Source organism: Mytilus trossulus, chromosome 7, assembly GCF_036588685.1.
Source record: "Mytilus trossulus isolate FHL-02 chromosome 7, PNRI_Mtr1.1.1.hap1, whole genome shotgun sequence".
Lineage (NCBI taxonomy): Eukaryota > Metazoa > Mollusca > Bivalvia > Mytilida > Mytilidae > Mytilus > Mytilus trossulus.
In genome coordinates, this window is record NC_086379.1 from 64,481,428 (window position 1) to 64,612,894 (window position 131,467).

At 32.1% G+C, this 131,467-nt stretch overlaps 6 protein-coding genes across 9 annotated transcripts in view; 4 read left to right on the plus strand and 2 right to left on the minus strand.

Moving 5' to 3' along the window:
• Positions 1 to 24,126: 24,126 nt before the first annotated feature.
• On the plus strand, positions 24,127 to 32,161 carry LOC134726593 (ankyrin repeat and SOCS box protein 13-like; the record flags this gene model as incomplete). Its single annotated transcript, XM_063591003.1, has 7 exons — positions 24,127 to 24,135; positions 25,304 to 25,501; positions 26,181 to 26,331; positions 26,558 to 26,692; positions 27,591 to 27,785; positions 29,777 to 29,900; positions 31,563 to 32,161. Coding segments are annotated over 7 exons (816 nt in total), but the record flags the coding sequence as incomplete, so codon positions are not given.
• Positions 32,162 to 41,078: 8,917 nt separating this feature from the next.
• On the plus strand, positions 41,079 to 78,379 carry LOC134725565 (E3 ubiquitin-protein ligase SMURF2-like). The gene is made up of 18 exons (XM_063589494.1): positions 41,079 to 41,274; positions 44,287 to 44,325; positions 45,272 to 45,380; positions 51,014 to 51,147; positions 53,210 to 53,384; positions 57,419 to 57,502; positions 60,635 to 60,843; positions 61,202 to 61,286; positions 61,787 to 61,966; positions 62,406 to 62,565; positions 64,934 to 65,037; positions 68,979 to 69,093; positions 70,317 to 70,495; positions 71,069 to 71,206; positions 72,148 to 72,268; positions 72,500 to 72,701; positions 72,946 to 73,030; positions 73,840 to 78,379. Exons 1-18 carry the CDS (start codon positions 41,217 to 41,219, stop codon positions 73,937 to 73,939), a joined length of 2,277 nt encoding a protein of 758 aa, XP_063445564.1. The 5' UTR covers positions 41,079 to 41,216; the 3' UTR covers positions 73,940 to 78,379.
• Positions 78,380 to 83,272: 4,893 nt separating this feature from the next.
• Positions 83,273 to 88,362, minus strand: LOC134725566 (THUMP domain-containing protein 1-like). Its single transcript, XM_063589495.1, has 3 exons — positions 88,283 to 88,362; positions 85,312 to 85,521; positions 83,273 to 84,479 (listed from the first exon to the last, which is right to left on the minus strand). Exons 1-3 carry the CDS (start codon positions 88,349 to 88,351, stop codon positions 83,610 to 83,612), a joined length of 1,149 nt encoding a protein of 382 aa, XP_063445565.1. The 5' UTR covers positions 88,352 to 88,362; the 3' UTR covers positions 83,273 to 83,609.
• Positions 88,363 to 88,409: 47 nt separating this feature from the next.
• On the plus strand, positions 88,410 to 101,676 carry LOC134725568 (uncharacterized). Of its 2 annotated transcripts, none has more exons than XM_063589496.1 (10): positions 88,410 to 88,497; positions 92,088 to 92,640; positions 93,379 to 93,468; positions 94,447 to 94,509; positions 95,209 to 95,295; positions 95,758 to 96,165; positions 96,873 to 96,965; positions 97,633 to 97,762; positions 99,342 to 99,456; positions 99,783 to 101,676. In XM_063589496.1, exons 1-10 carry the CDS (start codon positions 88,439 to 88,441, stop codon positions 99,907 to 99,909), a joined length of 1,725 nt encoding a protein of 574 aa, XP_063445566.1. In that variant the 5' UTR covers positions 88,410 to 88,438; the 3' UTR covers positions 99,910 to 101,676. The 2 variants fall into 2 exon arrangements, with proteins under 2 accessions (XP_063445566.1, XP_063445567.1); XM_063589497.1 differs by having other exon boundaries at positions 95,758 to 96,150.
• Positions 101,677 to 106,376: 4,700 nt separating this feature from the next.
• Positions 106,377 to 108,473, plus strand: LOC134725569 (uncharacterized). 2 transcript variants are annotated; one of them, XM_063589499.1, is made up of 2 exons: positions 106,377 to 106,582; positions 107,103 to 108,473. In XM_063589499.1, the coding sequence occupies exon 2, from the start codon at positions 107,360 to 107,362 to the stop codon at positions 108,053 to 108,055; it is 696 nt and encodes a 231-aa protein (XP_063445569.1). In that variant the 5' UTR covers positions 106,377 to 106,582; positions 107,103 to 107,359; the 3' UTR covers positions 108,056 to 108,473. The 2 variants fall into 2 exon arrangements, with proteins under 2 accessions (XP_063445569.1, XP_063445568.1); XM_063589498.1 differs by lacking the exon at positions 106,377 to 106,582 and adding an exon at positions 106,589 to 106,784.
• An 18,846-nt stretch (positions 108,474 to 127,319) lies between these two features.
• Positions 127,320 to 131,467, minus strand: part of LOC134725571 (40-kDa huntingtin-associated protein-like) — an 18,677-nt gene continuing 14,529 nt past the window's right edge. For both annotated transcript variants that reach the window (XM_063589502.1, XM_063589501.1), the window contains 3 exons: positions 130,295 to 130,376; positions 129,791 to 129,837; positions 127,320 to 128,565 (listed from right to left, as the gene is read on the minus strand). In XM_063589502.1, the coding sequence (XP_063445572.1) occupies positions 128,428 to 128,565; positions 129,791 to 129,837; positions 130,295 to 130,376 (267 nt within the window). In that variant the 3' untranslated portion in view covers positions 127,320 to 128,427. The remainder of the gene's footprint in view (positions 128,566 to 129,790; positions 129,838 to 130,294; positions 130,377 to 131,467) is intronic.

Below are 131,467 nucleotides of genomic sequence, written 5' to 3' on the forward strand. Positions count from 1 at the left end.
TTTAACCCGAAACTTGCACTTTCATTTTCTATGTTCAGTGGACCTTGAAATTGGGATCAAAAGTCAAATTTGGTTTTAAAATTAGAAAGATCATATCATAAGCAACACATATACTAAGTTTCAAGTTGATTGGAATTCAGCTTCATCAAAAACTACCTTGACCAAAAACTTTAACCTGTAGCGGGAAAGACGGACGAACGAACAAACGAACGGACGCACAGACCAGAAAAGATAATGCCCCTCTACTATCGTAGGTGGGGCATAAAAAGGAAATGTGGTATGATAGTCAATGGGACAACTCTCTACAATAGACCAAAATGACACATGAGACCGTGGTACGACTTAGTCATATTTGTTATTTGAATATTTGTTCGTATTTTCCGCTTTTTGTGAACTAAAGGGCTTAAATACCACTGTCCCAGGTTAGGGGAGGGTTGGGATCCCGCTAACATGTTTAACCCCGCAACATTATTTTGTATGTACCTGTCCCAAGTCAGGAACCTGTAATTCGGTGGTTGTCGTTTGTTTATGTGTTACATATTTGTTTTTCGTTAATTTTTTTTACATAAATAAGGCGGTTAGTTTTCTTGCTTGAATTGTTTTACATCGTCTTATCGGGGCCTTATATAGCTGACTATATGCGGTATGGGCTTTGCTCATTGTTGAAGGCCGTACGGTGACCTATAATATATATTTATTTGCAAAACATACAAAAACCAATTTTGGTTGTGGCAAATACATTGACAAACATACTGAAACATAATGAAAACTCGACAGTATTATAAGAAATATGATAAAAACAGTAAACTGTTCTCCTTTCCTCAGTTCTAATGACTCTTTAACAAAAGAAACAACTGATTTTACATCATTTGGTGTTGATGGATTAAGTATTATCACGAGTTTATCAGTAAAATTAAGTGTATAAAAATTTACATATTTTTGTATATAATATTTTAGAAAGATTTCTTTTATATTTTTATTTATTTTACAGTTGAAGAAGAAAAAAATTCATCGTCTAAGATATTACATATTTTACATTTTCTTTCATTTCGTGGTATTTTGATATATCGTCCAGTTTCTATGAAGAGACAATGATCGCTTATTCTAAATTTGGTTAACATTTTTCTTGTCTCTTTACTTGGGTGTGATAGGTATAATTGTTAATGTTTGTGTCATTTTGGTCTTTTGTGGATAGTTGTCTCATTGGCAATCATACCACATCTTCTTTTTTATATTAAATGAGGAAGTATGTTTGTTTATAATCATGTCAATTGACAAAAGAATACTACAAAATCATTTATTCCCCACCTTTGCAAATTATTGTCATTTATTCAGTTTTGGTTTATTACATAATTGTTCATAACATTCAGTTATATTCTGTGTTTATGGTTTCTGAATAAATGACCTTTATCGCAAACCTTGTGTTAGATATTTTGCAAATGAACTCGAATCCTTGGAGTATTTCCTTCTCACGTCATCAGTTTAAAAGAAAAACTTGGCTAACAAAAATAGTTATAATCACATTCTAAATACTTGTTATGATGGCTATTGGTGTAAATGTAATAAAAACCTCGCATCATCGATAGAATGCTCATACCGGTGACGCAAAACCAAGAGTTAAAGCCTATGAAGTTATTGTCAAATCAAATGGACCATATCTAATGTTTTATCAAATTAAATGGTCCGTAAAAATGTCAAGCTATTTCAGTTCACAATGTCGAAAAGGTATATGATGCAAATTGTAAATAAAGGACATTTTTCACCTGAGACATGGAAAGTGGTCATAGGTTAACCAATTTTGAGGATAAACTGACGTAAGCACACACAAACTAAAAAAAAATATTGCAGAAAGGTCTATATGTTATAGTGGCCGTATGCAGCATTTTCACATTTTCACATTTTCGCGTTTTCTCCTTAAACTTTGCAAATGCGAAATCAAAACAATCAAGTTATCAAGAAATCGAGAAAGCGAAAAAGCGAAATTGAGAAAGCTAAAACGACAAAACACAACCGTGAAAACGGGAAATGAAAACGATTTCGCATTCTCGCTGTCCCTATTTCTCGGTTTCTCAATTTCACAATATTCCTCGTTTTCTCGATCTCTCTAGCATGAAATTGAAAGGAGAAAGCTCAAAAACGCAAATTGCCGCATCCGGCAATCATAATATTTCGCCACTTTATATCGACTTTTATTCGATTTGTTTAAATCAACACTATATCATATATGAAGTAATTTTGAAGCTTTGACATGAATGAGTATTTCAATTGTATTAATTAGATATAAGAAGATGTGGTGATCTATATATATATATATAGTTTTGTGAATATTAAAATCGATCAGTATTTAGCCTTAAATTCCCTGAAAATGCTTCATGGATAAAAAAAAAACATAAAAATGAAAACAAAGAAATGTCAGTTCTCAGAATAAAATTTAGAAAATCTCAGAGATGTTTTGGTCGGTAGCGTCACAACGCAAACTTTTGTTTTATATTTCTTCCTATGTTTGCTTTCGTTTGTACACGAATCTTTTTGCATTTTAACTCAAACCTTTTATTATCTTAAAGTTGCATAGGAATAAGGGAATACTTGTATAAAAATTACATACAAATTAACTCGGACTGATTTTTTTTTGTATCAGAAAATTACACGAATTTAACATTAAAATAGATATGATGTGAGGACTTTTTATTGGGAAGGACATCATTTCAAGAAAAGAGGTAAAGAAGAGATGAGATGCGCCAAAATAAAAATCATACAATTGTAAAACGATTTAAATAGACAAAATAATACTCCGGATTTGAAATGAAAAATTTAGAATAAAACACTTTAAATTTTAATTTAAGAAATCGTTTGCTGAAATCTCAGAAAAAGAAATTAGACTTTATAACCAAAAATCAATTTAAAGTGGTAATTAACACTTTCACTAAAATAAATTTGGCTCGTTTAATTTTCATTAAATGTTGCTAAAGTATTTACTTCAGTGACCCTTTGACAAAAATATAAAAATTTCAAAAAATTTGAACCAATCATTTTATCAAAAAAATTACACACTGGTTATAGGTAGTACACCACTAATTAATCACCATACCTTACATGGCATATAAGAAAGAACTGGTTCCCGGAACTTCGGATGTACCAAAACAGGTACTTCCGATCTGACAAAAAGGCAAAATGTACCCCCCTTTTTTAAATTTCATGCCATTTTTTTATTATTCAGATTTATCAGTCAAAAATTGTTCTACAATGATCACCAGTCATGCAGCTTTCATTTGATACCAAAATTAATAAAATGTTCTAAATATTTTTAAAGTTATGTCCATGCGTAGGAACTATTTTGTGTTAAATATGTACTACTTTTTGATATGTGCTTTCTGGTCGGGACTTAATTAGTGGTGTTACACCTATATAGCAGTTTGACAAACACTAATTTTGATCATTGAGAAGCGACGTCAAACTGTAACATATCGGGAAAAGATGCATTTTTCGACTGATTTTTATCATTCAAACTGATTTAATTTGAAAACGAGTTCATGGACCCCTATTTTTCAAAACGGCATTTGGTTTCATTTTGCAGGGAGATTATATGACCCAATTTTTATAAAACTGTAAATAGAGGATTTTTTTTAATTGTGATAAACATGCAGTAAAAAATTACGTTTTTTTTTCTCAATTCATGAACATTTGATATAAAATATGAGTTATTTCTGAATAAAAAATTGCATATTTTTTTAAGATATTTATAAAATACAGAAATTACCGATTATTTAACAAAAACAATTTGTTTTTATCTTTAATAACAAAAAAGTTATGTTTTTCTTTCGAAAAAGAAATTACGGCCACAAATCTGAATTTCGAGCAAATATACAAAATTTCGACCTCATTTTATTCAAAAAGTAGCACATGAAGGTATATTTTTTATCACATATTTGATTTAATCAGGTAAAAAATAGCCTATATGCAAATTTTCATAAACTTATATAAAAATTTGCATATAGGCTATTTTTTACATGATAAAATCAAATATGTAATAAAAAATATACCTTCTTGTGCTACTTTTTGAGTAAAATGAGGTCGAAATTTTGCATATTTACTCAAAATTCAGATTTGTGGCCGTAATTTCTTTTTCGAAAGGAAGACATAACTTTTTTGCATTTTTTATTTAGAAATAACGCATAGTTATCAAATGTTCATGAATTGAGGAAAATACGTCATTTTTTTGCTGCATGTTTATCAAAATTAAAAAATCCTCTATCATAGTTACAGTTTTATAAAATTTGGGTCACATAATCTCCCTGCAAAATGAAACAAATTGCTGTTTTTGAAAAAGAGGGGTCCATGAATTCGTTTTCGAATTAAATCAGTTTGAATGATAAAAATCAGTCGAAAAATGCATCTTTTCCCGATATGTCAAAGTTTGACGTCGCGAAAATAGCATTTAACGTTAGCAACGTCATTACCTCCCCTGTAACTGTATCATATGCCTCTATTATTGTTGTTGTTACAAATTATGTAAAGTCTGATTTTATGCCCCTTATGGGCCATGTAATTTGGTAAATAAAAATATTCTATTCTATAGTAGCTGCCTCAATTGGAGCTTTTAAAAGTAACACAAATGTTTTTGATACAACTCAATGGTTTGCGTCATTTCGCAAAGTTTTGTGTCATTTCGAAAACGCTAAATGCTTTATTCCGCAAAGGTTTGCAAAGTAACGGAAGCAAATTAGCGTTATTTCGCAAAGGTTTGTATTATAATGTTGTTTACCCAGATCTTTGCGTTTAACGCAAACATTGGAAAAAGAAAGGAAAAGTTTATGTGGCGCGTATGTGATTCCGTAGTTTTGGATATGATATGCATGAATACTATAAATCACAGTGCTACAGTACAAACGACTACAAATGATGGCGACACGTTTTATGGTAATTAACGTAGAGGAATTCGTAATCACGGCGATTGATGTTTACTATTTTACCGTTATATTTTTTCGATCTTTGCCATATACTGACTGTTAAAATATTTATCATGAATCGAGTTACATACACTTTATTTAAATGACAAACCAGAAAGATTATTTGATATTTTTGATGACAGGTGATCACCGTAATAAACACATGACAGGTGACATACACAGTCACACTACTGTAGCTTTCATATTAACTTAATTATTTATGAAAATCACCATACCGAATGAAATCTTAAGTTTAAAAATTGCCCTTGAACAAGACTTGTCCAGTGCAGTGTTGATTCTAAAAAAAGAAAGAAAAACGAAAATTTAACAGAGAGAAAAACCCACAGAAAACGGAAAAAGATACACCATGAAACATGCATTGGGTATATATTTCAAACAAAACATATTTTTTTTTATGGAAAAACACAATTTACATTACCCATTCTACACAGCCAAATGCTTTTTTGTTCAGTTTAAAAATCATTATTATTTCTGTCTTTTAGGCAAGTATTTGGATATGCTTTCGTCATTACTTGAAGTATGTGTTGAACAGATATATCATGTTAAGGAGGATGTTAAATTTCACGAGCCGTAAGGCGAGGGAAATTCATTCTCAAGACTGGTATTTTTTCGCAAAAAACCCTCAAGAACATGATATATCTGACATACTCTGTTTAATTGCACCGAATGTTAATGTACTAAAACGCATTGATGATCGTGACGTTTGATATACTAGTACAATAATCTTTATTGCGAAAATTACAAGCAATACAAACAAACATTATGCAATTAAACACAATGCAATACAATGTAATACAATACAATACAATATAATAGAACTTATTTTGAGAGATCAATTGAAAATTTATGTAAAAAACACAATAATAATAGATATAGAAAGATGTGGTGTGTGGGCAAATAAGACAACTTTCCATCCAAATAACAATTTAAAAAAGTAAACCATTATAGGTTAATGTACGGCCTTCAACACGGAGCTTTGGTTCACAATGAACGACAAGCTATAAAGGGCCCCAAAATTACAGGCGTAAAACCATTGAAACGGGAAAACCAACGGTCTAATCTATATAAAAAACGAGAAACGAGAAACACGTAAATCACACTAACAATCTACAAACTACTGTACACCAGATTCCTGACTTAGGACAGGTGCAAACATTTGCAACGGGATTAAACGTTTTAATGGTACCAAACCTTCTCTCTTTTTCTGAAACAATAGCATAACATCACAACATAGAAAAAATACACGATAAATTATCAATTGGCTTGCTAACGTTTAACCCCCTCAGTTCTAAAGACTGCTTAGTAGACTCCAATGTGACAAAGAAGTTCAGGGGTGGGGTTTAGAATGTGTTTTAGCTTATTTAATGCATCAAGATGTTGAAATAATGGTACATAGTCTTTTAGATAAGCAAAACGCAATGCTATGTTAATATCACAATACAAAAAGAAATGAAATCCGTTATCTATAACTACATTTTTTTACATAATCTTTGTGCTCTTGTAATATACGTCATTTATTTTTGTTCCAAAATTCAGAAAAGAGAGGACCAATCTTTGTCATTTTGTAAAACACAGCTTTATTAGTAACTATGGAAAACGCCTTTTTATCTCACTATGATAAAAAAAAAATCTTCATTGTTTGCCCACGTCTTTTTACAATTAATCATTTTTATAATCTATGCCTTTTCTTGAAACAAGCACTAAATTGCATTCTGTTTAATATCGGGAAAACTATTTATGGGAGCATAATTCAATATTGAAAAAGGTCTACTTGTGTGATCCATACAGAAAATCTAATGATAATAAAACAGTAATAAAAAAGGCATCAAATTTAATTTACTGATGCTAATTTTTAAGAACTACACGATGATTTAAAAATAATCATGACATACAAATTATCAAATCATGCAAATTATATAATTTTTTGATACTTTAAACTCTAATTGAAACCTTAACAAAAAGAAGTCAATATATTTCATTTAAGTAACAATTTATAAAAATATCGCTAAATAAATATAGGTATGAACACCTGGATATGCAGATGTGAGTTTTATAATATCATTTTTTTCTCCTTATACTTTTCTATTAAACGTCACGAATTCCACAACTTGTAAGAAGATTAACAAGAAACGCTTCATTTTTACATAATACACTACGAATTCGCTGTCAAATAGTCAACCGTATTTGTTATCATTTCCGTAAACTAAGCTGCCTCACACTTTGCGCCCTTAGTCGCGTGTCTGATTTAATTCATGGCCAAATCTGTTGATACAGTAAAGAAATGGTTGTCATATTTGTAACTGTAACTGAACGGCGTCAAAAGAATATTACATAGAAAAGTCCCGCCTTTAAAGAGGAATGCTTAAATAGAAATTCATAGCTTACGAAACAGGAATAATATAACCCATGAAGTCTCATTATAGAGGAAACACTCGGAGAAAATTTGATGAGAAATTCCTTTTTAATGAAAAATAAACCACAATTAATCCATTTCCAGCCGTATATAAAGAACATGGGCTAAACCATATTACTAAGACATATTTTGAAAAATGGTTGTGTCTTTGTTTATATAGATAAACTATTCACGATGATGATCATTGGAATAATTTGATTTTAAGGTGAAAAATCCTTACTTGGTACATGCCCTTAAAGTCAATCAAAGGGTTGTAGTAGTAAACCCATGTTTACAGCTCATACCTTTTCTGGTATGACAGTCATCACAGTTGTAAATATTTCGTTGAGTCCCTTAAATGAGACATACTGTGTACTCATCTTTTTTAAGTTTGCAAAATTCTTACACGATAATTTTGAAAGTTTCTATTCGTCAAAACCACTTCTAAATCGAAAAAAAAAATCTTAGCCAAATTAAAAGTCTAAGAATTAACAAAAGCAAGGTGCCCTTTTATCTTATGCTCACCCCTTAGGGTTGTCCATTATCTTATGCTAGCATCTTGATGGTGTGTATTTATATTATGATCATGTATGTAGAGGGTATCCCCTTTTATCTTATGCCAACATCTAGAGTGTGTCCTTTTTATCTTATGTTAACCTCTTAAGGGTGTATAATTTATTTATGCTCACATCTAGAGGGTGTCCCATTTATCTTATGCTCACACCTATAGAAGGTGTCCCCTTTATCTTATGATCACCTCTAGAGGGCGTCCCTTTATCTTATGCCAACATCTAGAGGGTGTCTCCGTTATTTTTTGCTCAAATAAAAGGTTTCTCTTTTATCTTATACTCACCTCTTTAGGGCATAATCCACAGTTATCTTATGCTCACAACTGGGCAGTGTCGCTTTATTTTATGCTCACCTATATAGAGGGTAACCCTTTATCTTATGCTTACATTTAGACAGTGTCCCGTTTATCTAATGCTCACAGCCAGATGATGTCCCCTTTATAGTATGCGCTCATAGAGAGGATGCCCCTTTATCTTATTTTAACGCCGAAAATGTATCTCTTTATCATTTGCTCACATATAAAGTGTGTCTCTTTATCATTTGCTCACATATAAAGTGTGTCTCTTTATCATTTGCTCACATATAAAGTGTGTCTCTTTATCATTTGCTCACATATAAATTGTGTGTCTCTTTGTCATTTGCTCACATATAAAGTGTGTCTCTTTATCATTTGCTCACATATAAAGTGTGTCTCTTTATCATTTACTCAGAAATAGTGTGTGTCTCTTTATCATTTACTCAGATATAATGTGTGTCTCTTTATCATTTACTCAGATATAATGTGTGTCTCTTTATCATTTACTTAGATATAATGTGTGTCTTTTTATCATGTGCTCAGATATAAAGTGTGTTTCTTTATCATTTACTCAGATATAAAGTGTGTCTCTTTATCATTTGCTCACATATAAAGTGTGTCTCTTTATCATTTGCTCACATATAAGGTGTCTCCCCTTTATCTTATGCTTACATATATATAATACACCCTTTATACTATGTTCACCTATAGAGCGTGTCCCCTTTATCTTATGCTCAACTATATAGGATACACCCTTTATACGAAGGCATGAAGGCAAACAATATACCTGGACTATAATGAACAAAACAGTAAGCTGCATAATATTAATTAATGATGGAGGTGATTGCACAAATCCTTGATTATTAATGTCTTTTAAAGCTGTAGTTTATCTTCTTGATTGTTCCAAGATAATTGGAACGTATTTAACATCTTAAACTGAGACACGCGCCCGCCGTTGAAAAGTATGTAAATTAAGTGACTGCTATTTAACAATATTTCCTGTTGTAGGTGATTTATAATTGTTTGACCATAATGAAAATCCATCTGATCTGATCTGGTCATATCATGTTCGGAAGTACTCTTATTTAATTTAATCTTTCAAAGATCAAAACGAGTTTGGTAATCTAAAACGTTCAATGTCAGTTAAACCACACGACCATGATCCCATTTTAACCGCCAATTCTTGCATCATTAATAATACGAAAACAGGAATAATATAAATCTCACAAAAGCACCGAAATACAAGCAATATCAACCAGGTGTATTTCAGACCAAATGTTCAAATGTGTAAATGAGCATCAAGTAAGACTATAATTTCGACATAGTGCTTGTACATGTTAAGTTGTAGCTATTCAGACAACAGTATTAAATAAAATATATTAACCTGCCTAAGAATAAAACTTGGCAGAAAATTGCCTATACTTGAAAAACAACAATCAGCTGCTTAGTATGTAAATAACTAAATTCGTTCCTCGGAATCCTTTTTGTGACCAAAAAACTAAGTTCATTATTCAGTATTTAAAATTATATAAAAAAATAAGTTAATACTTTTCTTCCAAATCTGAATTGAGATATATTTCTCACTCATAAAAAAGCTCACACAAACTACTACAAAACAAAACCAACAGTTTTCAAAACACCTCAAAGGTAATATGAAACCAAAGTCTGTTAAACACTTCATAAATAGCTAAAACTTGAACAAAAAGTCTTTAATTAACTAGACATGATGAAAGCTAAAGACTTTTTTTTAATACACACCACAGAAAACTATAAATACTTAAAAAAAACAGTCTGCAAAACACTAAACAGAAGGCAAATGACTTAAACACCACCAGTCTTCAAAAAAAATAACTGTAACTTAGTTTTCTGTCCCCAATTTAGTATCTTCTTCACTCGATTTCTTGCACTTGAACGTTTATCCGGCGATTACTCAAGTTTATTAAACTTTTTCGCAACGATAAATAACAAAAGTCGCTTGAATAACGCATCATAGGCAAAGCAAACTATTTGTCCTAGCTCGGTCACTTTACTCAGCGACGAAAGACGAACATTTGTCGATCAAAAATCAAGAATCAATGTAGCTTCTGTGACATGAAATAAGAAAATGGTGCAGTTTCTTTGGTGGTATCTACTTAAAGGCCATTCACGTCAGTTGATATTTTCAACAAATAATGTATTATTTCCTTAATAGAGAGTTGCTGCTTAGTATGAAGCTATTGAAACAAAGAGTTCTACGTTTTGTCAGTTAAAATCATTTTTTCTTTTACTGGCGTATTCACGAGTTGGTTGACCGTCATTGAATATGTTTCACAGATGACGATGAATATGTTCCAAATGTCGCTGCCACAATCGGTCCTCTTTTACTCAAGTATGACCTACCAAATTAGACTTATTATTAGGCTTGTACTTACACGAACAACACGACAGGTGCCTCGTATGGGTAGAATTTTGATCTTGCGAAGAACATGAGATTACCCTCATCCCCGGTTGGATCCTATTGCCCCGCTATCCTTAGTTTTCTATGTTGTGTTTCATGTGCTGTTGTTTGTCCTATTGTCGTTTTTCGTGTATGCCTTGGTAACGTCAGATTGTTTTCGATTATGAGTAATATTCTGCATCTATTTTATTAGGATTTGTTTGTGCTTCTATAAACATTATATATTATTCCGGCTTCATGTGGTGTCCACGTACTTGTAATGTTTAGTTTTTTTCTTCTTTTTTTTCATCAGATGACGAACGTAGGAATGTGAAATAAATAACTAAAAACACATTGCCACAATTGTTCACTACGTTGTGTTAAGCATGTCCATGTATCAAATTGTGATGACATTCCCCCAAAATAAGATATTCAAAGAACTGGATGTAAGTATCCTGTATCCTCCTTGCATTTTTTAGTACCAGATGATACCAGAAGAGCAGTACAAGAAGTCCAATTTATAATGTTGACGTAATAATCTAGTTTTAACTATCAAATAGACGATATACATGATAACTTCAATGTATCGACTAGGTAAGGGACGACTTCAAAAGATCAATGAAGGATAAAAAAAACTTCATTCGAATAGTTTGGGGGGGGGGGGGGGGTTGAACTTGCTGCAAGTTTCGTTTATCCTACATCGATTTTACATATATCTATATGGGTCAATCAATTTTTCCCAAATTAAGTTAAAAGGGGGGTAGGGGGTCAGTAAAAAAACTATCTGAATTAAGTTCTTATCCTACATTGAACTTTTGATGTCGTCCCTAACAATGGAGAGACCAATAATGTCAATATAATCGATTTTGTTTAAAATTACAACTATCTGGATAGGAAAAAGGGAGTGAGTATTACCTTCTTACTTAATTTTGAATAGCCGTAATAGACTGTAAATTTAGAAATGATTGCGTGCATTTATTAATGAGATTTTTTTCATTTTAGGCAGCAACCATTTGAATTTCTCGGGGGGGGGGGGGGGGGGGGGGGGCTATGGTGTTTTTTTTGGAAAAAAAAGTTTGTTTCCAGTTTTTGGAGAAAAAAATAATTATTTTTTTTGCTTGTTTCACCCTCAGCTGCCACTATATGTAATGCTAAAATTGAAAGAAAAAAAATGATTTCGACTTGTGCCCCCCCCCCCCCCCCCCCCCCCGAAAATCACATGGTTGCTGCCTTAGACGATTTTATTTTTTGCGATATTGAGAAAATCCTCTGATCCTAAGATTTCAAAATCTTCGCAATAATATCTAAATTTACAGTACTCTAAAATTATTGGAAAAGAAAATGAATTTAAAAATCATAGTAAAAGATATGGACACATTTAGCACGGTATGTTTACCCAGTGTTAACAAACATGATTGTTGACTAATAGAAATATTACAGACTAACTTAACGCTTGATTAAGTTGTTAATGACTTGATTGCAGCATGACGAATAATTTCACTTTAGAAGTCAGTGGTCTATCAGTAATAATACAATTGATATTCACATAAAAACTGACAACGATGTGTATGCTAACTTCTTATCAATCCTAGAATGATAAATGACTATTACTTTTTGATGATTAAATTCAATTACTGTCTAAATTTGTAATAAAAATATCCTACTGGGCTTATTTTCTCAATCATTTATTCTATAATCGTTCATAATAACAAACCACAAATGAGCCAAAATTAGACTTTTTTACTCGCATAGCTTTTATCATAAAGTCATATTTCACAATCCATTATTAGAAAAAATAAATCAGGTGTGGGAAACTTCAATGATTTTAAGTGCCATGCAAACATGTCTTCTTAAAATGTCCATGTTCTTAACCGTCATGCAGCGATAGCGTGCTGCGAAGAATGTGGACAACGATTTTCATCATAACAATTATCTTTTCTTGACTGGTTAGTTTAAAAAAAAACGCAAAGTCTGCTCAAAATAATTCTTTCAGTTTATTTCTTTTATTGTCTTTTATTAGATAAGTTTCTTTTTGTGCGAAATCTGTGTTCTAGTTCTACTACATTCATTCCGAAAAGTAACAGTCATAGCAATACAAAAATCCAAGTTTAAAACAAGTGGGTTTTTCCCGTTTGGTACATGCAAATAAAGCTGGTTAAAAAAATTAAATTGTAGAGGGTTATGGAGTTCGATAATTTACATGTCTAACAGTTAGACGAGTTAACCTGATTTAAAAGAATTCATGTGGTTGTTTAATTTCTTTTATTTGTCAATTTTTCAGTATTTATACGGTTATTTTCGCATACCAAACAAATGATTTTTCTTTTTTTCCTTTTGTAGTGTTAAATCAAATACTAAAATCAGTGACACGCGCCTTCCAATTACTTGACAGTATTGTTCTCGTGCCGAACTTTCCCTTTAAGGTCCATTTAGCTAGTTTTTATATTTATGATACAATTTCCATTTTATATCTTGTTTATTGAATAATTTAAAACAAAACTGTTTCATCAAAAGATTTCCAGTCCTTCTTAGATGGACTTTAAACATTTATAATTTTTCTTATTATTGTATTTTGTTGTAAATTGTTTCTTTATCAAATGGTATTATGAATGGACATTTGTTACGCTATAATTATAGAAATTGAAAGATGCCAATACTACAATCAAAACCGCGAATAAAATAAGAAAAGAAAATACTACATGGTCAATTGAATAAAACGACAAAGAAAAATGTTCGAAAACAATATACTGCAAACCTATAAGATTTAGTAAAACTCTTAACTTTATTTTTTTTTTGGTTTTGAGTCTTTTGACGTAAGATCTTGTTTGTAAGTTAAATTAAAAAAATCTATAAATCATTGAGGTTTGTATATAGATCTATGAGATTTTTTCTTTCTTTAAGATAATAGGGTCTGAATAGGGTTCACCTTCTCTATATTCTAAACTTTTAATGCCATTTGTCTCCGTTCTTTTTTTCAGTTATTTTCTATTCGGTATGTTTTAACACATTCTACATTTTTGGCCTTTTTAAATGCACTTTTTGTAAATTATTCTCTATTTTGTCATTACCTCACCCGGACCCTCAAATGTATCTGTAAAAAGGTCAACGAATCAACCGAGTTGTTTTTCTTGTACTTTTATCAGGCAGTCGGGATTTATGAATGTATAGGTTGGTTCCCTCTTGTACTTGTAGTGCCCATTTTATGTACAGTAAGTGCCTATATATGTTGTGTCATGAATACTATTGTTTGTTTGTTTGTCTTTTTCACTCTTAACCATGGCGTTGTCAGTTTATTTTCGATAATGAGTTTGACTGCCCCTCTGGTATCTTTCGTCACACATTTATGCAAGCCCATCTTTCACTTGTTGTGCCTTTCTTATACTTCTAAAGCCCATCTTTCACTTGTTGTGCCTTTTTTATACTTCTAAAGCCGATCTTTTACTTGTTGTGCCTATCTTATACTTCTAAAGCCCATCTTTTACTTGTTGTGCCTATCTTATACTTCCAAAGCCCATCTTTCAGTTGTTTTGCCTTTCTTATACTTCTAAAGCCCATTTTTTACTTGTTGTGCCTATCTTATACTTCTAAAGCCCATATTTTACTTGTTGTGCCTATCTTTTACTTCTAAAGCCCATCTTTTACTTGTTGTGCCTATCTTATACTTCTAAAGCCCATCTTACACTTGTTGTGCCTATCTTATACTTCTAAAGCCCATATTTTACTTGGTGTGCCTATCTTTTACTTCTAAAGCCCATCTTTTACTTGTTGTGCCTATCTTATACTTCTAAAGCCCATCTTTCACTTGTTGTGCCTATCTTATACTTCTAAAGCCCATATTTTACTTGGTGTGCCTATCTTATACTTCTAAAGCCCATCTTTCACTTGTTGTGCCTATCTTATACTTCTAAAGCCCATATTTTACTTGTTGTGCCTATCTTTTACTTCTAAAGCCCATATTTTACTTGTTGTGCCTATCTTATACTTCTAAAGCCCATCTTTCACTTGTTGTGCCTATCTTATACTTCTAAAGCCCATCTTTTACTTGTTGTGCCTATCTTATACTTCTAAAGCCCATATTTTACTTGTTGTGCCTATTGTATACGTCTAAAGCCCATCTTATACTTCTAAAGCCCATCTTTTACTTGTTGTGCCTATCTTATACTTGTAATAACCATCTTTTACTTGTAGTTTCCATCTTATACCTTTTGTCCATATCGTATACTTGCTTTGATTAATAAATGTACATGTGTTTGTATATTTCAGATTCATAATTGTCTCTTTGGTCGCGCTCTCGATTCGACAGTAACCCCCTCATAGGTGATCAAGGGAATAGAAATATGGTCACTTTTGGTTTTGTTCCGATCAGCAGTTAAACCATTAAAAATATGAATCGCAAAATAGGTGTAGGTGATAATACTCTTGGTAGATCACACAATGGCAAAACGATATGTGGAATTGGAAGATGTGGTGTGAGTGCCAATGAGACAACTCTACATCCAAATAACAATTTAAAAAAGTAAACCATTATAGGTCAATGAACGGCCTTTAACACGGAGCCTTGGCTCACACCGAACAACAAGCTATAAAGGGCACCAAAATTACTAGTGTAAAACCATTCAAACGGGAAAACCAACGGTCTAATCTATATAAAAAACGAGAAACGAGAAACACGTATAAATTACATTAACAAACGACAACTACTGTACATCAGATATTCCTGACTTAGGACAGGTGCAAACATTTGCAGCGGGATAAAACGTTTTAATGGTACCAAACCTTCTCCCTTTTCTGAAACAATAGCATAACATCACAACATAGAAAAACACACGATAAAATATCAATTGGCAGGCTTAGCTCAATCAAATATGTCTATAAAATCTACTATATGTCTCTTTACTTTATACGCTTAGCTTTGAAAAAATACTGTTTCCTCCATACTTTCATATATACCTGGACCTATACTTAAACTAATATAGTAACATAGGAAAACTAAGTATGTATAGAGTGCTTATCGTGGTACGTTTACAGTTAAATGTTATGATCATCATTGGAGTCTGCTGTAACCTGCTATTTTAAAGTCTCTTTTATTTTCCATATATTGGCAAGTTTTGATTGAAGATACTCTAGTTATCTGTATATAAATTTTAGATGATGAGGAACACTTTTTCCTTCATTGCCAAATTAACAGTAATGTAAGACATTCCCTTATAAATGCAATAAAAATCCATTATCCTAATTTTAACCAGCTTGACCCAAACTCTAAACTTAAAACTATTCTAGATCCCAATGAAGATATTTTGTGTAGTGCTGTAGACTATCATAAAGCAATCTATGGATTTGCGAAAATAAGGTCCACATTGGTCAATTATTATAAGAAGAATAAGAATAAGAATAAGAATACTTTATTAATCCAATTATGGACCCTTGCGGGTTTTAAATTTCATACAATGATTACAATGATTTGTTATAACAATGAAATAATAAAATGAAATACATGACAATAGAACTCTGAACAGTTATTGCATGCACATGGAATAGAAAGTAATATGGGAGACAATCAATCAATTTCTGTAAGGATTATTCCCCTTTAAACAGATATGGTGTTTTGAGTTGCATACAAATGATATGCAGCCCCAACTGATTAGATATAAGGGTATTTTTCTCCCATGTACACACAGCAACCAATTACTAGATATTTATGTATATAATTATATTTTTTGACAATTGCAGGAATATGATAAGCACCTTAGAGTTTTACTGCAGTTTGTTTATAAGCATTTACATATTAATAGAAGAAATATGCATACACATAGAGAAATGTGCACTTAAATTCAATTTTGAATTTAAAATATATATATATAGATAAACTAAAAGAGATTTAGCCATTAACAGAATTTGTGGATCTCAATTGAAAACTCTGGATAAGAAAAATGCATAACTTTTTCAGTATATGTTGATCTTCAGTGGTCATTAACCATAAAAATTTTGATTTGCAGTCCAAGTTATTGAAATTTTGACAGTGTTCATGAGCTTGTGCAAACAGTGATTCTCTACTTTGATTATACAATGGACAGTTAATTAAAAAATGAAACTCATCTTCAATATCATTATGAGAACAAAAATTACAAGTCCTCTGTGACCTTTCTATAGGTTTGTTCTTATGTCGCTCTTTTTCTACTCTTAATTGGTGAGCACTTATGCGAAATTTACATAAAATTTGTCTTGATTGAAAACTTTGAATATCAAGATATTTTTCCATTTGGAAATTACTTTTATGAGAAAAATATGTATCTAGCTTTCCATTAACATTATCTTTATCATTGAACCATGCTTTTAAAAATAATGTCTTTAACTTTTTCATAATAAGTTGTTTTAATCTATTAATTGAATAATCAATACAATATGTTTCTTTCAATTCAAGCTTTTGTAAAATAAATTTAACAGAGGAATACCATGTCATAGTGTTATTTTCATGCATATCTTTGTTACATAAAAACGCTTCTTTCAATAAATTTGAGTTACAATGATGTAATCTATGCAGATAGCTTATCATAGATATAACAATATTAAAATATATAGGAAATCTACCTAATTCTGATTGTACAGCAACATTTGTACTTTTATTATTTAAGCCTAGAATATGCTTACAGAACTTTAAGTTCATTTTATCAGCAACATTATTCTGGTATATTTTTTCAAGCACATTTGTAGCATCTTTTTTACAGGAAGCAGAGTTGGTTTTAAACATTCCCCATATCTCTGAGCCATACAAAATAATAGGTTTAATGGTATGGTCAAACAGATGTAAATTTGTTTTAATACTAGCATCTGAGCCAGATAAACATCTATTAAGTTTATATGAAGCTTTTAAAGATTTATTAAATAAGTCTTCTTTTGCATAATTAAATAGGCCACTTGACTGGAATATAACTCCAAGGTATTTATATTTGAAAACAGTTTCAATTAATTCATTTTTAAAATAAAATGGTTCTTTTATGTGGCGTCCACTTTTATCTCTCATCTAAATGTTTAGAAAGTCTTGTATTTAACACAACATTAAATAACTTTCCAATATATAAAGATATAATGTTATTAATATCAACTTCACTTTTTTAAAACATTTATCATGTATTATGTTTCTTGTCACTTGTGTATACAATGTACTATCATTTTAATCCGTCAGGGTTTCAAGTTTTTTTTATAATTCATTGTCGTATAATGAATAGACAAAAATGAAGGCATTATGGTTTTTATTCAATCCACCACAAACTAATGTAAGATTTCTATCCCCGATAATATGATACATTACACCGCAGATGTTTTGACTGATGCACAGATGAATTATAACCAATAGTAGCTCATAGTTCAACTCAAACTGATGCCTTGACCTTTTAAGAGCATATGTACCCAGTGAGGTCACCCCGTTATATGGTCGAGTGTGATGTTCAATCACACACAGGGTTTTTTTTTTTTTTTTTTTTTTTTACATATTCAACAATATTTCAAAACCCTTTACACAGGTCAGGACCACTACCTTATATAGAAATGCATAAATTAGCATACTTATGTTATCGCACATGTAATTGTTTATTTACATGTGACGCAATTTATTTTTACCTAGGTTTTTGACCAATCCACTAAATGAGTAACAATGCATGATGGACTACTACGTGTTTACAATCAACCAAGAACACGTGTTATTTACTGAAATACAACACATTTTTTCGTGCAATGCGGGATTCACAATTTCGCTCAGTTTTTCATTTTGTGTATCCTCATTTATAGTTCGTGATATAAAGTATTACTTCCATGCTCAGATTAACGAAGAGTTGTTTCTGTGCGAAGAAAACAGGGTTTGAAATACCCGATATATAGCCATTAACATGTCTGATGATAGCACAGAGATTTCATGTATTCGTCTACCAGACAGCAACGAAACAACAGCGAAAAACACAATTACCCATGAGAAAAACTTACTAGTGTAAGAATAAGCCGTCGATAACAGCCAGTGCCAATATTTACGAGTACAGCAATTTTCGTATAGATAATTAAAGGCAAATGTGTGATCCTTGAATTTTGTGTTCGTAAAAAAAGGCGAAGAAGTATTTCTTTTTGTCAGCTGTTCCCTTTGTTTTCAAGGTAGTGAAGTCAGCAACTGTAGTTTCAGTTTGTTCGTTTTTTAACAGGCTCGTACTTTAAAAAAAAATCATTACAGCTGATTTCTTATACCTGCAAAGTAAAACTTTGGTTGGCTTGCTTGCTTTGTTAATATAGTTGTTTATACAAGCTTAAAACTAAATAAATATTGACATATTTAAACAATATATCATATATATATAGGCATAGTTTAACTTGTAGATTTTATATTTTGTACAATATACAAACAAAGCAAGCAAGCTAACCAAAGTTTTGGTCTACATGCATTAGGAAATAAGCTGTAATAATGTTATCCATATGTATGTGCGACAAGGTGGAAAATTTTATATGTTTTGTGAAAATTGCAGCGTTGGACCTATGATAAAAAAAAAAGAAAGAAGATGTGGTATGATTGCCAATGAGACAGCTGTCCACAATTTTTTAAGAGACCAAAATGACACAAAAATTAACATTTATAGATCACCGTACGGCCTTCAACAAAGAGCAAATGCCATACCGCATAGTCAGCTATAAAAGGCCCCCATATGACAATGTAAAACAATTCAATTGCAAACGAGAAAACTAACGGCCTTAAGTATATAACAAACAAAAAATAGAACGAAAAACAAATATGTAACACTTAAACAAACGACAACCACTGAAATACAGGCTTCTAAACAATATTTTGTTTTTGATGGGATAAATTTCTTCTCCTTTGATATATTTAATTGGGCTGGTTTTTTGTTTGTTGTTGTTTGGATTGTTTTACACAAGTTATTTTTTGGTCATTTATAGCTTACTTAATTTTTCAGTATTGAACCCTATGACTGCTTATATACTGAATTATGTCTTTGTTGGAAAGATGTCTCATTTTGGCACTCATACCTCATCTTCTTATTTCTATATACAAAGCAAGTTTTAGAAAAAAAAATAATAGGTAATAGGGCACCCACTATGGTCCAGAAACTTTTGATATTGGAGATATTTTACATATGCCAACAGGACAGCAGACGAACGATAAAAAAAAACCTCTAAGGTATATTTTGTGATGAAATTAGAAACAAACGGATATTATCAATGGATGAAACATAAAAAATGAATTGAGCTATATACCGTACCCGCTCCAGGAGGGTGGGGGTTCCGGGGGGATGGACCCCTTTTTTTGAGCGATCAGTGCATTTGAATGGGGACATGTAGTTGGAACCCCCTCCCCTTTTTAAAATGGCAGGATCCGCCTCTGCCGCTTTCACAACACTTATTTTTAGCATACTGAATATTATGATGTTCTTACTTTTAGTTCAGGTCCTGATAAAAAAAAATTACACATTCAGTACAGAAAGAAGTGTTTCAATGAAGTTTTCGTGTTTTCTAGGCAGAAATGATTTTGGAATGACATTATGCCGGTTTAAAAGAGCTCAAATGATTTTCTTACTTGAAAGTGGTCACTTCATTGGATAATTCACTGTTTCATGTCGTGAAATTAATGCAGGTTCAATTCATAACAATGCACAAAACTGGTCCAACTACTTTTGCAAGGCGAAAAAGAAAGTAGAATCTTGAAGCCAGTAAACAATATTTTTTTAATCTGAGCATGCAAATTGAGGATTACGTTATATATTTTACATTAAATATATTTGCAGAATAAAAACATTGAAAATAAGAGTCCCAGACAATATATTAGTTGACTGTTTTCCCACTAATTCCACGTGTTTTAAGTAGTAGTTTACTCGTAGTAGCCCACAATGCATTGTAGTTCATTGAGTCGATTGGTCAGTTTTTCAAGGCCATATTGGCCTTGTGTTTTGGAAATTTCTATGCAAATATATTATGACGTCAGAAAATCTAGAGTTCTCGACCTGTTACAACTTTCATCAAATAAAAGTTGATGTCTAAAAATTCCTTTCATCAAAAAGTTGATGTTTTAACCATTATTCATCAAATAAATGAAATATTGTTGTATGTAGGGAAACACGGGACTTGTCAGCAATTAAAGTCCTTTTCATGCTTTTGTATTTAGATTTTCTCAAAAGCAACATATAAAAAAATGGTCTTATCGAATTACAGATCATGTGTTGACACGCTTCGCTTTTAAGAAAACATAACCACAGAAGTTGTCAAGGGTAAGAATCAATCACATATAATAATCATCTGAACAACATTAAAGATTGACAAAACCACAACTTTTTGTGATATTATAACATCTATTTTAAACGAAGGATCAGTACCTCACCACAAAACGCTGATGTATCATGAAACCCGGCTACAACCAGATTTCTTGATAGTATAACCGCATAAAACAAGCAATTGAATAACTAAAACGAAGCAGGATAACATTAATTAAGTTACCTTTTCTAACACAAGGGGTACAATCAAAATCACGTGATGGATATACACACACCGGAAGTAACAGTCGAGCAGACCGCTTGAAAGGTAAGTAGTCGTATTTACTTGTTTATATCAATAAAATTTAATAAATAAGGTAGTGCACCGAATGTCGGATACTATCTAGTTTTGAAATACACAATTATCATTGCTGGAAAGCGTGCAGTTAATGCTAACACTTCGACACAGTTCCAAAATTTCACCAGATAACTGTGTCGAAGTGTTTGCAATAACTGCACGCTTTCTAGCAAAAGCAATTGTGTATTTTAAAACTACATATTATCCGACATTCGATGTGCCAACTTATTAATCAAAATTTAATTGATATAAACAAGAAAATGCAACTACTAACCTTTCAAGCGGCGAGTTCGACTGTAACTTCCGGTGTGTGTATATCCATCACGTGATTTTGATTGTACCCCTTGTAACATGTAACGATAAAGCGGCCAGCAAACATCTTTACTCTAAGCCGGATGCATCCATGTTACATATTATATACTAGTGCCCTTTTAAAAGAAAAGAATTAAGCAATGACGATCCGATACCCGATATATCATAATAACTTTAAATTGCATTAGAATACAAACAACTGTTATGCAATTGTTTTATAATCTTAACTTGCTGAAAATCCCAGTATCCCTGCAAGAATGTGAATCGCGCATGAATAGATTACAAAAGTAGTTTCAGAAACATGCTTTATCGAAGTGTAAACCGATGGAGAAAATTTCTAAATGACCAATCAAATTCAAGTATTTATAAAAAAAATGTTATTGCTATTTTTAAAAAAGGTGATTCGTCATTACCTTCAAACTATAGACCAATTTCGTTAATAAGCTGTGTAGGTAAAATCATGGAACGAATTGTCTTTAAACATGTATATAATCATTTACATATGAATAAATTAATTTATGAATATCAGTCTGGATTTTTGCCAAAAAATTCAACTGTACATCAGCTATTAGAAATGTATAATTGTATTCTTAACTCACTAGAAAAGAAGGAAATAAATTGTTTTGTCTTTTGTGATTTTTCGAGAGCTTTTGACAAGGTTTGGCATAGAGGGCTCTTGCATAAAATGCAAGCTTACGGAATACATGGTAATCTACTTAACTGGTTTGAGAGTTATCTTTGTGATAGGCAACAAAAAGTTGTGATTAATACATCATCATCCTCATTTTGCAGTCTTTCAGCTGGAGTACCTCAAGGCTCAGTACTTGGTCCCTTAATATTCATAATATATATAAATGACATTGCAGAGAAACTCACATCTCTAACTAGACTCTATGCGGATGACACTTCTTTAATTACTCGGGGAACGACCAAGAGCAAATAAAAACTGTTATTGATCGTGACCTCGAAGAGCTAAACGAGTGGTCACGGAGGTGGCTAATGTCTTTTAATTCAGACAAAACAGAAATAATGATTTTTTCAAATAAAGATGCACCCGTTTTAAAATTCTGCTTAAATGATAAAGAAATCCCTATAACAAAATGTCACAAACACCTTGGGGTAACGTTTTGCTCTGATGCTCGGTGGAACAGTCATATAGACAATCTGATTATCAGTGTTACGCAACATTTAAATATCCTGAGAAAACTCAAGTATCAGCTTTGTAGGAAAAACTTAGAAAAACTCTATTTAGTATTTATAAGACAAATTTTTGAATATGCAACTGAAGTTTGGGATAATTGCGGGTTAGGATATGTTAATAAACTTGAAAGTTTGCAGCTAGAAGCTGCTAGAATAGTTACTGGTTTGCCTATATTTACAAAATCTGAAATTCTGTATGAGGAAATTGGGTGGGAAACTTTAGCTGACAGGAGGAAAAGACGAAAATTACAAATGTTTTATAACATTCAACATAAACAAGCTCCGGATTATCTATGCAAACTTGTTCCACCTAGTGTACAGAGCACAACTACATATCCCTTGAGAAATGGCAATGACATCATTGTTCCTTTTTGTAGATTATCTCTTACTAAAGAATCTTTTATACCATCAACTATTAACCTATGGAATCATACCGATTTGTCCCTTCGAAAATCAGACTCTATAGCAAAGTTTAAAATCCAATTAAAAAGGTTAAATACCACAAATAAAGATGTACCAAAGCACTTTCTGTATGGACCGAGGAAACTAAATATGATTTTAACACAATTCAGATGCTACTCATCTTTCTTGAACTATGACTTGTTTAGAGTCAATATAATTGCTGATCCATCTTGCTTTTGTGGATGTAACATTGAGACTGTACACCATTTCCTTTTCGACTGCTCTTTATATATACACCAGAGAGAAATTCTGATGAATAATCTAAGATGGCTTCCTGATGACCTTACATTAAATGTTAAGTTACTTTCTTCTGGTAATCCGAATCTCTCGTATGAACAAAATGTGAATATATTCAAACACGTATTCGAATTTATCAAAAGGTCTGAGAGATTTCTTGTTATGTAGAAAATGTATTTACGGTAAATCCACGTCATCATCATCATCATCATCATCATCAACGTTTTCAATGTTTACCTCTACTTCTCACGGTTTCATTTTTTTCCCTCAATTGATAGACTCGTAAAATATTGTTTATTTTGATATTGCATGCTCATATTAATATTGTATTGTAAATTATTGTCATTCGGAGCGGACTTCATAAGTATGGCTTACTTGTGTCCAATCCATTTTACTTTGAGTAAATAAAATATGTTTAAACTAAGTATTTATAGATATGCAAATGATATAAGAATATTATCATAATAACTTTAAATTTTTGAGCAGATAAAAGTAAAATTACAAAAAATAGATATATTCCTAGAGATTGAAGGCCGCAGATAACAAAATTTTGAATGTCACGATTACAACCGAGTGTGATGGGCGGTTTCTGAATGAGCACTTTTGTGCGGAATATTATCCCGTTGTTGACTTTGGGTATGACAATACTACTCAAAATTTCCGGTTACAGTGTAAATGAAAACAAACAGTTAAGTACCCGTATAGCATAAAGGTTTTATCCATGCCTGTATAAAGCAGTTAATTAATAATATATGATTGTATATCCGATTTACGACATTAATTATATACCAGTCAAAGTTTTTTTTTTTTTTATTAAAAATAGTATAATGCCCCGTTTACCTTACCTACAATTACAGACAAAGAAAGATAACTCAAATCAAAATATCGTCTGAAGATGTTTCCTTGCTGAATACTAGTAATAGACTAGTACTATAATGTTTACTTCAAGATCTAAATGCAAAATGAAAGCTGTCTTTTATACACTCGTGACAGTGCCCGAAGCACTTTTCATGAGATGTCATTAGCTATATCTATGTTTTTGTGGATTCAAATGTAGATATATATAATAATATCATGATTGCAAGATAATGAAGATTTTTTTTTTTATTTTGGTTATTTGTGGAAAAAGTTAACTTGTATATAAGCAAATGTAAGGATTGTTAAAAAATACAGGGTTGGTGAAAAACAAGGTTTTATGAGTATTGCCTATCCCAGTGTGAAATACTGTAGAGGGGCATAATGTTTTTTGGTCTGTGGGTCTGTCGTCCGTCCCGCTTCAGGTTAAAGGTTTTTGGTCAAGGTAGTTTTTGAAGAAGCTGAAATCCAATCAATTTGAAACTTAGTACACTTGTTGCATATGATATGATCTTTCTAATTTTAAAGCCAAATTAGACTTTTGACCCCAATTTCACGGTCCACTGAAAATAGAAAATGAAAATGGGAGTTTCAGGTTAATGTTTTTGATGAAGTTGAAGTAAAATCAACTTGAAACTTAGAACACATGTCCCCTATGGTATGATCTTTTTAATTTTAATGACAAATTAGATTTTTAACCAAATTTCACGGTCCATTGAACATGCAAAATGATAGTGCGAGTGGGGCATCTGTGTACTTTGGTCACATTCTTGTTTGTTATTCTATTAAAGGGAAAAACTTAAAACAATATTATACTTTGAAGAAAGACTGTCAATACCATTTCTTGAACTTATAATGCTGAGTGTGATTTAAAGTTTATTTGATAAAATAATTGTGATGCCATGGGCAGCGAATTACATATAGTATTATTTGTGAATGCAAGAGAGAGAAACTATAGTTTAACAAAATTGTAGTACTCAATAATTTGATTTATTTTTCAGACAAAAATCCTGGATGCACGTCGTCAATACCCCCTGCATACAGCAGCAAGGGAAGGTAACACAGAAAGAGTGATTTCCCTTATACAACAAGGTTTTAGTGTAAATCACAGTGACCCAGATCTAGTTAAACCATTACATGAGGCATGCTTCCATGGAAGGTTGCAATGTGTGAAAATACTGTTAGAAAATGGTGCAGAGGTAATATACTCTCAATCTTTTATTTTTTTATTTTTTTTTAACTAATATGTGTATATTTTCTCACCCTGTTGTGGATAGTTGTGCCTCGTCTCTTTGACCGTCATACTAGATAATTCTTTCAGGTTTTGTATGTATATTATTCAAACTAATAACTGTTTACTGCGTTAGGAAAACATAATTTTCAATAAACGCGGTAAGTCATTTTTACGTACGAAGCGTTATAGCCAAATCAGAAAAACCTGAAATCGACTGTAAGTTGGAAGTCGTCTCTTAAAGTTGTTTTTCATGTAATGTTATTTACCAAAATCAGACTGTTTATTTTCCCTTTTTGTTTTTCAAGAACATTTCCTTCTGATATCAGATTAGTCCAAATAATTATGACGTAGTAAGGCGTCAAAGAAAAAAAACTATAATAGCCTTTCAAGACGTCATAATTATTTGGACTAATATCAGATAAGCTTATCATTGGAAAAAATAATTGTTAAAGGACTTAAAATCAAAAGTGACCTGAAATGGTTTAAATGCTCAATCTTTGATCAATGTTAAATACACAAAGTGGTTGTCTACTGGGGACTATACCACATCTCCTTATTTTTATAATAGAAGTGCATTTGTAAGTTTCTTCTTTATTGATAACTTTTTTTAGAACATATTGTTTATTAATTTATTATTTCCAAAGGTAAATGCTAGAAATATAGATGGAGCCACCCCACTATGTGATGCAGCATCCAGTGGTCATATAAACTGTTTAGAATTACTTATAGCTAATGGAGCTCGAGTTAATCCAGTACTATTATTGTCATCACCATTACATGAGGCTGCTCTTAGAGGTATTGTGCTCTAACACTATGAAGTTGAAAATAATGTTTAGCTGTTTTAAAACTGCTTTAACATCCACAAGGGAAATAAACAATCTTTTTTTTATAAAAAAGTTACCCGGTACACAAAATTTTCATCATCCTGGTACATTTTTTGTAAAGTAATTTTGCAGTTTGGAACTAAGATGTACTATTTTTCTAAGTATACTTTTCATCATTTGCACTTACTTTTTTTCAGATCAGTGGGAATGTATAGATATTTTATCAAAAGCTGGTGCGAATCTGAATGCCTCAGACTGTCATTATGGTACTGCATTGCATATAGCAGCCAACCAAGGATTTATCAATAGTGCAGAAGTCTTACTCAGAGCAGGTTTATTCTTAAAATAGCTGAATTAAAAATTAATTTCATTACTTTACCGGTATTCATGTCCACTCAATCAATTGTCAAATTTTGTTTTAACACTCCTGATTCACAGAGTCATGTGAACATTTGCAATCAGTTTGCATCTGTTTTTTTATCAGTTAAATTATTTTAAAATCTTTTCCTCTTATAAAAATTTAGAATGGAAATGGGGAATGTGTCAAAGAGACAACAACCTGACCAAAGAACAGAAAACAGCTGAAGGCCAATAATGGGTCTTCAATACAGCGAGAAAATCCTGCACCCGGAGGTGAGCTTCAACTGCTCAATAGATTGAATCCTAAGCTTGCCTGCTTCATCTTCATCTCAAATAAGATTAGCATGACAAGGTGTTTTTTTTACCCTGAAAAAAATTCAGAAAAATCTGTCAACCTGTTCAAAGTTATTGCCCCTGAAACATACATTTTTTCCATCTTTTCATATTTTGTTTGGCTATTTTTAAATCTATGGGAGCTAGACTTAGCTTAACAGTGTAAACTCAAAAAAAGTACAATATGATAATCTATTTAATTTGAAAATTTGTCAATGAATAAGCGATTTATTATATTTTCTAGGTGCCAGTGTTAATGGATATAAGTGGTTTGTTATATTTTCTAGGTGCCAATGTCAATGAATATAAGTGGTTTGTTATATTTTCTAGGTGCCAATGTCAATGAATATAAGTGGTTTGTTATATTTTCTAGGTGCCAATGTTAATGAATAAGTGGTGTGTTATATTTTCTAGGTGCCAATGTTAATAAATAAGTGGTGTGTTATATTTTCTATGTGCCAGTGTTAATAAATAAGTGGTGTGTTATATTTTCTAGGTGCCAGTGTTAATAAATAAGTGGTGTGTTCTACTTTCTAGGTGCCAATGTCAATGCTGTAAAGACTCATAGTACTCCACTCCATGAAGCAGCCTTAAAACAGGACATAGATTTCTTAGGTTTACTGTTAGAATATGGTGCTAATGTTTATGCCAGGAATAATAAAGGCCTACATGCAATTGATCTTATTTCAAGTTCAACAAATCCATCAAAAGAACTGTTGTTATACTGGATGAGTAAGTTAATGTTAAAAAAGTACATTGGTTTTATCAAATTTAATTAGTGTCATAAACATTTGATTCTCCTTTAATAGAGTTTATCAACTTTATATTTGTTTACCATATTTTATTATACTTTTACCAAGGATTATATACAGGTAAACAAGTCCATTATTGACAGTTGCAAATTATTGGTTTTGATATTCTCCCCAAAGTAGTAAATATGGATACTAATGTATAAACAAATCAAAATGTGTGTTTATGCATTAAAGCACCTAAAGTTTAAAACTACAGCTTTAATGGCAAGAATTAAATAAAATGTGGATCTTTCCTCAGTGAAAATTCAATTTGAGGAGGTTCGCTTCTCAGTTTCAAAATAACAAGCTTTTGAATTCATAACACTAGTATATATTGATAGGGGATTCATAAAAGAACCAAAAAAGCAAAACTGGAGGCTTTAAAGAGCCTGTGTCGCTCACCTTGGTTTATGTGCATATCATAAACGAATAATTTTTTTTTTACCAAATTTACAAAATTTTTGAAAATTGTTTTAAAAATTGACTATAACGGGCAATAACTCCTTAAGGGGTTAATTAACCATTTTGATAATGTTGACTTATTTGTAGGTCTTATTTGCTCTACATTATTGCTGTTTACAGTTTATCTCAATCTATAATTTTGTGTCCTATATCATTGCTCTGATATTCTGTACCAATATAGACAATAACTGTTTAGTGTCTTTAAATATCAGCTGTATTTGTACGAGGCTAGGAAACAAGGTGTATGCGAGCTTTTAGCGAGCTACTACACCTGTTTCGAGCCGAGTACAAATACAGCTGATATTTAAAGACACTAAACAGTTATTGTCTTTATCCTGCAATTAATTCTGTATATTGTTTGTGTTTTGAAAGACACGAAAACTAACATATTTAGCATTTATTTTCGATTTGTAATCCCTTGAGGCCCGCGTAGTAATATCAAAATCACACATTACGCCTAAGACGGGTTCGCTAAAAAAGAATCTCGAATGGTCCACAATAATACAGCGCTCAAGGTGAATAATTATCTATTTTATCATAACAACTAATTTCAACAGTAAAAACAAATAACAAAACATTGTCAAATTTGAAACAGAAGTGTACGAGTTGTCCTACGCTTCAGACTTGACACTCACTAAACATGCATGCTGAAATTGACATGGTTGAATTTGTAACACAATCATACACATTCAAGTTTTGAAATCGACAATTTTCATCGTCATTGGAATGCAACTCGAATACACATTCTGAGGTCATACAGGTTCAAACAATACTCAGTCCGGTAGTGGGCGGAGCTTTAAAGCGATATCTGTATAGTATACAGATACAGCATAGCGATATCTGTAGGGCTGTATCTGTATAGAAGGACACCCAATTACAGGATAAAATAATATAATTGTATTGAAGGATGCATCAAAGGGAATATTACATCATTCCACCAAATGCTTCATTGATTAAATTTAAGATTTATGTCGCCAATTTGAAGACCTACGTTTCCTTGGTATGATGCTAATCATACATAGAAACATAGTTATACATACCAGTAGTTTGATAGGTTCCCATTATACCCTATGGGAAATTAGTTTTTTTTATCTTTTCCTTTGAAATTAATTTGGTATTTTGAAATAATAAATGTATGAAAGGTCTTCTAACAATTGCTTTTTTTTCCAATAATGGTAGATGAAAAATATGGATGTCTAAAGGGAAAAAGCAAATATTGATTCTCATTGTTACATTTTTCAAATTTTACTGATATTTTCCACTACATATACAAATGACTTTTATTGGTGTCATACATATAGTATGTTTATGTGTTGTTTTATATGCTCAAGAAAAATTGCATTAAATAATTCTATATCCTTTTCTGATGTTTAAAGCTATCCCTTTACTGCTATGAAACTATAAGTGCTATATGTATTAATAAACTTTTACTTAAACTTATTATTTTGGTTTATTTGTTATTTTTTGCAGATACAGTTCCCAAATTGACATATATGACTCGACAAGTCATAAGAAGACAGCTGGGGCAAACAGGACTAATGAATATTGATCAGTTGATGTTACCAAAATTACTTCAAAATTACATAGAGCATAGGTAATAACTGCTTTACTTTTCAGTCTTTTACTTTCTAAGTGTTTAGTATCATAACTAGCTATAGCAAAATAGCATTGCTAGATAATGGTATATATGCATTTCCTGTAGAAGATTAATGAAATCCGCACCTTAAAGAAATTGTATGCTTGCTTTGAGCACATTTTACTTCATAGAGATTAGTATGGCGTTCATTATCACTGAACTAGTATATATTTGTTTAGGGGCCAGCTGAAGGACGCCTCCGGGTGCGGGAATTTCTTGCTACATTGAAGACCTGTTGGTGACCTTCTGCTGTTGTGTTTTTTTTTATCTTGGTCGGGTTGTTGTCTCTTTGACACATTCCCCATTTCCATTCTCAATTTTATCATATACATGTACACATAATTGTTTGAAATCATTTCTTTGATTTGCATGGTATAAGACTTTGATATTAGATAATATAACTATCTCTATGGGATAAATCTGAAAACCACTAGAACCAAAGAAATCCAAAAGGTTTTCAACAAAAAGGGGGATAATTGTACCATATACATTCATTAACACTTATAATATCAACTCAACACTTTTTTTATTCGACTGCAAATTTTTTTTTTGGTAGTATGTTGCTATCACATCGTCTTTGTCAGCATCGTCTGAAGACGGATGATTTCAGAATGATAACTTTAGTATAAGTTAATAGAAATCAATAATATTCTTACACAAGGTTTATAACCACTAAAGAAAGGTTGGGACCGATTTTTGGGGTTTTAGTCCCAACAATTTAGGAATTGAGGGCCAAAAGGGTCCAAAATGAAACTTTTGTTTGATTTTATCAAAAAATGAATTATTGGGGTTATTTGATATGCGGAATCTAACCGTTAATCAATTTTATTAACCCTTACCATGCGGTGACCATCATTTGACGGGCGTACCCTAATAACCGTTATTTGGCTCCAATGGCGTTCAATACTCTTAGAAGTCCACTTTATGATACTTATTTTAAAAGTTATGCATGTTCCCTCAACCTGAGCCTATTCATATTCACGTTTCTCATGTATAAGAAGCATTTTGAGCACAAATACGGACTTAGAAAATTGAAATTGGATAAGTTCAGAGACATAAAACTTGCAGAAATAGTGCAAACCCAAGGCCATATAACTACTGATCATTATTATTATTAAAATACGCATAGGAAACAACTACTTCCAGTTTTGGGTCCATTAGAAGTAAAAAATTGGCAAAAATCGTGAAATTCAGTATTTTTGGTCCAAATGACCTTCTGTAGACTGCTGAACCAAGATCAGATTCACTCCGACCTAACAACTGTTGGGGTCAATTTGTTCACTAGGGTCCACTCTACATGCAGGCTACAGCTGGATACCTTAACCAGCATCCCTGGGTCTTCTGAGTCAATAGAGAAGGGATGAAAAATCAGCAATATTGACGATTTTTACACCTGATGACCCACTTTGGGGCAAATTCCCACCCACCTATGCTGTGTCAACTTTTTAATCACAATCCAAATTCAGAGCTGTATCAAGCTTGAATTTTTTGTTCATACTTGCCCCAACTGTTCAGGGTTCAACCTCTGCGGTGGTATCAAGCTGCGCCCTGCAGAGCATTTTATTAAAGTTAGAATTAGCTTTTGATGACAAGTGATTTGTTGAAAATATTTTTTTTCAGGTAACTGTTGTAAAAGGAGAGAATTAAATAACACAGCACATCAACATTTGAATCACTGTTTTCTGGAATGCATATTCCCAGTGAGAACAATACATACATTCACTCCAAGGATATTGTGAGAAATCAAACTGTCATGGATTTGTCTATGTGATCTCATCAAGTGCAGATAACTCTGATCTGTGAAATTTGCAATTTGGAAAGTTCATAAATCTTGAAAGGATGTTTGGAATTTTTGGATTTGTATAATTTCTTGAAAAAAGAATCTGCAACTTTTCTTTATTTTGTGGAAGATTTTGACATGAATTATAAGTATCAAGTTTGCAAATTTTTTTGGCCAATTATTCACAAATTTACAAGTAACTAATTTTTCTTGTATTCTTTTTATTCAAATTCCATACAGAATTGCAAAGTTTTGACTACCTGCTTGACAGTTCATGATCTTTGTATATGAAATAAAGTCAAAATTACAATGGCTAATATAGGAGTATAATATCAGCAGGTTAAGTATTATATGTTATTCCAGTAATCTAGTAAAAAAAGTGCAGAGTACTAGGGTTTGAACTGATATCACCTTACAGTTCCTTACTTGAGCGCCGGAAGTCATTGGTGCGATTCCATACTGGTGTTAAAACTACAGAATTTAGCATTATTATTTGCCAATTCTCTTTATGTAGAAATAGTAATGGGAATGTTCATCATCAATTTGAATTATTATTGCATATTCATTAAACAACAAACTTTTTTTTCTCTACTTTGTTATTTTTATTTGTGTTCCACAATGTCCCTTGAAAACAAAACAGATCATTTGTCTTTTCTATTGGTCTATTTTCGTTTTGAAATATTGATGGATTGAATAGCACAAAAATCATGCCGTGTTAAAATAAGATTTCTTTAGCAAACAACACCACTTCTATGACATTGCCACAGGAATGAAATGAGAGTAAGAACACAAGACCACCTCAAGAGTACAAAATTTTAACTAATTTTAAACAAGACCTTACATGTAATTCCATGTATTGGGCAACTTACATTGCAATCAGTAACATGTTTTACACATTAAATGCAATGTAATGCACTACAGGGAATTGAAATTACAAATTAGCACTGCCCTTAGCCTGTATGTTACACTGAATTAGGTATCTTTCTATAATGAAATATGCTTTATGAATGTTTGGAAACATGAACCCTTCCATTCTCACCTCTTCTTCCAGATTTTCATGTCTCTATGCTACGCTTTATTAGGTATTTATTTTAAATGAAATCGAAGTTTGAAGTTTAAAATAAGTTAAAAAAAAACACATCAAAGCATGGCCGTAGGTGTATGACCCAAGAGACAACAACACTGCCATAAATGTACAAGTCAAGAGAGTTACGAGATCATGACATTGATTATGTGTACAACCTAAAAAGTTGAAGAGCATGACCATATAGGCGTACAACACATGAAACATATAAGAACATTACCGCAGGTGTTCAAACCGATATACTTACTAGAATACGACCATATATGTACAACCCAAGAGACTTACAGGAACATGACCATATATATACAACACATGAGACATATAAGAACATAATCACAGGTGTACAACACATGAGACAAAAGAACATGACCACAGGTGTAAAACACATGAGACATATAAGAACATGATCACAGGTGTAAAACACATGAGACATATAAGAACATGACCACAGGTGTACAACACATGAGACATAAGAACATGACCACAGGTGTACAACACATGAGACATAAAAAACATTACCACAGGTGTACAATACATGAGACAAGAACATGACCATAGCTTTACAACCTAAGAGACAAGAACATGACTATAGTTGTACAATCTTAGGTGTAAAATCCATGAAACTTGCAAGAACATGACCATAGGTGTATAAGCCAAGATACTTACAAGAACATGGCCATATGCGAACAAACACAAGAGACTTGCAAGTACATGCATGAGCATGGCTGTACATCCATAGAGACCTACAAAAACATAACCATACATGTACAATCCAGACGACGAGAACATAAACGTAGGTATACAAGCCAAGAGCCTAACAAAAACATGACCATAGGTTTACACGCAAAAAGGCTAACACAATAAAACTACCACAGGTGGTTAAGCCAAGAGACAAGAACATTGCAAAATAACAGACAGATAATAGATTGTGCCTTAAATGAAGCATAAACCGTAGCCAACAAATCATTGAGTCAGACTCTTAAGAATTTCTTATCTGTTTTGCCCTGCATGTATCATGAGGGAATGTTTGTTTTTATAGCACTTAATATATAGACGTATATCCTGCAGAACCATTTGGAATGCAGTAGGATCCAAAATCCTTCTTGTATGAATTGAAATTCCAATATCTTCTCGTAGAAATTGTTCACTGTTTAATGTGTTTTTGGTATGGTCCTTTTCTCGTACCGGTATACTTTAAGCATTAGGTTTACTATATTTGGTTTATGGCATAATTGCCAGGTGGACATGTCTGTCTGGCAATTCATCTGCCCTTGACCTCTGTTGATCTCTGTTTCTTGCATCAAGTCAGTGTACGTCCGTTTGTCATATACTAGAAGAATTGGGTAAGCTGTATGAACTGTTTACGATGATTGCGAGGGGTACATGTCTGACTGGCAGATTTGAAGGTCTGAAGCATGGAGTATACATACAGTGATCTTTTATAAAAGTTAAAGTACTGGACGAAGTTGAAACTTGTAATATAAGATTCATTTTTGTAATATTTGTATCACCAATCAAAAAACACACATTGTTTAACCAACAGTTATCAAACTTCCCCGGGTACCAGGCTTATAGATTTTGTTCTAATTTAGTACGCCAGACGCGCGTTTCGTCTGCATAAAACTCATCAGTGACGCTCAGATCGAAATAGTTATAAAGCCAAAAAAGTACAAAGAAGAAAAGCGTTGGGTACCAAAAATTCCAAAAAGGTGTGCCAAATACGGCTATGGTAATATATGCCTGGGATAAGAAAATCCTTAGTTTTTCGGATTATTCATACTTACGTAAACAGGGAATCATAGAAATGACCAAATAATTAGTTATATCCATGTCAGAGTGCTGACTACTGGGCAGGTGATACCCTCAGAGAAGAAACGTCAACCAGCAGTGGCATCTACTCGGTGGTGTTAATAGTTATCAAAGGTACCAAGCTTATAATGTAATACGCCAGACGCGAGTTTCGTCTACATAATATTCATCGGTGACGCTCAGATCAAAATAGTTATAAAGCCAATCAAGTACAAAGTATAAGAGCATTGAGTACCAACAATTCCCAAAAGGTGTGCCAAATACGGCTACGGTAATCTGCCAGGGATAAAAAAAAATCCTTAGTTTTTTCGAAAAAATCATACTTTTTGTAAACAGGAAATATAAATGACCATATAATTAATATCCATGTTCACATCGGAGTGCTGACTATCTGCATGGTGATACCCTCGGGGCGAAACGTCCACCAGCAGTTGCATCGACCCAGTGGCAGTGTAACATTTGTAAATGGAATTTGGAGAATATTGAACTTTATTTTATGATCTAAAGGCCCTGTTTATCATTATTTAAGTGTCAGTCATCTAACCTCTTGTTTTTACGTTGACATTACTTGTAATAATATGCCGTAGTTGGCCCTTGGTTAAATTAGATATTCCTTGGCTAGGTCTTGGTTAAATCAAGGAGCTTATATGACCTCCTTGGTTAAATGTAATATTCTATTGTTTTTTTTCTCGTTTAGATGTTATTCTTATTTGCACCTTATTAAAGTGATTTCACCTTAATCTCATGAGTACCTCGAAACAAACATTACAGGACTCTATTTTGTAATTTGTTTTTCTTGTGATCAGTTTTGAAATGTTTTTACTGAATCGTATTATAATATCTTCTTTCATGTTTAAAATACAAAGCAACTGAGAGATTCAATGCACTGCGGCCAGGGGCGGATTTAGGGGGGGGGGGGCAGGGGGCCCGCCCCCCCCTTTTTGGGAAAAAAAATTGGTTGCTTATATAGGGAATCACTGAAATGTGACTGGACCGGGCCCCCTCTTAGGTCAGTCCGTGGGACCCCACTTATGAAAAATCCTGGATCCGCCACTGGCGGCGGTCTTAAGGGCATACGATACAGTTTTGATCATATATTTACAAGTTCATGAAAATTTGCATGTAGGCTATTTTTTACCTGATTAAATCAAATATGTAATAAAAAATATACCTTCATGTGCTACTTTTTGAGTAAAATGAGGTCGAAATTTTGTATATTTGCTCGATATTCAGATTTGTGGCCGTAATTTCTTTTTCGAAAGAAAGACATAACTTTTTTGTTATAAAAGATAAACACAAATTGTTTTTTGTTAAATAATCGGTAATTTCTGTATTTTATAAATCTCCCCAAAAAACATGCGATTTTTTATTCAGAAATAACTCATATTTATCAAATGTTCATGAATTGAGCAAAAAACGTAATTTTTTACTGCATGTTTATCAAAATTTAAAAAAATCCTATATTTACAGTTTTATAAAATTTGGGTCCCATAATCTCCCTGCAAAATGAAACAAAATGCCGTTTTGAAAAATAGGAGTCCATGAACTCGTTTTCAAATTAAATCAGTCGAAAAATGCATCTTTTCCCGATATGTCAAAGTTTGACGTCGTGAAAATAACAAATTACGTTAGCAACGTCATTACCTTCTCTGTAACTGTATCGTATGCCCTTAATATAATATTAGGAACGTCTTACTAGTATAACAGAACAGAGAGAGATATTGTTTGAAATCAGAATGGTTGTGAAAAAAACAGAATTTAAATAAATTCAATAGAGACGAAGGAAACAACAATTCAGCTCTAAAAGGGATTATAAGTGTCGTATACAAAAGATAAATAAGTGTGTATCAATTTGAAGTGTCATATATTCCTCGCATATATCTAATGATCAATTATACACTTAACAAACTAAGTAGGTTTTTAAAAGTGATTTGACCGAAATGATTGCCAGGAAATATCAACTACAAAGCGGGGATATTAGGACACGATCTAATTTGGTTCTAAGAAATTTAAGTTGGTTTACACAAATAAGGCCGTTAGTTTTCTCGTTTGAGTCATTTCATGACCTTTTATAGCTGATCATGCGGTATGGGCTTTGCTCATTGTTGAAGGTCGAACCGCAACGTGGACCTATAGTTGTTAATTTCTGAGTCATTTGATCTCTTGTGGAGAGTTGCCTCATTGGAAATCATACCACAGTTTCTTGTTTATGTTGTATCGATAACATGAATGGTTTAATCATTTTTCTTTTAACACCACTTTTTATTTTTAAATTGCTAAGTTTTTTGACGTGGTGGAACTTTAAACGAGAAAAGTCGATGTAGCTCACTACCTAAATGTTACTGTACCCTGTTACCATACGATTCTTATACAAACAGATTTCAATTGTTTTTTTTTTGTTTGTTGTTGGAGTAAAAACTTATACAACCATTTAGCAATTTGATTTTCCATATCCGAAGATACTGAATAGATTTCGTGAGTGGTCGATGATTTAGATTTTGTCCAATTTAACACAAACAATATTTTGGGATAGTTCAATACAGCCTTACCAGTACTACACATGCAAAATTTACTCACGTGAATTTCACATGAATCTCACACGAAATTTAAGTGAAAAATAACACGCAAGATTAACCTCAAACGAACTTATACTTACACACGTGTTTATGTGCTTTTCACGTGAGTTGAGATTCACACAATTCTCACGTGAAATTTTTCACATGAATTTCACGTGAACTTTACCCCCAAACAATGGGGTTTTTTTTCATGATTTTATTTGAATTTAAAATTTAGATGTTGTAAGAATCACTATATTTTAAAATTCTTGTGAATTTCACGTGAGGTTCATGTGAAAATTCACATAAACTGACATGTGAGTTTCACGTATATAAGCTCGTTTGAGGTGAAATTAAATTTAGTGAAACTTACATGTGTACCAGAAGTCCGTATCAATCATAAATTGTGTTTCGAAATTGTCTCATTTTGCAACCTTTCTTAATCTATTTGTTTATTTTTTTTACACCTAAGTCTCCTTTAGTCTCCTTTTGTAATACAGCGCTGTTACATAGCAAATTAAGAAACATATGGCGTGCATTCATATTATGTGACACAGTGAAAAGAATTAAGTCTGATAATATGTATTATTGTGAAAAGATTAACAGTGCACCCTAGTATCGTGGATGGTAAAAAGATGAACAGTGACATACCATGTGCTATGGTGAAGAGATGCATAGGTAGATAGCATGTGCCATGATGAAAAGATGAACTGCCAATTACTCTAGTCTAAGTGCCATGGTACAAAGATGGACAGTCATATACCGTGTAATATGGTAAAAAGATGTAAAGGTAGATACCGTGTGTCATGATCAAAAGATGGACTGCCAATTACTCTTGTGCCATGGTACAAAAATGAACAGTCATATATATATACCGTGTGCTATGGTAAAAAGATGTACAGGCAGATACCATGTCTCATGGCGAGAAGATGAATTGCCAATAACTCTTGTGCCATGGTACAAAGATGAACAGTCATATGCAGTGTAATATGGTAAAAAGGTGTACATGCAGATACCGTGTGTCATGGTGAAAAGATGAACAGCCAATTACTCTAGTGCCATGATACAAAAATGGACAGTCATATACTGTGTAATATGGTTAAAATATGTACAGGCAGTTACCGTGTTTCATGATTGAAAGATGAACAGTAACATACCATGTACTATGGTGCAAAGATGTATGGGCAGATACCGTGTTTCATGATGAAAAGTCAATTACTCTTGTGCCATGGTAAAAAGATGAACAGTCATATACCGTGTTCCATGTTGAAAAGATGTACAGGCAGATACTGTGTGTCATAGTGAAAAGATGACCAGCCAATTACTCAAGTGCCATGGTAAACAGTTGGACAGTCATATACCGTATGTTTTGGTAAAAGGTATACAGGCAGATATTGTGTGCCATGGTTAAAAGATGAACAGTGATATGTCATGTGCATGAGGTATGGGGAAAAGATGTATAGACAGATACCGTGTGTTATGATGGAAAGATGGACTGCCAATTATTCTAGTGCCATGATACAAAGATAAATTAATTTAGCTTATAAATAACTTAAAAGTATTTAATTATATTGTGATGTTTTTTTTCGCCTGTAAATTGACAAATTTTCTGGAAAATGAATATAAAATAAATAACGGTTGTGATGAGCAGACACCAAGCAGACGGTTGCACTCTAGCATAGAGCGTGGACTTGACAGCTGTCACAACCTCATAGTACTTGATACAGATAAATGCATGAATACGTCATTACCAGTCAGCAATTATACCTCATTAATGGGATTTAAGATGATGTTGTCAGCACTTCATATATCAGGCACCAAATTCAATTTCTATGAAGTTTAGATGATGTATATGTAACAAAATATTTGTTCCGGCGTGACATTTGTTCCGCCGGAACAAATTTCAAATGAAATATGTTCCACCGGAACTTATGTCACAGAAAATATGTTCCAGCACTATAAAATTTGTTCCGGAACTAATTTTTTAAACAAGTGTGAAATAAGTTCCGGAACAAAAATTACAGCACCATGAGTTTTGTTCCAATACTAAAATTTAAAAGAAAAGGTGAAATAAGTTCCTGTGATATTAGTTTTGAACAAAGATATTTTATAGAAATCAATGAAAATGTTCTGCTCAACCTAATTCACAGAAAATAAGAACTGTGCTTGCATGGGGTACATTTGCAATTGATAAAGATAAGAAATAAAAGCAATGATAATGTATCATAATTTATATATCTATGTTTTATCCTTTATGTGGTATTGGACCTTCTTGTTTCCTGTTGATCCGTCATGGGTGTTCTTATTATACATGTACTTAGCTATGGTCATTGCACAGTTTTAAAAGAGTGTGTCTTTTGTTTCTTTGTCCTTTAAAATAATTGATCAGTCACTTTGTCCTTTTTTAAAAAGTGCAAATGTTCATCTTTAACTATGATACCTTTTTTGGGGGAATGACTTTTATTATTATTTCTTATTCTACTCTTTCCTAGTTCATAATTGTCATTTTTAGTATTATTAATTGAGTATGTTATTTAACTTTTGCTGAACTCCGCATGATCCAAATTGGATGTTTACACGTCAAGTTTATTTATTACATTATCAATATAATACAGATTATAAATACATGTTTTTTATAATGACTTTAAACTGACTGATGACAAGTGCTCAGTATATCAGATAACTTGTTTAACCAGTGGAACATATTTCATAGACAAGGAACTTATTTCACCAGGTGAGGAACAAATCTCACAAATCCAGAACTTATTTCACCAGGTAAGGAACAAATCTCACAAACATGGAACTTATTTCACTAGGTAAGGAACAAATTTCACCAACCCAGAACTTATTTCACCAGGTAAAGTGTGGAACTTATTTCACATAGATGGAACAAATTATATAGAAATTGTCTGTGTAAAAAGTTCTCCCAGAACATATTACCTGTGAAATTAGGTCCACTGGAACTTTTTTCACAGGAACAAATTTTGGCTCACATATACGCCGATGACTCCATAAAAGTACGGTTTTGGAATAGAACTGAAATAGACTATAGGAAGATCTGCAAGGTCAGTTCAAACTACAAGCACTTGTCTCTGGAAAAATTTCCTGTATTTTAGGGAACAGTATATCTAAAGTCAACTTATATATGTTCCTGTAGTTAAAACTAGAGAGAAAAAAACATATCGACTCGCTACGCCGCTCTGCAGTATCTTTACAAAATTTTACGTAGTACAGTCACATTCACTTGGGGAAAAAATTGTTATATACGTTAGTGTTATTTCAAGGTATATATATGTTCCTGTATATTTACTCCTTGAAATAACACTAACGTACGTATATAAGATTTTTTTTTACAAGTGCATGACTGTGATCGAAACGGGGTGTAATTGTAAAATATTGTAAAGATACTGCCGAGCGTATCGAGTCGATCTGTTTTTTTCTAGTGTTAACCAAGGATTTGTGTAACTGACTATACAAATCCTTGTTTTTAATAACTAAGAAAAAATATTTTTTCGATATTTTTTTTTGACTCCGTCACTTTAGACCGTGAAATACAATATTAATTTAAATACCATAACATAACATTTTGTCTCTGAAAAAAATGGACACTTTATTTGAAATATAAATAAATCAAATCAAATCATCAAATCAAATAATTTTATTGGTGTAAATTCATATACAGAAATGATACCAGCCGACATTTAAAATTTACTTTTAAAACTGTTAAATATGTCATCTCAAATTAAGAAACCAGATACTAGGTTGTATCTTAAAGTATCATAATCTCTTGCATAATTCAATTTGAATACAATTAACATAATACCATTTTATGAAACAGTTGTTTAGTTAAATACCGGACGCAAGACTTAGTAATTCCCCCTTAAACTACCCCTCTTATCTTTGGCGACAGTAATCCTTTTAATGGCCTCTTTGTCGCTACCGGAAGTTGTCAGTTTCAGACTCATTTGCATACAATATTTTGCTTTCTGTTTAAATGAATGGGGATGAAAATGACAGAAAATATATCATGATCTCGATATCTAGCCATGGCTAGTAACGGATCTAGGCGACATGGAACATCTACTATGAAAATTCGTTTAACAGGTACACCTTATTTCACAAATTACTCGTCTGTAAGAACGAAACCAAACGGTATTTGTCGATGACCCATTGTACTCCAAAGAAAAATGGCTGCCTTGAGGAATCCAGTAGCAATTAATATCATCATTACAGTGGTATTGTTGAGTGTACCAACTATTTAAAGAAAGAATTACGGTCTATATATATGTAAATTCAGATACATTATAATTTGACGGCTTCATTTGTTGAGACCACTCTTAAAATGATGCACATTACCATCATCAGTGAAAAACTATATTTGACAACAAGTAAGGACTGAAAACCCCTTTTACTTTCTCTTTGACCACAAAGGATGATTATGAACTGCGTTTTTCTGATTACAGTCTCATTGGCATTGCTTTTGTTGGATACCTAATTTTGACATTGTGATTACCCATAGGCATATAAGTTCTTATCAAATCACTTGATAATTATTGTCATTCACATGAGTCATACTGGATATATTGCAGGGTAGGTCGTTGCGACATCATCTTACTAACCAAATGTATTGTTGAGGATCACCTTGAAAATCCTGATCCTGAAAAAAACAATTGATCAATCATTTAATGAGAATAATCGGACAGCATGCTCCAATTTGATTTTCGATTACAATAGGTTTTGAACACTTTTTGTCTCGCCAGCTATGAATGGCGCTTTATGGGAAACATCAGTATTGCTTTTATGGCATTGTGTTCTCTTAATTTAACATTTAGCCTTATCAGTTTTGAATATAATGAATTCAGACAGATTTGCATGTGACAAGGTAATATGGAATCGCATAGTTGGAACCACTTTAACAAATGTATAAGTGTCAAAAGTTTATTAGTTTATACATGTACATTTAAATTATGAAGCAATTCAAAAACATTCATACCCTCGTTTAATTCTGAAACTCTTATTCTTGTGCATGTCACATATATTATTGACAAATTGTTGAATAACTTCCCAAAGATGCAGATTTATGAATGCAGAGTACCATATGTACATGTACGCCTCAAAAGTTTGTATATGGATTAAGTTCAAATTGATAGTCCTTTTTAATTGGAGTTGTATATAATTATTTACATTTACCTGGCAATGTTAAAAGGTTAATTTATTAAGTTATTTTTTAAATGAAAATTGTGATAGATGAAACAAAATATTCAATAATCTTGATTTGGGGATTAATATATATAATAATTGATAATCATGCAGTCTGCATGGTTAGCCACTAGTCCGATGCCCCAGACTAGTAAAATTTGGTTCGGACTAGTTAGTTTTTGCAAAACTTTGTTTGGTCCAAAAGGAAAAATGTCAAAATATTGGTCTTCGGACTAGTAGTTGAAAAAGTTTTTGGTGCAGACTGATCATGTTATCATTCACTGACCAAATTTTAACATTTGCAATAGGTAATCATGATAATATACATGTAAAAATATGAGATGACATTACAGCTTTATTGTACATTTTGTATACATGTACATTTGTACTAAGTCTGACCAATCCCAAACTGTTCTAGGAATATTTGATTTCCTGGTTGTGTCAAATTCTACATAAATTTCAATTATTTATTCCTGAAAAGATAACTTTCAAATAAAAATTTATATGAATAATCAGTATGTCACAATTTACTCTCGAAATACATTGTAGATTTATCTTTTTATTGGTTTCATTGCTGTGAAAACAATAGATAGAATGCATTGCACAAAAAAGCTTTTTCTGTATTGTACATGCATGGTAATTTTACATTGTACTTCCAGTACAACCACTTCTGATCTTTATTCAAAGTTTATGCATCTCTGTGTTTAAAAGAATTAACAAGCTTTTTATTTGTTAAAAGAATGAGGAAGATACAAATTTGACAGGAAATAATACAAATTTGGTACATAATTCAAATTTGGTACATAATTTAGGCAACAGTAGTATACATGTACCACTGTTCGAGGAAATACTTTAATGAGGATTTTACTTGGGAATGTACCTTAATCATTTCAAAAGAAATTGTTTTTTTCATGTTGTCTTAATATGAGGCAGGCATTACCTGTAAATGGGGACGAAGTCTGTATGAATTATTTTTCTATAACTTAAATATTTGTTAAAAAAAGAAACAGAAATATACCGTAACGTTTCCGATTTTGGTTCTGTTGTTAGGGAGTTTAGTTGTGCGTAAGTAATGACGTCATATGAAATGTAAACAAAGAAACGCTTTCATTAGGTAACGTTTTTTCATATAAAAATGAAATTGATATTGCGTTCCTTCCTATTTATAATAGCTGGTAAATATATATTTTACTGAAAGATTCATACAAACAAAACCGGAAAAAGGAAGTACATTGTAGATTTCTGCGCAGGTCCGGGATTTCAAAACATGACATAAATAAAATTAAATGATTTTGAGTTCATTAGTACAATGAAAAATTCGGGAAATTTCCCCTTTTTTTTATTGAATTTTCTACTGTTATTGGGGACTTCGTCCCCATATTAATTTTGTTTTTTCTTGACAAATGGCTTGAGAAAATACTTGAAGTGCTGCAGTCTGCACGGTTAGCCACTAGTCTGATGCCCCAGCTGGCTAGTAAAAGTTCATTGGGACTAGTAAGTTCTCGCAAAACTTTGTTTGGACAAATAAGAAAAATGTCTGGATATTAGTCTTCGGACTAGTAGTTGAAAAAGTTTTTGGTGTAGACTGCTGTGTCACAGTTTGGGCAGGGTAACTGCTATCAATAATGGTTAAAGTTTATAATTATTTTTTTAACAAGATCACTGTTACATTTTATGTTTATGGCATTGTAATTTAATTACACACAAATTAACATAGAATTGATAATTTCTAACCATTCACATACTGTTTATGATACTTAAATGTAGAAATTGTGGGTTGTTTGGGTTTCGGTATTGAAATTTATACTACAGTGTACCATGTCATGATGAGTATGCTCAGTGATTGAAAAAATCTGTTATATATTTATATGTACGTGTACACATATCATACAAGAACATGTTTTTTTTCTATTTTAGTTCTATGTGCCAAGAACTTAGCCAAGAAAGACTTCTTCCGTAAGTATATCAGTCCAAATACTGTCTTTTCACATTTGGCTGATTGGTTACATACATGCATCAACCAATTTGTCATTACATGGACACTGTAAAAATGTCAGTTGTATGGAAAACAAAAGTGAATAAACACAAAATAAACCTTTCACCGTTATTAAGATTTAGTCTTTCTATAGTGCTCATTAGTTCACCATTTACAAAAGGAATTTTGTGAACCGAAAAAAACAACAAATGTAAGGAAATTTTATGTGGCAACATGCTGTCACTCTTCTTTTCTGTGGAATTCTTTATGTAAATAGAAATGGTTCATATTTAGTTTTATGCAGCATCATGACAGCATTGAGTTGTAATGTGTATACTATAGGACAATAATACATCTTATTTTATATATACAAAAATGTACAATGTATCATTTGGTATTGTGAATGAGAGTTGCTTATATTCATATTTCAAATCAAAGGGAAGATTATTCCCACTCCCAGTATAAAGAATAAAACTATATTCCTATATTTTGATGTACAATGTTACTTTTTGTACCTAACAATACAAATTGTTTTCATCTTGCCATGACAAAGTCAAAAAGCATATATACATGTATGTATGCTGTTTCCAGCAGCGGTGTCAACAATGCATCAGTTTCTGATTAGGTCTAGTTTATGGTGAACCAAAAGTTTTGCATAATTGAAAAATACAAAAAGGCAAGATATACATTGTTAATGTATCTCTGTGATAATTATATCAGTTTATTTTTGTATCATTCCATACATTTCTTAAATTCAATATCCAAATATGCAATAATGCATTCATAGTAAATTACACATGTATTATGTAGGACACAAGAGCATAAGATTTGACAACCTATTTTGAATAGGACTGCATGTAAATAACCATAGAAATGTTTTTAATCATTACTTTTCCCAGCAAATAATGTATTAATTTGATATTTCAGGCCTTCCTGATCCCTTTGCTAAAATTAGTGTGGATGGTTCCGGCCAGTGTCATTCTACTGATACAAGTAAAAATACCTTGGATCCAAAATGGAACCAACATTATGACCTGTAAGTTTTGGTTAGATTTAAGATTTTTGCATTTATATCGTAAATAGTTTTAGTACTGCATGCATGTATATTCATCACATTTTGTTCTTCTTACATTTGTACTTATTATACTTTGTCATTTGTACAAGTACAATGTAAATGAGGCAAATATATTGTGCTTGTAAAGTTGTTATAAAGTTGAAAGTACTTTTAAGGTCTATTTTATTAGAAGAAATTAATATTCTAAACTTCCTAAAATATTCTTGACTTAATCAAAATCTTGTTTTTAAATACAATGTTTGATTTCATAAATAAAATAATTCTTAGGGTTCTTTGATATGCTGAATCATAACTTGTATTTAGATTTTGAATATTGGACCTTAATAGGTAAATGCCCAATTTAAAAAATTAAGTTCTTTAATTAGACCACATTCATTCTGTGTCTAGAAACATATTCTGTGTCAAATATTCAATCACAATCCAAATTCAGAGCTGTATCAAGCTTGAATGTTGTGTCCATACTTGGGTTTGAACTCTGCAGTTGTATCAAGCTGTTCCCTGTAGAGCATTTTATTAATACAATGTACCAATTCTATAATGTACTGGTGAGCTGAGAGTGTGAACAGAAAGTGTTATTGTGATCTAGATTTCCATATGTCAGCACAGGGTTGTTAATTTGTGATGAATTGGTTTTGCTAAAATGTATGATCTTCAATTTACTATTCTTTTACTGAGTACTACATGTACACTTAAGAATAATTTAGCCATAATGGAACTACATTTTATGCTTGAGGGATTACAGTGAATATTATTATTAGTGTTCATTTTACAAAATAGGGATGTAGCAATTTCATATATATAAAAAAACATTTATTCCAAAAGGGTAGGAGCACATGAGTGATAAAAACAACCAATTAAACCTCACAACACACTTTGGCAATTGTTTAAATTTAACTTATTACTTAGGAAAAGCATCATTGTAAGTGAAGTACATGTATACATATTTACAGCTAAGATTTGTGTTATATCAGACTGATTCCCAGCAATAGCTATATGTTCAAATGGAATGATTTGATTGTCTTGTGGCTTAACCCTTTCCTCCATAATTACTCTTTTTGACACCACCCCCTTTACTCCATAATGACGCCTTTTGACGCCTGTGTAGTACCTCAGTCGAAATGCTTTGACTACAAAATGTCTGCATCAGACTTAAAAAAGTTTGTATCCAATATAAAAAGAATATTTATGAGAATATCTGACTTGAATTTCATTGATGAAATATTCGTTTTCACAATGCATTAATACTTTTAACCTGATGATTTTTTTTATTGAAAAAAATCCTTCTGCGAATCAAGTATGTGAAGAAAAAAAATCCATGGAGGAAAGGGATATTTTGGTTTTGTTTACAAAATACAAATTTTCATCTGAATAACTAATTTTACTGAACTTCAGTAGGAAAACTGTCAATCCTAGTCAATTAAGATTGTAGTCATGCATACCTGCCATGTGAGGGATTAATTCTAACTCATAACCTCACTGCTGACATGCAAGACAGTAATTCCACTACTTGGACCACTCTGCCCCCAACCAAGACCATGCCATGACTTGTTGCCATTTTAATATGACAGGAAGTTAAAGGTTAACACAGAGCACAAGTTTTAAAAAGAGAAAATTGTTTATTTGCAACTAGATAATCACATAGTTAACTGTCTGCATGTATCATTAAGATTTTTTAGGCAAAGGGATATGTTGTATATTATTTCTTAGCCGGCAGAGTCAAATGTTGACTATTTTTTGTAATTTACTATACTTAGTGTAATTTAATGACTTTAAATGGAAATGTTAAAAATATAAATGGTCTAATTCATGTTCACAGATTTAACATTTAGTTCTTCAAATTGGAGACATTTTAAAAATATTTAATTTTAGGACTTCCATAAATAAACAAAATCATTACTCCAAATTTAAATTTTTCGTATTTGCATGTAGGTTAAGCTGAGGTGGAATATAGAATAAAATATGAAGCTTCAATGGTGTCAATGTCTATTTCAAAACTTTCTAAAGAATACACAGGAAATCATCAAATCTTTTCAAGTGTAGGCAAACTTATGATCAAATATATACATGTAAAGTCAAGGTTAGGAAAACTTATGTTCATATATATATACATGTAAAGCATTGTAAAGTAAGTGTAACATGATCAAAGGCAGTCAATTTGTTTGAAATTATTGTAACACATTTAAATGAGCTTAAATTTTGTAAATACACAAGTGTTACATTATAAATTAAATGGTTTTAAGTAAAAGGACTGATGTTAAGCATTTTGTTTTAATGTTTAATACATGTATGGTTCTGGTATGTGATTAATGAGACACTATAATAACATGAAGTTTATGATGTGTTTCATATTAAGATGATCTGACAGTTGGTTAGTGAGGTTACTTATTTATTATTAAAATTATAATTGCAACATTCATTTAAGAATGCAAAGGTTTTCTTGTGATATTTGTTCCAAATATGTATTGATTATTAAATCAAAAGGAAAAAGGAAATTTGCAGTTTAATAATTGATTATTTTGAAATTTTTGAAGTTTTTTATTATTTTAATGTTAAAAAGTTAAGGGAAAAACCATGTGTTTAATGCAATGAGTTAACTTAGTACAACAATGTTATTATGTGTTCTACTTTTTTATGCCCCACCTACGATAGTAGAGGGGCATCATGTTTTCTGGTCTGTGCCTCCGTTCTTCCATCTGTGCATCCGTGCGTCCGTTCGCTTCAGGTTAAAGTTTTTGGTCAAGGTAGTTTTTAAAGAAGTTGAAGTCCAATCAACTTGAAACTTAGTACACATGTTCCCCATGATATGATCTTTCTAATTTTAATGCCAAATTATAGTTTTGACCCCAATTTTATGGTCCATTGAACATAGAAAATGATAGTGTGAAGTTTAGGTTAAAGTTTTTGGTCAAGGTAGTTTTTGATGAAGTTAAAGTCCAATCAACTTGAAACTTAGTACACATGTTTCCTATGATATGATCTCTCTAATTATAATTCAAAATTAAAGTTTTGACCCCAATTTCACGGTCTACTGAACATAGAAAATGATAATGCGAGTGGGGCATCAGTGTACTATGGACACATTCTTGTTTCCCCTTACTTTCAGTTAATTGAAAATTAAAAGAATAAAACATTTCTAATTTATACTTAAAAAAAAAGGGTGAAGACCTGGTAATATTGAAAGACATACCAAAGCAGTTAAACTGTTTACATTTGTACTTTAAGATATCACATTATGTGACTTTGTCATATAGCCAGTGTTATTAAATGTCTAAATTGTTACCATTTTCTTATATAATTAGGTATCACATCATAAATATATAGAATTGATATATATATATATATATAGTATGGAAAAAAAAACCTTGGTGATATATAGACTTAAAAAAATATAAGCATATTTTGCTAGATACCAAGTCATTCCTTTGTGCTCAAACACAGGCCCACCAGCCCAGGATTGTAAAACTGATGTCAGACCTGTTAAAATCATCTCTATAAGTGATAAGAATCTAACTTAAATGGGCATAAAATTCATATTCAGGTTCACCATTGGCAGATTTTAAAGTTTATTGTAAAGTCTGCAAATCACTGACTATACTGCATTTGTACATGTGATTTGGTAAAAAAGATGTATAAAAGGTTTAATTATATAAAAGTAATATAATATCTAAAGAAATAGATATCAAAACAATTATTGATATATGATTTAACAATTGAATAATAAAACAATTATGTATCCAGGTAGAGGAATACTTTTGTTTATAAAACAGGGCACTGACCTAGGTTGAGTTAGTGAAAAACTATTTTATTTCTGCTACCATATATAATTTTTAATTAGATGTACATTCAAACAGAGTTGTTTTTCTTTGCCCAATAAACAATATAATTACATGATATAAGTATAATGAATTATCTACATCATCTTTATCTTACAACATTTAAAAGCCTATAGATACATGTTTAATGATTTACTGTCCTATAAAACAACTTTTACATGTATTTTTTGAAATTTCTTTAAAAAAAAAGGTGCTATTTTACGAAAGATACCTGAAAGGAGGATCACCCCCTCTTATATTGTGAACAAGTGTTATTTATCCTCTTTTCTACAGGTTAAACAATATGTCAGTTACCTTAGATTTTTACCTGAATGAGTATTGTAAATTGAGAACCTTTCTGTCCAAGATTACAAGTTTATGAGAGTCAGCAGTATTTTTGAATTGGAAAGTAAATTCAAAAAGAGCTACTGTTTGTCTAGTGAATTCAATATTCAGAGAAAAACTATTATAGTCATAAGTGACTTATATTCACTAATTGATACATTATTATTCAGTATACTATAGATTTTTTTACATGACAATAATGGCTATTTTTATCTCTGCAAGTTTGGGTGACATGTTCCATTAGGTTGGGTTTTAAGCAATTTATTTTGAAGTTTGTGTAGCAAATACATCTTACAAATCAGAAATACACTAAAATTTAAACAAAATGCATTTTAGTGTAGTCAGATATATTTGTTATTTCGTAGGTGTGGTGATTATATATATATATGTGTTTTGTAAAAATTAAGTAGCAAGGTATTGAAAAATGTGCAAAATTTATATTCTGCTTATTTGTTGAAAATGGATAAGTCTTGTAAAGCAATAATACTATAACAACTACAATTTGTCTTAAACCATTCCTTAAAAATCTTCTTGGTCAAATATTTCACATTCTTGGTGTATTGCCTAGCTTGGAAAACCCTGAACCTCTAATTTTCACCTAGGTTTTACTTGCCTAGACATAATCTGTAATGGTAACCAACTACATGACAGTTTAAGGATGTTATAGTTACTTTTGCCTTGTTTAAATTTTGTGTACGTGCCTGTATATTATAAATAAATATTATGTACAATTTTGAAACATTTTGGTCAGTACGTTGTACTACATATCAAGCCTAAGTGACTTGATAAATTCTTGTACATGTCCTGTATGTTGTTTGTGTATTTGTTGACTATAACACCTAATATGTTGATATCATCCTGTATTTATGGGCTTTTGATGCACAATTTGTGTAGTTTTGAACATCAATAAAAAAGAAAAACACCAAACATGATTTCTCAAACAGGTTTAAAGGGCTGTCTTGAATTTGCAGTAAGGTTTGCCATGTTGAAGGTTTTATCTGTGAATTTGAGATTGATTGTATATGCCAGGATTTTAATGCTCCATTTATGGGCATTATGTTTTCTGGCCTGAGTTTGTCTGTTGTTTGTCCGTCTGTCCCTCTTCAGGTTAAATTTTTTTGTCGAGGTAGTTTTTGATGAAATTTTAGACCAATTAACTTGAAACTTAGTACAGAACATAGAAAATGATAGTGTGGATGCGGGATGGGGCATCTATGTACTATGGACACACTCTAATTTGTCATAAAATTATACTCTAGATATCTTTTTCTTCAGTACATGATAATCCTTTTTGTGCTATTTCTGAAAAAGTTTTTTTAATGCATTTTAATGCAATATGAAAGGATTTTAATTGAAAATGTTTATAAATTTAGATTCTCATACTTCTTCTACAAGTTGTTGACATTATTAAAAAAAATATCTTCTTTATAATTACAGGTATATAGGGTCTAAGGACTCTGTAACTATTAGTGTATGGAACCATAAGAAGATCCACAAGAAACCTGGTGCTGGATTCTTAGGATGTGTTCGTATTATGTCCAATGCAATACAACAGTTGAAAGACACTGGATGTAAGTAAAGAAAACTACCTAATGAATGATGAATATTCGTATAGAAATCATGGTCAATAAAGTCACAGAGGAGAGACAATTGGGTCTTGCTTCAAATGTCAACAATTGTTCAAGTTTGCTTTGTCAGCACCTCTTTTGGAAGGTCAATGCTTTTTTTTGGCAGACAGTTGCATCACCACTGGCACACTTCTCAATTCCATGTACATTTTTTTTCCCTTGACCCTTCATTCTTTGTCCATTGACTTTTGTTATTTACATGATACACAGGCCAGACAGTGTCAACAGTTTATATAGACTTTTAGAGAATGAAAGAAGAAGAATTCCAATAAATCTTCATGGATTGTTACAGAAAATTGGACAGATGCTTCATGAAGATAAACAAAAATCCATCTGGAGACAAAATTTGTTTTAGGCAAGACACATAGTGAAAGTTTGTCAGCAACTAGAACATGTGGAATTGCATAAATATATTATATAAATAAGGAAAACAGATTTTATTTAGCTTTTAAAACACTTTCTGAGATTTAGAAACTTATAAATATCCAGAAAATTGAAATATGAATGTACAGGCCTAGGATGCATGCAGAGGTGGATTTTGAATTTAATGGGTTGGTCCAGGGTGACCCAGGCCTTTTTAGTAGAAAAAAAAATTGGTTGATTATTTAAAAACTGGCCCCTTCTTAGGCAGTCTGTGGGCCCACACACCTGGACCTGCCACTGGCTTGTTATTTTCATTTTAAGCATAAGATTCAACTATGTGTACTCAAAAGAAGGAATTCAGTGGCCCAATTAAATTCAATATCAGTTTACATGAGAAATTCAGAAGCAATAACATCATTTTAAAGAGAATTTGTAAGGCCTTCAGAAATATTAATTTATGTCAAATTGCTGAATAATTTTGCATTCTTTTTGTGCATCTACACATTTGTACTTCCTTTTTTTCCATATTCATGTATATAGTTCATCATGCTTCAGTTGCATGCAAATCTTTAAATCTTTCTACAAATCTGAGAGATCATCCATTTATGTACCTACTACCTTATATGGCTTATAAAGTAGTTTTTATAGCATTCAGTTCCTTAGATAAATGGCAAAATATCTATCTTTAGTTGGTGAATATCAGATAAAAAAAAAATGATAGATAAAATGTCAAGGAAATCTGTATTATGTAAGTCACGGTTGGGGTGTGATTTGTTCTTTGATGAGGGAAGCATTTGTAAATATTATTATGTAAACCATGTGTGTTATGAGTTACATTCATATACTGGTAGATCAATTTATGCAATGGAAGGTCCAAACAGGGGAACGATTTCCCAACAAAAATCATTTACAGTTAAACATTAAAATTTTAATGGTTGATTTTTATGACATTTTTACATACATTTTAGAAAGTAATTCCTTAGTAGTACTTATTGCCCTTGAATCGTAAGGTTACCTTTATATTACTTAATGCATAGTAAAGATTCATCAGACAGATTTACAGCTACTGTTGCTATTACTGACAGATTAAGGGCAAAATGTTGGCAATGTTGTCAAAAAATAAAGATTCTCATCACTTGATCCAAATAATTTTACTCTTTCTCAAGATTAACAAATCACATTGGTAATTATAAAGCAGTATATACATACTGTACAATAGATATATTGACATAGCTTACTTTTGTGTTGTGTATCCCCTGACTACTTAATGGACTAGGCCAGTTTGTACTTTGGTGTAGGTAAAATGGATTAAACAAGATGTTTGACAGGGGGAGTGTTTTAAACTTCATGTCATATACCATGTTGACATTATTGTGATATTATAAAGGACACATTCACATTCAATGAACTACCACCACTGAAAAAAACAACCATGAAAAATAATATAAACATATATGTGAAATAAGGAATTTTTATAAAATAATAATAATAAGTGACATTTTTATGAATTTTGGATAATTATCTATTTACTAATAACACTTGTACCAAACTAGTAATAGTAATATTTCAATGTCTGTGTGTGTTTCTATGCCTATTAGGAGTGCAAATCCAAATAATAGACGACCAAGTATTTCTGTTACAGTTCAACGTTTGGACCTACAGAGGAATAACAGTGATGATAATGATAATGTTCGTGGACAGATTGTCATCAGTTTGATATCCCGGGACCGAGGAGGTTCAGGCTCCGGTCCAGTTAATACTGATGCTTCAGGAATACCTCCATCGATTCCTAGTGATCCTAATGAATTACCAGAAGGGTAAGTCTACTAATATTACCCCTATATTTTATGGTTTGTATAGAACCATATATCTTACTTTGACAATTTCTGTGGCAAGAAGTCTGTTTCTTATTGCATGATGTTGATCCTCGGATAAAGGTTTTATTTGCAAATTAGTGACAAAAACATTTATGGATTCGGGTAACTGTAAATTCATAAATTATAACGACTTTTTTATTATTGCAAACAGTTCAACAGGATTACATCGCAATAATAAAAACTTGAATTTTGATTTTTTTTATATGAATACAACAATATCGCAAAAAATAAAATAGAATTTTAGTCTAAAATGAAAAAAATGCATTAATAAATGCATGCAATAATTTCTGAATTTACAGTATTCTGGTTTGATTTGAACCCTTTCACTCAGAATTAGAAATTATCACTTGTTTTCCTGTCTTTCTATAGACAGCTTGCATTGTTTCTAAATAATGTTGAGATATTTCCTACATGAACTACTTTTGGGTAAAATGATATGGGATTCTTTATTTTATGTGAACAGAAGTTATAAATAAAAATTTTGATGTACGGTAGATAACATGATGTCTTTTCAATTATATTTAATTGTAAGAAGACATTGAAAAGTCATTTTTTGATGCTGAATGCATTATTTGAAGTGTCTATATACTAGTTCATTAGCTTGTTGCATACAACATATCTGTGTTGTCCTTGAGTCACAGACATCATAATACCAGATGGATTTGAAAAAAGTGTTTCAAAATATATATTTTTTTCTAAAGATTCAAATAGAATTAATTGAAAAAATAATGAAATTGGTCTGGCCTTATCAGGACATTTTAATACAGACATTTTATAGCCTAAAAGAGAGAAGAAGAAAAAACCTAAAGATTAAGAAAGATTTTTTTTCGTGAGCTTGTAGTTAATGAGATGAAAAGTTGAATAACTTTAAAAGCATTAAAAGTAAAAAAAAATCCTTCAAATTATTTATCTTTATGTATTCTGAATACAAAGAATGATAATTTGTTGTAATATATTAAAGTAAACATAGTAACACTTTCTCAGTAATGCTGTTAATTAAGTCTACATATGTTGTTCATGCTTAAATGGAAAAGATGTGACACCTCCCATTGATAGACATCTAGAGATATTTGTCAAATTCAGATCTTATAAATAGATAAATTTATTATTATACTGTTGGACTAGAAAATAGGATAGATTTAAGACCAGATAAACTTTTTGCTGACAGTGAATTTATCAAATATATCCACCCTGCTGCAGGCAATAACTTCAAAGACACATCATTTCTCATTACTTGTATTTGTTTTGTTTTAAGTAGTTCATGTGTAAATATTATTGATATTATCCCAGATTTATTTACGTCTTTGTGATACTAATGGGTAAGGGAGGGAAAGTTTGGAGTTTTACACCTACGACATGTCATGTTTGTTAGTACATAAAACAATTAGTTTTGCCACTTAAGAGTCTTGTGTTTTGACATTTCATAACCCAAATCCAATTTGTATATTTCATTTTAAAGGATAAGACAGCACCTGCTTATAGAAAATAAATGATACATGTATTTCTGAAGATTTTTTTTTATGGAAATGATTGCCTCTTTCTATTGCTTATTCGTGAAATGAAACAAGCTAAAATGGAAGATTTTACTGTTTTATAACCAATCATTACATAATTTTCCCTAGCTAAGCAGGACAAGTTAATAATATAAATACCTTTGGAAAAATAGCATATTTTGACTGCATATATAGTTTCCAATAATTTATTATCAGTTACATTCTCCAAGGAGAATTCGCGTACTGACTGTCAACACATGAAATATTTGGCAATGGACATATTACTAACACAGTCATGAAGTTTGATTCATAGGCAAACAATTTAGTAGAACTTTTTTGACGTAGCAAATTTACAATAAATAGCCACCTATGACGATTTGTTGACCACATAACACTGTCCTGAATGAAAAAGCTATAAATTAATCTGAAAAAATGTATCCACCATCATATAACCAATTCATCTGTTTAACATATTACTCTGCATCAGTCTGTGTCAAGAACTAACCTATGTAGTGTCATAATTAAAGGCTATTATGATTTGTTTACAAGGTTGTTAATGCTACACCTTAAATGAAATTTGGTTCTAAAATGACCAGTGGTTCTGCCGAGATTTATTGTTGCAGTTGAATTATTGTGAAACAGAGTTTTTGTCTCGCCTTGACGCCTCTGCCCCCTCAGTCATGGTCTATTAACTTGTGTAAGATGTTAAGGTATTGCTATTTTGATTTCAACATTTTCATAATCAAAATTACAAAAAGGCGAGACATATCTCTGTGATAAAAGTTTATTTAAGAACTGATTTATGGTGTAAATTTTGCAGTTAAATGTTTCTTTACAAGATATTAAATTTTTCTGATTGCTTATTTTGTTTTCTTCTGTAAATAACAGTTACTTTATTTAACCCATGGATATGCCTGTTAAAAGGTACAGAGGAAATTCAATATGAATTACAAGTATTAGATACACAAATGAGGGTGTTAGTCCTATTGTGTGTATCTAATAATAAAGTTTACACCCAATATTATTGTCAATTCAGAATGATAGTTTTCTAAACTTTTCCATAATTTAAGAGGGGGTCTTACAGGGATTTGACCATATGTTATTGTAATGCATGATAAATGCAGGGTGTTCAATTTCATTTAACAACATCTTAGTGTAAATATAAATTCAGATCTATCAAATTGCAAAAAACTTAAGATAAACACTATTATGATATCATAATTAAATATTCAAGAAAACAAGCCATCAAGATCTTCAAATTGTTGATAAAAGATTTTTTCAATTTAAGCAGATGTTAATATATTCTTTATAAGTTAAATATGAAGCTTCCTATTGTTACACATAAAGAACCAGACACAGAATTTGTTTACCAAAGACTTGGTATCATTTTCAGTTAATATTATGTTATACTGATTTGCAGATGTCCTACACATTTAATTTAATATCTAACATATTCGTGCCAAAATAGCAAAAATAATTATTCATTTAAGTAATGACTATCTCTTTTAATGGTACACCCACACCTCCACATGATAAAAAAAATGTGTCACATGAAGTTTATTTGGTCGCTGTAGTTAGACATATAAATGTTTACTGAATGTAACACCGCAGATTGGTTATTATCCAAGAGTATAATGCACTTTATTGCTGCACTTAAATTTAACGTAATTTATATGCACCGCAAACTAAATGTCATTTGGTCTTTATCAGGATTTAAATCTGTTCTGTAAAATGAAATTGATTCAATTTAAATATTACTCTATTAATATTGAAGAGATTTTATCAAATTTGTCCTTTGATATTGGTCTAATATTAATGTTTTTTCCATCAGTATCAGTGAAAGGTCTTGCAATGAGCTGGTTTTTTTTTAGCAGAGTTAATTTGTGTCATTTTGATATTACAGAGATTGCATATGATCAAAAATGTGAAATAACATTTGGTAAACAGGAAAAAAACTTTTACACATTGATAGCTGAGGCTAAAAATTGGATATTAGGGTAAAATACAAGTACCCTAGTTTTGCCTATTAAACTGTTACAGATAGAGAAAATCTTCAATGTAAAATTGCTTCTACATAAAAATTTGCTTGCCCAATGTATGTTTAAATAAGTTAAGCCCTTGAAAGAAGGAGAGTTCTATTATGGTGAGGAACTGAATTATTCAGGTTATTTATCAGGTTGGACGCATACAGCCTGTCTAACTGAGAGTTTTTTTGGATAATTGTTGTTCATATATAGTGCTTGTAAAAGTCAAAGACATCAAGCATTAAGTTTCCTAGATATGTAAAGATTAAGTGAATTTATTCTTAGGGTGATGTAGATTACAATAGCAATATAAATATTTGGTAGAGACACCTATTTCCTGGATTTTTTTTAGGAAAAAATTCACAAAAGCGATAATTTAGATACATTTTGATAAAAATGTTTTTACATTTTGATAAAAATGTTTTTCTTTTTATTTGACCTTTTCTTTGTTTCGTAGATGGGAAGAGAGAAGAACAGCAAGTGGACGAGTACATTATGTCAATCACATTACCCGATCCACACAATGGGAGAGACCAACAAGGTAAAGTACTATCCCTAGGTGTACATTCTAAGCGTCTCTTATATGACTGTACTAGTACATTTTTTTTGTACGGTAAACCAACATTTTAACAATAACACCTTTCTAGTTGGTGATCTAGTTTTGTAATTTACGTGTTGATATACATGTTTTAATAACAAAAGATCCAAGTTGAAGTTTACACCTGGAGTGTGGTATTGAATATGGTCAATTTTAAAAATTAATCTATGCTAAGTGCAGGGCTCACTACGAAAGGAGACGGGGACAATAACGACAATTTCCTGTCCGTCACTTTGCTTTACCTGACCATCAAAAAACGATATCTAGATGCCCTGTTGTTCATAGGTCTCTACTTTACATTTGTACTTAAATTTGATGCTATGTATATATATATATTTATTTATTATTTATTTGTATATATATATGTCTCTTAACCATTGTATTTTGTTTTACACGAATAAAGATATATAAATGTATATGCAAATCAACATAAATAAAAAGGTCTTGAAAATTAAAAGGATTACAATTTTTAAATGCAATTACAGAATTTACATGTAGGTCAAGTTACTGATTTGTACTTGAAATTTTCACATAGATAAAACAAGAATTTACCACAAAATTTATAAGTTAAGTGGATGAAGTATGTATGCCCAAAATTTGATTATTTAATAGCACGAACTTTAAACTTCTGCATAAAATACGGCTAAATTTTAAACAGCCTTGATGATTATAAAATAATAAATTAAGTATGATTTAAATACATGCAGTGTTTTCCTTTATCTTGCAATTATTTTATCATACTTTTTAGATAATTATATGGTCAAAATAAGACAATTTCTTTAAAGAAATAAAAATGAAATCCATAAAATAATAGATGTAGTTCTTTAGTCATAAATCATGCATGACAAATTGAATCTAGTATTTCTGTGTTTGAAAGTTTTGTCCCCAGCTTTATGATTTAAACAGTATAAAACATCAAAGTACATGAAAGAGAAGTAATAAATGTGGTTTATTAGTGGGGTTCTTTTGAGTTCATCAGATATTTTATAAAACAGTAGGGTACAGCCAAACATCATCTATTCAACTGGTAAAAAGAATATTGCAAGTCACCTTTCTTTTGGAGATTTGTTCAAAATATGTAGACACCCAGGACTTGCTTTAAATGAACAAAGAATTAATGAAACAATGGGACACTGTTTGATCTAGGTTTTAATTTCTATTTTTGGGATATATTTATTGGGTGATAAAAAACACTTGATTCATTTATTTAGCTCCAAATTTGAAATAATAGCCTTTTTAAATGATAGAAAGTTCTAAAAGGAGGGCTAGACATGCAAATTTATAATTGGTTGATTGAAGAAATTAGCAGATTGAATGTAATCTACATTCAGGTGCTTACACTATCAGTTCTAATATCTTGCACATTTTCAGACCACGGTTTAGGAACAATATCAGCTGATAATTTGGGATTGTTTGAAGTAAACAAACAATAATCGCGGGAACAAGTATTGACGACTTTCAAATCATTGTTACTTTAGAAAAAAAAAAATCCAGTGGTGGATTCAAATTTCTTTTTTGTCCCTAGAAAAATTGACATTTTACGTCATGTACATACAGTAACAGCGTTTTAACACAAGTTGCATATTTGACAAGCTACGACCCAAAATTATATGCATTTCTTATACTTTTCAAACAGCAAAACTATTGAACAAAATAACTTAACCTTGAATCTGAATATGAAATCTGAATTAATATGCTCTGTGAATTGTTCTTGAGGTAGCAAGGAGTGTATTTCGCATTTGGTCCTGGTGAATTTTTCAAATATGAAAGTAATTTTGCAATAAAATTCATTTTTAAAAAGCTGATGACTAACTGAGCCTTCACAGAGAGTTTATATGAACGTCAAGACTATTTTTTACATGTTTTATGGGCTATTATCTGTTTGACAGTCCAGCCATAGATCCAGTATTATTGTAATGTTTGCAGACAATTTTTTTTCAAACAAAGTGTAAGACATAATTTTACAAAAAATGAGACGAGCAACATGTGGTTTTCTTTGATCTCTTGGGAGAAACATGTTGATACTTTCAGAAAAGTTACAACTCCAGGGAATTGAAATTCTACTTTTGACCAAATATTTAGGAAATATAAGACATCTTCACACCCCTTTTTACAATATTTTTTGGCAAATAAATGCAGATTGTTGCAATGTAAAAAATCATCAAGAAACTATTTTCAATATTTTAACTATTGGCTATCAAATCTATGGAAGATACTGATTGCAAACAGTTAGCTTAGTTAGTAAGAAATCAAAGAAAAAGAAGATTGTAAAATTTATAAGGGAACCAATATTTTTTTTCCTAACTGTATATTGCTACCTAATTTTAAAACTTTTTTTTACACGAAACAGAGTGAACCTAGCTGTATAGTTTGTAATTTAGGCAAAAAATACACATAGGAAAACAATAAGATTGAAACAAGAAAACATCTAGATAAGGCCACATTTCTTTCTAACCAAAATTTTGTAAATGTTGTTTCACGTTTCTTGTTGTTTTCTAAACGCTACAAAAGTAGAAACAAATACATTGTTTAATAAGTCTTTATTGACCCTGTTTGACTTTTCAATAATGCATGCACATGTTGTTGGTAAAAAGCATTTTTACAAACGTAGAAACAAATACTTCTTTTATTCAGGTTGAGGTTAGAAACAAATGTATCGTTTGTCGTAACAAACTACAGACGCATTTCTAGAGTGTGCATTGTTTGTCAAAGTTTATGTAAACTTTGCAAACGTATGTTTGAAAGAAATGACCAAAACATGTGCGCGCTTAGTCGTTTGCATCGTTTGTGTTAGAAAGAAATGCACCCTAAGTAATCTATTAATTTTCTTGGATTTCATGAATATTGGAACTCCATCTCCAACCAATGTTAACTCTGAGCAAGCCTTAAACCTTACTTCAAGTTTTGGAAATGAATCTTTTAAGGAAGTTCTACAAATATTTGAATTATTAGATTATTCATTTATAACAATATTTCAATAAAGGACTTGAGTACCATAAAAAAAAAGAGAAAATAATTGGAAATAAATTACTTTCATTATAAAACATAATTAGTTTATAAATATTACTTTTTCAGACCTGCCTCAGAATGCATGAGAAACAGTATCATGGTGAACACATCACAACCTAGCCAATCCAGTTCAAATAGATTGTCAAATAATAACAATAGTAGTTCAAGTAATAATAATGAAGAACCACCGCTACCTAGACGACGGTCAACAAGACATAGAAATTACCTCAATCGTTCACAGTTACATAATGCTGTGGCATTACCAGATGGATACGGTAAGTAAAGGGACTTTTCTTCTGAAAAATAAGGATTAAAAAGATGTAGCTAAATACATATATTTTTACAAGCTCTAATGTACTATTCTTGTGATGCATTAGAATAGGAATAACAGAACTGTACCGGTAGTTATAAAGTTGCCACCATCTATTGGGATTTAGGCGTATTCCTGAAGTATAACATATTTCTGTAAGGTGTAAAGCATAAATAAGAGACACATACATGAATACCTTCTAGGTGCTTGTGATAAAACGCACGTTGACAGAATCCCTATTATATACACATTAATGGATGATAAATGATTGTAGAAGCTGAGTGTGATATATTGTTGCTTATATTTTTCCTATTTTTTTTCAGAACAACGAACGACACAGCAAGGTCAGGTGTACTTTTTACACACGAGAACAGGTGTTAGCACATGGCATGATCCCAGAGTTCCAAGGTTTGTTAATTAAATTGTCTTTCTTTAAGATTGATCATGTGCTTTGTCAGAGTCAGTAAATCGGACATGTTCTTGTATAACGTTAATTAGTCAAGACATTAATTGGTATACAGTATGTTCTCATAACATTATTTTTTTACCAAAAAGTTAGGTATATAATTTTTTTTTTCATAAGCTATTGCATGCATAAAGACACAGTTTTGGTTATTGAATGTTCCCCTTTATATCTTATATTTTGTACTTTCTTAACCATTTAATGTCTTTTATAATTATTTTTCAAGATCTGATTGCAATGTTTAAGTATGGTGTCTGAATGACTTAGAATATAAAAGCTTGATAGAGATGGAGTAGTATAAGGACTAAAATTAATCTCACAAAAATGAAATTGAGATATTTCTCAATCTTTTGAAGAAATTCAGCTCTTGTAGTTTTTATTTGAATTTTAGCTGTTTTACCTTTTAAAATTTTATATTTTAAAAGAATTTTACGATTGCTTTTAGGGATTTGTCAAATGATGAGATTCGTGAAGAAGACCTGGGTAGATTACCTTCTGGTTGGGAAGTCAGACATACAGGCAATGGCAGAGTTTATTTTGTTGACCATAATAGTCGAACCACTCAGTTTACAGATCCCAGGTTGTCTGCCAATATTAGGTTGTTACAGCATAGAGGAGGACAATCGTAAGTAATAGAGATGACCAGTTATTGGAGGACAATGTTGATTTCATTAAATTTTTGGGAGAGCTAATGTTTAGTATATTAGTAACAGCCATGAATAGAAGTCATGATTTTTATTCATAAATTATAAGTACATCAGCTTACTTAACAGAACAGGATTTTGATTTATATTGGTTTGTTTATTTTGTTATGACCCTGTTACTCAGTGAGTTCAGTACTCAGACAGTAGACAAAGGGAGATAACTGTATGTTATTTTTGATGACATTCCGGCAATTTTTATGGTGTTTATTATGTAATTACACATCTGTCATGGTTATCACAAGTGATTTTTATGCCCAATCTCAGGGCATTGTGTTTCCTGGTCTGTGTGTCTGTTCATTCAAATGAAGAAAATTATAGCAATCATGCTTTATTATAGTTGTATAAATATTATCTTTTCAGCAGTTCCAATAGGTCGAAAGACAAAGAGAATGAATCACCAGTGCCTAAATATAAAAGGGACCTAGTCCAAAAAATGAAAATTTTACGACAAGAACTTCAAAATTTGCAACCTCAGGGAGGACATTGTAGAATGGAAGTTTCTAGAGATGAAATATTTGAGGTAAAAATAACACTTGTAAACTTTTTTAAATTTCAACTAAATGTTTTGATTTATAATTGACAGTCTTAAACTTCTATTGCAGTGACAACATCAAAGGGATATACATCATTGGTGTTCCATGGACAGGTTCCCACTTTATTTTTAATACAAAACTATTTGCATATAAAAAAAATATAACTGTTTAAGAAACTTTTAGTTTAAACTTACCAATAAGTTATTGCCCTACTTCTAGGGTTGTGCTGGATTTTAGTAATTAGGTCAATCCCCATTTGTATTATTTTAAAATAGAAAAAATGTTTTTACTTGTGTTTTCAGTAATGAACCAAAAACATTTAAACAGATGTTCTTTTGTGCATAAATTCTCTAGGTAGAAAAGTTGGTGAAGTGGAACCATTCCTTTCACATTCTTAGATGTTTATAAATAGTTTTCTTTACACATGCACTCTTACTGAGAATCTATTGGTCTTTATTATGACAATGTGATTATTCAGGATGACACTGTATTCCTACTTCATGCACCAAACCTGTCATATAAAACATACATTTTGGTGATTTAATGGATAAAGTAATAATTGAAAACACATGTCATTTTGATGAAATCCTGCTCATAATTGTGTTTTTGCTAATTAGTGTTTATAAAGAGTAAATGACAAGGATAGGTTATTTGAATGGATGTTACAAATTGTCTGGCAGGTGTTGAAATGTTTATTGTGATCTATTTATATCTTATTTAATGATGCTTTTATCTCACCTGGATCTTTACAATTATCATTATTGAAATTTAAAAGAAATTTTCAACATATTAAACTTTAACATGAAATGAATTTAAAAGGAATGCATATATTTAAATCAAGCTAATGTGTTCAGTGATATTTAATTTGAGATTAAGTGAATGCTCGTTTGTCTGTAATTTTAACATTAAAAAAAGTATTGCCTTTGTAAAGCATGTGTAATTCTCCTTGAAAAAAGCAAACACAGCTGACAGAAATATTATGTAATGATACAAAAATATTACACTTCATAAGCCATATGTTTTGTACCATTCGATTGTGTTTGTTTTCTGGATTACTTAATTACACTGAACTGGCTGTGTTCCAGTAAGGATATAACAATATTATCTGTAGTACTATAGTGTAATAGGAAGCTCTGCTCATCACAGACGCTGTATAAGAAATGTCAGTCATTTTCCTTTTTAGTTGCCAGACATAATTAATTGTTTACAGGTTTCTATAGATCTGAACGGCTAATCCATCTTTTTGCACCATGTTATGCAGGTGTAATGATTTCCTCATCATTGGCCGTCTAGACACTTACACAATTGATGAAATACATACTCTATCAGTTTTTCAATTTATTTTTCAAGTCATCATATATTAATTAACAGGATCTGGAAAAAGTGTCAGGTTAACAGCCTCTGTGATCTGTTCAGACTTGTCTATTTTTAGTTGATTATACTTGGAAAATGAGGGGCAGACACTATTGAAATACCTTCTGTTGACCTCATGCATGTACAAGTCTACATACATTTCTCTGAATCCATATCACAATTTATAGCTAAAGACCAATTGCAAAGGTTCAATAACTTTTGTAAAGTTTTTCATTCAAGTTATGTTCTCCTCCTCCCATTTAGAAACATGTAGGTCACTGTGACCTACATTTATTTCTTCATTGCTCACATCTAGGTCACTGTGACCTACATTTATTTCTTTGCTCATATCTACATTGTAGATCACTGTGACCTACATTTATTTCTTCATTGCTCATATCTAGGTCACTGTGACCTACATTTATTTCTTCATTGCTCACATCGCAGACTTGCAATTGTATAGCTATGTGTAGATTTGCAAAAAAGTTGGTTTGTGTTTTCTTCCAATTTTAAATCTCAGTTAGCAAAAGAAATTCAGTTATGTGGCTTGTTGATGATTTATGTTATTTAATGCATTTATTGTTTAACAACATGAGACAAATAATTGGAAATAATCTTGTTGGTTTCCCTAGATTCAACTTCAAAGTTGCCCTCTAACAAGTACCTTGGAGCTTTGACAGGAGTATCAATTAGTAAATATCACTCTTTAAATAATAATGTTCACTGTAGCCATATTTGAATGCAAAATCTTAACAATATGTTGAAGACTACTAAAAATTGAGATTCGTTTGACTTCTTACTTATTGCCCTTTTTGAATTTATAGAAGGAAGTCTTTATTCAAGATTTACTATCTTGCCCTAATGAAATTAATATCATAAATTTATTTTAGCAACTGAAAGTCTGAATATATGAAAAATTATGAGACAGATCGAAGCTGTGGTGTTATGCATGAATGTAATGAATTTCAAAGATAATATAAAATTATATTTTCTCTCTTTCAGGATTCCTATAGACAAGTAATGAAATTACGGGCGAAGGATTTACGGAAAAGATTAATGGTTAAATTCAAAGGAGAGGAAGGCTTAGATTATGGAGGTGTTGCAAGGTAGGAATGAGTTATAGACCAAAAGTCATAGAAGTTGTGAAAAGAACATGATTTCCTTCCACTTGCACGCATACATTTAGCTACTCAAACCTGCCCCTATCAGTTAACTTCTTACACCCATATTTAAATGTTGACATTGCGTGTGTGGTCTTCCGAATAATTTAATTTGTTGTTTGTGTGTGGTTGTCATTGTTATATGATAACTTAACGAACAAAAATAACTTTATAATGTCAAAAGCATAAAGTTTTTGTTTTGATTCAGTGCTTTATGAATGACATATATCATATAACAGTATCATAAACATCCTGGAATCATTTGTGGTGTTGTCATATAACATGACCCCGAACATAAGTACATTTGTCATAATTACATAATAATAATATATATATCTGTTATTGTCTGCATTATTATATCATCTTATAGTCATTGTGGAGTCTAAAAACATGAAATGATATGCTCTAATAATTTAAAATGCAATATGATGATTACACTTGCTTTTTTAACCGGATTAAACTTATATAGGTCAGAGTCTACAGTTTTATATCAGTTAGAAAATGTTATTGATATATAAGACATAAAAAAAGTCCAAATAGTTGAAATAGCACCTAAAACAAAACTTGTTTGTTGAAATATAATTTGATACAAAAAAATCACACACCTAGTAGGAATGAGATCTTTTAAGCAGTGAGATAAACATATAGTTAAACTCAGTGTATTATTAAATTACAAAACATTAAAGTTTTTTTTCTGGTTTATTTCTTGATAGTTCATCTGCATGTCCATCTTTTCCATAAAATTTATGGCTACAAATCCATGCTTTCCAAGATTTGTGAAGAAGCTCGTTTTGACCATGCCATACAGTGTTATTTTCAGTCTTAGCTGATTAAATATTTGTTTACCTAATACTACATATAAAGAAGTTTAGTTTAAACAATATTTATTAATAAACAATTTCAAGACAAATATTACAATGTTACATAAAGTACAAATATGGGATTCGGAAACAAGTTTGGAAAAACTTTTATAAATCCGTCTCCCTAAAAAAAACCAAAAAACATCTATTTAACATACAATATTACGTGCCAACAGTATATTCATTTTATGGTAGCATATGATACATTGAATAAATAAACATACACACACAAAAAATAAAAAAAATACAACAAATAAAATAAAGGAAAAAAATAAAAAGTGAGAAGAAAAAAAAAATAAAAAAAATAAAAAAACAAGAAACAGTCAACTCTTATTTACTTTTCTAGACAGTCACTGGAACCAACACACACGTCCGACCACAATCAACTACACCGGGTCATCCACTCGATTTTACATCATATTTAAAAAAAAAGTCTAAATATATAATATATATATACATATACTAGATTAACTTTCAAAACGTTTTGTTTTATTAATGTATTCAGAAACTTTATGAAATATTTGCATATTGTCCTCGTCAGCTTTTAGACTATCCCCATATAAAATAATCTTAAGATTAGAACAAGAGATCGTCCCGATAGTATCCCTTCGAATTTCATTATATTTTGGACATTTGAAGAAATAATGAGAGGTAGTTTCTACTCGACCACAGGAACACAGTGAGTTCTCGATTAGATTTTTTTTAAATAGATGGTCCCTTAGAACACTACTCTGGAGCCTTAGTCTTGCTAAGCATATCTGTTCTCTTCTACAGCCGAAGTGAAAATATAATGGTATTTTATTAATATTTTGAGAAAGATAAGTTTTAAAACCCGATTTTGATTGGTTTAGACGAATGTCGTCAGGAATATTGTTCCAAAGGTTTACTACGACTGGTAGAAATGACTTTTGATAATAGCTTGTTCTGCATAATACAGTTTGTAAATTTGAAGACCCCCTAGTCCTGTGGTCGTGTAGATCTAGTCTCTGATTTGGAACTAAAACAGAAAGATAATCAGGACAATCTCCGTGAAACATTTGATGAAATTTTAATAACTTATGTTTATCACGCCGAGACTGAAGAGTTTCCCAACCGGTTTCATCGTACAGCAACTGTCTCGATGTTACCTTAGTACCACCTGTAACGATTCTTGCTGCTTCTAGTTGTAAGTTTTCCAGAGATGTTTTTAAATAATTAGGTATGTTATCCCAGACAATGTCCCCATATTCTAAGACTGGGCGTATGAAAGATAAATAAATAGTTTCTAAATGTTTCCTTTTAAGTTTAAACTTTAACTTTCGAAATAATGCTAATCTAGGAATAGCCTTATCAATAATCATTTTTACATGATTGTTCCAGCTGCCATCTTCATTTATAATTACCCCTAAATGCTTATGCGACTCAACTTCTTTTATGATATTATTATTCATATACACTGGCGGGTGGTGGGGTTTATGATGCCTTTTTGAAATGGTCATTATTTCTGTTTTGTTAGGGTTGAAATTGACAAGCCATTGCTTAGACCAATTATGTATTTTCTCAATATCTTTATTTAGCTTTTCTGCCGCTTCATATTCGTTATCAACCACTATATAAATTGAGGTGTCATCAGCAAAAAGTTTTATATCACATTCGATGTCATTGACTATGTCATTTATATAAATGAGAAATAAAATAGGACCCAAGATAGACCCTTGGGGTACCCCAGCTGAGACATGTTCGTTATTGGACGTTTCTCCACCAATGACAACCTGTTGCCTTCTTGAGTTTAATTGCTTTCAAACCAAAGTAACAAGTTACCATTAATTCCTATTTTTCTAAGCTTATATAGTAAGCCTTTATGCCAAACTCGGTCGAAAGCTCGACTAATGTCGCAGAAAATTACCCTGACCTCTTTCCCTTCATCTAATGCTTTACCAAAATCGTTAATAATACATAGTAGTTGGTTTACTGTCGAATCACCAGGGATGAAACCAGACTGGAATTTTGTTAATAAAGAATTTGTAATAATAAAGTTAAAAAGGTATTTAAAAATGCATCTCTCCATTGTCTTACCAATGTTTGACAGCAAAGATATAGGTCTATAATTAAGTAAAAATTCTGGGCCACCTTTGTTTTTATAAACAGGTATAACATTTGCTAGTTTCCACACATCTGGAAACCTCCCTGTTAAGAGGGATAGATTAAAAAGTTTTGTAAATGGATACTTCAAGACAGTTGCTGCCGCCCTCAGGAGTCTTGGACTGATTAAATCAGGCCCTGTAGCTTTATAAAGTAGTTTCATAGTGAGCAAAAGATTGCATTTAAATTTATTCAATTTACCTTATGCATAGTTTGAAAATTTAGTCAGTGCTTGAAACCAAATATTGTAAACCATCAGACATGAAAAAGAAATAAAACCAATGTTATACAGTACTAAAAAAATATCCAAACCAACAAAGGAAGACATATACCTAAGGAGGATAACCCTGGAATGATCTTTTCATCTTTTAACAGAAAACCTGTCTGAACTTAACTATAGTTGCAGGGTATATAATGAAGATCCTTTTGTATATAAATATGTTTTACTGAATACAAATGTTAACATTCTCACCTCTAACAAGGTCTTAGTAAATAACTTTCACTGTTACATACTAGTAAAGGGATCTACATGCATTGAATTAATCCTGTTTGTTTCACAACTTTACCACATGAAATGACAATGTTGATATTTTATCTGTTACCACATGAAATGACAATGTTGATATTTTATCTGTTACCACATGAAATGACAATGTTGATATTTTATCTGTTACCACATGAAATGACAATGTTGATATTTTATCTGTTTCCACATGAAATGACAATGTTGATATTTTATCTGTTACCACATGAAATGACAATGTTGATATTTTATCTGTTACCACATGAAATGACAATGTTGATATTTTATCTGTTTCCACATGAAATGACAATGTTGATATTTCATTTCAGGAAATGGTTATATTTGTTGCCACATGAAATGACAATGTTGATACTTTATTTCAGGGAGTGGTTATATCTATTATCACATGAAATGCTGAATCCCTACTATGGTCTTTTCCAGTATGCCAGGGATGATATCTATACATTACAAATAAACCCAGACTCTGGGGTGAATCCAGTAAGTTCATAGACACAGTGTAGTTTATGCAATCAGACTGCATACTACAGTTGTCAGATAATTCTCCTGGAGTGAATGACGGGTAAATTTGCTTCAATCAGAAAAAAGGAAATCTAGGAAGAAGCACTTTGGCAAAACTATAAGAAATACTTTCATTAATATTACACTAGAACAATGCTTTTATTGCACTATAAATATTATAAGAACAATACTTTAATTGCACTATTTATCATCCATATATCTAAAAGTTCCTGTCTATAAATCAAGAACCAGGTACTTCAAGCAATAGGTTTCTGAGTGTGGGCATAGGCTGAATTATTTAAATTAGTTTGACAACAGATAGATCTGCTACTTGCATGTGATTAATCAACAGTTACATACAGATATTTCTTAGTAGACCTATCTGCACTTACATTTACTGCCATACAGTAAACACTTATTAAAACACAAATTGTTTTTGTTCCTGTTGTAAAACAAGGATTGGAGTGACAATGGAAGTTGCTTAATTAACCCTCTTGCTGCCGGAGGGACACATATGTCCACACCGGCAGTGCCGGAGGGACACATATGTCCATGGTTAAATGTATGCAAGCTTCCCATTAATGCTGTATCTCTTTCAACTAAAAGAATGAAGATTAAACAGTGTTATGTTTTCTTCAATGGGTCCGAAATGTAATGGTCATTATTTCGTGACGTCATATATCGAATGACGTCGTTTTTTGGCATGTTACGTCACAGACGTCGAGCTGTCGTATTTTCCGGCATATGAAATGCAACCTTGAAAAACGGTCGGCAGCAAGAGGGTTAAATCTGTAAATATTTAGTTCAGTGATGAAAGCAAAAGGCACACAGGAAAATTCACTTTCAAAAGTCAAAAAACTGCATTAGTGTTTTTTAGTTTAAACTTTTTTTTTTACATATAGGACCATTCAAAGCAATCTCACTTAATCAAGAATGATTAGAATGAAAAACAACATAAACATGATAAAGATATATGGAAAAATAAAAGGCTGAAAATGTGCTAAATATTTATATTCAATATGAATATTCACATTTTGTCTATGTTCGAAGATGTTCTCCATAGACTAGTCTCCTACTGGTTTAACTGTTTTCCAGATATTTGTGGTTATTTTTCATATTTTATGCACAGCGTAAATAAAATTTAGTACTTTTCAATATCTTTTTATAAAACATGCAGTAACTGATATTTTCTATTGTTTTAGGAACATTTGTCATATTTTCATTTCGTTGGTCGTATTATTGGCGTAGCCATATTTCATGGACATTATTTAGATGGAGGATTTACTATGCCTTTCTATAAACATCTGCTGGGTAAAACTGTTCAGTTAAATGATTTGGAAGATGTTGATCCTGAACTCCATAGAAGTCTAGTCTGGTTATTGTAAGTATTGGATTTATTCTTAATACCTATGCATATAAATATAATAAAAAGAAGATGTGGTATGCTTGCCAATGAGACAACTCTTCACCAGAGACCAAATGACACGGAAATTAACAGCTATAGATACTGTACAGCCTTCAACAGTGGGTAAAGCCCATACCCCATAGTTAGCTATAAAAAGCAAAAAAATTACAAATGGAAAACAATTCAAACAAGAAAACTAACGTCCATATTTATGTTTATAAATATTCTTTCCTTATAAAGTATTTACTGATAATTGAGTGTTTTGATCCAGAAGTATAAAAGCTGTTTTTATGTGTAGATAAAAATATATTTTTATAATATCTTGAACAAAATTGATGTAGTTTCTTGTAGTAATCTTAATAGAAAAATATTTATTTATTTTTCAATTTTCTTTTATTCATATTGAATCAGAGAAGAGTTGACTTATTTACAGTTGTTTTTCCTTCACGAGAATAAAGAGATTATTCAAAACGACATTTAAATGTATTAATAGTTTCTTTGTTAGTGATTTCGATATAAATTTTAAACTTATATGTTCTCATATTCCAGAGAAAATGATATAGAATCAGTATTGGACCATACATTCTCAGTGGAACATAGTTCCTTTGGTCAGGTGACACAATATGAACTTAAGCCAGGAGGCGATGATATCAAAGTGACGGAAGACAACAAAAAAGAATATGTCCGGTATGTCATAGATTTGGTGGTTTTGAATTTATTGGCAACCATGTTTCTCCATAAAACATTTATTTATTTTTTATAGCAATTGATAGTTTAGTGCTTTTTATCCACTGGGAAATATTCCATGCCTATCATGACAATTTGTTTTTATTAAAATTAAGTAGATATAGGTATTGATAGTCATGATAGTTTATTTTAAGCAATGTTATTGTTGTAAATGTCAAATTCTGAGCTTTGATAATTTATAACTTAACACCATCTTTGTAGAAAATAACATGATTTATTCACACTGTATGTACTATACAGACATTACATAAATAAAAAAACACATGACATACAATCAGACAATTAAAACTTATCAGCTATCCTGTTAATAGGTCAACAGTCCCATCCAAAAACAACTATCTCCTCTCATGTCACCATCACACAACAACAAAATCCGGGAAAAAACAACGTTTACACTCTATTGCATAATCACTGGCATGTAGGCAAAGTCACCATCACACAACAACAAAATATGGGAAAAAAAAACACGTTAACACTGGATTGCATAATCACTGGCATGTAGGCAAAGTCACAGTCACAACAGTACTAGTGAATAAATAGTTATTTAATGGACAGTATTTTTAACTGGAAGGTGATTCACTATTGCTTCAGACCAACTTGTAAAACAAAGTGCAGCACCACATTTTAGTATAAAAGGGAGTCGCTAATTGTTGCTAAATAGAAATTACACAACAGTAAATGCTTTTGAATACATGCCCCTTAGGTAGATGTACACAAAAGGAAATTAAGATAAGAATTTTTAGTTGTTTGAGCCATACATGTAGATATTTGCATAATCAATATGTACTATATTTGTTGAGACCATGAATATGTTAGATGAACAAATACCATCATACAAAATATTTTTTTAAATTTATTTATCAATTAATTTTGTGTTGTAGGTTATATGTGCAGTGGAGATTCATGCGAGGGATTGAGGCACAGTTCTTAGCACTGCAAAAAGGTTTTAACGAGATCATTCCACAACATATGCTTAGACCTTTTGATGAGAGAGAATTAGAGGTATATATCTACTTCTATTTTATATAAGACAGGATAACTTGACTGTATTATAAAAGATATTAAAGCAACCTTTTTGGAAAAGTTGCCAAAAGCCATAAGCTCTGACTTTTACCTAATCCATTGCAAATACAACAGTACTCAACTGAATTACATTGTTAATATAAAGTACATTTGTTTAATTGTTTTTCGTTTGTATTAGCAGTTTTAGTGATTATAAATATTTGATTGCAGTTGATGATAGGTGGTCTTGGTAAAATAGATTTAGATGATTGGAAACAGCACACAAGATTAAAACACTGCAATCCTGATACAAATATTGTCAAATGGTTCTGGAAGGCTGCTGATGGCTTCTCAGATGAAATGAGAGCTAGACTATTACAGTTTGTAACAGGCAGTTCAAGAGTTCCATTACAAGGATTCAAAGCTCTACAAGGTTTGTTACTGGAATAATCATATTTCTTTGGGATATTTAAACATGTTCTGTTCAAGGGTTGCAATATCAGGGTTAAATTAAAAAAATATTTGGAAGTTCTCTCTATTATATGGTGTAAGGGAGGTAATTCTAGATTTAAATACATTCTCAATTGTTAAAAGTTTGTAATATAGATATAACTGGTTTTTTTTTAAATAAACTTATAAAATCTATTTTTTATGTAAAATTTGATGTTCTTTTGTAGGCTCAACAGGTGCTGCTGGCCCAAGATTATTTACAATACATTTAGTAGATACAAATACAGACAACTTGCCTAAAGCTCATACATGGTAGGTACAAACTTGTATTGTGGTTAACTTAAAGAGATCATAGGTCAAAAATTATATAATCAATTTACCAGGTGCTTGATAAAGGCATTAATGTTTGAATTTTTATTACATAACATAACTATTGGTATGGATATGTGCAGATAAGATTGATTTACCAAAAAACTTATATAAACACGTTTTCTAATAAAAAATTTCATTAAAACTGTATACAAAGTTATCATGGATTCTCCTACAAACTTTTTTTTCTATAAAGAATCATTCTATTGTTAGAAGGTATTGATACACACTGTGAAAAGCTGAACTGAAATGGAAACATATATGGGGTCATCATTAATAAAACAGTAACTGGGCTATTCAAAGAAACCATAAAACATCATAATTACAAACCAAAGCAGAATTTTCATTTGTTTCTTTGTTAATCCCTTGAACTTCTAACAAATTTTTATTTATCAGCCCACCACCTTCTTTATCCCACTAAATGTCTTAAAGATTTGTAAAAGTATAAAAATGTTCTCATTTAAGATCATGCAGAGTAAAAAAAAAAAAAATTTTATTTGCTTACATATGGATGATTAACAGCATATTATACTACAGTCGAATCTATTTGACATGTGTTCTGAGATTTTTGAATGTATATAGTTATCAAAGGTACCAGGATTATAATTTAGTATGCCAGACGCGCGTTTCGTTTATATAAGACTCATCAGTGATGTTCATATCAAAATATTTTAGATTTAGAGTTTTGTAAACAGGAAATTCATAAAAATGACCACATTATTGATATTCATGTATATCTCTTTCTTTTTCAGTTTCAATCGAATAGACATCCCTCCATATGAATCATATGAAAAACTATTATCAAAATTGACTTGTGCTGTAGATGAAACATGTGGTTTTGCTGTTGAGTGATTTGTATTGTGCATTTCGTTATGAGTGGAATTCAGATGGAAATATTGTATGTTGTTGTGGAAGGATATAAATGATTAATTTAAAAGGAAAGACCAGAACAATTGCACGAAAGAGCTATTTGACCAGCGCTATGGAGTACCTATGTCACAAGAATCTGGAAAGGAATTAAAATTCATTTTTTTTTTATTAAGAAATCAATCATATGTACAGTTTATATTATTTGAGTAGATTTTTAGGTTGCTCTGTTTTTCTATTTAAAGTGTTTTCTCCTTTCCATGTATAAAATTCCATTCTTTTATATGTTTAGTTATGGAAAAAAATCTTAAAAAGATAGTGAAATCATTTTTTTATAACACAATTCATTGCATTCAATTTTGCAAAATCAAAATATTTTGGAACAAATATGAATGATCAAAACCTGCATGTATACAAAATGTCAATCATACTTATAGAGAAAAAAAATCAGATTTTTTGAAAAAAAGTTTGAAATTTATAAATTTTGTGATATGTTTTGGTCAACAATCTCTTCTTTGCTGTTAAGAGCAATTCATGGGTCCTTGAAATCACAGAAATAGTAAAAAAAACATCCTTTGCATTTAAAAATATTTTTTTGATAAATAGAAAACGGAATAGAGTCTGGTAACTTTATTGCAGAAATGATATTTGAGGTGTCATCTTACCAAAAAATGGCAATTTTACACATAGATTTGGGTAAAATTTAATATAATTGTTATATGTGTTGCTAAAGTTTTTTGCATGTGATTAGTCAATGAATTATGCAAAGATATTTGTAAAGTCATTATGTGGCAAAATCTTTTAATTTTTATTTGAGCAGAGCAGAGCTTTTGCTGATTACTGAATATTAATAATGTAGCTATCAAAATTGTTCAATTTTGAAACTATTTGAAACAAAAAACTAACAAAGAAAAAAATAATTCTTTAAAAAAAATGTGAACACTATAAATTAAAAATGATTAAAGACAGATGTTAAAATGCCAGTTTAAGATTAGGGACCAAAAATTAAAGCTGGAAAGGCTTAGGACTCAAAACACTAATTATTTATAGATTACTATGTACCTTCAAGTTAAAACTTATAACTAGTATTAAATAAGGATCTCTTTCTTTCATTTGGACACCTTAAACATGTTAAAAATGAAAAGATATTATTCAATTAAATAGTTAACCTCCAAAAAGGGTAAATGTGCTGAAATTCTTTTTTGAGAACCCAGAATTGAAATAGGCTATTTGTGAGTTATCATCAGTTTTCCTTAAGACATTGTCCTCAGTTCAAATGTATTTTTTTTTTTCATTTTAGTTGTTTTATATCAGTTGAATGCTGGTTTTAACCAGAATCAGATTTTTTTAATTAATTTAAAGACTGAATTTATAGACCAAATATCAGACTTGTTAGGTTTTATTTGTGTTCTACATCATTACTGGTATATAAGTGTAATGACACTTTTATTATGTTCTTCATTTTCATACAAAATAAAATTTGTTGGAAGTGTATTATTATACTTTTTAAAACTGTGTAACACACCTCAGCAAGACTGAATTTTAAATTATTTAAGCAATATTATTGTATCTGTTGTGAAATATATTTAAAACATTGATAGTAAATAAGAGTAGGATATTTATGAATAGTTGGTCTCATTATAGAGAGAGATGGTCTGCATGATGAATAGGCTATGTTTTAATGTGTATAGGTGTGTATGTGTGGAGAGTATAAGTGTGTATATGTGTATGATTACAAGGTGATGTTTGTATAGATTTGTATAAAGTATGGGCATATTTATATTGACACAAACAAGTTTAACATATCATGGTGTATATAGAAGTTACATTATTTTCTTATCATATAATGGTCAGATTTTTTTTAAGTATGTAAATGATTTTCTATTGTGTGTTTTTCTAGACCAAACTCATGACACTTTTCTTAGTTGTTATTCATTGCTCAATTAAAGGGCTTTTCTGTTATTCTAGATTTAATTAGGTAAATAGTGTTTGAATGGTCAAGGAAGTCCTTGTGAACAGTTTTCAAGATAATTTTCATTGTGTTGACTCACTAATGTCTCAGTTGATCCATAAATTAGAATATTTTTACAACTTGATCATTTATTGAATAAATGCAGTCTGTTAATGTATAGATACTTTTATTTGCAGTGTTTAACTTCTGTAGCCCAGATATTAAGCAACCATAAGTAACTATTTTCAAATTATCACGGCTTAAAAAAGAAATCCAAGAAACATCTTTTCTTATTTTAATGTTTCATGAAATTTATATTTCCTTAAGTCAGTACCTCACTCCTAATTTGATTTGTAAAACTCTGCTTAGTAATGATTACATTGTATAGATAAAGCATAAATGTATTATCTACTTGATTAGGTATGTCTTCCCATCAAACACAAGATTATAAATTTTCTTATTAGCTTAGAACGTTCTCAATGCACTTGACAGATTGAGCCAAGACAGTACTGTTTATTCTTTTGATAAGGTTCATTTCATTTTTCATTTTCGACCAGATTGCAAATTGACCAAATTGACCTATAGTTTGGTGAATGTAGTGTAATTAGAAGTGTCCTTATCATTCATATGGCAGGACAAATTACAATCCATAAGTAATACAATCTGTCAATTTCATTTTTGACCTATCTTTTAGTGCTTATTTTGGAGTATATGATTATCAAAAGAATTAATATTAAATGTTGAACGTAACCAAACTTGGAAAAATTAAAACAGTGACTGTTCAATGAGGATCACAATTTTTGCCATAATGAAGTCAAACAAAATTGTTCTCAGATTAAATAATAAATTCATTTCATAATCTGTCATTATTCATTAGCTATCTTGTTGTAAATAGTTAGTCTACAAAAAGAACTTTTAAAAACTAGTTATCTTCCCTTTGTGATTTGTTTTCTGTGTCAACTGTGATCCCTGTTTGTGCCTTTATATGTACAGATGATGTTGTTCCAAGATTAACTGGTTGTTTATGAATGTGTTAGTGCTAGCATTCAGCTTTTATTGTTTTTATCCTTGATATTAATACTCTTAATTTACCAATTTTATTAAAGAAGCAGTTAGCAAATACATGTACCAAGGTTTCAATTTCAATTTTTTAATCCTTTCAGTAGAAATTGTTGTATTAAAAAAAGTTTTCTATATTAATCAATTTTATATGAATTTTATCATTTTAGTCATTTTACTATGCATTTAATTGAAGTAGTTTTTATTTTTCATTATTCTTGAATAAATAAATAAATATAAACTTAATGTTTTTTGGTCATTTGTTTTTAAAATCGGATATTTTAATATGTAGCGATTTTTTGAAAATAAAATTATTGTTTTTAAAGTTCACTAATAAGAGTAGAATTTGTCTCACTGTTCTGTTAAATCACAAATGTTGTCAGTATTTGACTTTTACCAGTAGAAATTGCTATAAGTTTCAAAGTGACAAATTAGTTTTGTTCAATGTGAAGCTACTTGAGCAAGGGCTACCTGAAATCCATATAAACTGTTCATGCAAATAAAGATATTTGTGACCAAGAAGTGAATGTTAGAAAAAGTAATTTTACAAGATCGGCAATTTCAATTAAAGAAGAAAGTATATTTTTTGTATGCTTTCTTGTTAAATTTGAAAAGGTAGGGATTTTTATAAATAAAATGGCAAATTAAATATTTCTTTCTTTATTGTTGTAGCTTTAGCTAACAACAGTATGTTTCTCTTTTGCCCTCGTATTTATACTTTGGCATAAGAAATTATCCTAGAGTTAAACATATTTGTTTTTTCCTTTTTTATATGGTAAATAAAATGTTTTCATTCAATTTTTATGTGTCACAAATTTTATAATTTATAACAGATAGTTGTTTTCTACTGGTTTACTCAGGTCTCATGTTACTGACTATTATCATTTACTGTTGTAATTAATGTGTAATATTTATATGAAATGCACATTGAACTCCATACTAAGTTTATAACTATTGAAGAAAAAATGTATTTATATTAACTATCAGCCCTTTGAAAAATATAAAATGGGGGCGATGAAATTTGAAGATTTTTTTTATAGTTACGCACATGTGAAAAAATACTTTTTATTCTTGCTAACATTGGTTAAAAACATTTTTTCAATTATCAACAAAAGACATTTCTGATGTGTAACATCCAAATACTGTCTAAAATTTCTTACAACATATGTACAGGAGTTGATTACCTGGTCAACCCTGCAGAACACAATATTATCATAAGGTAACAAAATGGCTCATGAAATGATCTGAAAAATAAAATATGTAAGCAGTTTGTTATTGGTAGTATTTCATAATGTCATGACCTTATTTGACCTTGGTGCTACAATTCTCTGTTCATTCTTCTACTGACAGTGCTCATCATTTTAACACATTCATTGTACAGGTTAATCACAACAATAAAATATTAAAAATTCAAACTGTATTGTTTTGTTTTTCTCACAGGCGCGTAGCAACCCGTACGCAAAAACGCTGTTGCGTACACTTCGAAACTTTCACAAAAATAAAAATATGGTAAATTTAGTAAGAATATTTTTTTTAACTAAAGTAATGAAGTTAAAAACAGAAATATATAGAAATATATTAATGATAACTTTGTAGCTATATTCCATTCCGAAAACTATCCTTCCCTTTTCGATAATTTACGAAACCAGCATCGTGATTCTGTTGCTAATGCAAACAATTTAAATGGACTGGAGATTTTGATAACATCCCTAACAACCTGCAGGAAACATCAAATGTTAAAAAAAAAGGATTTATACCCGGGAATCTTTCAGATACTTAATGTATTTGCATGTATGCCGGTTTCGACGGCAACGGCAGAACGGCCTTTTAGTACCATAAGAAGAGTAAAGGCCTACTTGAGAAATACATTGAAAACGAGTCGTTTATCTGGACTCGGTCTTTTGAACATATACCGAGAAAAAAAGCATACATGGTTTAGGATATCTTTAGTAGAAAAAAAGAAAAGAAATTGGCATTGATTTTTCAGAATTAACTTTCAGAAATAAAAAAAGCTGAAAAACACTGCTTGTTCACTCATGAAATAAAACATAAAGATATGTGATTCGAATTTTTATTTATGTATTTTCTCAATAAAAAAACAACATTTAAGTTGCACAGTGTTGTTGGCTTAGAAATTAGTTTGTTTTCTAATGTAAAGTGGGTGTCAGCATGATTAGGTAACAAATAAGATACCTAATCAAGCCATTTTAACCCAATACACATAAAAAAAAAATTGTTAAGCAAACAGTACGGTAGGGTTTCTTTGTTTTTCTCTGATTATTTATTTCCAAAGTTGACTGGTTTCTCAAAAAAATAAAATTTCTGTGAGGTCATTTTAAGTCCTAGGAAATTGCGACAATGCAGAATTTTGCACCATTAACCCCAAAGCTTCTGGGGGGGGGGACCTTCAGCGGCCCACAACACCCTGCCGTATGAATTCCTTCTCCGGCATTGCGTACACATCAAAATTGCCTAGCTACGCCCCTGTCTCAGTATCTTAAACAAAAGGCTGAAAGGATCACTTTTCTAGCAATCACACAGAAAAAAGAGAAAGTGTCCTTTGTGCAGAGTTGCTATCAGTGACAAATACCACTATTTAATGGAGTGTGACAGTCTACTTACAGTTAGAGCACTACTAATTGACAAGAAATGCCTATGGGACTGTATTGTGTTAAAATTAAAAGCTATTACTAATCAAAAACAGAAATCAAAACTTAGAAAATTGTGCCAATGTATAAGAATTAAACTGGATGCTCTCTGATGTTAACCTGTCGGCTGTACTGATCATGTATTGTAAATTAATATGCTTTTCTGTATACCTTTGTTCAACTTAGGTGATATCAGAATAATATGATATACACTAGCAAGGAGAATATTTTTTTCACACTTGGTTGGGAAATGTGATAATAGCAAAAACATTAGAGAAACAAAGTTTCTTATATGGTTTTAAAAAAAACAGGATTATTTGGTTATAATAGCCACATGACAAAATTAATGAACAGGATAAAATCACAATATAAAGGATTCAGGTTCATATACCCTTTACAGTTATTGTTTGGTGGCAAAAGTAAATGACTCTTGTTGAACAAGTTTGTTATAATGACAGTTAGATTCTGGATTGCCATGGTTTTTCAGCAGTTTGTCATTGTCTTTTTGAATACAGCCATAAAGATATGAAAAGAAAAACTTACAGAAATGAAATGTTTCAAGTCGAGGACAATTATGAGTAATGTTACCAATTTATGCTCCGACAAATATCTACAGAAAAAGGATTTATAATTGTATTTTAATAGGTGTTGAGAAATCTAATTTATAAGAAATAGCCCAAATTGCAGAAAGAGCTTGACTATCAATTCTACCTAGAAATGTGGACAAAGGGAGATAACTTCAATCAAAATATTACTGAAATATGTTTCTATGCTTCATATGTTTCCATTGCAAAATGAATAGATTCTGATACATTTGCTCTCCTCAGAGAACAGTGCTAATCTGCTTTTGTCTCGTTTCAACAACTTTGAAAAGGCAAGATTTAGCTGGGGTGTTTGTGGAGATTGCTGTCAATTATGTAGTAGTTTGGGATTAGATAAGATTATAGGGTATGTCCTAAATATTCAGTTTACAATTGTATTATAATTGTATCAACATTATTTGGTCCTCTCTTCAGTAATGGTCTGTTTGAAATTGAAACTTTTGCTTAGTTTTCATGTATTAGTTGGTTATTATGTCAGTTAAAGGGGGACCATTTAGTAGTTTGTTCATTATACTAGGTATTTAGATGTATAACAGTATAAACATTGGCATTTCTCATTTCCATAGAGTTTATGTGACCCTTCACCTTCAGTGATGGTTCAGTGATTTCGAATGCTTTGCATTTTTAACCGGATTTTTTGTGACAAAAATGTCGGTTATTGATTTGGGGATGCTCGGCGGGCAGGCGGCAATCAAATGTTGTCCGTGCATTAACTCATGAACCGTTCAACCAAGGCTTTTAAAATTTTAATATGTTGTTACTGTCAACTAAATGAAGGTCAAGTTCACTAATGGCGATTTTGACTTTTACCGTTCAGGAGTTATGGTTCTCGAAAGATTGAAAAATGGTGTTTCCAGTCGTGTCAGTGCATTTACGCATGAACAGTTCTACCAAAGCTTCCCAAATTTTAATAGGTTGTTACTGGTGACAAAATGGAGGTCGAGTTCAATAATGACGATTTTGACTTTTACCGTTCAGGAGTTATGGTTCTTGAAAGATTGACCAATGGTGTTTCCATTCGTGTCTGTGCATTTTCTCATGAACCATTCAACCAAAGCTTTTCAAATTCTAATATGTTGTTACTGATGACAAAATAGAGGTCAAGTTCAATAATGATGATTTTGACTTTTACCGTTCAGGAGTTATGGTTCTTGAAAGATTAAAAAAATGGCGTTTCCAGTCGTGTCAGTGCATTTACGCATGAACAGTTCTACCAAAGCTTTCCAAATTTTAATATGTTGTTACTGATGACTAAATGGAGGTCAAGTTCAATAATGACGATTTTGACTTTTACCGTTCAGGAGTTATGGTTCTTGAAAGATTGAAAAATGATGTTTCCAGTCGTGTCCGTGCATTTTCTCACGAACCATTCAATCTAAGCTTTTCAAATTTTAATATGTTGATACTGGTAACAAAATAGAGGTCAAATTTGATATTGACGATTTTCACTTTCACCAATCATCAGTAATGGTTCTTGTGATATTGCCAGGACACAAATAAATGCTAATAAATCTGGTTTGCTGTTGTTGTGACAGCCTCTTGTTTCTTTTTTTTTTTCATATTTCATATTCATGTTTTTTTAGTTGATATAAATTTTTCATGGTTCAGTTTGTTTCTTATATACTATAAGCAATAGTTCAACTACATTCCATGTATGGAATGATTGTAAGAAGTACATATATATCTGACCTTGACCTCATTTTGTTTGACTACAAATGTAAATGTGATACATGTAGTAAAACTTTGTATTTAGGGCTGTCAATTTAAAAAAAAGGATCCCCAAAGGATTCAATAGTAAACTTATCATCTTCAAATGAGCACCATAATCAATAATCATGGACCCTTTTAATATTAGTTAATTCTGTGAACTACTGTTTTTAAAGGTAAAATGTAGTGGTGCTGTTGTAATGCCCTATCATTTCAACAAATCAATATTTTTCAAAAAATTATTATCAAGTGAATCCTTGAGTGATTTTTATAATCTATTGCTTTAAACACAAATGCAATTTTTACGATTTTAATTTGGTTAGAATACATACCAAACTTTTTCAAGAAATACTTTTCTTTGTGATCACCTTGTCAGAAATTTAAAATAAGAATGAATATGATTCATGGTAAAAAAAGAAAAAACTTCTGAAATTTCTGCATCTTGTGGTATCTATTTTATAAAAATCGCTCATTTATTTACTTGGTAATATTTTTTTGAAAAATATTCATTTTAGTTGAAATGATAGGACATTGTTTGAGTGGGAACTCACTTTTGACCAACGACTGTATACATGTCTGAAGTTATATTTCCCCAAGCATTTTTTTCACTCTTGTCTGGCATCAAGAACTAATGTTGTAAGGTGGTAGGTTTAATTGTTAAGAATGTATATATATGTAGTCATGTCAATTTAGATGGGGATGTTAAATCCCATACCTTCTATGAGCGTCTTTGCTTAATAAAATTCCCTGCAACAACTCTTTAAAGCATATCGTTTTCAAAGTGACAATCAAAGTTTCCAACTCTTATATATGAACTCGCTGAACTCTAAGCAAATAACAATCAATCAATGTAATCTTAGATTATGTTTAGCTATTTCACCTGATCAGCTATAATTTCAGCAGATATAAAAAAAAAATCTAATAATGATATCTTGAAAAACAATTTAAAAATTGATGAGTGGCCTCTGTTGTAATAAAAACTTGCTTCGTAGTAAGAGTGATTTTCAGTTTTGTTGTCCATAATGCTTTGTTTTAACTTTATAAATTTTGTACATCTGAAGCAGTTTTCTTGATTTTACTTCATGTGGAAAGTGCAATCCCCAAAAATGAAAGTCAACAGTGTAAACCATGTATGAATACTTAAATACTTTATGACCAAAAGCAAATTAAAAAGAATAGTCAAATTTACCAAGGATCTACATTGCTTGTCTGAGTTGGAACCATAGTTTAATAATAATTGCTAAATCTATTGACCTAGACTGAATGACATAACAACTTGTATCAATAAAAGATCATTTATGTGTCAACTTTTCAATTGAAACTCAAGTCACAGTAAGACAACAAACCCAAATGACAAGATAACTTGTTTTATTTAAATCTAAATTTTATAACTAAAAACTGTCCATTACACTTTCTTTTGTTGTTAAAACTTCCATCACACTTTCACTGCTTGCGCCCATGTCCATAACGCTTTCACCTTTAGACAATGCATCCATTACACTTTCTGTCATGCTTTCCATAATGATAGTTTCTGACTTGGGTAAAGAGGCCATTACAACTGTTTCACTTCTTTCCAAATCTTTCATAACTACAGTATGGGTTTTCAATAAATCAGGGTAATCTGCCTTACATACATTATCCATGACTACAGTTCTCTCTCTTGATAAACTTTCTCCTTTCCTTTTTCTCTACTGATTTATGCCACTGTTTTCCTCTTGTTTTGCTGTTTCAGCATTGCAATCTTTTAGTTCAGGGTTTTCAATGTTAAGTGTATCGTTTGTTTCAACCGTTGCTGTTTCTTCGAGATTAGAACAAGTCTCTGTGGTATTACAAACATCAGGACCTTCATCCTTAACTGTTTCTGAATCATCAGATACTTTTCCAACTTCTTCTGCATTTTCACCACATGGCAGATTTGCTTCACCTTCTGTGTTTGATTTGTTGGCTGTGTCAGCAGCAGCAATAGCTTTGATTTTACTAGCTTCAATCAAATTATATTTTTTAAACTTAAAGAAATCTTTCACAACACTCAAACAACATAATTTGCCTATAATTTCAACCAGAATTACATAATCTGGGGTTACATGATTAACTCTGTGTAGGGGATTAAAGTCCTTAATTATATGTCCTAACTTTGGAATAACTGTTTCCCTAGAGATTTCATTATTATTTCGCCTTGTAAAAACAGTAGTATAACTTAATCCTGTCCCAAAAGGAGTTTCAAAATACTTTTTAAATAAAGTTTTCCCACATGCTTCCATATCATCTAAACGAGCTTTACATATCTCAGCAATAGGGAGCATCCTAATAGCATATCTAGATTTCTGTACACCATTTGTACAAATGTCTGACAAAATTGTATGTGCTAGTGTGCTTGGATCGTCTAAAATAGTTTTGATGAAAATAGTATTTCTCGACTTAGTATTAGTATTCTGAAATCGTCTCTCTCTTGTTCTGACTTGTTTAATGGCATCTACTTCTTTCTTCATGGCTGCTTCTACATCCTCGTCTTCACTATCACTGTTGTCACTTTTGTTTTGATCAGCAGTACTTGTGTTCTAAAACAGAAAATTTGTTTCATTAGTATAGGAAAAGATTACTTATTTATTCCTTGTTATTGATTCTGAATTAGCTTTAGTATGGAAAGTACTCTTAGATTGATACAATATGTGTTTTGTATTTTTGTTGGTTATTTTTTATGCTTTATGACAATACAGTGAGTGAAGCCTTCTCCAACTGTTTTCTAAGGATTTTTCTTAAAATGCAATGTTGCACAATTGTCATAAGTTAGAGGAGAGTTAGCACTCAGAAACATTATTGATCCAGTCGTATTTCTTATGTGTTTGTCCAATGGGTCGTCAATGAACCTTGAATAGTAAACAATACCATATGGTATCGACTTTTCCCCATTATGGAAGCACCATACTGTTTCCTATAATTGCTTGTGTCTACTTCTATTGAACTTTTGTGGATAGTTGTCTCATTGACAATCATGCCACATCTCCTTATTTTTATATCACACTTCATGCTTCATGCTAGAAATAATGATTCCCAACCTGCACCTAAAAATACTAGTTAATAACAAGAAAAACAATTAAGGTGCACGTGAAACCCAACACCTTGACTTAAATTAATTTGGCTCGTTTCATTTACATAAAATTTTGACAAAATATGTATTTTGACCCTTTGACAAAAATATCAAAATTTCAAAAAAATTGACCAAAGCACATTATCAGAAAAAAATTGTTTGGATATATATAGCAGTTCGTCAAACACTCATTATGTTTTCTTAACAATGCAACATAATGAAAATGTTCAGCTGATTTTACAGAGTTATCTCCCTGTAGTGTAATGTACCAACTTAAGAAAAACTGACACACTGACACAAACCTCTTCTGGTCCATACAACTTATCAGCATATTCATTTAATAAGTTGTACATTTCTCTAACAGCTTGTTTCTCGTTGCCATTACAAGTAACAAGAAATCCTCTCATGTCTGTGTCCAGGTTGTTTCCATGTGATACTTTCTTGTGGGCACATTTTAAATAATAAGATTTTGGTCTTTTCTTTCCTCTTCCTTGTTTGTCACTCATTTTTGTCTGAAGAAAAAAATAAAATAGAGTTTATTTGACCACAATATTAGTGAAATCTATAATATCAATTTTATTCTAAGACATGGGAAAGAGTAGCAGCAAATACCACTGTCCAGCTTTAGACTTCGGTTTGACAAAGCCTGGGTTTCTAACCTCAAAGCTCACAAACAATCTACCACCAAAGTAATTCCTGTGAATAAGTAGTGAGGAAGCTGGCAAAAATATTCCTCAAAACACTAAATAGGGAATTCTAAGGTTGGGACATACAGAAAACAGCTCCCAAAACTGACTCCCGAAAACAGATTCTGAAATAAAATTGAGAATGAAAATGGGGAATGTGCCAAAGAGACAACAACCCAACCATAGAGCAGACAACAGCAGAAGGTCAACAACAGGTCTTCAATGCAACAAAAAATTCCCGCACCTGGAGGCGTCTCTCAGCTGGCCTCATAACAAATATATACTAGTTCAGTGATAATGAACGCCATACTTAACTCCAAATTGTATACATGAAACTAAAAGTTAAAATAATACAAGACTAACAAAGTCCAGAGGCTCCTGATTTGGGACAGGCGCAAAAATGCAGAAAACCTGTAAGATATCTGTAGCTGATGCAAAATGGGAGAAAATGGGGTACTCTGCACAATTTTAGGTACAGTTACTTCAATACATAAGACATTGTAACATTTTCAGCTTCTAATCTGTCACGGGTTTGCTTCCCTTGGTATATATATACATACAAGTAGATTCCAAATCAGCCATATTAAAGTTATTGAGCTAGAGAAGAACCCCTTCAGCTCACTTGGTTTACATGCTGAATTGAATCATGTTCCCCCTACTATGCCCTAGTACCTGTTCGCCCAGGGTTCATTTGCCCTGATGTTTTATTTCTTTCTATTGTGCATTTTCTAGTTGGATAATGTTTATTATTTGAACAGAGTATTTTAAAGTTTGTTGAAAAATTTGCTGTATATTTGTGTTGATGCAAGCAAATAATTATTTTCCTTTAATTTGCATAGTAGATAATATTCAAGGATTTGTATAGAAATCCTTAATGGAATACATTGTATTTATCAGCAATTTGTTAACAATTTTTATAATTCTAGTCAGTCAATTTATTTCATTTAATAACAAATGAACTGTCCTTAGTCAGGAATCTGATGTTAGGTATTTGTCATTTGTTGATATGGTTCATATGAGTGTTTCTTGTTTTATTCTCTTTTTTCTTATAGATTACTAGACTGTTGGTTTTCCCTTTTGAATGATTTTATACATGTCATGTGTGAGCTTTATAGCTTGCTGTTCAGTGTGAGCCAAGGCCTTGTGTTGAAGACCATACTTTGACCTATAATTGTGACTTGGATGAGAGTGTTGTCTCATTGGCACTCATACCACATCTTCTTATATCTACTTGCACATAAGTGTTCTTTTCTCATTCCAAGCTGACTAGTTTATCAAAACAAAATGTAAATTTATTATAATGACCAATTTATGTCATTAATACTCCAAAACTAGCCACCCAACTTATAATTATTTCCATGCCACTGCATATCCATGAATTAAAAGAATTTATATCATATAAATATGAGGGTCATAATGGTGGTACATGTACTATCATTATGAATAACTGTAAAAAAAGCTTGCCTAATGACAATAACGGTATTTTCTTTATGGATGATGATAAAATATACTTTCTTTAAGGTGACTCAGCCCTTTCAGTGGGGTTAATGGGGATACCTTCATGACCATACAGCAAAAAATTTTGCCAAATGATGTTACAAATGTATAATAACAGTAATATTTGGTGCATGTTGATCAAATGTACATTTTCTTTTAAACAATAAGAAAAATCAATTGATTTTAAAGAATGACATTGTTTTTTTCAAAAAATGACAGTAACAAATTATTTGAGACTTCTGATGAATCACAATAAGAATATTTTGACGAATCACTGTAAAATAATAACCAATTTGACACTAGGCTAGCGGTTGCAACAATTACTGTTTGACAAATCACTAGATGCCTGACAGAACAGAGAATTCCTTTATTACCTCAAATATCTAAATAATTCTAATATTAAACTTTTATAGATGATAATGAGTCTTACTTTTGACATCTTTAAATAAAAGTCGAGAGAACAAACCCAGCTAGGGCAACCAGGGCTAACGAACTGATCAGGGCAAATGCACCTAGGGTGAACGGACCCAAGACCGTAACGCAGAGGATACTGGTTTGAGTGCTGTTGGAGACACAGATGATTTTGTAAGAACAGGTTACAAATCAATTTAACTTGTATTATATATGGAATTACAGTAGTATAGTCTTCTTTTAGTACACTGTAGGCAATACAGGCTTTACAAACCCCTTAGTCCAAATAATTATGACGTCTTGAAAGGCTATTATAATTTTTTTCTTTGACGCCTTACGTCGAAGTAAGGCGTAAAAGAAAAAAATTATAATAGCCTTTCAAGACGTCATAATTATTTGGACTACAAACCCCTCAGCAAGCAAGACTTATTTATGCATAGACCAACCCGTCACACAATAGCCAAAATGAATCTGTGACGTAACCATCCATATAAAGAAGTGAGAAATACAGATACAGATGTTATGAATTATAAATTTTTTTTTTTTTTGCTGATTGGTGAAAAATATTACCATCACAATACTGGTCATGGAATTATTTATTTTAACTATATACTGTATACATAAAAATTGATATTGTAAAAGTGCTTGTCTTTGATTAATAAAGCACAGTTGTGTTTACCTGTTTCTGATCCCAAAAGTGTTCTGTATAAATTTGTGGAAAGGAGTGTGTGCTTTTGAGCTCCAACATGTATCGAAAGATCTAGAGAAATTCAAATTGTATGAAAGAAAAGGAAATAATCCGAGAAGTTCCGCAAATATTTCCCACATTTTAAAGATGGCGGACGTATCTTTAGATGATTACATTCAGAAAAAGAACTTTACTGTTAAAATTAGGTACTGAAAAAGCATTTAACATAATTCTTAAGAGATTCTTATCTTTTCACCAACAACAAAATAGCAAACAACATTTTTGTAATCCAATAAACACCAACGAGTAGCATTACAAGGAAAACAAAAACCAATAGCAGTTTCATAGCAAACATGATAGAACAGAAAGCAAAATAAATATTGATGATTTTAGGAAACTTATAGTGATTTTTCATAGCTACCCCACAATTAACACTGGAAGTAAAGCTGCAAAAACCATGAAAAACTCTCATGGATGATGCTTGTCTCTTGAAACGTTTGTATTATTCCACTTTCAGGTCTGCTCTTGCCTGAGAGGGGATGATGATAGGACCTTTACATCTACATCTACGACATAGCGGAGCTATGTCGTCACTTGAAAAGGGTACTTCGACCCATCACTCAAGTATAGTTTTAACTTTTGACGTCCTCCAACATGACAATAAACTTCTATATTTACAAACAATGGTTCCAAAATTGTGCTAAAAATTTATATACAGCCAGGTGCAGGTTAAAAACATTTTCTACCAGTATCTACTGTCTGTGTTGCTAGCCACTACAGAGGAGCTTGGTGAGTTTGGTCTTGAATTCCTCACTGCTCTCGATCTCTAATAGTTCATCTGGTAGTTTATTCCAGTCTCTGATGGTCCTAGGGAAAAAGCTGTATTTGTAGATATCTTTGTTTGGCCTGATTTGTACATATCTTTTAGTGTTCGGTTGGTGGAGTCTCGACGTTCTTCTTGGTTTTATAATGTGAGTTGGAATAGGTATAGCAACTCTTTCATGGATGGCTTTATGAAAGAGTGTTATACGTGCTTCTTTTCTTCTTATTTCTAGTGGTGTTAGATTTAATTCTTCTAGAAGAGTTGTTACTGTTCCAGGCTCCCTTGAATAATTGCTTTTGATAAAGCGTGCTGCACGGCGTTGGACCATCTCAATCTGATAAATATGTTTTTGTAGGTGAGGGTCCCATGCGCTGCAAGCGTATTCAAGGTGCGGTCGGACAAGGGCAAGATAGGCTTGTTTTTTAACTGCCTCTGGACATGATCCAACATTTCTTCGTATGAAGCCTAGTGCTTTATTTCCTTTGGTGACAACTTTGTTAACTTGTTTGTCCCATGACATGGTGTTGGTGAGTTCAGCTCCTAGGTATGGGTTTGATGCAACTGATTCCAGGATATGACCATTGATGTTGTAGTTGAAGTTGATGGTTTTCCTTTTTTTGGTTATTGTAAGGACATAGCATTTTGAAGGATTGAATATCATTTGCCAAATTTTTGTCCATTTTACCATTTTGTCGAGATCTTCTTGTAGATGTTTGCAGTCATCCTTTGACGAGATTGCTAGGTAGAGTAGGCTATCATCTGCAAACAGGCGAATTTTTGATGTTATGTCATTCCCGATGTCGTTTATGTATAGGAGAAACTGCAATGGTCCTAACACTGTTCCCTGTGGTACGCCAGATGTTACTTTAGCAGTACTTGATCTTTCTCCTTCCAGTGTGACTTGTTGTTCTCTTTGTGTCAGCCAAGCTTCTAACCATGCAAGTATGTTTCCATCGATACCATATGATGCTAGGATATCGGGACTCCGGGATCGGGTGTTTTTAAGCTCAGGATTTCGGGATCCAGGAATCCTTTTTTCGGGATGTCGGGATTTGCTTTTTTAAAAACTTGGGACCTCAGGATTTCCTTTTTTAAGTGGGGATTTCAGGATCAAGACCCCTCCTATCCCCCTTCTTGCCTGTTACACTTTTGCATGTTTGCCCCGGGGTCCCATTGGGTATTCACACCCATCACAATTTTAAATCTAATTACAAATACGTGATAACTAATACGCGGTACTTCATTCCTACATTTCATTCACATTGTTAGGCATCAAGATTAGGCTGACATATTGGTTGGTTTTTTTTCATTGTAAAATTAACAATAATATCCTTAATCATATTAATTGTCAATTGTAACCATTCCATTTAAGATTTATACAAATGTATGCCTGAATAGTTTCTTTTAGTCTTGATTAAACACAATTCAGCTGTTCTGTTAACCTAGGCCTGTCAATCGGTTTTCCATGATTTTCTTATTAAATTCATGAAATCTCTGTTAGAAGTGTTGATGAGGTCAAAAAGTTGAACACAGTTCCAATATATATTTGAATATTTGGTGCACAATATATATTATCTAAATAGGGACCAAGATACATTATGCTTCAACTGCTTTGTGATGCTATGAAAAAGTTGTGTAATTTCAGATCTTATCTGGATTTGAATAAATTACAGTAAGGATTATATATATATATCCATTCTGGAAATTCACCTCTGGGGTTTCAAGAGTGAATATGGTTAACAGTTTGCTGACGGAATGTTATAATGTATCCTCCTCTCAATTAATGAAACTTAGACTTTTTGGTCACAAATCATTGTGTCTTCTCTTTACATGTAAGTTTGACTAAAAACATCAAGGAAACATATCTGATTTAACAAAGAATACATTTCATCTCATCTAAGAGTAACAATTATTTTTGGTGTCTTGTTCACTTTCCAATTATATTTATTCTTTGGTGCACTGCAGTTGTTGTCCCTTTGTCCAGAATCTTAGTCCATGGATGCAAATGCCTCACTTTTCAAGCAACAATAATAGCTGTGTAAAGTGTTCTACAATTTTATGTTGCTAGTTTTACCTCAGGCGTCACTGGCAAAATCCATGAAATCAGATCTAGTGACAACTCCACTGCTTGCCCTTTTAGTGGAAGTTTTCTTGCCTTCTATGAAACTCAAAGACTATAATTTTTTATGTATATGTATACATTGACAGTGTGTGCTTTTATGACAAAATATGAGAAATAAACAAGTACTGGGTAAATTTTACAAAGAAGTGAATATCCTATAAAATTCCTGCAGAAAGGGTTCATATTTCATGCGTTTATATTGAGAAAATTAGAAGCCAAAAGTTAAGTCTGAAATATATACATCTTTGTTTTGTTGCCAATCAAGATAGAGCAAGAGTTTATTTCCTCTCGTCGAACTTTGATTTACACATCAATTTGTCACTCACTCAGCAGTATATAAGTAAATTTCGATTGAGGTATTTTAATTTTATTATTTCATGTGTTATTCTTATCATACTACATTTATGTAACACAAAAGAGATGTTTTCATTTTTTATTCAGTATTATTTCTTTCCTTGAAGACTGAAGGAAAACATGCAGCAAGAAATGAAAAATTTGACAAGCCAGCATTAATTGTAAAGAACAGTCACAGTTTAGGAACTGTACATACTGTGTCAATATTTTGACGATATGTTTAATTTTGGCTTCTCGCGATCGTTATCCAGAAAAGCAGCTTTTCAGGGTCAGTGAGGAGTTAACAATTTGATAGTAGGATCAACACAAATATTTATATTTATTAATTTCAATTGTTGAGTTTTGTTTTAAACTTAGATTCTGATGGAACATATATATATTTGCAGTAGATTCAATTTCTTAACTGTTGTGAATCTGTATGCTATTGTTTTTTTATGAGGGTTGTATGAAACATTAGGCTGCAACTATGTTTATATTGATATCAATTTTTATTTTAGGAATACTGGAAATGAAAGCAGAGCAGGCAAAAGTTTTGTAAAAGGAAAAGTTAAATTCCAAAAACAGACAAATCGGTCTCCAAGGACAAACAGAGCAACATTTAGGAGTCCGAAAAATGTTATGATGCAAAAGCAGAGGAATGGGCGTTTGTCTCTGCAAACTAAAAAAAACAACATTATGTCATTACAAACTCGTAAAAATAAAGGATTACAGGATAAATCCAATATCAAACCCATTTCTGTGTCGTTTCAAAATAAAAATCTTTCGGTTTTTAATAAGACAGCTTTTGATGCAAGAGACAAAATAGCTGCTGCTAAACGTCCAAATGATGCACGTGACAAACTAGCAGCCAAAGCTAAATTATCTGATGCTAGAATGAAAATTCAACAAAACAAAAATAAACAGAACAATAACCGTGATAACAGTGGAAAAGTGATTATAACAGGACTTGGTAAAACATTTAAAACAATCAATACTGAAGTCAAAACAAGTCCAGACTTTACTAGAACAATCAATTCTGGAGGCAAGACAAATACTGGCTTTACCAGAACTGTAAGTATCTGATGTCTTTGACTATGTATGACTAGTCAACTGTTCTTATAATAATAGACATCATACTTTAATGGGACCAAGCATAAATTATCATCATCAGCAAAAGTTAGAGAGACAAAAGCCGTTGCTTTTATTGAAAGCTAAAAATAGCTATCTAATTCTAACTATGGTGTCCAATATGAACAGAAGATTCATATTCCTCATGTTTTTTACTTATGCACATGTTGTATGCATGGTAGCCAGGGGCGAATGCAGGAATTTTCGAAAGGGGGGGGGGGTGCTAACCCAGGGCAAAGGGGGGGTGCAAAACATATGTCCCGATACAAATGCATTGATCGGCAAAAATAAAGGGGGGTGCGCACCCCCGGAACCCCCCCTCTGGATCCGCCACTGATAGCTTTAAAGTTGCAATTACTAGTATTAAAGTTAATACTTAAACAAAAATAATGATTTGAAGCTCAGATATTTCTTTATTTTTGTCCAAAATTTGTTTTTGAAAGTTAATAAACTTTAATATTTTACTTGATGTAAGTGGATGAATATTAACAACTTTAGAAAAACAACTTTAGATAACTACACTGTATAAATTTTTATACCTGGTAGTAATTAGTACAGTTTTTATGGAAAAATATGCTTTCAACATGACTTTTGACCTCCGAGCATAACATTTTGTATTTATTAAATCGTTTACAAACTTGGTTGACTACAATTTTGACTATAAGTTTATTGCTATTTCAGATTGGAAATCAAGGTAATTCTTCTGGAGGTGTACAAATGTCTGGTAATTCCATGACAATAACAAGAAACATTTGTAATGCTCCATCTCAGGTAGGTTTTCATCATTGTCTTCATAGGAAGATAGAGGATAGATACATGTAGCTTATATGTTTAAGCCTTACATTTGAGTTTTAAAATCTTTATATACCATGCCAGGATATCATTTAGTTTTATTATCATGATTATAAGATAAGATAAGATAAATTTTATTTTCCAAATTAGGTCCCAAGAGGGGCATATACACAGAAAAATATAAATAATTGATACAACATGCAGTATTTTACATAACATTGTATAATAAACTATTGAAATAAAGTCATACAGGTATTATTTGTTAGATAAAAAAGTATTCAAGAGATGTGGCAAACTTTTTTTTATTTATTTATTTACTTATTTTTTTTATCACTTGATTTTATAATATTTTCTGGTAAATGCATAAATATAAATGATTGTTTAGCTGCAACAGACACCAAGGGGACGATGCTCTAGGATTGTGATCTTAAAAGCTGTAACAATCGTCCTCGTATCTGATGCAAAAACACAAATGTAAAAAGTTCATGTATATATTTACAGCAAATAAAATATATACTGCAGTAACAGGTATTGAGAATAGTTTAGGTTTCCCTACTGCAACAGACACCAATGGATGGTACTCATGGAGCTGTGTTATTTATAGAACATTCATTAATGTCAAACATGAAATGTTATATATATCTCCATAATAGCCATTGCCATATTAGTGGTCTTAATATTCATAAGACAACAGTTTTCCCAGTTGTGATGTCTTTCTATTTATAGCATGCCCTTCAATGGGGTCTGATAAAAACTGCATCTCCTTTCAAACCCACACATTGTAGATGATTTGCAAATATACAAATTATGCAGCTCCATAAAGATTTCTTTTTAAAACTAGTCATGCTGGTGGCAGATGCAAACTTCAACGGATGGCCAGGACTCTCCATTTATCTTCTTTGTTCAGGTCAACTTAGTATTCAGTTATATGCAGTTAAACCATTTTTATTATTGCAGATAAATACTGGTCATGCTGGAAATCATAATAATGGATCTACAAATTTCAAAATAACAAGAACAGTAAGTAAGAATTAAAAATAAAAAGTTTTCTGGTGTAAAGATTTGCACTAAGGACTGTTATATATAATGTCAACTGTCACTGGTTGGATAGGTACATATATAACACCCAGTGGGTACCTATGTTTGTAAGGACAGTAAGGTTAATATGTGTGTAATACCATACTTGTCCAGAAAACCTTTTTTGTTCAATTAAGAAAATCTCCTACAATTTTGAACAAAGGGAGATTACTCATATCAAAATATTTCCTTTATATGTTTCCTTGCTTTTCACAATGATCCTTATCCTCAAGAGTGTTGCCAAGCTCTTTGATTGTATATAAGAATTAAAACACAGTTCTTGTAAGACATTTTTATGCCCTCGCCGTAGGAGAGGGGCTTAAAGCTTTACCTATGTCTGTCCGACAGAACGTAGCTCCCAAACTTCTGTTCTCTAAAGTTTGTCTCAACCAAATTATTCAAAACTTAAACATAATGCTTATAACCACAAAAAAACAGATCAAGTTTGAACTTTGGTGGTGTCACTTTGACCGTTATAGAGGTATAAAATTAATTAATGAAATGTATACAAGTTCAGTTTAAATGGATAAAAAGTGTGCTCCTCAAGGGACATTTTAATGAATTAATTTGTTAATTCTAGAAATATGTTTACTACCCTAATTACAGATACTTAGTAACCATATTTCCTTCTTTTGTTTTTAGCTTGGAGGTCAGGGATCTCGACAAGGTGTCCAGATGTCTGGTAATGCCATGACCATTACAAGAAATATTGACAACACACAATCTCAAGTAAGTTATGTATCTTACGAAAAGTTACTAAGGGCTGTTCAAGAAAACATTATGTCCCCCCAGGGAAGACACTTTAATTTTTTTTTAGAACAACACTACCTTTGCATTTTGGTATTTTGAATACAACCACCCACAAGAATTAAAAATATTGCCTTCCCTGGGGCATAATATTTTCTAGAACAGCCCTAAAAGGATCAGTTCAAACTTGTAGTAGATATAAAACAAACTAATAATATAGTTGAAAACCAAAAATAGTATGAGGTTCACATTTTTCAAGCTAAAGTAAAGATTCACATAAATTTACAGGACATTAAACTATAAGTGTATTAAAGCTTTTTAAATAAAATTGCTTTATTATTTGTAATCAGCAAAAGAAGTAAAAATTCTCATATTCCTAATCAAAAATGCTCTCAATTCTTTCTGTAGTAAATGCTTTCATATATTTACCATCAAAATCTACAGATAACCAGTGGAAGAGGTCAGGTTTTTAAAGTCCAAAATGAGGAATACGAAACCTTGGAAGAACCATCAGTAGAGGAGTATTATGATGAGCCTGTTGGGTACCATTATGGTGGTCAACCAAAAATGCATGCCACAGAAAAAACACTGACTGTCAAATATCCACAAACATTACGTCCACAGCCTATACCTGTAATTACTTCTAAGCCCCCAATCAAACCAGCACCAGTAGCAGTGAAAAGGAAAGCTCCATCACAGGGACCACTCAAATTTGCTAGTTCAGGTCCACTTAAGTTAGCTAGTGGACCTTTAAAGTTTGCTAAAAGTACCATGGTAGCAGATATGGTTGATGTTATTAAGAAACCTAAGTTAATTAAACAGGAAATAAGAACAGCTGTAAGTGCAGACCAGGTGAGGTTCACAAAAGGTTTACGGATATGTTGTCCTTTTTATTAGGATATATATTTACATAGAAATAAGAAAATGTAGTATGAGTGCCAATGAGAGCACTCTCCATCCAAGTTGCAATGTGTAAAAAGTAAAACCATTATATGTCAAAGTACAGCCTTCAACACAGAGCCTTGGCTCACACTGAACAGCAAGCTGTAAAGGGCCTAAAATGACTAGTATAAAACAATTTAAACAGGACAACTAACAATCAAATACCCATAAAAAAATTATTTAAAAACGAGAAACAAGAAACACTTATGAATCACATAGTATAACAATTCAACATAGAAATACATACTATAAAATATTAAATGAAATGACTGAACTAGATCAAAATGAAATATTTAGAAAATCAAGATTTTGTTTATCTTATGCTTGTCTGTTTAAAATTTACAACTCTTTAAAAACATTTTCACAACTATAACACAGATACTGTTATGTAATAATTATGTTTATTTAAATTATATCCAGTCAAGCTAGAAACTTTGAATTTCATTTTCAAACATTATTAGTTCAAATTACAAGCCATTGTAAGATCTAACACTAAGTTATTGTAAACAGAACATCATACCTATCATCTTTATATTTAAGAACACAGTTACACCTCTCTACTATGAATTGTGACATCAGCTTACCTATTTACTGTATACATAATTTATATATTTCAGGTACCAGATTTAGCCCAATCATTAGGAGGATTACAAGGATATAAGATTTCCATTACTAACCTCCATCCTGTTGTCAGTCAAGATGACATTGTTGTAAGACATCTATTGTATTTTTCTTATTATATATTAGGCCACATCAATTTGATTCCTTGTTCGACTGACCCGGAATTGAATAAAAAGATCTAGGGTCGGGGGGTTTGAGTCAGGGTCGGTCGGGAAACAGGAAACAGACATATATTTTTTTTTGGCCTTACTTATTTCTCAGCTTCTGTATTGAAAAATGATTTGGTCAAAAACTTGTTGTACAGTGTAATTTTTGTATCTGCTGAGTATTTAATATCAATTTGACTTCACTTACTGAAGATAATACCTTCTAATCTGAGAATGAAATTTTTCATCAATGTCTTATAATCTAAACATTGTTTGCATTTCTTATTTATCAACATCCTGAATATACCTTTTAAAAAAATATTTTCTGCTTGACATTAAGCTAACATCAATAAATGTCAGTTTACCAATCTCACAATTACCTTGAATCATGAAAGCTGTTATGTAAAATTAACATCTGCAAATGAATAAAATGGGACATTACGCAAGGAAACTCTTGTTGTGAAATTGAAGAAATAGGAGAATTGTCATTTAAAGTCAAAACTTTATTTGTAAGAGATAAACACTGCCTTCCATCTTGCTTTAATAAGAAATATTATATTTAGTGTAGAAGATGATGGGTACTTTTTCTAATAATATCCACTAATTTTAGGAATTATTTGGTGCAGTAGGAGCTATGAAGAGAGCCAGACTTATTAAGGAAGGTATAGGAGAAGTTATGTATGTACAGAAAGAGGATGCTACCAAAGCCATACAGAAATACCATAACAGAGAGTTAGATGGTAATACTTTCTTTACATCTAATTGTTTTGGAATATTAGAGTTAATGTTATGCTCCATACTAAAGACATAAAGAGATACTCTGGAATTTAATTTTTAGTGAGTAGGGAATTGATATCAATACAAAATCACTCAAAGAGATGCACAGACATTTGAGAACAGGTTACACATATAAATATGTAGTGATATTCAAGATTAAGTGAATGAAAAACAATACTTAGAGATTAGTAGAGAATCAATAAAATAAAAAAAAACGATACTGTTAGCAGAGCTGATTTTATTTTAAGCTCACCTGGCCCGAAGTGCCAAGTGAGTTTTTCTCATCACTTTTTGTCCGTCATCATTTTCAAAAACTTTTACAAAAAAAGTCAATTTTTAACAATTTTTCGTAAATTTTTGTAATCTTTTACCAAAATCTTCTCCTCTAAAACTACGAAGGCAAATTCAAACAAACTTTTCCACAATCATCATTAGGGGGGTATGTAGTTTAAAAATGTGTCTGTTGTCCTGGTCATGATGCTTTAAACAGAACATAGGGGTAAAATAAAGATTTTGGCTTCTAACTCTGAAACCACAGCATTTAACGCAAATCTGACATGGGTTAAAATTGTTTATCAAGTTAATATCTAACTGCCCTTAAATTTTCAGATGAATCAAGACAATCGGTTGTTGGGTTGCTACCCCTTAATTGGTAATTTTATGGAAATTTTGCTGTTTTTGTTTATTTTGAATATTATAATAGATAGAGATAAACTGTAAACAGCAGTAATGTTCAGCAAAGTAAGATTACAAATAAGTATAATGACCAAAATGGTCAATTGACCCCTTCAGGAGTTATTGCCCTTTATAGTCAATTTTACCAATTTTTCTTAAATTTTTGAACCTTTTACAAAATCTTCTCCTCTGAAACTACTGAGACAAAATGTAACCAACTTGTCCACATTCATCATAAGAGTATGTAGTTTAAAAAATGTGTCCAATGTGGTCTGCCAGCAAACCAAGATGACAGACATGGCTAAAAATAGTACATAGGGTAAAATGCAGTTTTTTGTTTATATCTTTGAAATTGAAGCGTTTAGAGCAAATCTGACAGGTGGCAAAAAATTTCATCAGATTTAGATATATCTGCCCTGAAATTTCCAGATTGATCTGACAACCAGTTGGTGGGTTGCTGCCCTGAGTTAGTAATTTTATGGAAATTTTGCAGTTTTTAGCGATAATCTTAGATATTATTATAGTATCTAATGATATGTTATACTGTAAATTATGATTTTAAACTTATTATACCTGATTTCCAAAGCATCAGTAAATACAGGTGAGTGACACAGGCTCTTTAGAGCCTCTAGTTATATTTATTTTGGAGTTGCCTGGCGCTCAGTACATCACACATTAATATCGCTGTTTAGTCATATAAAACTAGAAAATAAACGTGGAGTAATTGCATCATGACAGTATGATAAAATTAAATTAATGATAGAATCCAAATATACAATATGTTTATCTTTTATATTCCAAATATTACCTACACCAACATGTGAGAGCAAATGTCAGAATTAATAATAATCTTATAATCTTTTACAGGTATTCCAATGCAGGTAAAATTAGCAGTTGTAAAACAAACTCCTGCCCCTAAACCAGTGATAACTACAGCACCTACTGATGACACACCCCCTTCAGCTAAAGCTGAACCACTCAAGTAAGTTCACATTTCTAATACATATCTTTTCTCTGGAACATGTGCCTGTGCCTTCATCAAGACTACAATAAAAAAAAATAACTGCATTTACTATGACAATCAATCTTCTTCTTGTCATAAATGAAGAGCTTTCTAATGGATCAAATTGTGACTTTTAATTTCAACAGAACTATCCTTTACTGGCAGATGATTTTAATTGTGATAACTGAAGGGATTATTTTTTATTTTATTTATTAATAAAAGAATCTTTTCATGGGAAAGAATAAAGAGTAATATCAATTATATATGCGAAAAATAGACTTACTGTTGGAATTTATGTTTTGCAGGTTATTTAAGGGAACAAACAAGAAAGTCCAAGAATCAGACATAGAGACAGGCACCTTACACAGAGCATTGTTTAAAACTGGGGTTACACAGCCTTCAAAACTTGTTACTTTTACTGTCAAAATATGAACAAAATCATCATCTCATTATTATTATTCATTTGTTTTAATCATAATTCTGAAAGGGAAGAGGGTGTATACTATTATTTTGGTAGGGAATGGAGTTTGAGTAGTTTGAAAGTATTTAAATTAGCAGGAAAACAATTTCATCTGATTTATAAGTACTAATTTCTGGTGTGCTTGAATTTATATTTTGGTGGCACAAAATGAAGTATCCACGAAAAAATACAAAAAAAATAAAATAAATGAATCTACATTAACTTCTGTTTCTTAAGTGATCTGTTGTCATTTGGAGAAACCTTAAAAATTCCCTACATACAATATATATAAATACAGTGAACTGATTTTACAGTATAAAAGAAAAACAATACCCTATAACTATGTAGAGTTTGTTTTAGATCATTTATTGGACTATAAAACTTCATGGAAAATTGATGTTATTATGAATGTTTAGGTTTTGTTGTTTCAAATTTGCATGGCTAATATCTCGAAAACAGGCATGGTGACCTATATATTTTTTTGCTCTTTGGATTCCTTCATTAATACCCTATCCTAACTAGTCTTTTGAAAATTTAATAACATTAAAACTGAAAAGCGAACTCTCTTAAAAGAATACTAAATTTGTTTTAGTTTTATATTTGAAATTGAGGAGAAGTAGGTCAAATATAAATTAAGAATATGACATTAGCTATGGTTAAGAGATAAGTCAATAAAAAGTATCATTTATTCATATCCATTGAGATGAAATCCAGAAATTCAAAGAATGATAAAAGTAGCAACAAAGGCCAAGTCTAGATATATAATATGTTTATTAATGAATATAATCTACTTATGAAGTTAACCAGAAAGAGATTTCTGATACACAAGTATATTTACCATTGAACGTTAGGCTTATATATGTGCCATGCATGCACCATCTACATCAAGTTTTCTCATATCATAACATGTGTACAAAGTCATCACATGTGTTTTATTCCATAACATGTGTACAAAGTCATCACATGTGTTTTATTTCATAATATGTGTATTGTGACATTACATGTGTATGTTTTTTTATTGTGATCTTATGACAAACATGTATGATGATAAATTTGATTTGTGAATTTTAAATCTCTTTACATCATCCAGATCACCAACTTTGGACATACATTCTACATAATCCCCACTTCATCAGTGTATGTACATCATAATTTCATCTTTGTATAGTATCATTCAAACACAATTATAAAAAGGTAATTATTTGTGAAACAATCAATTTATTTGGTGACAGTACAATTTGAATTAACACCAGGGTTGCGTTCAATATCTTAACGGCTACATAGGGCTACATTGGGCTACATAAATATTCATAGCAGCTAGGCTAGCTACTCGTTCAATAGTCATAAATCTACGTAGCACTATGTAGCCACTAAGATATTTAACAAGTATTATAATTCAGACAATTCAGTTGTGTGATAAAGGTTTAATGAAAAGCTGAAAAGTTATTAATAAATTTCTTAAACATTTGTTCTGTAGAGGAAGTTTCAATTTGACAGGAAGCAATTTGAATATTATTATTTGGTTATGTCATTCATTTATGTATAAGTGTATGTATTTACTTTTGAACAGTGCTGTGATTATAGCTAACCTTGCAGATAGGCTAGGTGAGATGTAGTTATTATTTCATTGAACTTTAGAAATGTCATTTCACTTTCCCTAAAAACACACCTTTGAAAGAAACTTGGTAGCAGATGAGTATCTATGTTTTACTTAATTCCAGTCGAATTAAAATAAGACAGACAAAGCCATTATTATTATCAATGTGTTTATTATGTGTTGATACAATATACAATGGCCAAATATGTTCCAACTACAAGGGTGATAATAACACAACTCCCTTAAGTAATTTCTTATTTTGTACCAGTGAAGCTGAAACTGTTGTAGTTCTATAATATTGAATTTATGATGCAGACAAGCTGGTACTCTTTTTGACATCTTGATCAAATAAATTGTTACAATATGAGACAAAATGGGTTATTTACTTCTTCAAAGGTCATTACATTGCAATGTATAAGTAATGTGATATTTACCCTTATGATGAGCTTTTAATTGCATATCTCTGATACCACGGAGTAGATTTGAACAAAACTATACCTCTGTGATATAATAAGAAATTTCTTCCCACTTCACCTCATTACTAGTATTTACAATTCCATCTGACAAACTCTGGATACAACACAACAGATATTTGCCAACCTTCACCTCAGTACTATTAATGGAACAAGACAATCCCTGCCAACACCCATAACAATACAAGAGGAATATGATAATTTAAGCAAAACGTTTTGGTAGTGCAAGGCAATCCCTGCTTACACCTTTCTGGAACCACAGAACAGATGTATGCCAAACTTCACCTCAGTGCTATTACAAGACACTCTGTGTAAACACTTTTGATACAACAGGTTTTATCTGAACTTGACCTCAGTGCCCTAATAAGGCAATTCCTGCTTAAACCTTTCTGATGACACAGATTTATGCCAAACTGTTCATAAGTTCTATAACAAAAAAAAAAACTCTGTCCACACACTTCTGAAACCACAGAACGTATTTAACCAAACTTACCCCTGTGGTATTACAAGCCAATCCCTACTTACACACCTGTGATACAACTGAACAGCTTTAAGCCAAACCTCACCTGAGAGCTATTACAAGCCAACCCCTGCTTACACACCTGTGATACAACTGAACATAATTGAGCCAAACCTCACCTGAGAGCAATTACAAGCCATATCCTACTTGCACACCTGCGATGCAACTGAACAGAGTAATGCCGAACCTCACCTGAGAGCTATTACAAGCCAAACTCTGCTTACACACCTGTGATACAACTGAACATAATTGAGCCAAACCTCACCTGAGAGCAATTACAAGCCATATCCTACTTGCACACCTGCGATGCTACTGAACAGAGTAATGCCGAACCTCACCTGAGAGCTATTACAAGCCAAACTCTGCTTACACACCTGTGATACAACTGAACAGCTTTAAGCCAAACCTCACCTGAGAGCTATTACAAGCCAACCCCTGCTTACACACCTGTGATACAACTGAACATAGTTAAGCCAGCCAAAACCTCATATGAGAGCTATTACAAGCCAATCCCTACTTGCACACCTGTGATACAACTGAACAGCTTTAAGCCAAACCTCACCTGAGAGCTATTACAAGCCAACCCCTGCTTACACACCTGTGATACAACTGAACATAGTTGAGCCAAACCTCACCTTAGAGCAATTACAAGCCATATCCTACTTGCACACCTGCGATGCAACTGAACAGAGTAATGCCGAACCTCACCTGAGAGCTATTACAAGCCAAACTCTGCTTACACACCTGTGATACAACTGAACATAATTGAGCCAAACCTCACATGAGAGCTATTACACGCCAACTCCTACTTGCACACCTGTGATGCTACTGAACATAGTTGAGCCAAACCTCACCTGATAGATATTACAAGACAAACCCTGCTTTGACACCTGTGATGCAACTGAACAGCTTTAAGCCAAACCAAACATGAAAGCTATTACAAGCCAACCACTGCTTACACATCTGTGATACAACTGAACAGCTTTCAACCAAACCTAACATGAAAGCTATTACAAGCCAACCCCTGCTTGCACACCTGTGATGCAACTGAACAGCTTTAAGCCAAACCTCATCTGAGAGCTATTACAAGCCAACCCCTGCTTACACACCTGTGATGCAACTGAACAGTTTTAAGCCAAACCTCGCCTGAAAGCTATTACAAGCCAACCTCTGCTTACACACATGTGATACAACTGAAAAAGTCGAGCCAAACCTCACCTGAAAATTATAACAAGCCAACCCCTGCTTGCACACCTGTGATACAACTAAACTGAGAGACGCAAAGCCTCGACTGAGACCTATTACAAGCCAACCCCTGCTTACACACCTGTGATACAACTGAACAGTTTTCAGCCAAACCTCACATGAGAGCTATTACAAGCCAACCTCTGCTTACACACCTATGATACAACTGAACATAGTTAAATCAAACCTAACTTGAGAGCTATTACAAGACAAACCCTGCTTGGACACCTGTGATGCAACTGAACAGCTTCAAGCCAAATCTCACCTGAGAGCTATTACAAGCCAACCCCTGCTAACACACCTGTGATACAACTGAACAGCTTTAAGCCAAACCTCACCTGAGAGCTATTACAAAACAATCCCTGCTTACACAACTCTAATACAACTGAACAGAGTTAAGCCAAACCTCATCAGAGTGCTATTACAAAACATCCCTGCTTACACAGCGCTGATACAACTGAACAGATTTAAGCAAAACCTCATCTGAGTGCTATGACAAAACAACCCCTGCTTACACAGCTCTGATACAACTGAACAGAGTTAAACCAAACCTCGTCTGAGTGCTATTACAAAACAATCCCTGCTTACACAGCTCTGATACAACTGAACAGAGTTAAACCAAACCTCGTCTGAGTGCTATTACAAAACAATCCCTGCTTACACAGCTCTGATACAAAATAAATTTAGGAATAATTCATCTCTTCCATATTACAACCTCACCCAAACAGAATTAAGATATATATATATATATATACTCCGTGCTTACACATTTCTGATACACCTGAACATAAATGTATTTTAATCAACCTTCAACTTAGTAACCTATAAAAGCAGTAAAGAGTAAGTACTTGTATTTGTCATATAACTTAAAGGGTTAAAATAAATTGCAGGATGGGATTCGTTCATAAGAAGCAGTACATAATATTTTGATAAAGTTTGTTTGTGGCTTAGCTAGAAAAATTGTATAATCTTATTATCTATGTGGCCCCGAGTTTTTTCTTAATTGAAGACGCCGATACATGCCAAACTTTACCCCACTGCTATAAAAAGACAATCCCTGCTTACGCCTTTTTGATACTGGTACTACTAAACTGATTAAATCCAAACTTTACCTCAGTGCTATAACAAAACAATCCCTGGTTGAACCTTTCTGATACCACTAAATAAATGTATGCCAAACTTCAACTCTGTGCTAAAGCAAGACAATCTCTTAAAATGACAAGATTATGGTTTTATAGATATATTGTTTGAGTTCATAATCGATTTCAACTTTCTATTATTTCATTTACCTGGATACCACAGTTCTGTACACTTCTGATGCCACTAAACAAATGTATACCAAACTTCACCCCAATGCTTAAACAGGACAATCCCTGCTTTCACCTCTCTGAAACCTCTAATCAGAGTTATGCCAGACTTCAACTCAATTCTGAAACAAGCCAACAAATGTATACCAAACTTCACCTCAATGCTTAAACAAGACAATCCCTGCTTACGCCTTTCTGGTACCACTTAACAGAGTTATGCCAGACTTCACCTCAATGCTAAAACAAGACCACTAAACAGAGTTATGCCACACTTCAACTCAATGCTAAAACAAAGACCAATAAACAGAGTTATGCCAGACTTCAACTCAATGCTAAAACAAGACAATCTCTGCTTACACAACTCGGGTACCATTAAACAGATTCTAGTCGAACCTCACTTCATCGCTAAAGCAAGACAACCATTGCTAACACATTTTTGGTAACACTGAATAGTTGAGCAAAACTATGACTCGGTGTTATAACAAGACTATCCCCTTCATACACACAACTGATACCACTATTGAACAGAATTTATTTAATGTCAACCCAGCTCCAGGGGTCGGGATACAATTTAGGAGTTCACAAATACTATTTCAGGATATTTTGATAGTTGGCGTGTGGCTTAGATATAATGATTGTATACTAGTAATCTGTCTGGGTCAGACTTTTTTCTCCTTTGAAGACCCTGTTACATGGTATTATAGAATACTTTATTGTACAGTAGGCTATACTCTTCTTCGTGAATGCTCCCTGTGAATTGATACCAAATCGGATATCTGTTATGTGTACTTTTACTTAACATTAACACATTTCTTTTCTGTGTCTGTATGTATAACCTGTTATATTTAAATATCTTTAATACAATAGTTGTTAATTATCCATATAATACGTATGGGGTATTGACTGCTCAACAAAACTATTGAGGAATTGTCATACAAGATGTATATAAACGATTATTTAATTGAAGCAAATAGTCTATCTCGTCAAAGAATAAATACAGGTTAAAACAATGATTTTGCAATGTAAGACCCCCATTTCGGTTTGGGCTGTAGATGTGTGTTACCGTGTATGTTCGTCTTCAAGTAGAGAGGTTTTACTTATGCGATGTATCTACACTTAATATTGAGTTTCAGTCTTTTCATTTGAAGTGAAAAGTAGAAGAAAAATAAACTGCACGAAAAAGAAGAGACGAAGAAAGCAATGAGCCCACCACACGGCAGACTCACGCTACTATTGTAATGAAGTACACACACTCCTGTTTTGTATAGAGTGGCCCCATTGCTACCCTCACGAGACCGCTTAATAAGTGTTGACACCAAACAAAGTTTATCATTTAGATGTAATAACTAATCATAACCCAATGTTCCGTTAAAGTTATCAGACTTCACGCTAAGAGATTCATCAAAATAAATATTTATATTAGACTTTTAAACCTTTTTAAGCTCCATATTTTTTCGGGTGTAACCAATAAAAGTTTGACTTTAATTCCGTTTGTGTAATGGGGTAAAGAAAACTTTATTATTTTTTTCTTGTAATACAAATAACATATAGCAATAGCTTTTTAATTATAAAAACTTTAATTGAACAAAGCCATCCGGATAAAAATGGGTTTCTTTATTTATAGTCTGTTGAGCTGTTGACGTGGTATTTCAACGATCACTACGTGCGATAAACTTTGGAGCATTAAACACAAAAGATTCTCTATGTGGGTATTTAGTATATTTATCAATAGACTTCAATTAATTTTAGACTTAAGAAAAATATATAACAGAGACCGAAAGTGAGCTTGTGAAATATAATAATTCATATACATCAAAACGAAGTCATTGTATACTTAAACCTAACAGATTGTGTGTGCTTCCCTCGTTTTAGAATGTGATTATTACTTATATGACATGTAAATGGGAATTAGATGCATTGGGTGTATAAATTTAAAATGACAAGATTATGGTTTTATAGATATATTGTTTGAGTTCATAATCGATTTCAACTTTCTATTATTTCATTTACCTGGATACCACAGAAGTAGAGTGGATGTAAAAGGATTTCTTGATAAAATTTTACGCATTGTTATTGGAAAAGTGTGAAAATTAGCTGTCAGATACGATTGTTATTGAGGAAATAAATGTAAATTTTATATTAGGATGAAAAGCATTATATTGGAATGAACAATTAGGCATAAATATTATAACGGACTAATATTTTGATCGTTATGGACCGATTCTGTGACTGAAATTAAACAATATCTGGAGTAACTTATTATTTCACGAGTAATACCAAATGTCTATCCAAAAATACGATTTTGTTGGTGTTTCTACTACACAACTTCCATATGTCCACGGCAACTTTCCTGCCGGACAAAAAATTGGGACTGCTAAATATTACACAATGCGTAGTATGCAGAGAAGTAAAGATGTAAGTAGTAAAAATACCACTGTAACGAAACCTGGAATTGCTTCTAAAGGTCACACGAGACAACTTGTGGATTTAAAATTACCAGCATTAGACATAAAATCTCAAAGTCAGGATACGAAAAACTGTATGAGCCCAAGATTACACTACGGAAACATTTACAAACAGAAAGCATACTTTCGCCTGAAAGGAATTCCAATACGTAAAATGTATACCCTGAATAGGTCTAAAACAGAGAAGTATGAAGAGGAAGATGACAGCTTGAATGCAGAATCGAGGAACAAAAGTGTATCTTTAACATTACTAGATCTCAAGGAACCAGAGTCTAAAACTGCAAATGAAAGTAACGAAGAGGAAAACGAATATTCTGGTTTTGATAATTGTGAGTCTCCATGGACAAGAAGTCGCCTACGCGAACTGGATGACGAATCTCCGATACCAGGCTTCAGGTCGCGTAACTCGAAAAACGGTCGTAAACTTGGAAATATTGTTTCGTCTAGAAGACTGCAGCAACTTTTGGACAACGAAGACACTTTAGATCCATATTCGTTTTATATGTACTAGTGACAGTATTCAGTTAAATGTCTTTGGTGCACCCCGTAAAATTTCGGAAAAAATAATAGTATTTCAACAGTTTGTGCAATATCATATATTTTATCTCACGTAGTCAAGAATTATTCAAGTATATGTATTTTAATTTATGTATATCATGTATTTTATATTATGTAGTTAAGATTTTCATAAGTGTATTGATGCCAAATGTATAAAGTAGATTAAAGGCTCAGACTAGTACAAGTAAAACACGAATAACTGGGTATACGATTCACTGATTGCTATTATACATCGTAATTGTTAGATTTATATACTGTATGAAGTTAGGCGATTTTCCAAATATTGGGCATGATAATTGAAAGGTTCAATATGTAACGACAATCTTTATAGAATGTTTACTATATATTGTCAAAACAGAACATTGTATATAGTTATTAAATATGTGAAAATGCATTGTTTGACATTTTTTATCATCACAAATCATATTAGTCTCCCAAACTTAAAAATACCTCTCGCCGCGATATAGGCTTTTGAGCTGATGCGGCGTAACGCAATTACAAACCAATCAATCCATATTTACATCAGATGGCATGTTTCGTACTGACTGTATGGACTTTGTTTGATATTTACTCCATTCATTGTTCGGTGTTACTCCATACGTTGTTTGGAACTACTCCTGGGGGAAGATCCAGCCATTTTCTAAAAAGGGGTGAGCACAACCCAGGATAAAAGGGGGTCCATCTACATGTCACAATTAAAATGCATTGATCGTCGAAAAAATGAAGTTCCAACCCCCGGAATCCTCCCCTGGATCCGCCACTTACTACATATGTTGTTTGGTATTACCCCCATATGTTGTTCGGGACTACTCCATATGTTGTTCGGGACTACTCCATTTGTTGTTCGGTATTACTTCATACGTTGTTTGGTATTACTCTATATATTGTTCGGTATTACTCCATATGCTGTTCGGTATTACTCCATACGTTGTTCGGTATTACTCTATATGTTGATTGGTATTACTCCATATGTTGTTCTGTATTACTCCGTACGTTGTTCGGTACTACTCCATACGTTGTTCGGGATTACTCCATATGTTGTTCGGTACCCCTCAATGTTTTGTTCGTTATTACTCCATATGTTGTTCGGTATTACTCCATATGTTGTTCGGTATTACTCCATATGCTGTTCGGTATTACTCCATACGTTGTTCGGTATTATAAGTTATATGGTTCGCTACTGACACCATACGGATCCATAGAGGGTTAGTATGTTGATATATGTTGATTGGTATTATTCCATATGTTGTTCTGTATTACTCCATACGTTGTTTGGTACTACTCCATACGTTGTTCGGGACTACTCCATATGTTGTTCGGGACTACTCCATATGTTGTTCGGTACCCCTCAATGTTTTGTTCGTTATTACTCCATATGTTGTTCGGTATTACTTCATACGTTGTTCGGTATTACTCCATATATTGTTCGGTATAAGCGATGGTCGTATAAAAAAGTCGACCAACTACTTACGGTAACCAAAAATGCTTATGTACCGGAATGTCATTTGGTCACCGTCTCCGGTGGAGAATTGTCTCTTTTAGCATGTAGCAAACTTTAGGAGAAACCTATCACAAAAATATAACAAAAATACCGAACTTCAATGTAAACTTATAGAATGAAATTCAAAACAGTGTGGCTGTGGCTATTGATTGACAGATTAATTTCATCCATTGACTGGGACAATTTACGTGAACGTTTGTCTGTAACGACCACTGTTCACGACGTACCTACGATAGACATTTAAACTGTGGGGTCACCAAAGGTTTCTAAACGCCTTTAATTATAAAATAATTCGAAAAATTAATCAGGAATAATCTTTATGTTTTGATTTATGTAATTGATATATTTTATTAAATCAAAACATCGTGTTATTTCTGATTAATTTTTCGAATAACTGTATTTAGGGAATGAGAACCTTTGGTGACCCCATAGTTTAAGAGTCTTTTAAAAGTGCATAGTTAGCAGTGGTCGTTACATACAAACGTTCACCTAAATTGTCCTAGTCAATGTATGAATTTAATGTGTCAATCAATGGCCACAGCCACACTGTTTTGAATTTCATTCTATATTGTGTGAAATCGGTTGGCTTGAAACTCCAGAGCACTCGCTCATATTTTAAAAATTGGTAAAAATGTTTTGTCTTGCAACGCCGATAACGGATGACACTAATTCAGGATATGTCACATGTATACCAGTATTTCCTTAACTGTGAATTGACTATTGAGTTAAGTATACATTGGTCTTGACAAATTTTTCCTTGTTTGTTTTTATATTCAATATATCGATGTGTAATTTATTGCAAGCTCTTATATTTAAAAAAAAAGTAATCATTTAACTGAAATGACGTAAATCAATTTCATTTAAATGTAATAAGTTTACCTCCTGTGGAACTTACTTAATAAATTCAATAGATATATAGTATGATTATTCGGTACTATAATTGCTCCTATCAAAATGAATATCTATGATCTGTTAAAAAGAGATGAATTGCTATTTTAACGTCAATTACGAGTATGGATACGAAGGCTTATTAAATTCCTGCATAACAATCTGCAATATTGTCAATTTATCTATATTGTTTCTGACATTGGAGCCCCGATGGGAATCTAAAATTAATTAAGAGCCTTTTAAATTTTTGTCTCGCCTCCGAAGAAAGTCGGAAAAATGGCGAGACAAAAGGATTACAGTCCGACGGCGTATACTATATCATATAATTTAAAGCTTTATGGTTCATAAGGTGGAAGATCTAAATACTTCATACCTTGTATGCAGATACCTTATAATATTACAAAGTCTATATCTATTATATGCCCATTGTCTTTTACCTCGTGTTCATGGTTCAACGACTGCTTGAAATAAGATAACAGTTTTTTTGTCATTTTAATTTCTCATGATAGTAATAGAATAACAGATACTAAAAGCAACTGTATTTAGTGTAGGTGATGATTGTTAGGCATACATGTCCGACTGACAGGTATCATCTGACCTTGACCTTTATTTAGAATGAAATTAAAAACAGTGTGGCTGTGGCCATTGATTGACACATTAAATTCATCCATTGACTGGGGCAATTTAGGTGAACGTTTGTATGTAACGACCGCTACTCACTTTATGTACTTTTTAAAGACACTTAAACTATGGGGTCACTAAAGGTTCTCAACACCTAAATAAAGTAATTCGAAAAATTAATCAGAAATTACAATATGTTTGATTATCAAGTCATAAAGATTATTCCCGATTAATTTTTCGAATTATTTTATAATTAAAGGCGTTAAGAAACCTTTGGTGACCCCACAGTTTAAATGTCTCGTAGGTACGTCGTTAACAGTGGTCGTAACAGACAAACATTCACGTAAATTGTCCCAGTCAATGGATGAATTTAATGTGTCAATCAATGACCACAGCCACACTTTTTGGAATTTCATTCTAAAAGTTTATTGAACAATGTAAGTTTTCAGGGTTTTCTCAGTTTAACAAATACTATTATCAATAGGTTAACTATTTTTGGTGTTTGGAAGATTTTAAGGTGTAAATGTCTATTTGCCAGGGTTCGTTTGACCTTAACTTCATTTTCATTGATCATTAATCACGTTGAGTTTTTTTCATGGCTATGTTTGTTTATGAGATAAACAGTAGGTCAACAATATTTGGAGTATAGAATGATTGTAATTCGAACATGGTGTACATGTCTGTCTGGCAGGGTTCTCCAGACCTTGGTCTCATTTATATGGTAAATTGGTCAATGATAGTTAATATTTTTCTTCTTCCTTTCGGTCGTTATGTTTTCGGCATTTCTTTTACTTTATGTTGCGTGGCATCTTCTCTCCGTTTATTATTTTGCTATTTAGCCGGTGCCGGTCAAATAACCACTTCCTTATTTTTATTTGAACTTGAACAAGCTGGAATACTACGGTGTTAACCCCACAACCAACTAATTCTTAAATAACAAGTTGATTGGACTTCAGCTTCATCAAAAACTACCTTGACCAAAAACTATCGTAGGTTGGGGCATAATTTTTTGTTAATAAATAACACTCATAATGCTCAGATTGGTTGTCATCGTGCAACACAGTTAATAACACCATATAGGAAAAACATAGAACTCATTTTGTCATAAGACACTGTCAAACATTCATACATACTATCCACACTCATCTGTGTCCACACTTGTTCTTAAATAAAAAGAAACAGAGCATAATACTAAAGGGGACTGGTGTACCCAAAGGCACAGTTCTTGTACCATTACTTGTCCTGGTCTACATTTATCACCCCTAGTTTTTTGGTGGGGTTCGTGTTGCTTATTCTTTAGTTTTCTATGTTGTGTCATGTCTACTATTGTTTGTCTTTTTCATTTTTAGCCATGGCGTTGTCAGTTTATTTTCGATTTATGAGTTTGACTGACCCTCTGGTATCTTTCGCCCCTCTTATATGAGATGTCAGAAACAGCAACTACATCAAACACCCAATTATTCATACCATCATCAGACAGTAACCTTCAGAAAGACTTATCAGCATTGGGACCACTAGTTTTCAAGTATTTGTTTTGACAAGACATGGAACACACGAAACATCCCACATTATAGACAAGCACACTGCCAAACGACCACACTATGGTAGTATCACAAAATAAGATACGGGCACAGGACAATCACTCACACACACACCCCAAAAGACATCCAATCACATGTAGGTACTAGTATGCTAAGAAGTACATGTAGGTACGTAAAGAATCAGCCATAGGTATTCTGAGAAGTAAATGTAAGTATGTAAAGAATCATATGTAGATATGTAAATAGTCAGATGTAGGTATATAAAAAAAATTTGTAAGGGTTCCGCGGAACCCAGTGTCTCGCCTACTTTTGCTGTAAATCGCAGGCTCAACAAAAATGAGGCAAAAAATTAATAAAAATATTCCTCTTGATACTATCCTATGATTGTAAGAAGGTTCTGTCCAACTTTGGTAAAAATCTAGGACAGTTAATGAATCTAATAAATGTGTTGAAAACTTTAACTGCAGACTGTATGTTATGTTAACTGGAAGAAAATCTAAGTCAATTTAAAAGTAAAATACAGAAAAAATGGAGTTATCTTCTATACAAAATTGACTAACTTATGATCATAATATGCTTCTGTCCAAGTTTGGTACAAACCCAGAATGGCTTAAGAAAGATATTGAATGTAATGTTTCCCTGCAGAAAAAAACTAAGTCCATTTGAAGGTAAAATACGGAATAAATGGATTTATTATTTTATAAATTTTGCCTCTGGATACTATCTTTTGAGCATAAAACAAGCATTTGTCTAAGTTTGGTACAAACCAAGGATAGTTTAAGAAAGTTATTAAAATTCTAAAAACATTAACCACAGAGTGAATGTAATGTTTCCCCGCAGAAAAAAACTAAGTCCATTTAAAAGTAAAATACGGAAAAAATGGAATTTTATTTTTACAAAATTTACTTCTGGATACTATCTTATGATCATAAACAAGCTTCTGTCCAAGTTTGGTAAAAATCCAGTATAGTTTAAGAAAGTTATTAAAATTTTAAAAACTTTAACCACAGAGTGAATATTTGTGGACGCCGCCGACGACGACGACGACGGAATGTAGGATCGCTTAGCCTCGCTTTTTCGACTAAAGTCGAAGGCTCGACAAAAATCACTTGTAGGCATGTAGGGAATTATATGTAGGTATGTTAAGAATCCCATGCAGGTATGTTAGGAATCACATGTAGGTATAAAAGGAATCACATAAAGGTATGTTAGGAATCACATGTAAGTATATGAGGAATCACATGTAAGTATATGAGGAATTACATGTAAGTATATGAGGAATCACATGTAAGTATATGAGGAATCACATGTAAGTATATATATATGTAAGGAATCACATGTAGGCATGTAAGAAATCACATGTTAGTATATAAGGAATCACATGTAGGTATGATAGGAATCGCATGAAGGTATGTAAGGAATCACATGTAGGTATGTAAAGAATCACATGTAGGTATGTTAGGACTACCATGTAGATATGTTAGGACTCACATGTAGTTATGTAAGGAATCACATGTAGTTATGTAAAGAATATCATGTAGTTATGTAAGGAATCACATGTAGTTATGTAAGGAGTCACATGCAGGTACGTAAGGAATCACAAGTAAGTATGTAAGGAATCACATGTAAGTATGTTAGGTATGACGTGCAAGTATGTTAGGAATGACATGTAGTTATGTAAAGAATCACATGTTGGTATGTAAGGAATCACATGTATTTAAGTAAGGAATCATATGTAAGTATGTAAGGAATCACATGTAAGTATGTAAGGAATGACATGTAGGTATGTAAAGAATCACATGTAGGTATGTTATGAATCACACATATGTATGTAAGGAATCACACATATGTATTTAAGGAATGACATGTTAGAATGTTAGGAATGACATGCAAGTATGTTAGGTAAATCATGTAGGTATGTTAGGAATCACATGTAGGTATGTAAGGAATCACATGTAGATATGTTAGGACTACCATGTAGATATGTTAGGACTCACATGTAGTTATGTAAGGAATCACATGTAGTTATTTAAGGGATCACATGTAGTTATGTAAGGAATCACATGTAGGTATGTAAGAAATCACATGTAGTTATGTAAGGAGTCACATGTAGGTATGTAAGGAATCACATGTAAGTATGTAAGGAATCACATGTAATAATGTTAGGTATGACATGCAAGTATGTTAGGAATGTAAGATATCACATGTAGGCATGTAAGAAATCACATGTAGGTATGTAAGAAATCACATGTAGGTATGTACGGACTCACATATTGGTATGTAATGAATCACATGTTGGTATGTAAAGAATCACATGTAGGTATGTTAGGACTCACATGTTGGTATGTAAGGAATCACATGTAGGTATGTTAGGAATCACATGTAGATATGTTAGGACTCACATGTAGTTATGTAAGGAGTCACATGTAGGTATGTATGGAATCACATGTAAGTATGTAAGGAATCACATGTAAGAATGTTAGGTATGACATGCAAGTATGTTAGGAATGTAAGATATCACATGTAGGCATGTAAGAAATCACATGTAGGTATGTAAGAAATCACATGTAGGTATGTACGGACTCACATATTGGTATGTAATGAATCACATGTTGGTATGTTAGGACTCACATGTTGGTATGTAAGGAATCACATGTAGGTATGTTAGGAATCACATGTAGGTATGTTAGGAATCACATGTAGTTATGTAAGGAACCACATTCGGGTATGTAAGGAATCACATGTAGGCATGTTAGGACTCACATGTAGGTATGTTAGGAATCACATGTAGTTATGTAAGGAATCAAATGTAGATATGTTAGGAATCACATGTAGGTATGTAAGGAATCACATGTAAGTATGTAAGGAATCACATGTAGGTATGTAAGGAATCACATGTTGGTATGTTAGAAATCACATGTAGGTATGTACGGACTCACATATTGGTATGTAATGAATCACATGTTGGTATGTTAGGACTCACATGTTGGTATGTAAGGAATCACATGTAGGTATGTTAGGAATCACATGTAGGTATGTTAGGAATCACATGTAGTTATGTAAGGAACCACATTCGGGTATGTAAGGAATCACATGTAGGCATGTTAGGACTCACATGTAGGTATGTTAGGAATCACATGTAGGTATGTAAGGAATCACATGTAAGTATGTTAGAAATCACATGTAAGTATGTAAGGAAATACATGTAAGTATGTAAGGAATGACATGTAAGTATGTAAGGAAATACATGTAAGTATGTAAGGAATGACATGCAAGTATGTTAGGAATGACATGTTGGTATGTAAAAATCACATGTAGGTATGTTATGAATCACGCGTAGGTATGTAAGGAATCACACATAGGTATGTAAGGAGTCACATGTAGTTATTTAAGGAATCACATGTAAGTATGTTAGGAATGACATGCAAGTATGTTAGGAAAATCATGTAGGTATGTTAGGAATCACATTTAGGTATGTAAGGAATCACATTTAGGTATGTAAGGAATCACATGTAGTTATTAAAGGGATCACATGTAGTTATGTAAGGAATCACATGTAGGTATGTAAGAAATCACATGTAGTTATGTAAGGAGTCACATGTAGATATGTAAGGAATCACATGTAAGTATGTAAGGAATCACATGTAAGTATATTAGGTATGACATGCAAGTATGTAAGAATGTAAGATATCACATGTAGGCATGTAAGAAATCACATGTAGGTATGTAAGAAATCACAAATAGGTATGTACGGACTCACATATTGGTATGTAATGAATCACATATTGGTATGTAAGTAATGTCATGTAAGTATGTAAGGAATCACATGTAAGTATGTAAGGAATCACATGTAAGTATGTAAGGAATCACATGCAATATGTTAGGAATGACATGTAGGTATGTAAAGAATCACATGTAGGTATGTTTTGAATCACGGGTAGGTATGTAAGGAATCACACATAGGTATGTAAGGAGTCACATGCAGTTATTTAAGGAATCACATGTAAGTATGTTAGGGATGACATAATCATGTAGGTATGTAAGGAATCACATGTTGGTATGTTAGGAATCACATGTAGTTATGTAAAGAATCACATGTAGGCATGTTAGGAATCACATGTAAGTATGTAAGGAATCACATGTAAGTATATTAGGTATGACATGCAAGTATGTAAGAATGTAAGATATCACATGTAGGCATGTAAGAAATCACATGTAGGTATGTAAGAAATCACAAATAGGTATGTACGGACTCACATATTGGTATGTAATGAATCACATATTGGTATGTAAGTAATGTCATGTAAGTATGTAAGGAATCACATGTAAGTATGTAAGGAATCACATGTAAGTATGTAAGGAATGACATGCAATATGTTAGGAATGACATGTAGGTATGTAAAGAATCACATGTAGGTATGTTTTGAATCACGGGTAGGTATGTAAGGAATCACACATAGGTATGTAAGGAGTCACATGCAGTTATTTAAGGAATCACATGTAAGTATGTTAGGGATGACATAATCATGTAGGTATGTAAGGAATCACATGTTGGTATGTTATGAATCACATGTAGTTATGTAAAGAATCACATGTAGGCATGTTAGGAATCACATGTAGGTATGTAAGGAATCACATGTAGATATGTAAGGACTACCATGTAGATATGTTAGGACTCACATGTAGTTATGTAAGGAATCACATGTAGTTATGTAAAGAATATCATGTAGTTATGTAAGGAATCACATGTAGTTATGTAAGGAATCACGTGTAGGTATGTAAGAAATCATATGTAGTTATGTAAGGAGTCACATGTAGGTACGTAAGGAATCACAAGTAAGTATGTAAGGAATCACATGTAAGTATGTTAGGTATGACATGCAAGTATGTTAGGAATGACATGTAGGCATGTACGAAATCACATGTAGGTATGTTAGGACTCACATGTAGTTATGTAAAGAATCACATGTTGGTATGTAAGGAATCACATGTAGGTATTTTAGGAATCACATGTAGGTATGTTAGGAATCACATGTAGATATGTAAGGAATCACATGTGGGTATGTAAGGAATCACAGCCGTGTTGTAGTGGTTAGTGCATCGGACTACTAACACAAAAGTTCCTGGTTCGATTCCCGTTTTGGATGAAAATTTCAGGAACTCAATTTTCGGCTCTCCCTTGACAACATTTGCGAGTATGGTCTTGAGGAAACGATGATAGTCCGTCGGACGGGGACGATAAATGGCTGACCCGTGTTAAGAGAGAGCCATATCTCTTGCACTTTAAAGACACCCTTGTAGATTTCGAAAAAGAGTAGGCTAATGCCGCTACAAGGCAGCACTCGCACCCGCAAAGTGGAAAGGGATTAATATAAATTGCAAAACTTGTTTCCCAATCCACTATAAATAAATATGTTTAAACTAAACTAAGGAATCACATGTAAGTATGATAGGAATCACATGTAGGTATGTAAGGAATCACATGTTGGTATGTTAGGAATCACATGTAGTTATGTAAAGAATCACATGTAGGCATGTTAGGACTCACATGTAGGCATGTTAGGACTCACATGTAGGTATGTTAGGAATCACATGTAGTTATGTAAGGAATCACATGTAGTTATGTAAGGAATCACATGTAAGTATGTAAGGAATCACATGTAAGTATGTAAGGAATCACATGTAAGTATGTAAGGAATCACATGTAGTTATGTAAGGAATCACATGTAGTTATGAAAAGAATATCATGTAGTTATGTAAGGAATCACATGTAGTTATGTAAGGAATCACGTGCAGGTATGTAAGAAATCATATGTAGTTATGTAAGGAGTCACATGTAGGTACGTAAGGAATCACAAGTAAGTATGTAAGGAATCACATGTAAGTATGTTAGGTATGACATGCAAGTATGTTAGGAATGACATGTAGGCATGTACGAAATCACATGTAGGTATGTTAGGACTCACATGTAGTTATGTAAAGAATCACATGTTGGTATGTAAGGAATCACATGTAGGTATTTTAGGAATCACATGTAGGTATGTTAGGAATCACATGTAGATATGTAAGGAATCACATGTGGGTATGTAAGGAATCACAGCCGTGTTGTAGTGGTTAGTGCATCGGACTACTAACACAAAGGTTCCTGGTTCGATTCCCGTTTTGGATGAAAATTTCAGGAACTCAATTTTCGGCTCTCCCTTGACACCATTTGCGAGTATGGTCTTGAGGAAACGATGATAGTCCGTCGGACGGGGACGATAAATGGCTGACCCGTGTTAAGAGAGAGCCATATCTCTTGCACTTTAAAGACACCCTTGTAGATTTCGAAAAAGAGTAGGCTAATGCCGCTACAAGGCAGCACTCGCACCCGCAAAGTGGAAAGGGATTAATATAAATTGCAAAACTTGTTTCCCAATCCACTATAAATAAATATGTTTAAACTAAACTAAGGAATCACATGTAAGTATGATAGGAATCACATGTTGGTATGTTAGGAATCACATGCAGTTATGTAAAGAATCACATGTAGGCATGTTAGGACTCACATGTAGGTATGTTAGGAATCACATGTAGTTATGTAATGAATCACATGTAGTTATGGAAGGAATCACATGTAAGTATGTAAGGAATCACATGTAAGTATGTAAGGAATCACATGTAAGTATGTAAGGAATCACATGTAAGTATGTTAGGTATGACATGCAAGTATGTTAGGAATGACATGTAGGTATGTAAAGAATCACATGTAGGTATGTTATGAATCACGGGTAGGTATGTAAGGAATCACACATAGGTATGTAAGGAGTCACATGTAGTTATTTTAGGAATCGCATGTAAGTATGACAGGGATGACATGCAAGTATGTTAGGAAAATCATGTAGGTATGTTAGGAATCACATGTAGGTATGTAATGAATCACATGTAGATATGTTAGGACTCACATGTAGTTATGTAAGGAATCACATGTAGTTATGTAAGGAATCACATGTAGCTATGTAACGAATCATATGTAGTTATGTAAGGAGTCACATGTAGGTACGTAAGGAATCACATGTAAGTATGTAAGGAATCACATGTAAGTATGTTAGGTATGACATGCAAGTATGTTAGGAATGACATGTAGGCATGTAAGAAATCACATGTAGGTATGTTAGGACTCACATGTAGGTATGTACGGACTCACATGTTGGTATCTAAGGAATCACATGTGGGTATGTAAAGAATCACATGTAGGTAGGTACGGACTCACATGTTGGTATCTAAGGAATCCCATCTAGGTGTGTACGGACTCACATGTTGGTTTGTAAGGAATCACATTTAGGTATGTTAGGAATCACATATAAGTATTTTATGAATCACATGTTGGTATGTAAGGAATCACATGAAGGTATGATAGGAATCACATGTAAGTTTGTTAGGAATCACATTTAGGTATGTTAGGAATCATTTGTAGGTAGGTAAAGCATCACATGTAGGTATGTTTAAAATCACATGTAGGTATGTAAAGAATCACATGTTTATATGTAAGGAATCACATGAAGGCATGTAAGGAATCAGATATAAGTATGTAAGGAATCACATGTAGGTGTGTTAGGAATCACATGTAGGTATCTAAGGATCACATTTAAGTATGTAAGGAATGATATGTAGGTATGTTAGGAATCACATTGAGGTATGTAAAGAATCACATGTAGGTATGTTGAGAATAATATGTAGGTATGTAAGGAGTCACATGAAGTTCTGTAAAGAATCACATGTAGTTATGTGAAGAATCACATGTAGTTATGTAAGGAATCACATGTAGGTATGTTAGGAATCACATGTAGTTATGTAAATATCACATGAATTTATTAACAGTGTGTTACATCAACAAACAATTTTCCTAAAATTTTTGAATATTTTAGGTAAAAATGGAAGACAAATAATAATAATAATGAAAATTCATAAAGCGCCTTATATAAAGAATAAAAATTACTCTAAGGCGCTGTACATACACATGGTAATTAAAACATATCAATGACAATAACATAAAACATAAAAAAATACATCGTGTCAGATTCAAATACTGAAATAAAAAATGCCTACCATACAATAAAAGGTCAATACGAAATACATGTTAAAACAAAGAATTAAAAATCAACAATATAGGATACAAAATTGCACACACTGAAATGTCTCGCCTTTTTTACTTATCATTCATATTATGTTGATAGTCCTAAGTATAAAGCTTTATTACCGCTGTCACATAAACTTAACATTAACCAAGATAGCTAAACAAAGACCAATGAACCATGAAAATGAGGTCAAGGTCAGATGAACCATGCCAGGCAGACATGTACAGCTAACAATGCTTCCATACAACAAATATAGTTGACTTATTACTTATAGTTTAAGAAAAAACACAAAAACCAAAACACAAAAACTTAACACTGTGCAATGAACCGTGAAATTGAGGTCATGGTCAAATAAAACCTGCGGGACTGACATATAGATCCTAATATATTACCATACACCAAATATAGTTGACCTTTGGCATATAATGTTAGATAAAAAGACCAAAACTTTAAAACTTATCTTTGACCGATGAACCATGAAAATGAGGTCAAGGTCAGATGACATCTGCCCGCTAGACATGTACACCTTACAATCATTTCATACAACAAATATAGTTGACCTATTACATAAAGTATGAGAAAAACAGACCAAAACACAAAAACTCAACTATAACCACTGAACCATGAAAATGAGGTCAAGGTCAGATGACACCTGCCAGTTGGACATGTACACCTTACACTCCTTCCATACACCAAATATACTAGCCCTATTGCTTATAGTATCTGAGATATGGACTTGACCACCAAAAATTAACCTTGTTTACTGATCCATGAAATGAGGTCGAGGTCAAGTGAAAACTGTCTGACGGGCATGAGGACCTTGCAAGGTACGCACATATCAAATATAGTTATCCTATTACTTATTATAAGAGTGAATTCAACATTACATAAATTCTTAACTTTTTTTTCAAGTGGTCACTGAACCATGAAAATGAGGTCAAGGACATTGGACATGTGACTGACGGAAACTTCGTAACATGAGGCATCTATATACAAAGTATGAAGCATCCAGGTCTTTCACCTTCTAAAATATAAACCTTTTAAGAAGTTAGCTAACGCTGCCGCCGCCTCCGGATCACTATCCCTATTCGAGCTTTTTGCAACAAAAGTTGCAGGCTCGACAAAAAGCATGCAGAACAAGCAAAAACTCTAAAACGAAATACAAAGAGTAATAAAGCACGTAAAAGAGAAAAGAATTCAATCTAATTAAAAGCAATACGATAAAAATGAGTTTTTAACTGTATTTTAAAACACTCTAGGGACTTGCATTGTCTTAAACTGTTCGGGAGATTGTTCCATAGAGATGCCGCTAACCAATCAAATTGTCTTTCACCGTACGTCTTCGTCCTCACTTTTGGAACGGTGAGTAGTTTTGTGGAATTTGAACGCAAAGATCGGTTTGGCACGTGTAGATTGACTAGTTCCCGGATGTAAGCAGGGCCAATGTCATTCAAAGCGCAGTACACATAAGTCAGTATTTTGTATTGTGGTCTATATTGGACGGGTAACCAATGTAAATCAGCAAGTATCGGTGTAATAATTATATGTTCATGTTTTCTTGTCCTGGTGATAAGACGAGCTGCTGTATTTTGTACTTCATGTAATCTGTTCAATGTAGTCTTGTTGATACCGTTCAGCAGAATATTCCCATAATCAAGTCTGGATGTTACAAGACTGTTCACAAGTGTTTTGCAAGCAGTTGTTGTTATGAAGTTGCGAATGCGTCCAATATTACGGATGTGAAAATGACAGGATGTTACTATGGCAGAAACTTGCCGTTCCATCGTTAGGTGTTGATCAAAATATACACCTAGGGTTTTCACGCAGGATACACTACTTATAACAGTATTACCGACTTTGAGTTGGAGATTTGGTACACAAGCCTTGAGATGTTTCGGTGTGAATATGATAAGTTCGGTTTTATCTTGATTCAGTTTTAACATATTTGTTGACATCCATGAACTAATATCGGAAAGACATAGTTCAAGTTTCGAAAAATAGTTCTCCCAGTTGTCTTGTGGCTTGATAACCATGTACACTTGTGTGTCGTCAGCATATCAGGGATATGTCATGCCATGGCGACGGCATATTTCACCTATTGGCCTAGAGAAAAGACAGTACAATTTCGGGCCTAGCACGGAACCTTGTGGAACACCGAATGTAAGATGACATTTCTTCGATATAGTTGTTCAAATCACCATACGCTGATGCCTATTCGTCAAATATACGATTTAATCCATGCGAGAGCGCAACCAGTTATGCCATATGAAAATGACAGACGTTCTAGAAGAATTCTGTGATCTATAACATCGAATGCAGCGGAAAGGTCCAATAGCACCAATACTACTGATGACTGTTTATCTAAAGCCGCATTGATATAATGATGTACTCTCGCTAATGTAGTTTCAGTTGGATGGCGTGGTCTGTATGCTGACTGAAGTGGATCACACAACGAGTTCGAGTCCAAATGAACATCTAGTCTCTTATCAACTACCTTTTCTAGAGTTTTTGAAATAAAGGGTAAATTGGACACTGGTCTGTAATTTTTGTAAATTTCGGAATCAAGTCCAGGTTTTTTCAGAAGAGGTCTCACAAGAGCCTGTTTAAAGTCTGACGGCACGATGTTCTCATCAAATGATGCATTGACGATTTCTGAAATAAGTGGCACGACAACATCGGAACACTGTTTCAAGAGGTTCGACGGAATAAGATCAAGCTCGCAGGACAATATTTTAAACTGCATTATGTTTGATCAAGGCTGTTTCCTTGATGTCAGAATGCTTGCTGCAGACAAAAGACAGAGGAGATGGAATTTGGAATTGTTACCAGATTTATATGGGGCTTCTCAATCTGAGATAATATACAACAGACAAGAAACAACATCTTCTATTGGTAAACGTATTATCACAAAAGACAATGAAAATGACTTTGGATTTCAAATACTGTGTTACTTGGAAGTACACATGATGGTTTATACTTAGAAAAAGGATTTTCCATACTTTGTCCAAAGGAAGGGCCAGAGGTAAATGAAATAGACTTAGATATTCTTCTTTTTGAATACAGTGGCATTAACATTCAACAAGAGCTAATTAGTCATACAAGTAATAGCACTTTATGCATTGAGAAAACAAAGTTCCCTGGTTATGTGAAACTTAGGATAATTTCACCAGAACTAAAGGTTAGAAAATCTCCTGTTTACTTTCATACTAAGGCTTTAAAACTAAAGCTGTTCAGTGACCTGAACATGTCCAAATTCTGCAGCACAAATGTTGAACCAGTTATGGTAGATGTTCATACCCTGAGTGGTGCTATAGAAGACGGATTAGGAACTCATTATTCAGATTTCATAGTTGCACTGACCATGAATGAATGGCCACAAATAGCAAAATCTTTTATAAACCGAGACAGATGTGGATGGCCATGTCCTGAGCTCATAAATAATATTGTTGACCAAGGATGTGGGTTTGTTGCGACTGCTCATCAGAGTTGCAGAAATAATGATTTACAATGGTAGATGGCATTTGCAAAATCTGAACAGATTCTAGTAAGGTCCCTGAACCAAACACAGATCATGGCATATCTGTTTTTCAAATCATTATTTAAGCTGCATTTATCAAAACCTGAGTGTTTGTCCAGCTACATGATGAATAATGTTTTGTTTTGGACCCTAGAGCTTGTCCCAACATAAAAATGGAGCCCTGAAAACATTATGTATTGTGTTGAGTCATTAGTTGATGTGTTGTTATTATCTTAATAAAGCCATCATACCTCACTTTTTTCTCCCAAATCAAAATCTCATTGATCATATTGAAGGAAAAACAATTAAAACGATAGCAAATAAAGCTTAAGAACTTCAAAATAATGTTCTTGCTATGATCATTAGATATGCAGTTTCTTCTGACTTCAAGGGAACCTACGAAGTTTCATTAAATCTTTTACATGTAAAACTGTTGACAGAACCTGTTGAGGAAAGGAATTCATTGTTAAGCATGGTATATTTCTCAATGTATCCATACCTTAGACTTCAGGCAAGATTATATCAGTATAAACTCAGCATACCAACCAGTGAGGAATGTTTTTGGGAAGAGTTCAATAGTATAAACTGCATTGTACCTCCTAAAGCAGCATGGTATTTAAGGAAAGCAATAGCGCTACAACCATACTTGGCTGCATTTAAATTTGACAGTGAAAGTAATTTGTGGGAAATAGACTTATCTGGTATTCGTACAAAAATTGTAGATTTTTGTAAGACTCCTTTATATATTGGAATTTTCAAACAAATATAAGAGGAAAAGGAATTTATTACAGAAAAACATGTAATATCAATACCTAGTTTTGAAAAAAATGGTAGATCGGGTAGATTTGACATGTTCATTGGATGGTGGACAAGAGATAAGATTTGACAATCTTAGCATGGAAGTATATGAAGACAGGAACCACTACGACCTGACTTCATCCATTTCATCTGTGGATACTGCATACAATTTTATAACATGTTTATTACCTTGAAACATGGCACGCTATTTATAAAACAGAGTGTGGCATCCTACAATGTTGTCATTCTCGGTTGCTTTCGCAGTTATGGAAATAAACGAAGAGATCAAAAGTTGTGATAAATTTTTAGGAAACATCAATCAGCAAACCTTGGCAGATTCTGTTACCCTACATCTGTATATGCAAAGTGGATAGATTGATGGATTAGTGAGATACATCATTAATTCTATAGAAAACAACATTGACCATAGAAATTTGTAGAAAATCAATTGAATAAATGGCCAATAGTTCATTTTTTTTTCCAGGAGAATTTGCACTGACTATATGCAGACTTATATACATAGCAAGTTGCCAATCTCTTATATATGTTATATATATCGAAAGTTGTTATTATATAATTAATGTTTACAACAGTGGCACACATTTTCATACATATTTAAGACGATTGTATATTGATTGTTCTGATAAAAATAAAAGATTTTGATAAAGTGTAGGAACTATTAAGCATCGCTGTAAAACCAGGATAAGATCATTGGTTGGTCTACGAATGTTTCCGATTAGCCCTGATCATTTGGACAGATAGTGATAAAATATTTTATGGGTCAGAGATGCTTTAGCTACTGTGGATTCATTAATTTTCGTTGGATACCAATTTCCGTGGATTTCGTGATTACAGGTGAACCACGAAATTAAATGTTCAACGAATTACAAATTTTCTATAGGCTTATATGCAGACTTCATCAAAACCACGAAATTAAATATCCACAAACATGTAAGTTTTCCCTAATCCACGAAAATTATTAGCCATGAAAATAAATGAATCTACAGTATTCCATGACTTTTTTTTTTTTTTTTTTCTCTCGCTTTGATAAATACTGGTCAAATTATAAGTCATGATTGGCACATTCACAAATGACAAATAGAAATACTGACACAGGCAGAATATAAGAAAAAGAAATATGTTCAAATACAAATATTTTAGCAGTTTTGGATTTTACAAATGTAACAAAATATAAATACCCTTATATAAAATTTCTAAGATATTTAGTCTTTGATCAATTAATTTTTTGTATTTAAAATGAAAATTTCTCCTTTCCACAGTGATCCAGATCATTTGCTTTAAACATTATTCATTTGTCACAGTGTATACATTTATTATGAAAAAAAATTGTGACTCAGCAGTAAGTAACCAGAACACATCCTTTTGACAATTTTAACTTAACCCCAGTAGGAATAGAATAATGTCATTAACTATTTTAAATCGTAACATAATAAATTCTGGGCAGATTTTCATTGTTTATGCATTGGTCAAATTGTTTTTATAAGTTTCTTATTAATAAGGTCAACCAACACGATAGAAATAAGTAAAGGTGTTATCTGTCAGGCAATGATGTTAATCTGTTTTGTTAAAACATTGTGATTGATAAGAAGTATCTCTGGCCAATTTATGACTGTGGTATCACAGATAGTCACAAAAGAAATTAACGACAACCTACTAATTACACATTTTCTACAGTGCTACTTTGGTTATAAATAAATTAGCTAATTAATCGTTGTAGTTCCTGTCAATATAATACTTCCATGATCTGGGGGAACCCAATGACACTGGAATAAGTTTTTTTATATCTTTTTTGAATAGATTTATTAAAAATTCTGCTTATACTGTTAATATCTTAAAAAGAACAATCCCCTGGGTCAACTGTTTATTTAGTTCTTCCAGTACATTTTTCAGTAAATAAAACAGTATACACATTAGAATATTGCACATTTATTTAAGAAAAGTATCACACACAAATATAATAGCTTGAAAAATAAAATACAAAACAAAACATTGAAGGAACTTCTTTTTAACATCTGTATGAAGTGTAGTCTGCATTTTCTGTAAAACTTCAAAGAATCTTAAATAAAACCATCTTTTCTCAGATCAAATAGTATTTAGAACTAACAACCTTTAAGTCTTTGTAAAAATACAGTGAAAAATGTGGGAAACAAATGCTTTCTGAACAAGTAACAAATTTATATTTTATCATGCATCCCCCCCCCCCCCCCCCCCCAATTCCCTTTTGAATACCTAATACATCAACAGCAAAGAAAGTGAACCTCTGCTTATTTTGCATCATTTATAACACAAATTTAGTTGACAATAAAATAACAATCTTACAGAAAAGTCTATGGTGTTATTCATTTAGTATTCAATTAGATTTTAACATCCAAGTTGAAAGTAAAATTTTACAAAAATCTGTGAAAATGCATTTGACTGTTTCTTGACCTTGTTTTAACATTGGTTACTTTAAGCAGGATTTTCATTATCATTATTATCTCCCACTGAGATAATTTATTTGTTTATTGAACTTTATTCAAGGGAAATAACTCTAATTTACATACAATTTTAAACAATTTCTGTCTCAAGATAAAGATGTCATATTGATCAGTCAGCATTGCTTTTAAAGAGCATTGTACAGCTGATTTAAGTCATGTTCCTTTAAAATTGGCTTCTCTTATCACTTGGCTTCTGTCCTCCGTCTGTCGTTAACTTAAACTGTCGTCTGTCATGAAATTTTAAAATTCTGAAAGAAATCTAAAAATTGTCCTACCATAGTTTAATTTCAGGTTAAGTTGAGCTAGTTTCATCATGATAAAAACTTGTTTGTAAATGAAATATAACAATTTATACTGGAGAGTACAACTCCATAAATATCCATTAAGAAGATGTGGTATGAATGTTAATGAGACAACTCTCCACAAGAGACCAACTGACAAAGAATTTATGGGATAGGTCACCATACAACCTTTGGTATAGCATCTAGACTTCATTTCTTATTCATATTTGATTTGCCATAACAGCTGACATTTTAGGTTAAAAAATAGTCTTTTACAATGATAATGCATTGTTAAAGATTCTAAGAGAATGAATTGTGAATAAAGATGTATAGAAAAAAGCGATGGGCAAAATGACAACACTTATAATATGGTCTTATGTGACATATAATCCATAGAGCAGTTATACATACATTTGTGGCAGTAACAATATTTAACGCTACCATTTAATAAAAGTCTCTGCTAAGGAATGTTTCATTAAATTAGAAGACTATGGCCAATCAAATGGCTTTTCCAGATGACTTTCCCGGATTGGCCAATCAAATGACTTTCCTTGATTGACCAATCAAATGACTTCCCCTGATGGATGTGACAGTTCTTTGATGACAAGATGTAACAACTGATTTTGCTCAGCAGATAACAAGGGCCATAAATCTTTCTGTAGTAATCTCAGGGAAGAAAAGTCTCTTGACTGACAAGCCATCTGAAAATAAAGAATGGATTTACAATAGTTTGTTTTTTAAAAGTGACACATTAAAATAGACGTTTTTGGTAGATAAAATTCTACATATAAGCAACAGCTGTATGATGATGAACCTACTAAATTACAAAATTTCAATTTAGAAATAATCATTTTGGATATTTTTATTATTGCATAAAATTGTGATGGGATAGTCTTCAAACAAATTAAAATTTCAGATTTTGATTCTGTATAGAATTATTGGAATGAAGCCATCATTACTTTAGAATTTAGGCAGTTTTTCAACAACCTAAATAACATATACACACAAAATTTCAGAATTGATAGACTTGAAGGTAATATATTCTATTATTTTGATTTTATCTTATGAATACATATGCAAAATTTTAAATTTGTATGCCAAATTTCTCAGGTGAACAATTTGAAATGCAGTTTAATTCATAGAAGGTTCACCTACTTACCAATACAAAATATTGTTTCCGTTTCTAAGAGAAAAAAGTTTTGCCAGCTAATCAGCGTGAGCTAACGCTCTGTGCTGAAGGCTGTACATTAACCTAAAATTATTTACTTTTTACACATTGTGACTTGGATGACGAGTTATCTCATTGGCACTTATACCACATTTTCTTATTTCTATGAAAGTACCAGAACAAATGAGAAATTGTGTCAATGGCTCAATACGCCTTATCACTATTTTGTTCAATTTGGGAAAAAATAGACACTTGGACAACTTCTTGTTTGGATCAAGTGTTTCAAAAACAAGGGCCATGAGTAACAAGCTGAGGCAGAAAATTGTTTAGAAAGCGAGCATTTTGATATTGTGATATATTATGATACCCTTTTTTCAAATACTAATTAAAATCATAAAAATGCTTAGTTGAAGTGTTTATTGGTGGATAAAACCATTCTCCTTTGGAATTTTTGAAGCATAGTACATTGTTTAAACAGGGCACAAGATATTCTTAACTTGATAAAAAGTTGTGAAATTTCAGAACATTTCCAGAATGGAATAAATAGCAACAACGTGTATAAGACAAGTGCAAATCTTATAGCGATACAAAGAAAGTTTGTTATTGAAAGAATTTAAAGGTTTAAACAATCTTCTAAATTACTTTTTAATTGGGACTACTGAAGATGAAGAAGGTATTATAGTTTTGTACAGGAAAATATTGTGAATTTCCATCTACATTTCCATTTTATGAATTAGCAAAGATGACTAGCTACTTACTACAAGTGACTGTAACATTAGAAACAAATCTTCACTGAGAAACTGTGCTGTAAAATAAGAACCATTTATTTTATCATTTTATATAAAGCATATGTGGGTAATCTTTATATCTAAGCAAACATCTTCTTTCCACTGTAAAAACTATATGGTGTAAAACAATGCACACAGATGCCAGGTTGCTGAGTCATTGGTGTCTACCAACCACCTTCTTTTATTTACATCAAAATCATCTTGATATAAAAAATTCATAAGGGTTTTGCAGAACCCAGTGTCATGCCTACTTTTGCTAAAAGTCACAGTCTCAACAAAAATGGGAAAAAAAATTTCCTCCAGATACTATTTTTTTTATTATGAGAAGCTTCTGTCCAAGTTTCAACACCAAAGAATGTAGGAAGGCTATGTCTCACTTTAGCGACAAAAGTCGCAGACTCGACATAAATAATATGCTTTCTTTAAAAACTATTTTTTTCAAAATCATTTGCATAATATACATTAAGTATTAACCTGTTATAGTATCATCAGTTGTCTCCCATGCATATTTCTCCAATGTTTGGGCATGCTCAGGTCTGATTCTCTGGGGTGTAGGCTGAATAGAAAAATTAAAAAATATTCAAATCATAAATCATCTTCATCATCTATTGTATCTTCTTACCTTTAATCAATTAATATATGTAAATGAGAAGGTGCATTCAGAGAATTATTTGAAATATACATACATTTTTTTTTTGTATTGTGTAAATAGTTATCAAAGGTACCTGGATTATAATTTAGTACACCAGACGCACGTATTGTCTACATAAGATTCATCAGTGAGGCTCATATCAAACTATTTATAAAGCTTAACAAGAACAAAGTTAAAGAGCATAGAGGATCCGAAATTCCTAAAAGTGGTGCCAAATTTCGGCTAAGGTAATCTATGCCTGGGATAAGAAAATCAATAAATTTTTCGTAAAATTCCAAGTTTTGTAAACAGGAAATTTATAAAAATGACCACATTATGTATATTTATGTCAACACCGAAATGTTGACTAATGAGCTGGTGATATCCTCGTGGATGAAACATCCACCAGCAGTGGCATCGACCCAGTGGTGTACATAGTTATCAATGATACCAGGATTATAATTTGGTACGCCAGACTTGCGTTTCATCTACATAAGACTCATCAGTGACGCTCATATCAAACTATTTATAAAGCCAAACAAGAACAAAGTTGAAGAACAGTGAGGATCCAAAATTCCCAAAAGTGGTGCCAAATTCGGCTAAGGTAATCTATGCCTGGGATAGGGAAATCAATATTTTTTTCGTAAAATTCCAAGTTTTGTAAACAGGAAATTTATAAAAATGACCACATTATTGATATTCATGTCAACATTGAATTGTTGACTACATAGAATCTATCAAATTAACATCACTTTCCATTTACTACAATGACCACGAATCGTACATGTATGATCTTCTCAGCAATACATCAAAACATAGTAACCACTTGTCATTTCACTTATATCTCAAGACTAGATGATTATCTATCTTCCCTAAACGTGTATTACCATGCTTACTTCTTCTGAAAATCCCATAGTTCAGCTTTGTGATGTCATATGTGTGTGACCAGACCTTGAGATAAAAAAACTTTGGAATACAATTAGCATACTCCAGACTCAGAATTCAACCAATCAAAA

What these genes read in the sequence shown, in the direction of transcription:
- LOC134725565 (XM_063589494.1), top strand. Translation starts at nt 41,217, where the DNA reads ATGGCTAGTAACGGATCTAGGCGACATGGAACATCTACTATGAAAATT. An exon ending in GGCATTACCAGATGGATACG is followed by an intron (nt 60,844 to 61,201) that starts GTAAGTAAAGGG and finishes ATTTTTTTTCAG; the next exon opens with AACAACGAACGACACAGCAA. An exon ending in TTGCCTAAAGCTCATACATG is followed by an intron (nt 73,031 to 73,839) that starts GTAGGTACAAAC and finishes TTTCTTTTTCAG; the next exon opens with TTTCAATCGAATAGACATCC.
- LOC134725569 (XM_063589499.1), top strand. Translation starts at nt 107,360, where the DNA reads ATGTCTATCCAAAAATACGATTTTGTTGGTGTTTCTACTACACAACTT.
- LOC134725566 (XM_063589495.1), bottom strand. Translation starts at nt 88,351, where the DNA reads ATGTTGGAGCTCAAAAGCACACACTCCTTTCCACAAATTTATACAGAA. An exon ending in ACTTTTGGGATCAGAAACAG is followed by an intron (nt 85,522 to 88,282) that starts GTAAACACAACT and finishes TTTTTTCTTCAG; the next exon opens with ACAAAAATGAGTGACAAACA. An exon ending in AGTTGTATGGACCAGAAGAG is followed by an intron (nt 84,480 to 85,311) that starts GTTTGTGTCAGT and finishes TTTCTGTTTTAG; the next exon opens with AACACAAGTACTGCTGATCA.
- LOC134725568 (XM_063589496.1), top strand. Translation starts at nt 88,439, where the DNA reads ATGGCGGACGTATCTTTAGATGATTACATTCAGAAAAAGAACTTTACT. An exon ending in ATTTCAAAATAACAAGAACA is followed by an intron (nt 94,510 to 95,208) that starts GTAAGTAAGAAT and finishes TTTTGTTTTTAG; the next exon opens with CTTGGAGGTCAGGGATCTCG. An exon ending in GCTAAAGCTGAACCACTCAA is followed by an intron (nt 99,457 to 99,782) that starts GTAAGTTCACAT and finishes TATGTTTTGCAG; the next exon opens with GTTATTTAAGGGAACAAACA.